General features: G+C 52.0%; 3 protein-coding genes across 3 annotated transcripts; 1 reads left to right on the top strand and 2 right to left on the bottom strand.

Annotated features, from left to right (window-relative positions):
* Nucleotides 1–4996: 4996 nt before the first annotated feature.
* Nucleotides 4997–20923, top strand: LOC119103734 (protein bowel). The gene is made up of 4 exons (XM_037227367.1): nt 4997–5004; nt 7617–8165; nt 17390–17614; nt 19582–20923. Exons 2-4 carry the CDS (start codon nt 7642–7644, stop codon nt 19964–19966), a joined length of 1134 nt encoding a protein of 377 aa, XP_037083262.1. The 5' UTR covers nt 4997–5004; nt 7617–7641; the 3' UTR covers nt 19967–20923.
* A 6606-nt stretch (nt 20924–27529) lies between these two features.
* On the bottom strand, nt 27530–46942 carry LOC119103352 (uncharacterized). The gene is made up of 3 exons (XM_037226861.1): nt 46821–46942; nt 37680–37812; nt 27530–29561 (listed from the first exon to the last, which is right to left on the bottom strand). Exons 1-3 carry the CDS (start codon nt 46897–46899, stop codon nt 29456–29458), a joined length of 318 nt encoding a protein of 105 aa, XP_037082756.1. The 5' UTR covers nt 46900–46942; the 3' UTR covers nt 27530–29455.
* A 20674-nt stretch (nt 46943–67616) lies between these two features.
* Nucleotides 67617–80891, bottom strand: LOC119102905 (armadillo repeat-containing protein 6). The gene is made up of 9 exons (XM_037226355.1): nt 80765–80891; nt 75485–75634; nt 73684–73779; nt 73167–73341; nt 72045–72190; nt 71431–71550; nt 70338–70487; nt 68867–68986; nt 67617–68173 (listed from the first exon to the last, which is right to left on the bottom strand). The coding sequence occupies exons 2-9, from the start codon at nt 75617–75619 to the stop codon at nt 68045–68047; spliced, it is 1071 nt and encodes a 356-aa protein (XP_037082250.1). The 5' UTR covers nt 75620–75634; nt 80765–80891; the 3' UTR covers nt 67617–68044.
* Nucleotides 80892–123158: the final 42267 nt, after the last annotated feature.

The following is a 123158-nucleotide window of genomic DNA, read 5'->3' as shown; positions in this document are numbered from 1 at the left end:
CCCTCTTCTCTCATCCATCCCCTCTATTTTTCTCTCTCTACCTCTGCCCCTCTTTTCATGTGAAGATATATTTCTCTCCCTCCAATGTCTTTGTGTCCGTCTCTGTTTTTATCTCGGTATCTGTCCCTGCCTTTGTCTCTGTCTCCGCCTCGTTCTCTTTCTGGGTTCTGTCCACGCCGCTCCCTCCGACGGCGCCCCGGCGGCGTCTCTCGGTGCTAGTCTCGTGTGCGTCTCACCGGCTACTGTAGTCTCCGCGGCAGTTCCGTGCGTTGACGAGGTCGGCCCCAGGTATGACGCACGCTTCTTCGCATCGTCCTTGCGCCCGGCGTCGGGCGGGGCGCTTCTGTGTTTGACTCCAATCACGGATATTCTCACTGACCAGGCTCAGTCGCCTCAGGGCGGGAGGCCACTGTCCATTTACCGACCTACCTATCTACCGTCCACTGACATGTCCACTGCGCTCACTCCTCCGTCGCACCGGCCTTCAATTGTGACGACGTGAAGTCGACGGCAAGTCGAACGCCACCGATCTTGTGACGTCACAGGGGTTGAGGCTGGTGAGGCTACCATCACAAAGAGATGGCGAGCTACTGAGAAACTATTAGTCGGATATCTGAAGGCGCTCCGATGCAGGGTACGCCGAAGCTGAATGAAGAACGGTGGACGGAAGACCTAAGGATGTGCCTAGCCCAGTGTGGACGTAACGACTGTGGGCACCTTTTATGCAGAAGGAGGTGTTATAAGGGTGGGAAAGGAGAAACCAAATGAGTGTCCGATCCCATTTCGGAACATCACGAAGTCCTTCTGTCGAGACTCGAAAGTCATCCTCATGCTTTTGATAGTTGATTGTAGTTTAATTTATTTTTAGGAAGGGGGAAATACGTGGATTCGGAGCCAGCACGCATGTTGTAAAGCCGTGCGGTGCTCTTTTCACTCATTTTATCTCAGTTCTCTCATGTCCTCTTCTCATACGGAAAACGGCCAATGCCCAAATGTCTCACAATCACTAACGTAGGTCAATTATATATGTATCTTAGTGTCGCGTCGATTACGTTTGTCACTCAATGTCACACTAAGTTGGGCTCACCACACGCCGTAGCTGGGGTGCACAGCCGGAAGAAATACCGGCACATCCTTGGGCCGACCGTTATATCAGTTCTCGGGTTTTCCATATGATTGGAGAGGGTGACCACCGCTCTCCTGTCTGGTGGCAGTGTTGTTGCCTCAGACTAAAAGTGAAATACATTTTCACACATAGGTGACAGCCATTTTGAACGAGACAAAGCCATTCGCATGGAACTGGATGCTGGGTATCGATCGAGCTATGAATAAAAGCCAGGCAGACAACTAGGTTTGTTATAGAAATGATAAAGGGCTTGATGAGTGGAAGTAAGTTCCATAAACTACACGTTTAGTTCATTCCACATTGCACCATTAAGTACATTCCGTCCAATCAGTTTTCAATCTAATCGTTGTGTCCCTCTGCTCTTCCATAAATTCTAAAACCAGTCATGTATAATCTCTCGTAATGCAAGTACATGTCTATCAGAATAAGCTCACTTCCCATTGGCGATTCAACCCAATGTAATACATGACAAATATATGATAATTGGGCACCTGACGCATGCAGTGATTCGTAATCCGACAGCCCAGTATTCCGTCCGTTCCTGTTCATTTTGGCGGGCCACTTTAAAAACCGAACATGATCACCGAGCAGCTCATTCTCACCCCACACCAGTCCAATGCCAGAGGCCAGCACGTTATGTGCCCCATGACACCGCCGATGTGCAAATGGAAAGTCAAGATAAGAGTCCCGCAAGCCCAAACCCGTGTTCATGTTTGTGAGCGAGCCACCGTTTCATAGATAGCATCTGTCACCATTGACGTCATTCTCCATCGATCTGTGTCGTAAGCACAGAAGCTAGCCGAGCTCCACGGACAGAGCAGCACCAAACGGCATGCTCTTTCCAAACGGTTTTGCAAAGAACTCTTATTCGCCACCATGTTAGCAATTATCAATGAAAAGCGCCCTGCGCAACCCCATCCACAAGAAATAACACAGACTATCGACACCAGCTTTAGCGCTCTCTTATCATTGCGCTGTTGTTACTTATAGAAGTGAAAACTTTCGATACCACCTAAAATCAGTCACGCCATTATGCTTGTAGCGGCCGTATTATGCAGATCGGTGCAGACCCTGGCGGGGGCTTTTGGGGCGCATTGACTGCTCGGTCACGCAGCAAGACCCCGGCGGCACCACACCGCTAGATTCCATTTAGACGTCTTCATACCTTTACGCTGACGCCGCTCAGTCCCGTTGACGGTAAGAGGCTTGTCCGAGTGACTCATTGGGGGCCTTACCAACAAAACTCACCCCTGAGAAAGTTCCACCCTGATTGGACTTCCTCCCGCGCAACACGGGCAGATGTTCACCCAGAATATGCTGCGGGTGTGACGGGCGCAGCGCCACTTGTCGTCCATCGTTACCGTGCAGCGTCGCATATCTAATTTTATGGCCGCTGAGATGTGCCGGTTGCAGCTGCATCATCCGTTCGCGGCGACGCGCCGTCCATATCTAGCGCGGCCGGGCCGGCCTGGCGGCGGCAGGCCATGTGTGTCGGTCGCGGCGGAGCAGCGGTCGGGCGGCGCCGGTCGCCGCGCGCCGGCGGGCCCTCTGTAAACAGCGCTGCCGCGGCGCCACTGAAGCTGCCGCCGGCAGACCCGCTGTGTTTACAGACGGCCGAGTCCACTGCAGCGGCAGGCTCTGTTTATCGCCGTCCCCGCCAGCCGGACGCCCCGATCCCGATCACCTCCTCACTGCGGGTGCGGACACTGATGACCGTCCTCACGCGAAGATGGACACTGATGACCGTCCTCACGGGGGACGGATACTGATGATCTTCCTCACTGCGGGTGCGGACATTGATGACCGTCCTCACGCGAAGATGGACACTGATCGTACTCACGGGGGACGGGTACTGATGATCGTCCTCATTGGGGGACGGATACCGATGACCGTCCTCATTGGGGGACGGACACTGATGACCGTCCTCACGCGAAGATGGACACTGATCGTCCTCACGGGGGACGGGTACTGATGATCGTCCTCATTGGGGGACGGATACTGATGACCGTCCTCACTGGGGGACGGACACTGATGACCGTCCTCACTGGGGGACGGACACTGATGACAGTCCGCACTGCGGGACGGACACTGATGATCGTCTTCACTGGGCGGACGGACACTGATGACCGTCCTCACTGGGGGACGGACACTGATGACCGTCCTCACTGGGGGACGGACACTGATGACCGTCCTCACTGGGGGACGGACACTGATGACCGTCCTCACTGGGGGACGGACACTGATGACCGTCCTTATGGATGGAACTGAACATCCTGAGAGATCTTTTATCGAAAGGCTGACGTTCTCATGACCTCCACATTGGGGGGGGGGGGGGGACGAATGTCCCTATCACCGCCGCAATGGGAGTACGGAGATCGCTATATCCTCCTTGGCTGTGATGCGACATCTTGATAACCAATCCCGCGGAAGGTCTGACCTTCTGATGACTTCCTTTACTGCCACAACATGTGTCTTCATGACCTTTCCCGGTGAAGGGGTGGACGCACACATGACCTCCTTGACTGAAATAGACAAATGTCATAGAGAACTGCTCCGCTCAAGGAGACTGTATAGTTGACAACACGTTCACTGACCCGAGCGCCGGCCGGATTCTGAATTCGGATTTTCGGTTCCAATTTTCCGATTTTTTCCCGAATTTGAATTCTCTGTTCCAAAAATTTCTGTTCCGAATTCCCTCACTTGAGGGATAACAAATCTCGACTATCTATTGCAGTGATGGGGACGGTCATGCTGCTGTCTCCTCCAGTGCTGTGGTGACGGCGTCGCGCAGACCACCAGACCAAACGCCACATCTATTGAACATACGAGCCCGGCCGTCACGGTCCTCCCGGGCTGACCTGAAAAGGTCCGCAGGCTGCGTCGCAGGCAACGCAATCACGCTGTCAGATCACATGATGGATTGCGTTATCCAGGATTGCGTTACGCAATCCTTACGCAATCCTCAAATCCAGATCCAGATAACGCATATCGCGGTCTGATAACGCGGTCTGATAACGCGGTCTGATAACGCAATCCTGCGATGGCAGGATTGCGCTATCAGACCGCCCTGTCAGCGTGGACTGCCGCGTTTACCCGAGAAAGACGCATCCTCGTCCGCTCTGTTTACTCACCGCGGACCTAGTTCGGGCGCCCGGCCCGCGGTGGCACTGTTTACCGGCCACTGCCTGCAATCGCAGCCGCGTAACGGTGGCAGAAGGGAGCCAGACTGCAATGTTGTGCAGGATCCAGCCTCACGAGTCCGATCTTGGCGGCGTTTGAGCTCAGCGCCCCCACTGGTATGGCGCGGGTATCTGAGAACGCTGCAAAAGATTGGCGTTTGGCTCCCGGAAAGGTAAACAAATTCATACCGCCCTGCGCCGACAGACCGAGATCCTGGCGTCAGTCATGTGACCTAGCCTCATAGGTCACAGCGTCCGTCATGTGGCCAGGATCATGCGGACGACTCGCCTGGAAACAATTCCCAGAAAGTCCCGGTATCGCTTGGTCCGAAGCCGTCTAAGCCAGCGCTATCTACAGCCATGGCTCATTCCGCCGTCAGATCCCGTTTTCGCTGCCGGTCTTATGCATTCGCAACGGGTAAGCTAAATTGCAGGCCGTAAGAGTGTCGTCAACCGCAATAACTCCGTCGGCAGAACAGCTGCAGAGATGGATGCTGACAGCTGAAGCCGCGATGGACTGAGCTGGCTCCACACAGGTGGCAGTTGGGGTCCAGCGCCGTCTGGGTCAGCTGCGGACGGTCCGGAGAGTTCTTGTATTGTCCGGCGCCATCCTGTTCGGCGCGCAGCGGCCGGCGCCGACGGAAAGCCAGGTCTCCTTCCCAACCATCGGAGTGTCTGCAGTGCACACTACCTGAAAACGTGAGCCCGGCTGCTGGAAAAACTCGCTCTCAAGGGCAGCCTGAGCGTCGTCGGCCACAAAAGCACGTAAGCAGTCTGGCGACTTATCGGCGATGACGGAGTGGTGCGAGCCGCAAACCAGACCGCGACATCATGTCAAGTCAATCGACCGTCGCCGCGCCGTGATATGACTAAGGGGAGCCACGCTCGGCTTCCGCGGACGCGCGACGCGCCGCGTTCCCCGTGTTTCGGCCTCTGCGGCCTTCCGGTGACTCGTCGGCGCCGCAGTGGACTGGCCTTAGGATGCCAGCTGTTCTTCGGGGTCGCTGGACGTGCGAGTCGCTTATGAACTGAGGGGGGGGGGGGGGCTGGAGCCTTCGTCAGGGCGTTTTTGGTCACGTTACGTAGTGGGGCTCAGGTAAATGGAGGCAAACGGGTCCCGCAGTGCGCAATCTGATATAGCCAAGTTAGAAGCGGCTGTCCATACGCGATGGGGTACGGTCGATGAGATTCTACACGGTTTGGTTCAATTCAGGTAGTTGGTAGAATGTCCAGCACGGTCAGTACGGCTCTGTGCGGCCCACTGAGGCCCTGTGTGTTCTGTTAGATACTGTAATGCTAATGGTGTGTGCTTTATGTCACACCGACTGTCGGTGCTATTTCGAGACTGAAGCCGTTAGCAGGTAGCATGTAGGATGCGGTGATGGCGTGACAGGAGCTTGAACCTAAGACCGATAGGTTCAAAGTCGAGCACCTTAACCACTACGCCACTACCGTCCCCGGTATACACTCTGCAGTGTGGTACGGTCCAGCACGATTCGGAACGGTCCTGGCCGGTGAGGTTTCTTACATTCCGGCAAGGTTCTCGACAGCCCGGCAAAACAGCAACCCCTGTACTGTTCCGCACAGTGCAGCTGAACCCTTGCAGTTTGGTCCGCCGGGTGCGGTGGGATGCATCAGGCCAATGTCCCGCGCTGTGCTGCATGGTTCTGTTCCGCACAAGGCTGCCGTCGCTGCGGGGTGCGCGACAGGGACACGACCGTCCTGCCGTCTGCACCGCGTCTGTCGGTCCGGCCGTCTGCGTCTGGCTCTGCCTGTCAGGCAGCCGGCGCCGGCGGCCTGTTTGTGGAGCCGCGCGGCGACCGGTGCAGCAGCGGCGCCGGACACGGGACCGGACGACAAGTCGGGCAGCGGCGGCGCCGGACACGGGACCGGGTGACGAGCCGGGCAGCAGCGACGCCGGACACGGAACCGGGTGACGAGCCGGGCAGCAGCGACGCCGGATGCGGGACCGGACGACGAGCCGGGCAGCAGCGGCGCCGGACACGGGACCGGACGACGAGCCGGGCAGCCAGCCGGGCACGGACGTCGGTTACTTCACCTTAGACGGAGCCAAGCAGCGGCACCCAGAGACGCAAGCCAGGGCTGGTTCCCGGCGACGGTTCTAGGGGACGGGGATCGGAGAGATCGGACTCAGGAACGCTCCAGGTGTGGCGTGTCGAGGAACAAATCATGTGCGGAGCACTACTGAGCACTCACCTCATTGCTTTTGAGCGGGCTGTGCTTGACGGATGCCCATCTCCGGGACATTAAAGCTTCCGTCAGGCCACAGCGTCGTTCTGCACCTGTAGTCTCGCTCGCTCTGATTCAGCGTTTTATTTGGCACGTTGCGAATAAGCGACAGGCAAGAAAGCGCTTCGAAGTGACGATTGAGGCAAGTGGAGAAAGCTTGTCAGGTAGCGAGCATCGAGAAACCCTCCATGCCAGCTGACTCACCGTCGTTGGCGAATTTTTTACCGAGAAAGAACGGTACTGAGCCTACTTTTTATTAAACAGTGCAGCACCCTCCACGCGATTGCATCGTTACATTGTATCGGCCGGCACACCCAGTTCTTAACTCGATAAAAAACGTCACTTTTGATCAGTTCAATACCCAACTGCAGGCGCCGTGGCTCTGGCACTTTTACAGCACTTAATGGCTTCAGATGCTGGATATCCACAATCTGCACGAGTCACATCTTGCAGCTCTCATGAAGTCCAGTGACCTGCAGCCTTACGCCGACCGTTTTTGTAGGGTCGGCGTTTGCCGCGCCCGGGCGCCGTTCATTAGCGCGGTTCGAGCGCCCACCGGCTCTGCCCGCTATGGGCATTGCCGCAGCTGAGCTGGCTGCATCCGGGAAAGCCCACCGCACAGACCGCGGACCGTGGACCAGATCGCCGATAAGCTCGTGTGTTAGCGGTAATGAGCTCGCGGCGGCCACAAAACTAAACCGAGCGAAATCGCACGCGTCACGAGCCGCACCTCTGCTCAAACAATGTACCGCGGCGCCAGCTACTATTCACGTGTTCGCAAGCTGTGGCCCTCCGTTAATTACCCTGGCCGACTCTGTTAACTACATTAATTACAGTGACGCGAATGTTGCTGTGTTTACCGTTTGTAGTTACTGTGATCAAATGCAGAACACGGACGATTCGACAAGCTGAATGAATTGTGGTTGTTTTACTGCTATGTCCAGGCATGGTTGCGTGTCCTGTGTGCTTGCCTGATCCGGCCGAGTGTTCTGTGTTCCGACACTGTGAGCACCGTCGTGGCCTGACGGGGTCCGCTCTGACAGATCGCCCTCCGCCCTCAGGCCCGAGTCCCGCGCGACCGCGGTCATGTCGCTGGCGGACGAGTTCGGCGCCGGGCCATCGTCGCGGCCTTACGCGGCCGGGCTGTACGCGGCGTACCAGAGCGGAGGGCCGGCCGGCGGCGCCCTGGGCGCCGAGGGCGAGCCATCCGCCTTCCGGCCCGTGATGGCCGGCCGCACCGCCGCCAAGCCGGCGCAGCACCCGAGCGCCGCGCCCGGCAACAAGTTCGCCGAGTACCCGGGCCTGGTGGGCCCGTTCGGCGGGCCGGCGCTGATGGGCCCGTTCGGCGGCCCGTCGCCGGTGCTCGGGCCACTGCCGCTCGGCTCGCTCACGTCGCACATTCTGCCGGGCGTGTTCGACCGGCGCTACGTGCGCATCCCGGGCCGCGCCAGCCGGCCGCGAAAGCAGTTCATCTGCAAGTTCTGCAACCGGCAGTTCAGCAAGAGCTACAACCTGCTGATCCACGAGCGCACGCACACGGACGAGCGGCCGTACCCGTGCGACATCTGCGGCAAGGCGTTCCGGCGCCAGGACCACCTGCGCGATCACAAGTGAGTGATGGGGAGCTGGGAGCGTCTCGCGGTGACCTGAAAACGGCGTCACGGGGCCAGTGCCGCTGGCAATGGAAATTTGCCCCGCGGCATTATCCTTTCTCTTCACCCACAATATACATATATCGGATCTGAGGTATTTTTCTATTCTATTATCTCCAGCGCGTATATTGTATTTTGTCAGGCGAACCGGTATAGGGTGCCGATGTCGACATAATTTCCGCGCACAGATATAGACTGCCCATTATGGCACAACATGTTTGCGGTTTGCTAAACGGCGCAGTTTACGGGAGCATTTTCACGCGCGTGCCGTTCGGGCACGGTGCGTTACGCAACACGTCGCACAGTATCCCAAAATTCCCCAGATTGTGAGTTTTCCTCACGACTTGGCTGGACAGAAGCCGTTCTTTGCTTCTGCGCGACCTCGAGGGGACCGCTTGATGTCGTGACTCGGTGACAAGGACAGTTGTCTCGCCCCGTGACAGCCGAACCGGTTATCGAACAATGAAGACCCATTGCACCAACTGCAAGGGGCACGGGCTGGACGCGCTCGCAGGCGCGCGGCGCTGTTCGAGTGACAGGCGAGGCCAGGCCACGCTCTTTGAAACACAGACCGCCCGTCCGAGTCGTGTCTCGACCGGCCGTCCGAGTCGTGCTTCACACAGACCTGTCCGAGTGGTGCTTCACACAGACCTGTCCGCGCGGGGCCAGATGTGTCGGCGCCACCATCAGCCAACTCCGGACAGCTGAGCTTCGGGGGCCTCTGTTCAGAGAGCGGTGTGTCTCGGCTATGTGTCGGCTGGAAATATCACCGTACAGCGAAAGAAACGAAGGCCGGGCACTACAGAGGCTTCCGTATTGAGAAAAGATGTCGAGGTTAGGGCCAACCGTATTGTGGCGAATCAAAGCTAGACGCAATTGAACTATCTTCATCTAGTCAGCTTTGTAAGGTCAGGTATATTTGCTAAATCAGTTAGGTTGCGCACAGAAAGGATCAGGCTGCACACAAACCCGTGCGCATAGCGGGCGCTGCTGTCCTGAGCCAGGTGTGTTTGGGTTATAGCTGACTCCATTACGGAAAGGAAAGATCTGGGTTAAACCACGGCTGGGTCTCTCATAGCTCTCATGGTTCTCGTATAGAGCCAGGCTCGTGGCGGTTATCATCTTTCCAATTCGTCCAAAAAAGTCCGGCCTAGTGCGACCATTTCTCTGTGCATAGGAGTGGTCAGCAGAAGGCTCTGAGCTCAGCAAGCTGAGTGAGGCCTACCAAGCTTACATACGATTGTTTTGTGTCCACGCGTAAAGAAAACATTAAACATAATTGTAGATCAAACGTAATATGAACGATTCCCGAAAGAGGCTATATACTATTACCTACTTCCTAAAGACGTTGGTGCATTATCATGACGCAAATGTCTATCCTGAACTGCTTGGCGCCTGACGAAAGCCGTCATACCACATTGCACCGTTTTGCAGCCAAGCAGCAAACTTTCGCCCGATCCACAGCCATGTGCTCGATAGCTCGGCATACCATTCCAAAAGCGGGCAGCGGCTCGGCCACGGCCGTCGACACGTCCAGTGCGCGCGGCCTTCCGACCCTGGCCAGCGTCTGCTGGAGTGCCTCGGCAGGGACCTCACGTCCGGCGGCAGGCGGCTGACGGTGTCACGCCCGTGCTGGCTCTCCGGACGTGCAGCCGCGGCCGCCAGAAGGCGACGGGGCCTGCACCGCCGGCGCTGTGAGCCCCAGCTGACTTCCGCCGCTCCCCAGAGGCCAATGGTGTCCTCGGCTCAGGAAGCTACCGTGGTGGCGGAGTGATCGCTGTGCCTCCGCTTCAGGCAGGGCTGTTGCTGCCCGGGCCTGGCCGGATGAGTCCCACTCTTCTGCAGGCTGCCCCGGCTCCCCGCCCCCCGCGATCCTCTGGTCCTTCGGCCCGGTGACCTCGGGGTCCGTTAGCTATGCAAATACACAGAGTCCGTCGGGCGGCCCCAGCGCGACCGACGGCTGCGTCGTCGGACGGCGACAGTAGCGTGCCGGATAAAGGCGTGTCGGCACGTGCTCGTCCTGACAAAAATCAAACGCGGAAAAGCTGCGGAAGCGATGCCAATTATTTGGGCCCGTGGAGGAGCTCAGGCAAACGTTGCGCATGTGGCGCAGCGTTGGGAGCGCGTCGCCTCCGCCGACAGTTCTGGGAGCTTTCAGAAATCCGCCGCCTTATCACCGAGCGTGATCCCTGCTTTGCTCGGTCGAGAAGGGTTACCGTTGAGTTCGGCACGCCACTCGCGAGCTTGGCGGATCTGTCTCGTAATGCATCACGCAACCTTAAAAGAGCGGCAACTTACCGCGGCACGTAATATGTCTTGGAGTGACGAATTTCGGTGGATATCCTTTGGGTGAGGGTGATGCTGCAGATAAAGTCGTGACGCATGCCCGCTTGTCCTCGGAGATGTGTCCCGTGGGCTTCATCCTTTTGCGGAAGGCTTTGTTTGTCAGATCTGACGTATGATTCCATCACAAAATAGCATGAGTGCTAAGAAGATTCCTGCTGCACGCCCTATCGGGATCAGAGTAAGCCTAAGCACAGCTCGCCAGCCTTTCCACTAGGCAGCTTTTTATTGCAATGCTATTTTCCGATCCCCGAATCCCACAATACATTTGGCCTTTTCCAATCTTCGATAGTTTAACGCGTGTCATGTGGGTGAAATGGGGAGCGATGTCTCGGTGCTAGGTGGAAACGTTAGAAACTGGAACGCTGTGCCTGGAACTTGGGCTTTTCCATGCTGAGTCTTTTTTTCGTCCCATAACTGTTCGCGGTGCCTTTCAAGTTGCTGCAAAAAAGCGTGCAAAGATCACGGGCTTCCCAAAAATATGGAGACTTTTGTTGTTCCTAATATGACTTTTTGGCAGGGGAAGGCGACGAATTGATGGCAACCCAGGGCTGTGTTCGCACTTGCATTTTCCAGCCGATGCAAACACGCGTCATTTTGGGCCTCTCATTTCACCCTAAGCCCTGCTCGCGGAATTTTAATCGCGGTGCATTCGTGCGGCCCGGTTCCGTGACGCACTCGATGTGTGGAAAAAACGTGCGGGCGGGTATGCCACGCGAACGGTCGATGCACACCGCATATGGACCAGCGCAGCCAGCGTCCTCACGGTGATTGCCACTCTACTAGGGAACCACGACATCGGCGCTGGGAAAGCCATTTGAGACAACGCTAGTCCTTACGCGTGGCTGGTGGCGGTCTGTTTGCCGCGGCGTGATGTTTTGACGGTTTTTGCTTACAGGACGGATGTCGGGAGCTGTTGGCCGGTGAGCGCAACTCTCGTTGCGCGTGTGATGTTCACGATCCGAATTCAAACTGGTCTGGCCTGTCGTGGTACTGAAACTACACGGGCCGATCTGTAGCGGAGACGCTGGACCGACCTCCGCTGTGAGACTCGGACTGCAGTCCCGAGTCTCACACTTCTACCACTCACGCTACTGACCCACCCTGTTCATGAGGCTGCGACTTCGGCGTGTCCCGCCGGCCATGGGACGGGGTTTTCAACAAGCCAGCGTATGCGGGCCGGGAGATGGAAGGCTCACTCCCATCGCTCAGCGGTGACTACAACGCTCCCATCGAGACGCCGCCGCCGTGAAGTCACCCTCAGCGTTTCGATCCCGCTGACCCCCGAACGGGCGCGTCGCTTGGCAGCGTGACACCGCGACGAGGGCGGGGCCGCTCACGACGAATCATCAGCGAGATATGCTGCAACGTCGTGCACAGCTGCGACGGCGCGGTGGCTCGGCACGAGTCCCAGGTGGCGCAGTCCCGCTCCCCTTGCCGGCGCGCTCCGGCACGGGGCACCAGCCGGCGGCCTCCGCCGCGCCCGCTCGTGGGACGCCGCCGCCGCCGCCGCCGCCCGGTGGCAGGGCCGCGTCAGTTGCGGCGCGCCGGCGTAATCGGAGCCGGCGCGGTGGCATGATGGTGTCGCCTCCGCGCCCGTGCCGCGTGTCCTGCACGGCCGCCGGTGGGCGGCCGGCCGCTGCAGACCGGCGGCGGACGGCGGCGGCGGGCATGCATATTCAGCAACCCGACCGCCGTCAGCTCCCGGGCACTGCACGCTGCAAGCGCACGGCATCGCGGCGGCCAGGCTGGCCGCTATCTGTCCCCCGCCGCTGCAGCCGGCCGGCAGAGTGCAATATGTAATCCGGCTGCCCGCAGGTGCGGCCAGTCCGTAGAGTGGTCCGCCGCCGCCAGAGCAGCGCGGGCCATTGGACGGCGGTCGCGACTGACCGCCGAAGTGGCGGTCACGGTCTACAACGTCAGCCGCAACAGGTCGATGGAATGCTGATTGCAGCTTCGCTGGGCTGACAGAGTGGTGACTGAGGCGGCGGCAGACTGGCAAAATGGTGGCCACCAGACAATGCTTGACCTGCATGCTCCCTTCAATGCGGTCGCCACAGACTGGCAAAATGGTGGCCATCAGGCAATGCTCGATCTGCATGCTCCCTTCAATGCGGTCGCCACTTCCTTTGTCGGGGGCTGGTAGGAGGACTCCCCTCCCTGGTGTACTTCCTCCAAGCGGACTATTCTCATGCGAACTTCCCCAGGCCTACTCTCCCAGGCAGACTGCTCCCAGGCGGCCTCCCTTCAGACGTACTCCCTTCAGACGTACTCCCTTCGGGCGGACTCACCTCAGGAGGACTCCCCCAGGCGGACTCCCCCAGGTGGACTCCCTTCAGACGGATTCCCCCCAGATGGTCTCCCTCAGGCGAACCCCTCGTGTTCATAGCAGGTCAGAGGAGCGTCAGACGCGACCTGTGCGCCTCTGTACACCGCATGCCGACCCTAGCCGGTTGCCGTGGTCTGTCCGGTCCACGCCCGGTTTGTGCCACGGCGGACCACAGCGGACCACAGCGGACCACAGCGGTCTGCCGGGACCACCGCGGATCCCCTGCTCGCATCAGCCGGCGGCTGTGAGGTCGCACTGCGGTGCGCCAGGTTAGCGTGCAGGGGATCCGGCAAGCCCGACCGGCGCCTCGAGGCGCCCCCGGCAGCGGCGCGCCACGGGAGCCGCGGCGCCGGCAGCGGCGCGCCACTGTGACGAACATGGCGCGGCGTCCGGCCGCCCGCCCGGAATTAATGGGCACCGGCCGCCGAATAATTCATGGCGGCGGCGGCCACCGGCTGCACGGTCGCCGCGTGAGGCCGGCCGGCCGGACCGGCGCTGGACGCCCGGAGGCGATGAACGGACATCTGACGCAAGCTGCTCTGGCGGCTGTGCACAGTCACGCACGCGGCGTTCCCGGCTGACGTCACCGCCCATGCGCTCGAATCACAACCGCCGCAGCTTTGGCCTTGCAGCATAGAGGCCCATTAGCGTGGGGCTTATCGATCCGCTTAAAGCGCGGCCAGCGTCGCGGCGGGCACCGTTATTCGGGTGACGCGGGCGGACGGCCCGGTCCGCGCCCAGACGCCGTCTCGGCCGGCGGTGCCGCCGGCGCACGCTGCACGCCGTCAAAGGCCAGATGTCGGCCGCACCCTGCCCAGCCGGCTGGTCACTTTCCCATGTCATGCGGCGCCCGGCTGCACTGCCGTGGTTTCTCCGACCGCGGCGGCCACGCCGCGCTGCGTTGCGCGCAGGTCGCCGGACGGACGGGCCCCGACGAGCTGGGCTGGTCGGCCGGCCGGCCGGACCGGCGCGCGGCCATGTTGGTATCGTGTCGTGCCGACCCGCGGCCCGTTTGAGCCGCACACCCGGCCCGGCTGATTGACGGCACCAAGAAGCCGCCGCCGCGCTGCAGACGACGCCATATCGCGCGGCGGCGGCTGGCCGCGGGGGACACGGCGGCCGGCGCCGTCTGCGGCGCTGGCGGGCCGCGACCGAAGACTTAGAGTGTGCCGAGAGGGGAGCGCTCAGTTCGGGAGGTAAAGGATCGAGACAGGGAGCGCTTAGGTCTGGTCCTGAGAATCCAGATGCGGGGGAGCGACCGCGGCCGCCGGTCTTGGGAGGTGGATCGCAGCGAGCATTCAGATCTGATCTTGAGACTCGAACCACAAAAAGGAGCAATCATGCTCGCGTGCCTTGAGACCCGTCCGGTCTGACGGCTGGATGGGAGCGTGACGCGTGAAATCTCAGCGGTCAGAGCTGTCAAGCCGCGTCCGAAGGCGCGGAATGTTCAGCCGTGGGACTCGTAGCGTGCGGGCTCTCGTGACCGGTTGAACTGCGAAGGTCGCTCAAGGATGTTTGGGGGCACCCGCGCGGGTGCGCGCGACCGCACGCTGCAGTCCGAAGCCGCGGGCGTCCGGCTGTCAACCATCACCATCGCCGCGCCGCCGGCGCTGCAGCCGCTGGCACCGGTGCTCGCGGCGGCGGAGGTGCATCACACTTGGACCGCACCGCCGAGCGCCGCGCCGGGTGGCCCCGGGTGACGTCACATGCCGTCAGCCGTTGACGGCAGGGTGCGAGGGCGCAGCAGCGTGACGCATTGCTGATGGACGCTGTTGACCGGTCGGCTCCATGGCTGCTGACGGCCGGGCCTAATGGTGACCAGTGGTGCAGACTTGTGACAGGTCTGATGAGAGAGACCATATTGGCTGACGGAATGTCACCTGCACTGTTTACTGTGGTTTCAAACTTCAATGAAATACAATAACTCGAAAAACTGCGTGTTTCGGCAGGCATACCCTCTTCAGGTGTGCTTCAGTTTTGAAATGTATTTGACCTTATGATAAATTTCCAAATCTTAACTAAACTGAAGAGGGCATGTCAGCCGAAATATTGCTAACGTTGTGGCTTAATATATCTTATTCAAATTTGAGACTGAAGTGAAGTGTGCCCTGCGGTATTTATTGACAGGCACTCGGGTGGCAGTTGTACCCTACACCCCAATTTTTCGAAAAACATTTTAAAAACGGCGTGGCGTAGCTGCGCCAAACTTACCTGGAGGGAATTAGATAGCGGATCGTTTGGTGTCAAAAATGGATTTGCCTTGCAAGGTCGCGGACCTAGGCAGGTCAAAGTCAGATCCTCGATCTCAACGAAGGTCATTTTTAGGGTGTCGTTCGATGTGATGTGATAATAGAGTGTTAGAGGAAGACAAACATCCTCTAAAGAGGCTCCTTAGGTAACAAAGCATTTGAATTTTGAATTTAAAAGAGAATTCCATCGGCCTAGGATCAGGTATGAAGGCATGGCCTGGGTGAAAACAAGCCTGCTTGTTGCTCGAAAGCCTGCTTTATAGGCTATTTTTTGCCCTCATTTTGAATTGCCACGTTGTCAGCCTTGTCACGTTCGGCGTAGGCAGCAACTACTGCGCTTGAATGAGATAATGCCAGGAGTCTCGTGTCTTTAACACAAATGCATCACGTGGCACTCGTACCCTGAAACGATCGTCGTGGTGGCTCAGGCTGTTTCTGCTGACCTCACGACAGCACCGTCCCTGCCACGGCGCCCTCGGATCCCGAACAGCGCCCGCAGAGGCAGGATGGGTTCCGCCCCTTCCCACGGACCTCGGGACACTCAACACAGAAACAGGGCACACAGGACCGGCTCCGCCTCCGTCCGGCGGACCACAGACGCTAACAGTCCCCCGCAGAGGCAGGACCGGCTCCGCCTCCGTCCGGCGGACCACAGACGCTAACAGTCCCCCGCAGAGGCAGGACCGGCTCCGCCTCCGTCCGGCGGACCTCGGACGCTTAACAGTCCCCCGCAGGGACAGGACTGGCTCCACCTCTGCCCGGCGGACCACGGATGCTTACCAGTCCCCCGCAGAGGCAGGACCGGCTCCGCCTCCGTCCGGCGGACCACAGACGCTAACAGTCCCCCGCAGAGGCAGGACCGGCTCCGCCTCCGTCCGGCGGACCACAGACGCTAACAGTCCCCCGCAGAGGCAGGACCGGAACAGCCCCCCCCCCCGCTAAGTCCCTCCGCCTCCGCCCGTCCGGGACCTCGGATCTGAACAGCCCCCCAGACAGGACCGGCTCCGCCTCCGTCGGCGGACCACAGACGCTAACAGTCCCCCGCAGAGGCAGGACGGTACGCTCCGTCCGGGGCCACACTCCAGTCCCCGAAGGCGACGGTCCGCTCGTCCGGCGGACCACGACGCTAACAGTCCCCCGCAGAGGCAGGACGGCTCCGCCTCCGTCGGCGGACCACAGACGCTAACAGTCCCCCGCAGGGCAGGACGGCTCCAGCTCGGCTCCGGCGGACCACGGACGCTACCAGTCCCCGCAGAGGCAGGATGGCTCGCCCCGTCCGGCGGACCTCGGACGCTTAAACGTCCCCCGCAGGGACAGGACTGGCTCCACCTCTGCCCGGCGGACCACGGATGCTTACCAGTCCCCCGCAGAGGCAGGACCGGCTCCGCCTCTGCCCGGCGGACCACGGATGCTTACCAGTCCCCCGCAGAGGCGGGACCGGCTCCGCTCGCGCCCGGCGGATTGTGTCCAGCCGATCGGAGCCATAAATTTCCGGCGCCCGGCGACAGCCGACGGCTGACGTCATCGCTGCCCCCGGCCCGGTGAAATCGTGGCGCGGGGCAGCAAAAATCGTGGAAATGGAACTTTGTGGCTCACTTGACGACTGCAGTGAAAGGTTCTTATGTTCACGCTTTGAAAAACTGTGAAAAGTTTTGTGTAAGTTGGCGGTGGCAGATCATGGTGAATTTGGTGGCTTCACCGTGTGACTTTGCAGCGCGTAATCCTGGTCGACTTAGGACACATTTTTAAGCGCTTCATTCATGTTGCACAGCCAGTTCTCCCAGTGCAAAAATTAATTACCGTAATAATAGATTCTGAGGTTTGCGCACTCGTTACAGGTGTGCACAACCGCATGACAGGGTACTTGTGCATGATGCAATTACATTTTCCACACATATATTCTGTATGACTTGGTTCGGTGCACAAATACCCCGAGCCACCGATGTAGCAAGCGCCGTTTATTTTGAGCACGACATCATCTGACAGATATGTTATTAAACTTGCTGTTCGTTGCCGTCATATGTCTTCATGCCCTGAGAAAGTCAGGCGCCATCACGTAAATTAAGCAATCAGCCTTCGTGTTGCACGTGGAAGTGCAACGGATATGAGTCTTACTGCCTATTTGTCAGACTGGCAATCCACCCACGTTTGGGAGCGTGTGAGCCATTGTGGGTGCGTATGAATGTACCTTAAGTTGCAAGACATTTGACATTTGTCATTTGCAAGCCATGTTTCTAACGCTGAGTTGTTCTTTTCTCCAGGTACATCCACAGCAAGGAGAAACCCTTCCGATGTTCAGAGTGCGGCAAGGGCTTCTGTCAGTCGAGAACTCTCGCTGTGCACAAGATCCTACACTTGGAGGAGTCGCCCCACAAGTGCCCTACGTGCGGCAAGTCCTTCAACCAGCGATCCAACCTGAAGACCCATCTGCTGACTCACACGGACCTAAAGCCGTACGAGTGCCAGGTTTGCGGCAAAGTTTTCAGGTGAGTGCACATGTCCGATGATGATTGGGAGGCCTTTGTCTAGACAGCAGGCCTTGAAATTTGCCCGCCCGTTATACGCGAGGATAAAAATCTCTCCCACTTTTGGTTTCCTAATGCCGTCGAGACGCCGGGAGCCGGTGCAGTAAACCGTAATAAAAGTGTAAAAATATGGTTTAATTGACCAATTAACGGTGCATTCGATGTCGTGAGCTTGATCAGCGATCGCTGCGCACGCCACGTGAGCGGCGAGCAATTAACACCAGCGCCGCCACCGGGGATCTCGGGCGACGAGCGACCTGGCACCGTTGGGCGTTGCTCATCGCTCGACACGCTCTCGGCCGCCGCCCGTGGCGCGCGACAAGTTTGGGTTTCTCGCGTGGGGCTCCGGCTGCCTCTGTCGTTTGCACAGCACGCCGGTCCGTCGCGGTAGCCGTGCATCGTGGCGGTTTTGATTGGCTGCCGGTGTGGTCTCCCGGCCTGCCTCAGTTGTCCGTGTAGCGGCTCGGCTATCCACAGCAGCTCTGCTGACTTCTCCGACTGTCTCCCTGCTGTCTGCGCGGCGGCTTTGTCTCTCCTGCCTTCCGTGTAGCCTGCGGTTTGTCGGTCTGCCGTTTGCTTGTCTGCCAGCCTGTCGTCTCTCCGCTGTCTGTGGGACCCCAAACCCTTGTCATGCCCTATAGCGGGACCTCAAGGCCCGTCTCCTCGTCGTACATTGTGACAAATTTCGCCCAGTTGGGTGCCAGCGAGGTCAATGGGAATTCAGATATCTGTTTCCTCGGTCACATCCGTCTCCACCATGCTCCATTTGCTGCTAGTCCGTTGAGCATTGACCCCGAACCCTCACATCCTGACCTGCCCGCCCGATTTGCCTTGCCCGAGGCGCATAGATGCTGGGTTGCCCACCATCCGGCCCGAAGCTGATTGGTCGATCGTGAGCGAAGGGAGGAGCAACAGACGGTGCACCCCAAGGCACGTGTGCAATAGTATGAAACAATATCGGTCTCTTTGACACTCTAGTAGCTGAACTTTTCCGCACCTCTGCCGTTTGTGTCGCCTCCCAGCCCGTCTCTGCCTGCCGTCTCTGTGGAATCCCAGCCCATCTCGCGCTGCCGTCTGTGTGGCCTCCCAGCCCGTCTCTGCCTGCCGTCTGTGTGGAATTCCAGCCCGTCTCTCGCTGCCGTTTGTGTGGCCTCCCAGCCCGTCTCTCGCTGCCGTCTGTGTGGCCTCCCAGCCCGTCTCTGCCTGCCATCTGTGCGGCCCCCCAGCTCGTCTCTGCCTGCCGTTTGTGTCGCCTTCCAGCCTGTCTCTGCTTGCTATCTGTATGGCCTCCCAGACCATCTATGCCTGTCGTCTGTGTGGCCTCCCAGCACGTCTCTCGCTGCCGTCTGTGTGGCCTCCCAGCCCGTCTCTGCCTGCCGTCTGTGTGGCCTCCCAGCCCGTCCCTGCCTACGATCTATGTGGCCTCCCAGACCATCTTTGCCTGCCATCTGTGCGGCCTCCCAGCCCGTCTCAGCCTGCCGTCTGTGCGGCCTCCCAGCCCGTGTGTCCGGCCCTGTGGCGTGGCCTCCGCCCGGCCGGTGCCGCTGCCGCTGCCGCGGGCGGATCCGTGTTCTGCAGCAGCGCCGGGCCTGCTCAGTCCGACACGCCCCGCGCATACCGGCCCATCAGGGCCGCCGGTGAGCTATGCCGGTCACCGGGGAGGGGCCGGCCGCCGCCCTCGGCGCGGCATTCCTCCCCCGCTCCCCACCCGGCAGGTGCAAAGTTACGTGGAGAGCTGGGTGTTGGCCGAGCCGAGCAATGCCAGGGCGAGACGCTGAGCACGCGTTCGGGGTCGGCCTATTTTCTGGTGAGGGCGGCGGCCGACGCTAGGCGCCCGCGGTCGCACCGCTGACCGTCGCTCCATCCGCCGGTGTAATTGGCCGCGCGGGGGGCGCCGGCCACTGCTGACCTCGCCGCTCCCGTTCCAGGCGCAACTGTGACCTTCGCCGCCACTCTCTGACCCACTCGCTGGGCGACGCCGGGCTGGCCGAGGAGGCGCCGGCCGGGCCGAGCACGATGGCCGCGCCGGCCGCCGGCCCCAGCCGCCGGCCCGCCTCGCCCGCGCCCGACGACGACGACGACGACGAGGCGCCGGCCGAGGACGAGTGCAGTGACGTGGACGTGGTGGGCTCGTCCGGCGACGAGCACCCGCCGCTGGGCGCTGTGATAGGCGCCGCGGCGCGCGCGCGACCCTCGCGCGACGCCGTCATCCGGGACGGCGCCCACGTCAGCGTGCCGCCGATGCGACCGGCGCGGCCGGCGCCCACCAACCGGCCCACCGGCTTCAGCATAGAGGACATCATGAAGCGATGAGCGCAGCGGCGACGTGCGGCGGTGCCGCTTCGTCGGCGAGGACCGCGCCCATTCGGTGATACCTGCGCGCGGGTGGGCGCCAGTTGTAGTGGTGCCGCCTGACGCCAGGCCGCTCCAGTGATACCTGACTGCCCCGGGCGGGCACGACATCTCTTGCTGCTGTGCTGGTGGTGTTTAGGGCGGGGTACGGGCATCGGCGCCCGCCTCGTCCCTGGTCGGGACTGGCCGGCGCTCCGGGCTCCGCGACCGGCGCCGAGCGGCGACCGGCGAGCCCGCGGGGCGCGCGTGGCTGTGGATGCTCGCGGCGTGTGTCTGTGATGATCTGAGTGGGTGCGGGACGAGTGACCGCCGGCCGGGCCGGGAGCCCGGGCCGATGACTGCTGCTCGGGCACCGCCGTCGCCGGGCGGCGCGCTGCGTCAGGCCGGAGGGCCGCTGGTGGAGACGCTCGGGCGGGTGGGACCCCGGGACGCTGGCCCTCCAGCTGCCAGCTGGTCCCGGCTCGAGGGGGATGATCTCCGGTTGATATTGCTCGAGGGCCGAATGCCTCCGCCGTGCCGTCGTGGACGGGCGGCGGAGGAGAGCTGGCGCCGGCGACACGGCTGTGTCAGCCCTGCTGTCGGCTCCGCTTAACGTTTGTCGTTTGAGAATGCCACGCGTAGGCTGTTGTGCGTCTGTGGGACTGCCGGTTATTGTTAGTGTGACTTATTTTAATAAGTGATTATCAGTGATGATGTTCTGATATCAGGCCACAGTGCTGGCAAGGCTGCGCTTTCTGTTTGGTTTCCCACATAAATATTTAGCTGCGTTTGCTTCTGACGGTGCCAAAAACGTCATGCTAATACGTACTGGGTATTTGTTTGCCTGTGACGGTTGGATATCTCTATATAACTGCCTGGGCGAACTGGGCCATAAACGATGCGTCAACTGGCGATTGTAAATAAACTTAGCTGACTGTCGATGCCACTTTGTTTCATAAACATTGCGTCAAGATCGAAATCTATTAAACATAGATTTCGAAACTTGCGTGTTCGAGAGACACTCTTCGGAATACGTGACCTGAATGGGTGTCTGGACGGCGTCGGTCAAGGTGTGAGAATGCGATATGGCAGGTTCGAGAGCGGCGTCACTAATTTTCACAAAAATAGTTAGTTTTTTGTAATTTTCCATTGGAAGACGCCTATTCTGACATCTGATCTGCCGACATTTGCCGTCATTATCCATCTCTCAGATGGACGGTTTGCATTACGACCATCGAGGAGGTTGAGGCCCTTGCTTGAGACTACTACAAGTTCATGAGACCGGATAAGAACTATGCAAGGAACATTTCCTTTTCCCAGCAATACTTCCGGGGGAAAAATGGCATCACAGTCATATGGCTAACTGGCAGCGGGACCACTCCCATGCGCCCCGCAGGTGCCTAGAGTAGCTGTTATCCCGCGCATGTCTTGCCAAGGTGTCTGTGTTCCCGATCTTGCCGAAATTCAGGGCACCTTTTCCTTCTGAGTGTACGCGTATCATTTTCAAAATGTCCAATGGCTCATTGTGACGTTCCCAACCTTTATCGAGTTGGGAGAAGAAGGTCTCTCTGTTTATGTGATAATATAATCGGATTCAGTCCAAGTCAATCTAAGCCAAGCCAAGTCCGTTCTAATCCGATCCGACGAGTGAAGTTTTTTCTAAACAATGATTAGAAATTCGTCATAACGAAGCTAAATTTGACAGATGCGACACATAAAAGATCATTCACGTTTTAAATAAAGCCAGTTTTTTAATCTGATTGCACCCGTTTGCTGAAGTCAGTAATGAAATTCGGGCCAATCGGAACCGGTGTCTTCTGAACATTATATAATCCAAGCTACGTAATCCACGGATTATTTCATAATATGCATGGATCGATCACATTCGTCAAAAGATTGGACAGTCAAGCCATGCATTGACTTAGCAAGACGGGCCGAATCCCATATGTGTTCTATTTATTCCAAGATATTCCTGTGTCACTGTCCAAAAATAAGCATGGATGCTGGTTTCTGTCGCAAGGTTGATCACCAGACAAGCAAGCTGTGCTGCTATCCGATAGATACAGTCACAGTAAGCTTGCATACAGCGTACTGTGCGTGAGTGGACAGTCCAGCCCATGACACTATCTATATTTGTGCTACAGTCATGTTAGGCACTTTCTTTTGTATGGCCGCTGCTAGTGTATCGAGGTCAAGAGCCCACACCACGGTGCCATGGTAGGCGCTGAACTGTTGATGGTCATTCCCGAGAGATGCCATGTGAATGTCTTCATGTGATGTCAATGTTTTGGGTCTGATCCCAGGCTTACTTGCAAGGTTCAAAGCCCATGCTGTTTGAGCATGTTTTGCATTGTTAGACGAGAAATGGAATACCTTTCGTCTCATGGCAAAGCCTTTATCGAATACATCTCCAGCAACGGAACGTGCAGACCAATCCATAGCTCTGTACATTCCAACATAAGTAGAATCATAAGAAGCCGCAGGCTGAGCGAGCTGTAACAGCTGACTGGAAATGTTGTGACTCCGGCAACTCGGTCCGGCCCTGCCAGAGCAGTCACACCTGTAACAGGCTGATGTCCTCGCAACCACTGGCCATGCCTGACCAACCACTGACCGTGCCTGCCCAACCACTGACCGTGCATGACCAACCACTGGCCGTGCTTGCCCAACCACTGACCGTGCCTGACCAACCACTGGCCGTGCTTGCCCAACCACTGACCGTGCCTGACCAGCCACTGGCCGTGCTTGCCCAACCACTGACCGTGCCTGACCAACCACTGGCCGTGCTTGCCCAACCACTGGCCGTGCTTGCCCAACCACTGACCATGCCTGACCAACCAATGGCCGTGCCTGCCCAACCACTGGCCTGAACTACCGCGGAGCTCAGCAACTGGTAGCCTTTCTGGTCTCGCGATTCTTTCAAAGTTGTGCTGCACTTTTTCAAGGCATTTAAGTGCAATTTCTTTATAGGGTGTTTATCTGAACCGCTTCAGTATCATCGCCAGTTTGTCTTCCCCCAAAAGGCACATAGGAAGCGTATAAGTTTTCAAATGGTGGAGGGCGGCTACGGACACACGTCGGAAACAGCTGGAGATATCCATGACCGAGTGTCGCAGTGACATTACGCTAAAAATGGGAAAAGGACAATCGTGCTAGCAGAAGTGTGTTAGCAGAACTTACACCAGCATGATCGTCTTTGGAGGCGATCATGCGTTTGACGTCGGAGCGCAGCGACCAGAATAGATGAAGCAGTGAAACCAACGTGTGGTATAGGAAAATGTGTCAGCTGCAGTCGATTTACACATCTCAACAATGTGATCCGTAAATGCAACATTTCAACTGCAAGACGCTGAGAGAAAAGAAAGGGAGAGAAAACACGGTTATGCCTGACAATTTTTATGGAATGTCCACATTATGTCGTGTTTCATATCACTGAGCATACTATGCATTATGGAGAAAATTACATAAAAGTCCACATCATATTATGAAACACGGTTTACGCCGCGTCCTAAACTGGTAGACATCAGGCCATGAGAACTCCAGAGACAAATCGTTCCGCTCATGGTTACCAATGCCCACATAGAATATTTATGTAGTTGAAAGAAGAAAAGCATACTTGGTGACAACTGCCAAAGCTATAAATCACCCCAAAGAAGTGGATTCAATTGATCGGAATAACCGGCCAGTTTTAAAGCGACATTGTTTGCCAAAGATATTCTTAGTATTTGAAAAAAATTTACATTTGATTGTTCGGTCATGGACCATCTTGACCACGAAAGAGAAAAAATGAGCAGTCAGTACCAGAACAACGACCTTATAAAGTTAACAAAGAAAGCTCACCAATGCGAATCTCGGATGACATAATATACCTAAAAAAACAGGTAGTCGTTATTGTAGGGCATAAGGGTGAGGACTTCAGAAAGAGAGCGCTGTATTTAGGTTGTGTTTGGTGGTTCCTTTCTGAAATTAGCCTGCAATTTCATCTTTTTCGATGTCTTCCGCACTTTGGGAATATACGTTTTGCAAGTTGTTCTGTATGGTGTTGAGGGGCTGGGTTTTTGCCGTCAGGCCGGCAGATAGAGCCTTTTTTCTGTTTTTTTTTTAAAAAACATATTCTGATATCTTTGATGACTCTGCCGCCCAGGAAAGCTTCATCTCTCCACCATTCTCTATTTCTGAATATTTACGCATGCGCAAACCACCAGCATACCTATACCTGCCGAACTCAAGGAAGGGGCATATTTCGATACCTGTACTGACTAAGATTTAAACAACGAAACAAGACCACGCATCCGTCTGTCTGTCTGTATTTTTACCTTTTTAGCCACTGTGCGCAGCGCAGACGGCTGCACGGATTGTCACAAAGCCCGCACGCGTCACGGGCTCAGTCTCATTTTTGCCCGATTTTTGGGACACAAGTCAACGTTACGGTCTTAGCGGCGGCGCCTACCGCACAGCGAAGCAAGCAGAAGCCACAAATGAATCTTATCAATATTTGACATTTCGATTGCGTGGAACAGCATTGCACGCACATGTCCGAGTGGGATACAGTCAACGGGGACCACACGGGCCATTGGTCTCCTGGGCCATGCGGTTTATAGTGCATACTTGACGGTTCCGGGCCCAATTCGTAGGAGTTTGGAACCTTTCTGCCTGTAAGGAAAACCAACTGAGATCCATTTCAACTCGTTGAGGCATGCGTCAGCGTTACGTTGTTGACGACGCAGCTACGGGAGCCAACAGCGTCGACTCTTCCCGCCGCCCAGCAAGAGGGAACTTCTTGTCGCATCTTAAAGCGCTCACGTCTGTCTGCGTGTACCGGTTTTTAACCAAGCACATGCAAGCAAGTGGCTGCATGGGATGCGGTAAAAGGTGTGAATAGAAGAGTTCGAACCTTGTGATAATCTACCACATGAATTCTCTGCCGTCCTGTGCCTGTGGCGTGAAGAGCGCTTGTGAGAGAAAGCATGTTTTTGCCTTTACCAGGAGACGCTCGCCACGCATATTTAGAGAAATAAGATAGACGACGGCCAAGCATTTACAAACAACTTGCAACAGCTCTTAAGTTCTGTGTATTGTATTATTTTTTCTGTCATTCTACTGTTACCAGTTGTTCCATCATTAAAAACGGGAGGGTTTCGCTCACCTTTGTTATGATATTATTTCCACGAAGAAACGCCACAGCGTTCCCCTCACTTTTCCCCTGACGTAAATGGCGTCCCACTAATGCATGATTTTGCCTAGATTGTAAAACAATAATAATATGTACATATTACTTACCCAGCCATTCCTTGACCAGTGGAGAAGGTCTCATCTCACCGCGTCAAGCGTAATACCAAAACTATCATTAAGATAGCATTCGAACCCCTTGCCGTAGCAGTAAGTCACTGGTTTTCTTAAAGAGGATGCTCTACATTAAAAGATATTGAAGCAAGTATCAGATATTATGAAATAAGCTCACTTATAGCTATTGGTATACTTTTAAGTGGAAAAGACTGTTCAAGACAACACAATTTATTTTCATTGCAAAGTTCTTCACAATTTAGTAACAATGCTCCTTAATGCGTTATTGCTTAATTTCGTCATGGGACGTTTGTATGATGGTGAGGTACTGCCAAACTAGCCGTGCGAGACTGCCATCTTTGTACACACTTGCAGTACTTTAAACTTGCCGAGATATGGCGGTGTGGTGCTGGAAGTGTTCGGTAAGACAGATGTTGTTATAAATTCGTGTTTTGGCCCTTTCTCGTGGCGTTCTTGCGTACTTTTTCGGTGAGTTTGAGCAGTTTATTTGCGTTTACGTGCTTAGTCGTGGTACTCTTCAAGGTTTTCGATTGCAAGTCTTATTTCCGTAATAACCAACAATTACGTCCAACTTCCTATGCAATACAGTAGAAAATATCATTCGTAATTTTAACGTGCATAACTTGCTCAACACTGACTGAGCAATAGCGTTCGAACCATTGGCAATAATTGTTCGAATAGCAAATTGACGTTCACAGTACATGAAAATCGAGCTCACGGACGCCAGATCTGAACGAATCGACGGTATATTTTATCATGGTCTTGAACGCCGCATGACTTATGGGAGGGCAGGATTAAAGTGGCGTTGCTATGGCGGCATGCATGTCCGAATGGCCTTGAAGAAGTCTGCTCGATGTAGCCCGCACATGTTCGCAGGCGTGCTGCTCAGAAACCAAAGAGTTCCAGGTCTAAAGAAGGGCATGGTTGTAAACTGAACCGAATGACCTTCAAAGTGGCTATTTCACCTCAAAACCCCATGCAAATGTGAAACACTCCCTTTTAGTTAACGTAAAAAATGTCCTGGCAAACGGCCATTCAGTTAGGCAATACGTTACAGGGAATTTTATGAACCGTGCAGATCGAAGCCTATCAATCAATTAGCAATCACTGCTTTCTGGAAGGCACGCCGCACACGTATTTACATATGACCTGATCATGCCCGTTAAATGACCGGCTCACTACTCTCTGCGGGCCGTAAAACAAACCACAAGTCTTTGCCCGCAAATATCAAACGAGCCGCCCGCCCCGTGGGAGGTCCCGACCACTTCAAGACGTTCTGTCAAAAACGCCTGCTGTAAGAGCTTGCCATATGGAAATGGACTTTTCAGTTGCGCTCCATGCGCGCGTGGTGCGAAATGTTCTCCCACCGATAGCAATATGAATTGCTCTGCATGTGCCGTTAATGTCGTACATGTCGACCACATTATCCGACATGTCATTCTGACCACCGCATGGATTTTTTCGCATTTTTCTTCGAGGATAGCACTAACCGAATGCCTCACTGCGGATGGTTAAAAGATCCCCGATTTGCTTTCCAATTACGCGCACGTAAAAACAGCGGCGCGATGTTTCATGTTTCCCGTCGTGGGCCCGTGGCGGCGGCGCCCGAAATAATGCGCATTCCTCGTAAACGACGCCGACTCACCGCAAGACGGCCGTCACAAACAAAAACGCCGACAAAAAGCGGCACCGGTGACACGCCGGGGTCGGCCGCCGCGGGCCGGCACCCGTTTGCGGGCCGTCGGCGGCGCCAGGTAGCCATCTGCGGCCGGCCGGCGGTCAGCCGGCGCTAAGGCTCATCGGCCGGCGGGCCGGCAGGCGGCGGACGCCCTTGCGGCGGCGGCGCGTCGCCGGCGGTCGGCCGCTGATGCCCGGTGACGTCTGCGCTGGAGCGGCGGCCGCCGCGCCGGTGGCCAAAAGCGGCGCCGAACGCCACCGCGCGCGGCCGGCATTCTTTCTATTCAGCGGCGGCGGCGGCGGCGGCGGCGGCGGCGGCCGACCCCCGCGCATTCCTTCGCATGGACAGCGCTGGATGAGGCGGGTCGGAGCTCGCCGCTCGACCCCTGAGCGTGTCCGGTGTCGGGCGTGGCGGGCAGGGTCGGTCGGCTCCACCGAGCGGTCCACTTCTGTTCCAGCAGCGGACGGCCGGTCGCCCCAGTTCCGCTGGACAGGGCTGGTCCGCCGCCGGTTCCTTGCATCACCCCCGCCGCGTGCTGTCTAATACACTCAGAAATAGTACGAAGGAAAGTGACTCATTTCAATGTTTATTTAGCTGCTGGAGGCCTTGACTATAAGCGCCATTCCATAACGGTCACATGAAGAGTTCTGACGACGCAAGAGCAATTCCAATAACCAAGTAATTAGTGCTGATCTCACTTCGCTGAAGAAAGCATGAAGAGCATTGCAGATGAGCAGCATTCGTGCCATTTTTCTTACCTGCAGCATTTTTACGCGGAACATGTGAGGTTGAGGCGGACCTGACAGACACAGCACGCAGGGAGGGAAGGGCGCGGATGAGGGTTTGCCATACCCCGCTGCGTGTGACCTCCTATCCTCCCATGTGTCACATCCTGTGATCACCGATCTCTCTCTTGATCGCGGGACCAACACAGCCACGCGAGCAACGGCACCCTCGAAGAGCTTCGAACGGAGCGCCCCGGGTCTGACGGACGTCCAGGCATTCGTGACGGCCAACGTCATTTATTTTCCATCGTAATCGAAGCGCGCTAAATAAGGAACGACGATGCCAGTGGCGCTCAAGAGCTGCAAAGTGTCAAGAAAGCGACACGGTAACGCACTGCAAACGTTCATTCTATCTCTTGGGACCCTTTTCGTGCCCAGGAAGTGGAGCAAGGTGTGCTGCCCTCTCCAAGCCGAGCAGGTCGGGACAGATCGATGGCGGCTGGAAAAATGTTCTCTCGTGACAGTCAGGTGCACGAAGCAGGGCGTTTCGCTCCGCTTCGCTTTTAACTCTCCGGTGGAATTCCCGGCGTCCGCCGCCGACGCCGGCGCATGTGACCTCAGCCATTACATGTGTCTATAAATGGCTTAGTTGCAACAGCTTGTTTATGGGGCCCTGGGTGAACACACACAGATGGCAGAGCACAGGCAGGCGGAGCACAGGCAGGTAGAGCACAGCCAGATGGCGGAGGGAAATCGCATGGGGTCAGAATGGCAAATCAGCGACACATTATCCGAGATCGGTTCATACGAGAAGGATTGACGTTGTTTTCAGTGTAGGGCTTGCATCCACGTCAAGATGTTGCCATTTGGTAAACATGTCATATATGTTTCAAATCAAACAAAAGAGTCGTTATCATCCACTTTTCCGTGTTCTTGTCGACCATTTGTGTGCATTTGCTCAGTACGGCGTTCAAGACCAAAACCGAAGAAGAGACATCACATTCGAATGAGTAGGGTTGGAGTGCGTGAAAAATAACCTGTGACAAAACATGAATGGGTATTCGCCTGGACTCACGCTTCGAACACTGCAAATATTTCAGCAGTTAGTGGGACGGCACGTCAGCTTAAAGCTACAAAATGCTGATACTATTCTTCACCATCTCGATTGCTACTCTTATAGCCGTACCCACCTACAGCTGTATATGTCATACCTTCTGAAAAGTATCAAAATGACTCAACGTAAGAACCAATTGGCTATTCTCATGTCTAGGGAGAAGGAGCTCTATAGCGAAAAATGTTATTTTTAAAGATATGAACACGCCGATGATGCACTGCTTGTGCCTAGCGTAATGTATAACGAACCATAACCACAGACACCTTAACTTCTACACACGTCTACTAATGAGCACATTTGCTTGAGGTCGAACCTTGAGCGACAGAAATGAGCGCCTACTTACGTGACGCATGCTTATGAGAAATGCCCATTCGCTGTCAGTCAACTTAACTTAAGCGCAAACAATAACCTCATACCACACCTTAGGACAAGAAAATCTAGAAAGAAAACATGCTGACTTCGAAGCCCTTGCTAAGCGCCGGTAGGCATGGGGCCACCGGACCAGGTGGCGCCACCAGCCAGCACTCTGGCGTGCGAAGAACGGACGTCGGCTGGCGTGGCCCGAGGGGGCGCGGGGCGAGAGGGGCACGGCAGCGGATTCGCCGCGGCGGCGGTGGTGACGCGGCGGCGATGGCGGCGCCCGGCGGCGCTCACAGCTTGCCGCACACCGCCTTCGGACAGCAGAGCGGGAACGCGTCATCGGTGGCGTCGGTCATGGTGCACTCGGCTCCCTCCGGGATATCCGGCAGCGGACACCTGCGGGCAGCACCGGCGGACATGAGCGCCGCGGACACGCGCCTGGCAGCGGGATGCGGAGATGTCAAGAGGTCACGCAACAGCTCGTCGGTCTCGTCGATTTCAAGAGTCGGAGCCGAATGGGAACAGTCCAAACGCAGCAGAACAAATACTGATGTAATGGCTGCCAGGCGTCGAAGGCAATCACTCGATTTTTTAAACTAGTGATGACTGACCAAAGCCATAGAATAAAAGAAGGCGTCATCACTCCTGCATTGTCAAGCTTTATTCAAACCACCCGCTGGACTATCCTTGACCCCAGCGCACCGAACAGGGAGCCCTGCGGCACCAGGTCATAAAGCTGTGATGCATAATCGCAAATGCTGCACATATATTCATATATATCAGTCCAGGATATTCGTTTTGCCGCATCTCAGTGGCCATCCTCATGCGCTGCAAAAAAAAAAGATCCAAAGAACGAGCAGCTGGAGTTCCATCTTGATGTCAGAAACTGCACGAAGAAGTTTGCAATGTTTGCATGCTGCAGCACTGTTAGATGAACAATGATTGGGGAGAGGGTATGTCATTCCTGGTAGTATCGTTTCCTCAATGAATGATACTTAAGTACTGGACACGCAGGGAGTTGCTCACATTGAGCATGGATTTGGAATTGATCATGATTTATCAGCACGATGCTGGATCGATAATCGGAGTTGGAAAACAACTTTAAAGTGCGTCACGCTGCAGCAGAGTTTCTCCACCTCGAAGGCAATAAAACACCACATTTCGCATAGTACGATGCAAATTCACTGGCACGTAATGCGAATGCTACCATGTTTGCATGTTGCAGCACAGTTAGTCGAACGATGAGGTGCAAAATGAATGAAGGGGAGGGCGCACAGGCAGTTGTAGACATTTGGTGTGGATTTGCATGAACAATTAGAGCGGTATATGCGACATTCAGTGGGGTTCAAATTACTGGAAGCCCGGCATAGACCGTAAGTACCCATACAAAGGGAAGTAAAGCAGTTGTTTCTTAAAAGTAGGTACGGAAAACGACCAGACAGGTGGTGGGCAAAGCGATTATTAAGTGATCAACAGTGTTGATGTCATTAAACGTCTGAATGAAGGAAATACGTAGCCTTGGCCTGGCATTGCCTGGACATTTCCCCAATCGCAACAGCCTGGGGCTTACGATACCTTCCTCACACATCACTCAGAATGCGGTGATTGGATCGGAACAGTTCAGACAATAAGCTCTACGTCCGGTCCTCCAGGAAACATTGACTTGGCCTCGGCGAGCCAAATAATGACGTCACGTCGCGTAGGATACCTCAGAAGCGATGTACATATTCTGACAATCACGGGTCCCACTTATGCTCGAAACTCTGACCGTGGTACTGCATAACTGGCATCAAACGAAAGAGGGTGGTTTTCCGCATCAGAACCACACCATATTGTCAAACAAGGTAAAAGTTCAAGGTCACTTCATTTAAGGTCAATTCCGGTCGTTCCAGGACACTTCATCGGGAATAAATGTTCTTCCATTCCAGATCGCACAGCCTATGGACGTGCAATTCCATGCTCAGAAGCGAGTGATACGGAATATGCTATTCCGACTTATGTATAGCAACTGGCGGCTCAAGCCCTCGGTCTTATTTAAATAATTCGACCTCGCATATCCTCTATCGGTGGCCCGACATGGCAGCGCAAAGTGTCGTGACTTTGGCTGACAGCCACATGGGTTGATGTATTGCGCGACAGTGGTGAGAAGAAAAAAGCAGGTAAAAAAGCTGCGCATTCCCGCCTGTAAATCAAGAGAAACTGTGTAAACCTTCACAGACGGCGTCATAACTCTGTGATCTAATTCAGCATCGAGACATCCTTTCACCAGAAGGCGTTAAACATTAGTCTGGCCTATTTCGTCCCACGGCGGCCCCGCCCGAGGCGTGTTTATTGAATTTATTGCGATAGCATCGGTTACGCGGTGTTAAGCACGGTCGCTGCTAATCGCTCTCCCTCCTAGTTCTTAGAAGCACCAGGCTTCAGGAAAGCGACCGCAACGCGGCTTGATATCTGCGCAAAAGCACGGGTGGCTTTGCGCAGCTGTCATTTAATTACCACGCTATTCCAAGAAATTGCTAGTGCGAAAACCTTGGCATTAGCCTTTCATCGCTGTCCACGTGCACGCTCGCGTGCCACGTGTAGAAAATCAAATACATAGTTTGATTCGCAGTGTATAGAATGCATAGATCACTCTGCAACAGAATACGCGATGCAATGTAGCGTCGAAAATGGTATAAGCTTGACAATGGGCTTGCTTGGCAGTGCGTTTGTAAAGGCATTTCGGTCGAATGGAGAACGCAAAGCTCGTAAACCACTTTGAACCAGACTAGCACTGATCGCTTCAAGAGCAGGGTCATAAACGTTGACATGCATAAAACAACGCACCACCCCGTTTTGAGCAGCGATACATTGCTCATACATAATTTGACCGCTGCCTTACCATTTAGACGCGAAGTTGAGCGCATGGGATCAGCCTAACCTGGATGTGTCGATGCACTATGTGCCGCATAATTACTTGTTCCTGAGTGATTTGATCCTTTCGCAAGCAACTCGTTATAAGAGTATAGGTGACTGTCAGTAAGAAAGCATAGTTGATTATATAAGCAGAGAGTATAGACAACAGTACATATGAAGTATAAATGAAGTCTACTTTTCAAAAAGAGTATGCTAAAATGCATACTGAACTGACAATATGCAAAACACAAATAGCTTCACCACAATCATGTATGTGCCTCCTTATCCTTGAAGATGATGTGAAACGAAAGCTTTTCTGTTCATAACAATGCTCTTTATAAACGTCAAGTTGGCATCATATTCATGTGAAATATTTAATAGAGCTATATTTTCATACAGAACCATCTCAGTCCATTTTTGGATATTGATAATTGGTCTGCAACGGAACTGCATTAATATTGTTAAACATTGCCTAATGCATGTTTAAACCGAATACATCTTGATTTCCGCACCCTCATTCCTGCATCGACTCTGCTAAAGAAAACAATTAATTCAAAAGGTAAACAAAAGAGCCCAGCTTACTTCTCAGCCAGATGCCTACCGCGCTAAACCAAATATGGGGAGAGTGGGAGGGCGACACCGCATAAGCCAGGCTTTTCCAGGTTTGTCCAAACCACGCGCTGGGGATTGCTTTGAGTGAAGAGCCTTCTGCTCGTTCCGACTATTTTCTGGTTGCGGTAGCGGCGCTAAGATATATGCCACTGATGCAGCAGCCACCTCACACGGAAACCAGTAGCGTTTTAATCGCACACTGCCATATGGCGACGCGTGCCGTATGACGCAGCGTGTGCAAAAGCAGGTGCACTAGCTGGCACCCCATGCAGTGAGACGCCGGTGAGGCTCACCACCGCCTTGTAGGATGGAGCTAACTGTTGTAGTGTTTAGCTTAAAACGGTGTTGTTGTGAATACCCTTGAGCCAAGTTTGAAGTAAACGCGAGTTGTCACAGGTGTAACCGGGGAAGTTCGCAGCTGCTCTTGATTTTCTTACCGTTTTTAAAAAAGATGTTGGGATTGTGTAACGCGCTCGGGTGGGGGGTTAAACTGACCCTCCCCCCCCAAAGGTTTTTCCAGAATGGTTTCCGAACAGCGCGGCGTAGCCGCGCCAAATTTTACATAGCTGTAAACAATTGAATAGCGGATCGTTTGACATCACAAATTGATATGCACCTTGTAAGGTTGCTGACCTATGGCAGGTCATAATCAGGCCATGGTTTAAGCGAAAGCAATTTCTAGGGAATCATCCAATCTGATACAGTAACGGAGTGTTTGACGAAGCCATACATCTCTGAAATGTTTTTTTAGGCACCACAAATATTGAATGAGCAAAATTCGTTGACCTAAGATCAGGTATGAAGGTCAGACCAAGGTCACAACCAACCTGATTTATCACTCTAGGGCTTGCTGTATGAGATAGTTTGTGGTGATTATTTCGAATTTATTGACAACAGGAACCGCATAATACACCTTCCATTGATTTCTTAGAGGTCAGAAAAGGTCATTGACCTAAGATGAACCGGGCCGACATTTTGTTTTAGGGGCATACTGCCCAGTGTAATTTTTGTCGCTAATTCAAATGCAAAACTCAGAGCAGTCTTGTATGATTTTGGTCACCATGACCTTCAAAAGGTCAAACAAGGTCACTGACCTCAAATGAGTTGCTGACCTTTTGCTTAGAAACAGTTGCCTAGGCTCTGGGGGCGCTTTGGAGACCAACCTGGAATTTGATCTTGTTTGGCCTTACTTGACCTGAAGGTCATAACCTAAGAAGCTCAAACTTTGACCTAAGTGAGTTCACGTACAGGTCAAGATGCCCTGCAAATTTGGTGCTTTTAGCTTTCTTAGTTCCCGAGATCTCAGTGCGGTCAAATTGCCCCCTCCCCCCCCCCGACCCGAGCGAAGGATACCTAGCCGGCCACCCGGGCGCGTGTTAATGAAGCATGGGTGAGCGTTTTCTAAGCATGTTGTTCACCAAATATTTACCCTATGAAACTGATGAGTTGCATGGGAATACCGCTTCAACTGAAACTATGAAAAACCAGTGTTCACTGTATCTAATATATAAAATCTGCTGTATCCGAACGAATAGGCAACAGTCAGGACTATTCCTAAATGTCCACTAAAATGTATCGTGCGGCGGGGAACGGATAACCCGATACCTCTTGTGAGAGCTTCGAGCCGTTATGCTGATGCGTGTGTGAAGGATACGGTATGGCAGGTTTGGCAGCTGGCACATCCGCTTTCTCTGAAATAGTCACGCTTTGATTATTTCACTGACGTAGGACAACTAGGTGACTTTCCGACGCCAGCTTCTGTCAGTATTCTACACCACGGTGAGAATGACAGAAACTAAGGTAATGACGCCAGCGCCCTTGGCAGCCGATGCCAACAGCTGATACGGGCGGAGGTCCATGGATGAGGCATCGATTTGCTTGAAAAATAGCTGACTGCTACTATCACGGCTTTTAATGCTTCAATGGAGTCGATGCATTTCAAATAAATTACAGTTGTCTCGCTCATTACCAACTTATTACCAAGAACGCAAACACGCTGGGCGGATGCTGGTCATGACAAACAGACCTCTTCGCCTATGTAGTTCGCATGGTCTCAGCGTGTTGTGTCCGAGACCAGCTTCAGAAAAGTTGATACTGCTCGTTTTCCGGGCCATCACTAGCGCACCTATGGGTCGGACGCTGCTCGTTTCCCGAGCCATCACTAGCGCACCTATGGATCGGACACTGCTCATTTCCCGAGCCATCACTAGCGCACCTATGGATCGGACACTGCTCGTTTCCCGAGCCATCACTAGCACACCTATGGGTCGGACAATGCTCGTTTCCCGAGCCATCACTAGCACACCTATGTGTCGGACGCTGCTCGTTTCTCGGGCCATCACTAGCGCACCTGGTGCGCTAGTGACGCGCATAGGACTCATAGGTCCTATGGGTCGGACAGTTTTGAGGTCCGTAAGCGAGGTGCAACCGAGATATGGGCCTACACTGTGCAGCTGGTTTACAATCTTCATCTGCTCCGGCTGTTGAGATTTAACAGCCATCCTGAAAAATATCCCAAAATCGGTGCATTTTTGGTATGGGTTCCAGAGCGCGTGGTCGCCCGAACTTATCGACGCACGTTTTGATCTTTACGGCCGTCCGCTTTTCCGCAGTCAGAACATGATATTCGCGTGTCATCATGACGCCTGGTCGTTGAGATCTGGACCCGGTTTCGACCGGCGTTCTTCAGCCTCTTCGCAAGCTGAACAACCGCGGTTTCCTTGCTAATCTGACGGAACAGGTAAAATCGTGATGTCTCGATTTTAATGGTAAAATGGTGATGTCTCGATATGTAAGAAAAAGGCGCTCCTCGAAACAGTTTCCATGCCAATGCTTCTCAATTTATACAGCACGCCTTTTAAAGAAAGACGTTTTTTGTTGTTGTTGAAAATCGCATGAGCCCGCGACCAGGAATGCCAAGGTATTAGCTTCTTGAAAGCGTGAATGTCGAGGCCCGGTCCGGCAGCTCAGACTGTTTTCTCGAAGGTCAAGCGAGACTTACTGGGCTTGCGGCCTAGCTCGTGATTATACCAGTCGGGTGTCTTGTGTGATATGGCCCGAGTGGCATCCTAAAAGGCGGGAGTGATACAATCACGCAGATGATACCAGGCATGAGCGAATTGATCCAACCGTCATTTGAAACTCACAAAAGTGGACCTTAACTATCATCAGACTGGAATGCCTCTCGCGAGGGAGGCCCTCGCAGTTTCGGCATATAAAGGTTCGTCAGTGTGTATGGCTCGCGCACATATGGGCAAGTGAGATTGGTAAAGTCGGCTGACTTGAGACGAGGAGGTACCCAGTGATTTTAGCTGACGAATCTAATAAATTTGCAACGATTTCTCTTCGGCTTTTGTTCCTGTGATCGAGAGATGTCAAAACCGTATGCCTCTGGACTGGATGTTAATCACAAAAACTGAGAGGGTTTCTTAGCCGAAATTTTTGTAAGCGTTGTTGGTCTCGTGTGGCTGTGACGCTGGACTGCCAGGGCAAGATCAGGTTTTGCTTCACGTTCTTCAGACTGTTTGCAGCGTGAGAACTTGGTGTTTCTAGCTTCAATGTAATGGGGGAGGTAAAATCATACATCATTTATCAGCTTACGTCACAAGATGCGCCATGTGCAGTAAATATGGAGATACTTAATGACTGTGGCATCCTGTTTATTCTCGAATATATTTTACGTTTATATCAATTAATCTTCGACGTCACATGAACCGGCGGCATGGCCCGGAACCAGCCATTCATACAAGACCCCTCAGACAAGACCATCCTGACCAAGTCACCAAGCTGAAAGTATTATTGCATCGCAATCCCGGTCCCTATATCTGGTACAGTCTTTAGCAGAAAGTGGCAGCAGATTACCCTTTTTGCGCTTGTGTTTTGGCGAGGAGTTGGCATGCAGCGTCAGAGGTGCGTGGAAGCCTTCCGCGCTACGTCCTGAGTCAAATACCCTACAAAATACATCGTTACGCGTACTGTGTGGCTAACAATAAGCCGTAACGTTGACGAGACGAGCCCGTTTCTGTATTTTTCCTCTGCTCTTCACTGGAACAATAGCGCTGATATTGCTAGCTACGCGCCTGTAGAAATTTGCTGTGGATGAGCACGTCATTGGGACTTCACCAACTGTATCCTGAAGATTTGCGGGCATTCCGAACGCGGTCAGTGCTTTGCAGGGTCGTTGGGTTTTGAACAATACGTTCAGCGGTGTGCATGGTTTGCACTAAATGTGTGTTTAGAACGTGATAATCGCGTTAAGGGACAGCGCTTTTCAGTCGTTCAAATTCAGAACAGAAATGCGATAAGCTTCATTTCAAGGTGAAAAACGGACTCTGCATCTCTGCAATCTACCCTGCCACGCACTGACCGTGTTCGGAATGAATTAATTTACGTGAGATGCAGATAGCCAAAATGGCATGATAATAATTTGATTAGGTCAGTTTGCGGTGAAGTGGATAAGTACGCCATGTAAAGCAAAACACGAACATGGGATTTACTTTGAAGTTCGTTGTAAACAAGGCTGTTTTATTGCACACGTCCCACGGAATTCAACCAGAAATCCTTTTTCAACCGCAACATGTCAAATTGGCATCATGCATGGCGAGCATCGTCAAACGTGCCTAAGCTAATTCACACGAAAGGCAGATTACCAAAATTGCGTGGCATTAATGTCAACTCGTTGAAGTGAAAAACACAACGAAACAGAGCTGAACACCAGTGGTCGAACGTCCGGTAAAACGCCCGACGCCTGTACATACAGCGGGGTTATCAGTAACAGATCACTGGAGCGGCCCTGGCCTTCACAGGCAAGGTAGGATTATCAGTAACTGGACTGGTCTCTGGAGCGCCCATTGCCTTCATAGACACGCCAGAATTAGAGGAAGAGAAGGATCTGATGGATCAGGAGAGAGGATCTGATGGATCTCAGTGGTGTTGAATTGAAGGCCAATCGGGTACATCCCCCAGAATTATCGTCGTCTAAACTCACAGCATCGGGACCTATCTTACCTCTCAACCGGGATTACAAAGCCTTGCCCCATGAAGTCGATGCATTTCACCCGTCTGCAGTTGTCGTCGGAGAAGACCTGGCCGACACGGAACGTCTCGTGGACGGAGTAACAGGTCACTGAAGTGGCCCTGACTGTGAGAGACACAGCGAGACTATCAGTAACAGGCCACTGGAGCGGCCCTGACTATGAGAGACACGGCAGGGTTATCAGTAACGGGCCACTGGAGCGGCCCTGCCTGTGAAAGACACAGCGGGACCATCAGTAACAAGTCACTGGAGTGACCCGGGGCTTCAAAGACACGGCAGGGTTATCAGTAAGAAGCCACTGGAGCGATCCTGGGCTTCATAGATACGGCAGGGTTATCAGTAGCAAGTCACTGGAGCGGCCCTGATTCTGAGAGATACAGCGGAGTTACCAGTAACAGATCACTGGAGCAGCCCTGGCCTTAACAGGCAAGGTAGGATTATCAGTAACTGGTCACTAGAGCGCCCATTGCCTTCATAGACACGGCAGAATTATCAGTATCAGGTCACTGGAGCGACCCTGGCCTTCATAGACACGGCAGAGTTATCAGTAACATGTCACTGGGGTGGCCTTTGCCTTCATGGACACGGCAGAATTATCATTAACAGGTCACTGGAGCGACCCTGGCCTTCATAGACACGGCAGGGTTATCAGTAACAGGCCACTGAAACGACCCTGGCCTTCAGAGACACAGCGCGCACAGCCATCAATAGCAGGATACCATACAGGGGGGATGACACTGCTGTGTTGTCGCTGGCATGTCAGTGTCAGACTGAATGACGTCACACTTGCCCATCCGAATCGGGTGACCCGATATAGCAGGGTTAGCTGTTGCATGTCAGAGCAACAGTGTTTAGATGGTTTTGAGCAGGAACAAGACGGCAACCATTTTCCAGGCCGGCACGTAACATGGCATGTATAGACCAAAGCAAGCGGATTGGCGTAGGCCGAAGCAGCTTTCAAAACTGAAGACGATGCAGGCATCGAAAAACTAGTTTCGTGTTCTATAATTGCAAATAGCTGCCACCTGTCCGTTGCGCTAAAGGGTGCGGCGGTAATATGTACCAGTGCTAGGGTCAATTATATCATACAATAGTAACAACGCCGCGCCCTAGGATTCATCTTCTTTTTAGTCCAGTGATGGCTATCGTCGAGTACCAATGATTTCTGATAATGGTATTTAGGTGAGATTGGAAGGTACATTTTTTAGTAGAAACTGAGCTCCGAAAAAGTTTACTCCGATGTCAGAGGACGCCAAAATAGGTTGATATGACATGCTTTTGATATTTCGATATTTGATATTTGATATTCCGGGATGTAATATATAAATATATATATATATATATATATATATATATATACATATATATATATATATATATATATATATATATATATTCACATATATATATGCACACACACACACACACACACATATATATATATATATATATATATATGCATATATGTATATTCATTTATTTATTTATTTATTTATTTATTTATTGTGTAAATAAAATGAACTACATATTGCCGGGATGTAATGATTGAAGCATAAGGGTCGAATTTCTTCTTCCAACAATTGGCATTTCGCCGACTAAAGGAATAGCGACCTGTTGAGGTACAAAGCAATGGTTATCCAGATGCACTGGAGACAGTATTCCCCGGAGGATGGCACAACAACCCCCCCCCCCCCCCCGCCCCCCGTACGACCTGAAACGAGTTCATCTAAACAAGCAGTGCAAATGTAACGCAATTTTCCCTCACTATTTCAAAGGACGTGCTAATCGATGAAATAACAGTTTTGGTGACAATCTATAATTTCTCCATGGATGGGACAATTGTTCGGACTTTCGTATTCGTCTAGTGTGTTGGCATGTGCACGACAACGCTTACGTGGTACGACAGACACGCACGTGGTTTGCGTGTTATTACGTGTATATTTAACGCGCGCATGGCTGAAAGCCAGACGTCATCCAGGACTTCGCAGAACTCCATAACATCTGACGACGGCCAAAAAGTTAACTGACTGAACTGTAATGTACATACACATCAGACGAGGCTAATAGTCCGAACAACAATCCATCCACAATATCAATACTACGCCTTGATCCTTCCGTAAGACTAGCTAATTTTCTGTAACACTGCATTGTTGTCTAAGTGGTCCAGAGGAAGGGAAAGACGATCAACTCCTCATCTAGTAGCACTGGGTACGAGACGCGGAACATGCACATCGTTTGGTCGGATTGCCATCATAAGTTCAGCTGACTACCAGTCAAGGGGAACGAACCCCGGTCTGATGTGGTTGTGCTGTAGCATTACGCGTCACGTAAACACTCCACATTTCTCCCTGGCGAAAGCTCGAGGACAAAACGATCCACCGAACTGGGTGACGCAACCTCAGTAATGGGTTTAGGGTATGCACAACAAACGTTGTTTAACCGGCGCTCTGAACTCAAAGCTGCTAGTGCAAGCTTTTCGGAACACATATATGCATTAAAAATATAACTAGCCCAGCTAGTGAAAAGTTCTGCTTCAGTGTTAACTGATGACATGGGTACCACATACCGCAATCCGGGATCAAATAACAGGAAGTCCACCCGCTGCAGAAAATCATCTTAAAGAATCGTGAGCCGGGGCATCCGTCGAAGGCTGGTTGCATCCCAGATAATTCGGTTCCTCATCTGTGGCCACCGCAGAGGATTACCATAGCCTGATGCTGCCGTTGGCCGGCCAGGCCCGTGGGATCAGCCACCGCAGGGTCAGAGCTACTGCATGTTGCTTGGCTCAAGATTCGTCCACTACAGGGATTCTCAAGACGCTGTTTCTTTCCAACCATTATCTTTTTCTATTTAAATTGTATTCAAATCAAATATGTAAATGATTGTTTGAGGTATTTAAATGTGCTACTGGAGCAAGTTTGGCACGTTCGCTCGCATTTGCAGTGACAGACGCACTTTCAATTTTCTATAACACGACCCGTTTTGGCCCGTTACAGTTGACTTGTGTGACTTACACTGGAAGGCATTATGCAGCATGTAAAACTAGCATACAAAATGTACTTTGAACCATTGTGTGTCCATATACACTTGCTGTAATGTCAGTGCGATTGCGACCGAACGTGCCAGACCCACTCAGTGTCACTCTTAGATAACTGAAGCAGTTCTACTATCTTGGTAGGATCAACACTGCTGACCTGTGGCTAGTCAATTTCTGGGTTGTTTCTTGTATGTTGTGAAAATATTAACAGTACGTGATTTCAGTTTTACTGACCCCTTGTACGTAATCACCGAGCACATAAGAGGTGCTCTGAAGACCGGTGTTCTTACCATTGGTGCTCTGCAAGGTGCTTGCCTTCAGGTCGCTTTACATCTGATGTTGATTTCTAGTTTCTAGTGCGTCTTTTGGCTAGCGCTTCGTTTGTCCCCTGCCCCCAGGGAATTTGTTGCTAATGCTTTCGAATGCCTCTCCCAGACTCATACTCAAAGCACCGTTCATAATTGTATAGTGTTGTGGACAATAAGATGACCTCATCTGGTGTGCCCGAACTTTATATGACCTGCTCTTATCTTACTGTGGTCATCAATTTGACTTCTTGAACTTTTTAGTCGTCTAGCACTTGACAAAGTGCTTTAAATCCCTTTGACATTCTATGATCTGGACCCACGTGACGCGCGGTCGGAGGACATTATGTTACAACTAACTAGAAAAAACGTGATCAGAGCCTTTGAGAACTACCCCTTTGACAGCTCACAAATTCCAAGCTGTGTATGTAATGATAACGCTGACCGCTGGTTATCAGAAGTTGACTGGTCCCTTTGTACTACAACCCATTTCAGTGTAGCTGCACCGAAGCGTGTTTTACACACCAGATACGATATGGATCGTGAATTTCGGTCTGGCCTAATGTAACCCTGAAGCAGCCTTGATGCAGTTGTGCAGTAATGTAGCCTGGAAGAAACTTTTTGGCCTAGATTCATAAAACAATAGTGCGGACTTGCGCACTTCTGAGTCACATTTTAGCTTTCATAGGCCAAAACAAAATTAGTTTTGGCAAAAAACCTTATGCGTCAGTGACTAATGACTAGAAAGTTTAGGTTAAGTCGACTTCTTTATTTCTTGTATGCTTATACAACGCACTAAAGAAATGCCGAATTCCGCAGCTCCGTTTGGTAAAACTAAGTCGTGTGGTCTATTTTGGGCAGCAAATCATAATTAACTACACATCTAGCTCACATTTGCTGCAGCCAGTCACTCGTTATTGCTTGATGACAAACCGAAGAGAGTTGTTTGACGGCGGGCTACCGTGGTTGGCTTTCGATGTAGCATAGCCTTTGCTAATGTTATCTCGATTGAGCGCTCAGCTGAGACTGGAGCTCACAGTTATGCAACAAAAAACAATCAAAAGACTCGTCGTATTGTAATCTCACATTTGTGGCGTACTCAGGGCATTGACTTGTCTTCAGTGTCAGCTTTCCAATATGCAAACATTTCACAACCCAGTACAGTTATAGGCCATGTGTTATTACGTTCTGGACAACCTTATTGGAAAGAATCCTCGGCTCTGAACAGTTATGACGCCACAAAAGCGGCATACGAGCGATTAAAGTTCAAAGATCACTAGTGAACGAATCCTCTTGGTAATCACATTCTGAAAAACCACCCACCGCTTCCATCTCACCAGAAAAAAATCACATTACATTGCAAAGGTGGTGCTTCTACTAATGACTGAACCAACGGTCATTCGCCACCACAAACCAGACCTGAACACATCTGTTTCAAGGCGATAGCTTGTACCACTACCACCTTTAAAGCGTACGCCTTTCCAGTACCTTTGCGCCATATGTCGTTCGGCTATCTCCTATCGGTATCGATCTATGGTGTATCTCATCACTAGAATTATCACTAGAATATCGTGCACCTCATCACTAGAGCGATTATAGATTACAGATATGTAATCTGTGACCGGTCGTATGAGACTCCTGTGGCGTAGGTGCACATCAATGTTCTGAGCGGAGGCTTTTTTAACATCATTGTTCTGGACACAAACGCACGTGAGGTATAATTTTGCTAAGTTGGGAAATGTTTCTATGTTGAAAGACTGCAACTGAGGAAACCGTTAAGGTGAAATGTGTGCCCCGTTCTTGACCTTATTTCTGCACCCCTTGAGAATTTTGCTTTTTGCTTTCAGCACAATTGTTTTCTAAGGTTGTTTTGTTTGTTTTCTAAGGAATAAGCTTACCGAGCAAGGGGGCCGAGGCCGTGTAAAAAAAAAAACATTACTTTACATGCTTCGCCCACTTTTAGAATTTGGAAGATTTGACATTCGCCGTTTTCACCGTTGAATAATGTACTGACAAGTTTTAGATAAGTTGTTTAATGGTTCTACAAAGTTGAAGTATATCTTGAACAATATGACAGGGAAAGGATTGCTTTTATATAGGTCCATTAATATGCAAAAGGTTAACTACGTGGATCCAACTATGAATAAGTGTTTATATGAGCATGGCCCTTTAAGGACATTGCCTTGCCTTGCCCACGTTTTTAGCTCACTCAAATTCGAGGACGATACTGATCAGCGATGTGAATCGGTCGAACGTGTTGGATGCTGGCTGCATCATTTCTGTTTACATCGGTGCTGTGTGGAGCAAGGCGGGTTTAGAGAATTGTTTCATTCAAGGATCACTCATCATCGATCATGTTTAGGTATGTGAGCTCTGTAAGTTCTGTGAGTACTGTAAGCGAGCTTTGTAAGCACCGTAAGTAACCGCTGTGAGTAATGCACACCCATGAACAGGGACACTAAGGATACACAACTTTGTTTTGTCGCGTCTGCGTCAAAGTGCCATCGGATGTTTGAAAAAGCGTTGAAAAGTTTCTGACGCCATATCTGTCCATACAAGCATGGTCTTGCTTATAGCCAGCTAACTGCTACCTAATCAAATTATGCGCCTTTACGAGCAGGCTTTTAAATTTCTGCGAAACGTTTCTAGCCAAAAAGCGCTGATAAAAGGTGTGTGCTTAGAAAATAAACGCTGACAAGTTTTAAAAAGATTTTTGAAGTTTTGCACCGTAATCTTCTGTGAAAGCGGCTGTTGCTATGGGCCTAACAGCGCCTGACTTTTGGAGCTCATGGTTGCATCCATTGGTGTCGTTTTCCTGCCAGACAGCGTTAAAAATGTAGACACTCTTGTTACCTGCGAATTAAAGAAGGAAAGCTATAAGTACGATTGTTTATATTTCACGACCTCTAATAAAAACCCAAATGGAAGGAGACGGCATGGCTTAAGCACCTTTCGGGAGAATGCGGGTGGCTTCTAACGCATGTATTTCCTTTCCATTATGCATAGCTCTTGAGAAGTACAGAGTTTTATAAGCTTCCATCCCAGCGCCGAAGTTTTAACTGACTGGCCGGGCTCGTTTTTATAGCACGAATTGTATGCAGTCTGCGTGTGGTGAGCGCAGGCCGAGGATTCACAGGTCGTAGCTTCACAGGATGGAAAGTGTCAGTGTGAGATTAAATATGTGCGTCGCATATTTTTGCAACTTTTTGTCACTTTTTAAGCATGACATATTGGCTTGGGCTGAATGGCAGCCCTCCGCATCAAAGTTTAATATAGAAACAGGTAAAACACAAATGCAGCATCTCCAATCGTACTAGCTTAAGTTGAAGGTGAGAAATCACCACGAATCTATAATTAAAGTAAGTGCATACTTAGCGTACATTTATGTTAGTTAAGCATGAATCTTAATGCACCCTCCTCCATTATGCATAGCTGTAGAGCACGGGAGCCACGGGAGCGCTGCGCCCCTCCCCCTCGATTTGCTATGCGCATGACAAAGACTAGAAGCGGACATGCACGTGCTTACTCGTTTCTTTCGATAGCACATCCCTTGGAGTTTTAGTTGATGTATATCAAATTGACTTGTCATCATATCGTTGTTCAGCACTGAACAAAACACAAAAGCTGTCGACCTGTATTGGTAAAAGAAATCTATCGTCGCAACTCACAACATACAACAACTTAGAATTTCTTTCAAAGCCCAGTGCGCCCCATTGTGAAAACGAACGTTGTGCCTACAGAAAATGTTTCTGAAAGACGGGTTTGTTTTGCACTAAAATACGGGAGAAAATGGAAGAATATGGCACAAAAAGAGCAGTGCCGATTTTGTACACCATCTGCTCAGAGTACATCTCAAAAGTTAGGTATGTCTTGACCGAAGGCCCCACTTAATTCGTTCCAAAAGATGGCGCAGGACATCGGCACCAGTCACACAGCCATTCTGCAGATTCTGCAAAATGGCCTCGACCTTTCTTGCTATGAAGAGACCACGAACCACAAGCTGGCCACAACTGACTCATAACAGGGAATGGCATTTGCCCCCACCGGTGCAAATGCCATTGCCAGCAAATGCCAACAAGACCGCTAGATGAAGCCATTCCCAGATTTCTGAGCCGCGTCTGGTAAAGCGACGAGGAACGCTTCCTGTTGAAGTGGGCGGTAGACATCCAAAGGATCGAGAAGTTTTCAGTGCGGTATTGGGTTTCAGACCTGCTGGACACCGTGATGACCTGCCGGACACCGTAGTGGAGAGCCGGCTTTTTAGGTCAAAGGCGGCAGCCTGGTGCAGTGGTGCACCAAGAGCCCAGGAGGCGCCATTCGGCCCTTCTTTCTATATGTGGACGGTTCCACGGCTGCAGTAAACAAGGAGCGGTACGAAGTGTCTGCATGCTGGAGCACTTCTGGAGGGTGAATGGAAGAACATCTGGTTCATCTGGCAAATAATTCCCTGAGATAAAATTTGTTGGTCATTTGCATGGTTTAACACAGCAACTTAGTTTGTCTTAATGCTTCCAAATGCTTATGGACTGTCGGCAGGTACCCTAGGAATATAGCTATTGTGATTACGCTTATTCTGTCATTTGACCTGGGTCCAGGCCAATCGGGTGACAAAGTATGATCACGGCAGTTTCTTGCGGGCATAACGCGTTCTTATTATGGTGAATGAACAAGTCTCGGCTGTACTTCTAGACAACCATCTAACCAAGGGACGGCACAAATGTGCGAATCGACATCAAAACTGAGGTACGTTTGAGTTGGGAGCCTACCGCCTCATGGTTGCCTATATGGTGAGCCCCTAGCCAATGCGTCATCATGACATAATGCGAGGCTACCTGTTAGTCTGTTGTGGCAGAGGCTTGCCGCCCGTCGGGCAGTGCTGAACGTCGCCTCAAGGCCAAAGTACGACTGTTCGAAACCCGACATCCGTTGCGGTTCTAGATTCCCAGCAGTATTAAGCGGGAACTATTGTGGTAATGAGGAGCACAGCCATTTCATTCACTTAGAAATGCTTATAAAAATTACATGTCATGTGACGGGCGGCTGTAAAGGCTGCATTTCCATTTAGGTCGTGATGCACATTGTCAGCTATTGCTATCCTTTATCATGCAATTTCTGGACGCTTTGGTGACTTATAAGCTTTTAAGAAGGGCTCGAATAGAGCACAGTCAAATACGCAAGTTATGTAGCCAATGGTGCGCCACGTGCCCGGACACAAAGCGCTGCGGGCTGCAAATCAGACGCAGCTCACTTCGCCCGTTCTTTAACAGTCGTGTTGTCAAGGCCTCACATCAATCCATCTGTCATTTCACAAGCGTACAGCAACAGGAATCAGTCAGTATATCGGAACCACGCTGTTTTTTTAAAGATCAGCCTGATTTGAACATGCACCACAAACAGGTTGGCTGCTCAGAAAAAATAAAACAGGGCCCCAATCCGATGATCGATGTGAATCAGATTCACACGTGATGTCCAATATTGAGCCGTGATAAATCAAGTACCGGACCTTGCTCGAGCAGCCTGTCGCCGTCGGGCGAGATGACCTCGAACCAGCACCTTCTTCGGGCTTACCCGCTACTCGCGTTAGGAGGGGGGACGGGGGGAGCTCGTTTCCAGGTGAACCGGCGATCACGGCGAAACCCTACCCCACAATCTGAGCCTGTGCAGCTGCACGGCCTTATGGGCGGCCACCGCGCGCAGGAAGCGACCTAGAAAAGCTGGCAGCTCGCCTGAGTCGCTCGCGCGGGCCGCGGCCGGGGCTGCGAGTCTCTCACCTCCGCGACCGGCGACGGCTGCCGGCCAGGCGCACAGCAGGGTCACCACACAGGTCAGCAGCGCCGCCACGCTCGCCATGTTGTCGGTAGTGAGAGCGCTGAGCCTCCACTGCAGCCGGCCGATTGCAGAACTCGTTTGCAGGGATCAGCGTTTTCGGCAAATGACGCAGGGGACGCGGCGGTAATCCGGCCTCAGAGGCCCGCCTCCCGCCTGCGAGACGACATGCCGGCGGTGGCGCGGCGGAGACGCCGCCGGCCAGGGTCGGGCCGACTGCGGTGCGGCGGAGACGCCGCCGACGTGGGAGGACGCGTGGGAGGGCGCGTCGCGACGTAACACAGCAGGTTTACGCTGCGGCCGGCCTGTGGGTGCAGTGGCTCCCAAAACGCCTACCCTTGGCTGTCCACGGAACTTGTGTTACACCAAAGCCTGAGAAGTTGCTGCAAGCAAGCAAACAAGCAAAGCAACCACTGAAATGCAGTGACTGGAATCCCGTGAAGTGGGATGGCCCTGGCTTTAGTAGCTCAGCGTCCCTTGTGGCGGTTCTCTTGCAGCGTGTGAGGTGCAGTTATTCCGTGGCATGTCACCACAGGATTACACTTGGACACAGATGCGCAGTTTAGCCCTAGGCCTTGACGAGCTGCGAAAGTATTTCCGGCTGCCCTTGGTCGTGTCTGACCTTGACCTTGCTTCTTAGGAAGGATCAGTGATGTCACGCCCCAAGCCAGACTGAGTGCTCAGTGGCTAAGTAAAGAGCTGACGTCAGGGCTTTGACTTAGAGCACAGCGCGACCTGCGACCGATATTGGGTCGCTCAGCTCATAATCACCACGCAAAAGATCGACTTGGTAGGCGACAGAAATGACTGACATTAATACAGGTCGGCCCGACGTGGTGACAAAGCCATGCTCTACAGCTCTTTCTGTAATCCCCGACAGCGAACGTCATGACGTCAAATTGTGACGGGCGTGACCTGGCTTGTCTTCTCGGAATACTGGCTAACCGAGGCCCAGAGTTCGGAGGGTCCAGGTGCCGATCAGGCTCGCCTCACCTGGCACAAAGCCTGTTTGGAGTATCACATAGCTTACCGTCTTATGCAGCGACCCAACATCATCGCCGGTCGTAGAATGTTATTGACAGAGAATGGGACGGAGATACCGGTATCGGTAAAATCAAGTTGCTGTTAGCGACGTAGCGTCACTCTTGGTACCTATGTGACTAAGACGTGGGGAATCCAGCGGTTCCCGTGCAAAGACAAGACTTTTGTTTCGTAGTTTTGGTGGTCTGCTAGCTCTTAAGAAACCTGCCCAAGTGAGTATATGCTATAATGGCCACAGGCGAAAGAATGGCTGGCCGTTACAGCTTCTCGATCATGAGAGGAACAAAACATTTTGTATACATATCATGCTTATGAAGAAATATATCTTTATGTTCTGAGTAGTACAACCGAAATGCTCTGTGGGCACACATGACTACAGTCCTCGAGTCGTGAGCCTAGTCAGAATATCGGACGGGCATGTCACATGCCGCCATCTCCGTGGTCTGGGGGAAAACTGCTGGTCTCGATCATGACTACAGTCCTCGAGTCGTCAGCTAGCCTGGTCAGAATATCGGAGGGCATGTCATATGACCACAGTCCTCGAGTCGTCGCCAGCCTGGTCAAAATATCGGACGGGCATGTCATATGACGCCGTCTCCGTGGTCTGGGGAAAAGCTACTGGACTCGTAATCTGGCGGCACTTGGGACGACCCCCAGAAGGGGCGCAATGCTTGGACCGACCAAAATGGAAAGGTCAGCTGGTAACTAGCCGGTGAGGGTCAACCCAGGCCCGGGGCAGCGGTGCCACAGCACTGCGCGCCAGGTAAAACTCTCCTCACTCTTGCCTGGCGATAGGGTAGAGGCAAAACTGTCTGTTGAGCTGGACAGCTCAACTTGGGTACGGATTCAGAGTTCACACAGCAAGCTATGCTTAGGAGGCGCGACGAACACGATGCCACCTACGCAAACCATTTGTTAAACAGCTATTTTTTAAAGGTCTGAACTTGATGACCAGTCTTTGTTACCCCACACCTCTTACCAACAAATTTAGTTTGGGTGGTCTGCGTCTGGTCTGTGGTCTGTGGTCGTCCGATATCGATACAGTCCTCACGCCGCCATTGGCATCTACATTGACCATTGGCACCCTCCAGTAGCTGCCTCTTGGCATCTGTTATTCGTTCAAAGAGCGGAAATAGGCTGACTTCCCTGCGCAATGTAGCGCTGGAAGACCTCAGGCCAGAGCAGAACAAAACAGCAAAGCCGAGTGCCCACAGATAGACATTCAAACGAAAAAATATGGTCGTGCACCGTGTGGTTTTCTGAAATGTTCGATTTTCCTTGACCTGTCACCGTAAATGCAGATAATCCGGCAGTGGACGCATGAAAGCATGTCGATAAATCACCCAAACTGAACGAGACACTGAGTAATTTGCCTTACTTTTCCAGGTAGCAGCATGAATCGTGAGAGCCGGATAAGCATTTGGCTTCCTTCCCGTGATCCAATGATTCGATGTCCTCGGTTGCGAGTTTATGTGAGTCTGATATGCAGGGACATAGCCAGGGTTGTAGGACATGGGAGTTGTTTCCTCCCGACCTCACCCCTCAAGAGACATACACTAGATACTCGGGATTTCGCTTGCCGTCGCTTCAAACTGGCAGGAGTCTGGAAGAAATTTGATGGCTCAAATATCTGACATTTCTACAAATCATGATATTTAGATATACCTGTAAATACCATGATCAAATTTAGTATTTGGTATAATACGAATCGTATATCATGAGTCAGTCAAATATGCACCACTTGAAAATGCGAAGCTGTGCTTTGAGATCAGTTTAGTTCAATCGGAAGTAGATCGAATAGATCGATCGAATCGAAGTAGATCAATGGCCTATGTTTATATAATTTGCTAGCATGTATAATATATATCTAGATCATAGGATAGAAACATGGACAGAAAAGAGACATAAGATATTTAATTGGCTTAACATAACGTTTCATTGCACAAAAAATCCGAGCGACAGTTGAGGCTAGTTGCGTCCAATGTCTGCAGGTAACGTGGTTGACATAGTCTGTTAGGGATAAGTCGTTGAGGTTTTGCGTGAAGCACACTGTTGTTTGAGAATAATGATAATTCTTAGCAATCTATCATCGAGACACATGAAGCACAGAAAATGCACCCCCTAAAGCACAACAGGCAACGTCATGCCCACCATTTGATTGCTGAAGATGACTTAGGCTACGTGCAAAGCGAGCAACAGTACTAGCAAAGTACGCCCTGATGCCTTTTGGAAGTGACTTGACCGCCTTCCTCACTTTGTGTGGAGCCATCTGCGGGGAGCAGAGCTGCATCCGTTGTTTGGGTGCTCCAGGCCCTGAAGCTTAACCCCGCGATATGCCCCCTTTCGAGTTCTCCTCGGGCGAAAAGACTCGTTAGGTTGAGGTAATGCACACGGCGGCCGCCAATGTACCACCGGCTTTAGAGGATCAGGCGGCCACCAATGTACCGCTGGCTTTAGGAGACCAGGCGGCCGCCGATGCGCCGCTGGCTTCAGGGGATCAGGCGGCCGCCGATGTACCGCTGGCTTTAGGGGATCAGACGGCCACCGATGTACGACTGGCCGGCAGATGTCGGATGTTCGTGGACGCTGCCTGCTGTGTGACGGCTTAGGCCGCCCTGTTCAGATATCCAACTGCCAACGCAGCGCGCCCTGATTTCGGGGATGCAGTGCTGGTCCACTACCTCGCGGTGTCTGTGCTGGTAGCAGGTGAATCGTCGAGTCGATGAAAACCAGCTTTAATCATGCATTGACCGGACTCCTCAGCGGAGCACCATTGACTGGAGGGAGCAGATTTGAACCTCCTGGCATAGCACCATGGCGTGCGGTCTTAGACCACACAATAAACTTAAGTTTACGTGTGCATTAAGATCATAGGTCAAGGTCAACTTACAAAAATGCTACTTAAGGTCCAAACGGTGATGGTTTATTATATGTTATATGATCAACCATAAACGGTATATAGTTTTGGATGGCACCAGCGCACTCAGGCCATTAAGGGTGGACCGCCGTCTGGACCTGTCGCGGCATCAGCGCACCCAGACCGTCCTTCTCTGACCACGACGGTGCTGCTACCGAGCAGACCCTCCCGCCCCAGGGTTTCTCCGAGTGCTTTGCGTGCCTGCCCCGGCCAGCGTCGCCGGCGGATTCCTGCGGCAGCCGGCGGCCGGCCCGGCGGCGCGGCGTGCCGGCCCGGGTGCCGACGCGGCCCGGGACGGGCCATGATCGATGCGGCCCCGGCCGCCGGTAGCGGGCGGGCCGGCTCGGGCACGACCCGCGCGTGCTGGTCGGCCCGGCCCGGCCGCCGACCGGCCAGCTCCGCGCGCTGATGCTAATCGGCGGCCGGCGGCAGCGGCGCGCGCTTTTTGTCGGGGCGGGCGCGGCGGCGGCGGCGCAGCGGCCGGCAGCCGCCGAGCCCGGCATCTCGCCGCCGTAATTACGGCAATAATCGCCGTCATCTGGACGGGGCCTAATATCAACCTTCCCCGGGCGGCCACCGTAATAAAGCCAGCCGGAGCGCAGCGCGGGCGGCCCAGCTATGGCGGCGCCGCCCGGTCGCTGCACGAGCGGCGTCGGCGGCGCGGTTGGCTGTATCTCGCCGCACACCATCCTGCAGTGACAGTAACTGGAGGCTGGACGCCTCGGCGACGGCCGCGCCCGGCCACCGCGCCGGACGCCCCGCGCCGCGCCGCAGTTCCGTCGATTGCCGCGGCGCCGCGGCGGCGCCACCGGCGCGCCAACAATTACTCTGCAACGTCCGGGGCGGCGTGCCATTGTGGCCTGCAGGGCGGCGCGGCGCGGCGCGGCGCCTATGGCCGCGACCGGGCCCGCACCACCGCCAGCCGCGCGGCTGCAGCCCAGCCGCTGCAGCGACTTTGTAATTACAACATCAGAGCGGCGCTCCATACCTCACGCAGCAGCGAGCTCGGCTCGCGCCGCCGGCCGCAGTTATTATCAATTTTTATAAGCACGGCCTGATTTAGTGCGCGTGCCGACGCCCACCGGCCGGGCCGTCTGCCATTAGCATTGCATTAGGCGGGCGGAGAGCGGGGCTGCGGCCGGCCCTGATTAGGGACCCGGCCTCCGGACACGACGCACCGCCCTCGCGCGGCACCGGCTGCGGCCGGAGCGGACGCGCGTCGCAGACGCACATCGCCGGGGGAGACGTGCCGTGGACAGGTCCTGACGTGCGCCGAAACAGTGCGCAGTTGGAGACCTGGCACCGAAACGCGCGTGCTGCCCGCAGCGTCAGCCCGCTGGACCCCGGACACGCGCGATCGTCTCATCCAGGAAGCTCGGGAGTCAAGCGCTGTCATGAGCAGCGAGCTGCGATCTTAGCTTCGATCGCATTTTGCGTCATCACGCCTTTTCGCACTCGAGTGATCGTACGCCGGGCTAGCTAATCAGGCCAGGCTCTCCCCGCCCGCGGCCGCTCGAGACGCCGCCGATCAGGACCGGCCCGGCTGCAGAGTGCAAAAGGTCAACCGAGTGCTGGCCTGCGACGGATCGACCCCCGGCCGGGGTCAGCACCGCCTGTCTGCGTCTACCAGGCCGGTCGACCACCAACGTCCCCTCTGACGCATAATACGCCGCGTAATGATACGCCCGACCGCTATAATTTACATTAGGCCCCAATTACTCGGGATTATTTATTGAGGAACGAAGCTAGTAGCGGCTTCCGTTTATCATAGTCGCGGTAAACACACCGATGGAACTGTAACCTGCGATTAAAGTGTACCCGGGCGGTACGGCATCCAGCGGCGACCGCACGAGGCAGCCGCTGATCATCGGCCGGCGGGTCGCGCTCGTGAGTGATGTGGCGCGTGAGAGGCCCGCCCGCTGTGCCGGTACCCGCGGACGAAGTGCGGCAGCGCGCACAGCAGCGCAGCTAGCGGTGACACGGCGTGAGCGCGTCCTCCCTGTGCTGCGCCGACCCTGCCGCCCACGGCTTCTCATTAAACGCTAACAGGCAAGATTAGCTAACTGCGATTATAAATAACGAATAATTGAGATAATGACGACAATGTGCAGGTGGTTACACGGTTCTGTGCAGACACATGCAGTGTGATGTTTTGCCGAACAAGTCGCGAATCCAGCGGCCGCCCCGGACAAAGCATCCCCTACGCTGCTGACGCCTTTGATCTCGTGCAGCAGACACGGTCGTCCGCGGGCCGTGCTGTGCGCCCGGTCGGCCCCGGGTCAGCCCGGTGGTCGCGCGCGCCGCCGCCACGCTCCCGGCGCCGGCCGTTTTTGCGATGGCCGGCCGGCTCTCGCCGCCGGTGTTTCTTGCCTGTGCGGCGCTGCGGTCACTCGACCCTGCCGGCACGCCACCGCCGGCCGGTGGCCAGCAGTCGCCAGGTGCTGTCTTGCGTTTGCTACTAGAGGAACCCCCTTTTCGTTCGTGAGAGCTCTTTTATTGTATTAAGTCAACCAGCGCGTCGTCACCGCTAGTCAACGTGCCATACTGCTCGTTCGTGTGCTGCGTAGGCAGGCATTGCATGGGTCACACGTTGGTCCAGTTCACAACACGGAGCTCACGCCGTTTCCTCAATTGTTGTCAGCCCTGCGGCAAACAATGCTGTCACATAAAATTTTCTGAAACAAAAATCGGCAGATTTGCGCCCAGCTGAACACATGACACTGACGTGGCTGTACACCACTACAAGGCTTCAGTTCCCGCTTCCAGGCACTCCGGTCCCGCCTTCGGCTCCCATGACCGGAACTTTGCTGTTGCTGTTTACTGTGAACTTTGCTGTTGCTGTTTAAGGGCATACAGTCACATCCGCACCACTTCAGAAAACCATTGCTGTGTCTATGACATGACATGTTAGCACTGGATTTGCAAAATATTTCTTGTATTCCCAGCGTTTTTTGGTGGAGCTCCACTGAAGCGTTCCCGGGACACTCACGGGACACGGAGCACTCGTTGGCTCGATGGTTCCCTCTCCACGCCTCGGTCCGGTGTCAGGCCCCTGACCCCGGTCCGCTACGACGCTCCCCGCCCAGACCCGGTCTGTCGGCGGCCGCGCGCCGGCCTGCCCAGCAACGTCGCTCCGCGGTCAGAGGCGCCTTTATGATAAAACTGTAGCAGGCCACCTCATTAGCCAGACGCCGCGCAGCCCGGAACACGGAGGTGCCGCGACAAAAAAGCCGCCGGCATTCTTGCACGACATCGGAGCCGCGCCGCCGGCGGCGTTTTTGTGTACCTGCGCGCCAACACCGTCATGAATGCCCGCGTGCAGCTCGCCCAACCACGCCGAGGTTAGTCGCGGGGTGGTGGGCCTGGCAGCGCCGCAAATAGAAGTGTCCTTGGCAGCCGCGCGCGTGGACCTGCTGATGCAAACCGGCAAAATAAGGAGCACGAGGGGATGACGTGGTCGGGTGTGGGCTACGATGTACACTGCATCGTCATGATGTTTTTGCCGCTGTCACACTTCAGGTAACATGGAGTGTAGATATGGCAGACCGACTAGTAGCCGAGCGTCGTCGTCTTCTGGCCAGCACGTCGCGCACGTCTGAAACAGGCGCCGCATCTATGCTTCCACGACCTGGAGAGCGTGCAACGCGAAGAGTGCTGCATCTCTGCTTCGCTACCCATGAGCAGGTCCCCAAAACAGCTCGCGGGCATTGCCGGTGCACGAGTTCTCTGACCCGTTCCGAGTAGCCGCGATTAATTACCAAAAGCCGATCGGGCACCGGGCGGCGAGCTCTTTGTTCTGCGGACGCCGTCAGATGAAGGAGCCCGCAGCCATCGGGCACGGATTCAGGAGCGCGCTAACATATTCAGCTATTCGGCCGGCCGGCCGGCGGCAGCGTTGAGCGAGCACCGTCAGCGCGCCGCATACCTCCGTCATGATTACGAGTACGCCGCGGCCAGCCTGTACAAACAGTAAACATTCTGCAGGGCGGTGATCGGCACCGGCCCGGCCGCACCCCGGTATGCGGCCGCCGTGGTGTCGGCCGGGCCAGGGGCGCCAGACGACGCCGACTCGGCTGCGGGCGGCGTAGCGACGCTAAGGACGGGTGGCCGGCGGAGAAGGAAACGGGGACGGGGACGGTGGCCGGATGGGTGGCGAGACCGGAGCGGAGGCGGGATGGGGCGGAAACGGAAAACGGAGCCCGGGCGGAGAAGGGATGGAGCAGAGAATACAGGGGCTGAGATGGTGACAGGGGTGGAGGCGAGACGTTCCATCAGCACCATGCTGTGTGGTAATGCCGGACGGTGCACGAATAACTGTGATGATTGAAACAGTAGTCATTCCTCTGCTATGGAACGTGCAGGGCTACTGCGTAGAACAGGGAAGTAGCGTGTATTGTTTTCACCCTGCGTTGCGAAAGGCCTCGTATCACATTGGCCTGTGCTAAATGTGCTACGGTGGCCTGAGGGCAGTAATGCAGTCAGATGCAGCCACGTCAGGCCTCAAAATATGCGGACAGCATTGGCGTGAGCTGCAATTACCAGCTTGCCGCCAAGCAAAAAGGCTCCATGCTGCTACATTTAACTGCATAAAAAGAAAATTGTTCTTGCTTCGTGGCTCGTACTGTATGGCCTCCAGGGGCCAACCTCATGTTTATGGATGATATTGAGGCACAGCAAGTGCCGTCTGACAGTATCCGTGCCGTGCAGGAGTGGCCTCTCGTCGACAGTTGCCACGGTCGTCTGTTAACGTCAAGTTGCAGGGCGCATCAGAGCATGCTGCTCCCTGATCTTCTACAGTGATTCCTGCTGTCCTTGGTATGCGATGCCACTTTTTATCGCGATTATGTTGGAACAGGAATACCTAACCAACGAATCGGCACAAAACACCGGGGGACCGATCTGCATGCAAGTGGCGTTTACGGAAAAGTTAGTTCTCATTTCTGACACTGAGGCAGCAAATTATGAGGTACTTTGAAGCGGACTTTTATTAAATCTTGTAAATTAAATTAATAGCAAATGTAAATAATTAATCTTGTAAATTAAATCTTGGGCGCAAACTCGAAGGCATACTCAGGGTCTGCGTTCTCAAAATGAGGGAAAATGCGCTTATGCTGGTAGGAAGCGACCCAAGTTATGCCACGAGGTGGTGTTTCAAAGGAATGTGTCAAGACATATTGAGATATGGCGTGGTGGCCGTTTGATGCTTATGGGTGTGTCATCACTAAAGCCATTTAATGCCCACAACATTCAGATGTACCAAATAGACACTCGACGTTTCAACTAGTGACCCGGAGCACTGGAGGAAGCGTCGGACGATTCCATAGCAAATATTGATGACTGCTTGACGTCTTCTGTAAACTTAGCTCTAGTTATATTCAAGCGTGGCTATCATCATCATGGCCCACAATGATGGAACACCAGCGAATGAAATCCTTTTTTTACTTCCATAAAGCAAAAGTCAGTTGAAATAACATACTTTGTAAATGCAGATTAAAGAAAGTTACATTTTTCGTCAGAGGTTTAAACGCGCACACTATAGTGGCCTTGTTTTTCCCACATGAAAATTTTCTGCTGAGGTCAGTGGCACGCCCTATGTTCGAAAACGAACTACAATAGGACGTACTAGTTAGATGAACTGGCACAGCCATGAGCTGTAAAGTGTGGTCGTCATTTAAACGGGCCTAATATGGAGTTTCCCGCTCCGTAGAACTATTTTACACACAGAAAATCCGCATCGAATATTGGACTACCGACGTGAGGGGACATTCGTTTGGAGATGGAAAAATAAACATATTCGACCAACTTGAAAAAAGTAAACAAAGGCGCATCAAAATATACCGCAAAACATCTCTGAAATTTTGGCATATTGACCTGCTCACGTTATCTGAGCATAGACCTGAAGAGGAAGGTTGCATTGTGCCAAGGTCAGACCTTCGGGGTTGTGTAGGACGGTACCCGCGTCTCACGGGGCTCAGCTGGCCAGTGCCGCGTCATACGGCACTCTGCTGCACACGTGTTGCGCACCTGTACTGACAACGTGGCTTTTGCTTGTGCCGGCCCTTTACGTCTCTGCAGCTTACGTGGCAGCTTACCTAAATGGATCTATCTCTCCTTTCTCCTGGTTATTCTACGAGGAATAAGGCTAACAGTACTGTCTTATCTATATGTAAAGTGCTCCTCGCAAATGCACTTGACAACTTACGTCACTTTGGCATTTATGCTAACAGCAATGACGAAATAAATCATGATCACAATCATGCTTGAAAATCTTATTGAGCTGGGGCGTCGTAAACATAAAAGAATGATCTTCCAGCCGGCTTGCTTATATTCTACGGGACCTTTCGAAATAATCTCTACCCCTTCTTCAACCTTGGTCAGATAATGATAGTCATGAAAACATTCACGCACGCATCAAGAAAAAAGCGTACAATCCCATTACTTATCGCTCTGAGTACGAAAGTGGAATAGATGGCTTGTTTTTGCACTTCAGCCGCAGATAAGTAACTCAAACCGCTGACAAAGAGCGCATGTAATGCACTCACATTTTCTATGTCGTTACATGCACTTCTTCGGGATGTCACCATGTCACGTGACAACCAACTGGCACCACGCATACTCCTTAAACATATGCGTAGTTTTTTCACATTTCGGAATAGATTCGAAAGCGATGGATACGGCATATCGCAACACTTAAACAAGATAACACACAAGTGTGCAAATTTCCCTGACCCGAAGCCCGCTTTCGCACCCAGTATCACACATTGTTCCAAGCCGACTGCTCTTTTTCTAGTCTTTTCAGTTTGAAATTCGGCATAGACTCGCTATTCTTGCCGCCGTGTTTTGTATTAAAAAACTACGCTTTCTATAAGGAAGCAAAACTACCCTTCTCAACCTTCATTTTTCTTCAGTTTTCTCATAGTCTAAAATTTCTCCCTCCTCCCACCAGATGCAATGACCTGCGTCCAGAACGCGTTTGATAAGCCCAGTGGTTGATATTTGGCATTGGATTATTTATATATAGATATAGATAGATATATATATATATACATATATATATATATATATATATATATATATATATATATATATATATATATATATATATATATATATATATGTATATATATATATATATTCATATTTTATTTATATAATTTATTTATATAAATATATATATTTATATGTACCAGGTATTGAATGGTTCTGAACCCATCGGGGGTTTGTGGCGTCACCATGTTACGTCACTGCGACACGAACTGGTCCTAAATTATTTACATGGTGTGGATGCCATAGCAGTCGGCAGGCGCCGACAGGGGTAGTAAAGTGTATTTTTTGTCGCCGACCAAATTTTTGGAGGACAAATTGTAGTGTAAGGCGATACCAGATGGCAAACTAGTCATTAAGTTCATGCCTAGTCGCGTCATCAGTAATCAGCCTACCATCAAAAATATCCTTCATCACTGGAATTTGCAATATCATGCGCATAACCGAAACGTTTAGTCACACACTGTCCTTGAACAAATGTCAGGATAAGTGCTGCTGCTGGGAAAGCAGACGTACCTGTCCTAGACTAATGAGATGTACTAATCACAACAGGAGTTCTCTTCCGCCCTCGGGACGTGCCGAGACCTCATGTTTAAACTCTATCTACGGATGGATTTGGCTTTCCTCGACCGCAAAAAAAAAACAGCGAAGGACCTCGAGAGACAAGACAGGAGACTGCATGGCAGATTCAGAGCCAGAGCAAGCGGCACTGGGAGTGACGTCAAATATGGGGCCTCCACGAGACGATGTCCCTTATGAAAATCATGTTTGCGTTTCGAGCCCCATCTCAACCGTCATCAAAGAATCCACATTAGGCATGGTCCAAGCCCGGCGCGGCGTGTTTTGACTGGTGGGCGCCTCTCGCCGTGCCCGAACAACTGCATCGAAATTTGCCAATAACTTGACAGCATGCGAGTAGCTCTTTCTGAATAAGTCACTCGCCCTGACAGGAGGAGAAAGTGTGGCTGATGCGCTCCCCCCCCCCCCCCTCCCCCCTTCGGTTTTCTGAGGATACCATTGCGGCAGATTGTGCAGTCTTGCTCAAATCTTCGGTGGCGTCTGGACCATCCATTGTGCGCGTGTCGACACGAAAGGTGCCCTTAGCAATTCTGGTTTCAGAAAAGTGGTGTTTTTACGACATTGCAAGACGATTTAAAGACCGCGGGTGCGGCGGGGAGCAAGCGACGATTTCGCGGACCGCGCGCGAATGGTTCGCACCCTTACATGAACGAAACCCTACCTTATAAATATAGGCTCCAAACAGATTAAACTACACGCCATTGTACTCATAATTACACAAGGAACACACTGTGTATGTTCCATGACACTTTATGGCATGGTGTTGTATATATGAGCATGCAAGGCTGGTGTTTGGTGTTTAGGAAAATTTTACCTTCGACTTGGTTTTGTGGGGTCAGTGAACAACAGGAGACTTTTTGCCAATTACGAGACCTCGTTAAAGACAGCTCACCGCTTGCGTTATATTGTGGCGAGGCTTTACCTCTCTTAGTTTGCAAGCGTCAGGGAATCCCCCTCCCCCACCAGTCGGCGTCACAAAAATTGGTGAATCAGGTAGGGGTTAAAATTATTCGCTGCTATCTCTTTTTCCATTTTATATATTTTGGTGGAAGAACCTACATTTTAGCTCATGAAAACATCAACTGCTACAGCAGAATGACACATTTAATTACCAGCATCCAAACATTGGTGGAAATTCAATTAGCAGGCCAAAATTGCCCTTTGCATGAGAGTAGCACGCAAATCTAAGGTCATTTGTAATGTCTGTCATGCATAGTGCAGGAGTGTCAATTCAAATTAATTTCTGGGGCACTACCCAATATCTGTATTTGCTTGGTTCCCCTCAATGCTGATTCCTTCTCACCCACAGCCAATATTCCATCTGGAAAATTACAAAAAAAATATAGAAAAAGCTAACTATAACACAAAACCATGTTCTCTGAACTTAATTCATTGGCCATGATCCATGGGTTGATATCTCCTCTAATCATGCCTAACAATTGGCACTCCCGTCCTTATGCCACCACATGCTGGGTTGGGCACCCTCAATGCTGATTCCTCCCCGCAGCCAACATTTCTGGCTGGAAAATTACAGAAAGATATGAGAAAAAGGCTACCTGTTACACAAAACCGTCTTTTCTGGACACTCCACTCCCCACTTTCATCACCTCATGGCCTACATAATTGGGTATCATGAATTTCGAGCAGCTGAGATTTATGTTAACAAAAGGTTGAACTGTGAATAGTGGCTTATAAGTTATCAAAGCATTGATGAAATAATTGCATTTCAAGCAGGGACATAATTTTTGAAGATAGGTTAGGGAGCAGTAAAGATTACGCAATGTACCCCCCAAAGTATGAATGTCTCCCAGATTAGCACACTGCTTCACATTTAGGGGGGGGGGGATGCAACCATGAACTGAATAAGAAGTAGGAACACACCTGATTTGAAGATCTTTGCGACTGGTAACCATTCTAAATGAGGACAAGCACGAAAATGGCATAAATTGGTATTGCAAAACTATTACCACCTCCTGTTATTCTCCCTCATGAGGAGTACCACTAGGCTCCAACATCAAATCCACGGCTCTTTGAACGGAGAGGAGACTGGTCTCTTGTGACTTCTTCAGCGAGTCAACAGCCTTTTCGGTGTGTTGAAAAGGTGGTTTGGATAATCACGGGTCAATTTCCACTGTGACCGGATCATCCCGCCGATTTACCCTGAACTGTCGATGCCTCTCGTCGCTGAGGACAGGATGCTAAATCACGGCACAGTCAACGAAGTAAACAAGGCCAGAAATTGAACCCCAGGCAGGTATTCATGGCACTGCAATGCGGATGCCACTTGAAAGGTTGGACTGCGTTGAAAGTCACCGCCCACCTCATGTCAGTCGCATGGTACCAAGTGAAACACGCCCTTGCGGTCAGATGACTCCTCATACCTAGATCTTTTTCAGTACTTTATGCTGCCTAGTTTGGGATAGGCTAAGATCTATGTATGGAGACCTCACGTTATGTTTTGCATAGTGTGCTTTGTGTTTACATAATGTATTTTTTCGTCTTGGCCGCCACTAAAATTGGCTGTCTAAAAACATTTTTGGCATCAAGCCTCACGTGAATATATGTATTTTTGTCGCCAACGTTATCCGCCAAGTCGGCAGGTTTTACCACCCCTGGGCGCCGAATTTCTATCACCGTCTCAACTTTTTCATGCCACCTGTATGCGGTACTTCGACATGGTATCCTGTTGCTCAGCAGCTCTTTTCGTGACCTGCATCAATTCGTCTTTTGCAAATTTCGCTAATTTGCTCCGTGAAACCGTAACATCACCATCCAAATTTATTAAAATCCAAGGTCCAGCGGGATCAAACTTTAACCTTTGCCACTAGGTTTTACCTTTTGTAGGTAACATATATGATACCTGAACGGCACATATCTAACAAGCTTTGGAAGGCATATCTAACGCAATTTTCTAAGTTGAAGTGGCTTGTTCCGCTCTGGGTATAGCCCGAGAGGTCGCGGCAACACCATCTTTTGACCCCTTTGACTTCACTTGACGCATCACAGGTCACGTCTGTCGATGTGTATTAGTGACTGGTAGTTTTCCACGAGCTATTCAATGCGGTTTTCTGCATTGTAGTGGATGTTCACTTACTTGCCCCTATATCATGACGCTATGCTTATTTCTGAGTCAAGAGAATAGCATCTATACCATGTTGTTTGACTCTATGGCCTGATTTGATCTGCAAAAGTCACACCCATCAACTCATCATTGTCCAGTCGCTTGTGCCCAGCACAGTTCGACGGGAGTATCGTTATATCATTTACTCTGTGCTTAGTCATAAGAGTCCTTAGTCCTTAGTCCTATTGCCCTACGCGTTTGAGAGTTTATGGGCCTCTGAATCCTCGCTCGTCGGAGCGAAAGTGAAAAAAGAATCCCCGCTCGTCGGACGATGACGAAACCCCTCGGAAGACGAGGGTCAAAGAACGCTCAAGGCACTGCAAATATGACCACCGTGTAGTGTCTTCCAATGTCCTCATCGATTATGTAGATTCTATGTATAAAGCCTTACGGTCATGGACCATCAAAGCATGACCTCAGATGACCTATGATTACCCCTTGCTGGTGAGTGGTGGTTTATTTCAATATAAAGCATCTGCACTCTAAAGGCGCGGATCGCTGCCTGGAGTCAGATAAAACTTGATTTGATTTTGGGTGCAATATTACGTAGAACATGAAGAATACGTCTATAGATGTGGCCTGACAGGTCAGACATGCAGGATATGTGCAAGATCGGGTATGTAAATGCATGTGCGTGCATAAACATGCTAAAACAATATGAAGATACATAAGTGAGGCTTTTAAAGTTGAAGAAGTAACTTGAATTACAGCTAAAGATACGCACTCGGTTTTTCCACACTAAGCTGGGAGCCGCTTTCAGACGTTTGGAAGGCGAGGAGACTAGCCATTTCCAGCGAATTTGGTGTTATTAATGCTACCAAATGTATTGCAGCCAAAGTTGGTGCATAGAACAATCTCAAGAAACAAACTACTCCCACGGTCACCCAGCTAAATCAATCGTTCTGAAGCCGATCTGGCTTACTGTGGGCTAACGTGTGTGCCCTCTGCCTAAGAGAAAAACGTAGGGGAATACGAGCCGCGTAGATCTACTGTCTGATTTCGATGTCCCCAAAAAATTGTCTACGAAGGCGGCAATGGGTATTTTAAAATACTTACGTAATGTGTATAACTTGAACTGGTCGCACGTTTCATCATGCTCAAATTGGCTTCAGTGCAAGTATCAAAATACGATGTCTCACTCAAGTGAAAGCAATGCTGCGAGTGATGAACGTGTGGAATGGAAAGTTAAAACCAGTGGATTGGTTTAAATGGGATCTTGCGATTGGTAATAAGTTTCACGTTGCTTAGTCAATCATTCAGTCCGTTATGTCAAGTCAAAGGTCAATTTTTCCTGAAGATCGCATTATTTAAGGTTCATATTCCAATCTTTGCGGAACTGCGTCACAACCAACGTGATGTTTATGCAAACTTGTTCCACGTATGATTCTAAGCACATTCTAAGCACGTTTTTGTGTGTTTTCAGCATACGTTTGTAATGAAGGTCTTCGTTAATGTGACGGTGCCGGCCCGCCGCGCGCGATCGGCGAACTCGTCGGTTGCCGCCGGTCATGCATCCCTACGCAGTGTTCCTAAGAAGCCGTGCTTCTCGGAATCAAAACACGCGCACTAAATGACCCATAGGCTATTGAAAATTGTGATGCCATCACACGACGTGCAGAAGATGTATTTTCAGGAAAGCTTCCGGGATCGCATCGACTCCCTCTTCGTTATCAGGGCGAGGGTTAAGGGACGATCCAGCTTTTCTTAGTTTTCTAGTCCGCGGACAGCGCATCCGCTACCTCATCCAATCTCATTATGAAGTACAGCGTTATTGCGTTAATGCAGCACATACCTCCGCTCGGCGGAAGAGGCACCATGCGAAAACATTCTACTCGTACATGGCAAGACGCAGCACAATCGAATGCTGTAGCAATTTCACCTCTTTGGCATAAGCCTGCCTTTGCGTGGCCAGAATGCATCGATGTGTGATTCCAACCCTTTAAATCGAGAACACGCAAACGGTTTTGTGAGCTGCTGTTCTCAACTTGAGTCGTAGGGATGCTGCAATCCGCTTACGGCAGCCAGCAGCATCGGCCAAGACCACACCTTAAAACTTGGCAGGAGCGAGATGCGATCAGCAGAATGCCTCGCGCGATCCTCTTACCGTCCAACGATGCAGATCTAGACCTTGGTTCCATTTAGTTGCCGCATCCCATTGCATTATCTCCCGCCCAGGAACATAAACAGCACGAGATGATGCGCATAGCTGAATGTCATCTGAATTGCCTAGCATCACAGTGAGGACCAGATGAAAGCAAGCCCGACGGAAGCCGTTCTTTTCCGAGCGTCGCACGCGTTCACGCCGGCGTACGTTAAGATTGATAAATATATCCGTTGTGCATCATGACCCGCCAACGTCCCGAGTGCAGCTTAGAGCGACGAAACAACTCATGCATACCTCCAGCCTGAAAACCGACTCCAGGATGATTTCGATACGGTGCACGCGTCGTGTGTGCGTGCGTGCGTGCGTGCGTGCGTGTACGCGCATTCGACTGCATTCAACTGCATTCAGCGTCGTCACGCCTGTGACCGACGCCACCGCTGCCGAGCCGACAGCGGCGCGCGCGCGGCGGCGCGGCACCGCGGAGGCCGACACGTGCGGCACGTGTGCAGCGCTGGACCAGCCCCGCGCGACGGAGCGGCCGGGCCCGCTCTCCGGTGTCCCGGACGGGCTGTCAGCGCGAGTCTGATCAATAGCCATGGATTACGGCACGGCGTGCCGGGCGATGGTCATGTATCCGAGAGCTTGGGGCTTATTCAATGGACGCGGATTAGCAGGAGGTCAACACAACAGCCGACGTGACGGCCTCCTGGCTGCAGGGAGCCCCTGCGGTACGAAACAAACAGAAGCATGCCAGCCAACACCAAATACGTCGTGCTTCCAGACGAAACTGATTTGCATGCGGTCATGGTTCATGCTCACAGCATGCTCACCAAACGGCTCAAACCTACTCATATTGAATTACCCTAAAATGTCCCGTCACTGGATGTTACCCTTTAAGAGTTTCAAGCAACAAATACACCTAGACACGTCTACCGCTTGAAACCGGGCGTGTTGAGATGAACGTTTTGAGATGACGGTTGCAGAATCCTCATTGTAACCATATTATACGATGCACCTCGAATGATGAACTGGGTAGAGCAAGCCAACGGAGGCCTTACACGTCCACGGTTGATCCTTGACCGCGATTATTTGCCTCACGACCAGCTGAGTGGCATCTCGCAGGATATCAGGCTCCCTCGCTGGGTTCCAGTCCCCACCGTCCCGCTCCACCATCCAGTCTCAAGTCCCATTCCATCAACTGTGGGTCTGCCACACCTCTGTGTGCTCCAGCAAACAGCCCTGCCTCTGTGGTTCCATCCCCGCACTCCCAGCTGCTTGTTCTTGTCTTCGTCTTTTGTCCCGTGAATCCAGCACGCATCATGTTCTCCGTGTTCTAATCTCTGCCCTGTCTCTGTATATTCAGATCATCCACCCCGTCCAGCTGCATTCACCCGCGTCCAAAGGTCACACACACACCGTCTCGGTATATTCCGACCCACCACCCTATCCCCACGCATCAAAGTCCACCCTGTCTCCGCACGTCCCGGTCCACCACCCTGCCTCCGCACGTCCCGTTCCACCCCTCCCCCAGCACATCCCCGTCCACCACCCTGCTTCCGCATATCCCGGTCCACCCCTGCCTCAGTACATCCCCGTCCACCACCCTGCCTCCGCACATTCCGGGCCACCCCTGCCCCAGCACATCCCCGCCCACCACCCAGCATCCGTACGTCCCGGTCCACCCCTGCCTCCGCACGTCCCGGTCCACCCCTGCCTCCGCACGTCCCGGTCCACCACCCTGCCTCCGCACGTCCCGGTCCACCACCCTGCCTCCGCACGTCCCGGTCCACCACCCTGCCTCTGCAAACCCCGGTCCACCACCTTATGACGGTGCGTTCCCTCGCACCCCACACCCGTGAGTCCCCTCCCTCCTCCGGTCCCTGCCTCCGCCCTGTCCCGCCGATCGCTGTCCTCGTCGGGACGCCGCCCGCCTCCTCCGGCCACGTTTCGCCGACCGGCCATCCGGGTCCAGGCGGCCCTAAAAAAATGGCCCGCCGGCGCCGTGCCGGGCGTCTGGTATTCGGCGGCGCGGCGCGCCCGGTGACGTCCACACATTCCAGTACATCATGCGCCCGCTCAAAGGATGGAAACATGTGTTCGATGGAGAACGGTGATTAGACCGATTTCGGGAGCATTAGTGCTACCGGGGTGGTCGACAATGGGCTAATTACGGTCGGAATGCGCGCCGATGGATGGGCCGCGGCGCCGCGCGCCGGCCGCCGGCCGCGTCATCTGCCACCAGGAAGTGGCCACCGTCACCACACCCGGTCCGGGCGCGGCCGGCTGCCGCTCGCGCCAGACGAGCCTCGCCTCGCAGGGTCACACGAGGCTGATTGGGTTCTGGATTGGCCTTCCGTGACGCGCTCAGCGCAGTCTTCCAGGACTCGCTGGGCGCGGCAGCGTGGCTGACTCTTGATCCCGCATGCCGCGGTGGGAGAGTGTTGCGCAGTCGCACGGATTCAAAGGCACGGGACAACTAGGCAGGTAATGGGCTGACTCAGGGGCACATGGGTAACTAGGGAGGTAAAGAGCTGATCCAGAGACACTGGCTAACTAATGAGGTAATGGGCAATTCAGAGGCACGGGGTAGCTACAGGGGTAATGGGCTGATTCCAAAGCATGGCATAGATGGAAAAGCTATCGGCCGATTCGGAGATACGGGATAACTGAGGTAATGGACTGATTCAAAGACATGGAATAACTGAGGTAATGGGCTGATTCAGAGACACAGGGTAACTACGTAGGTAACGGGCCGATTCAGAGGCGCAGGGTAACTAGGGAAGTAATGGGCTGATTCAGAGACACATGGTAACTAGGGAGGTAACGGGCCGATTCAGAGACGCAGGGTAACTAAGGAGGTGATGGGCTGATTTAGAGACGCATGGTAACTAGGGAGGCAATGGGCTGATTCAGAGACACGTGGCAACTAGCGAGGTACTGGGCTGATTCAGAGACACGAGATGACTGAGGAGGCAGTGAACTGACCTCCCACTAGGAAAGTAACGTGAGTTGTACGTCAGTGGCTGAGGAACGCAGGCACGATCGACTGTTAGGATGCGGGGGCTGCCGGGCACGGCGCTGTGCGCTGCTGAGGTGGCTGCGATTTTTACGAGCAGACCAGCTTCTGCGGCCATTTGGCGCTGGAAGTGGTCGCAAAACACGCGAACCAAGAATACGATTAATATCTTGTGCGGGAGGGACATGCTGCAATGCGAAGTCCAAAATTGTTTCCCGGAAATATACGCTGTTTGTGAGTAATAATAAAAAGGGCTAGCTCCTTCGAGGATGCCGCTAAATTGTTTTGAATGGAGACTGCACCAAGTGATTGCTTTGTTCCGACATTGGCGGTTAGTGAGGGCCCCACCGCGCGCCAAAATACGCGTTTCAAGGAAGCAGGTAACGCGAGCAAAGCTGTTCGCAGCCTGAAGACGAAACCCCACTTGGCACTAGGATATTTGCTAAAGATTGACGACATACACCGCTCCCATTATCACCAATAGCAGCATCACCCAAACAAAGCAAGCAGGTGAGCATCTTGGGTGAGAGTCGAAGAACTTAACACTCGCTGTGAGTACGCAGCTACCATGCACTTCTTCATTGCATCACACACAGGCATCTGATACGTCAAAGGACACCGAGGGCGTCCTTGCGGGGTCATTCCCACCCTTGCCAGCAAGGTAACAGCAGTCGACGACGGCAGGGGCATAGCCGTTACCCTGGTCAACATCAAAGACTGCAGATAGACTGGATCGGTCGTTCGAGCTGATGCCCGGAACGAATCTGGTAACAAGGGCATCTCGGCAAACTGGGAAAATGACATTGAATGGACTTGAATAGAAAACTGAATACAATTGAATAGAACATGGAGGGTGGCGGACTGGCTGGCATGAAGCCGCGTCTGTTTTCTTAGCAATATACACACAACAGTATGGCTGGAATTTATATATTGGGGAATAACCTTAGTGTGAGAGGAAGGTATCCACTAGAAACGCAGTTGTTTTTCACACTCTTTTCGCACTTTTTCACACACGACTAACTCACTCACCCTGGAATGGTTGAGAATAATGTGCGTTTAACGTTACGACGAAGACATCACCATCAACCATCAGCCAACAGAGGTAGTTACTGCCCGATTTGCGCGCGGCATTCCCGCCAGCCCGATTTCGTGCAAAAATATATTAAAACCACACACGTACCAAAAACACAAACATGAGTTGAAGCGGCCGAGTCCGCCGGGCAGGCGGCGTGGTGCGAGAGAGGCGAGTATCACAGCGTGCTGGCCGGCCTGGGCGATGACGGGAGCACCTCGGGGCGTTAGTATCACAGGCTGCGCCGGCATCATCTTCAGCAGCGACGGCGGCGGCTAGGCGTCCGGACGCTCCGGCTCCGTGATGCGGCCGGTGGTGAGCGCGCCGCCGCGGCCCGTCCACTCTTCCTTCAGCGTCACCTGGCAGTCGAGGTCGCGCAGAGCCGCCCGCGCCTCCGCGTCCACCTGGTGGATCGAGGGCGAAGCTGAGCAGCCGGCCAGCGCCGCAAGGGACACCACAGCCAGCACTGAGGCTGCCTGGCGCGGTGTCCTGACCTCCGGATAGCCAGCAGCAGGCTCCGTGCTGGCCGCTCAGCAACACGTGGCCGGGCGACTGCTGATGCTCACAAGATCTTCATGACCTGCTTGCACTAAGTCGCGTTTGCACCCCATCCTTTTAAAACCCTATCACTTCGTCCCAACGTGGGCTCCGTCCTCTGTGCTGTGATTCTCCCTCCTAACATGTCTAAAGCCATCTGCCGGCGTCTGCTCACCTTCGGTCCGTGCGCCTGAAGCCCTCTGTTGGCGGCTGCTCACTTTCGGTCCGCGCGCCTGGAGTACTCCGTCGGCTCTGCTCACCTTCGGTCCGTGCGCCTGGAGCACTCCGTCGGCTCTGCTCACCTTCGGTCCGTGCGCCTGAAGCCCTCTGTCGACGGCTGCTCACCTTCGGTCCGTGCGCCTGAAGCCCTCTGTTGGCGGCTGCTCACCTTCGGTCCGTGCGCCTGGAGTACTCTGCCGGCGTCTGCTCACCTTCGGTCCGTGCGCCTGAAGCCCTCTGTCGGCGGCTGCTCACCTTCGGTCCGTGCGCCTGAAGCCCTCTGTTGGCGGCTGCTCACCTTCGGTCCGTGCGCCTGGGGTACTCCGTCAGCGTCTGCTCACCTTCGGTCCGTGCGCCTGGAGCACCTGGTTGATCAGCTGCTCAATGTTCAGCTCCCTGAAGACGGGCCGCAGCTCAGGGCTGCGCGATACCATGTTCCTGACGGCCATGCAGGCCAGCTTCTGCGGGAGACGGCGTTCAGTCAGACGCCGGCCGGTCGGTCGGTCAGTCAGTCAGTCACTTAGTCAGTCAGTCAGGCGGGCTGAACAGCGGGCCAAGTCTCGATGGTCAGCCTGACTGGCCCACCAGTCTGAACGGTTCGACGCGTCCGGTCCGTCAGTCTAACAGCGGGCATGGAGGCCGGTCTGGACTACGGCATCAGCTTGGACCAAACGCCGGCTGGACCAGTCGTCTCTGGCCCTATGATACACCGACGGGGCCCAACACGCCACTCTGTCGGTCACGGAACAGAGGAACAGTCCTAAAGGCGACGATGCGTCACTCGTCCCTGTAACTGACCGTGTGTGGCAACAGAACACGCTGGACGGTGCCAATAGTTCAGTCGGGAAGGGCGGAGAGGAGGACGATTTCGGGCACTTCTACTGCACGGTCATACAGCAACAGTTCAGTCGGAAAGATAATCAAGTATATAAGTCGGCATGACACTCTGCACACGTGCCTGAATGCTGATGTGAGCGCGTGCAGGAATGGGGGCACAATCAGCGACGGATTTTGGAAGGGGTGGAAGCAGTGATGTAACGGGTACAGGCCAAGACATCAAGATCCAACCATCGAAGTGGATGAAATAAAGTGACTGATGCGTCTCTGAACTTATAAGCGCACCATGAACTTATGCAATAATGGCTCCAGAAATTGCCTTAAGGTAAGTGGCAATGCCAGTCATGGCACCTGGGTGATAAGGCAAAGGTCACGACATTAAGCCACTTACAAGTAGGATTCAAAGTGAGGACACCACGTGTGGCAAGTGGGGACACCACTTGTGTGACAAGACAAAGGTCATGACTACGTTAATCCAGTTACAAGTAGAGATCAAAGTGGGACACCATATCCAACGCAATGGAAAAATAGGCTGCCAACAATCCACTATATGTCTAACCATATATAATTATCAGTAAAAAAATACACTCGGGTATTTTGAATCAGCTTCCGTTACGAATCAGATCCATACATATCTAAACCGAAATCAACGCCATATGAACGTTGCCCTGCACTGTCTGCATGCTGCAGATGACTCCCATGCTGGCCGGCCCCGGGAAACAAACTAGTTTCGATGAGCCAATCATGTGCCACTAGTGCCGTGGTTAAGCTGCGTGTCTGTACCAGAGGTACCGGTTCTATTCCCCGCGGCACCCACCCTTCCTGCCAGGACGAGGCGCAGACGACACCATACAGCCTCGGCAGCTGACAGAGTCTTATAGCCACAATGACAATACACACTTCAGCTCTATCTAGGTATCCCCGACAAACGCTGTGGTTCCCTGCCCGGCCGATAGAGGCCTCCGGTGGTCTCACCTGGGTCTTGGGCTCGCCCAGGTGCAGCTCCATGGCGGCCACGATGACCGGTATGGCGTCGGCCGCGGCCAGGGCGGCGGCGTTCTCCTGGCTGCGCAGCGTCAGCGCACCGATCGCCGCGAACGCCGACTCGCAGACCAGCACCTTCGCCTGGCGGCAGCAGGGAGAGGCTGGAGCACCAAAACACCAGCACCCTCGTCTGACGACGGCAAAGAGAGGCTACAGCACCAAAACACCAGCACCTTCACTTGGCGACAGCGGAGAGAGGCTGGAGTACCAACACACCAGCACCATTGCCTGACGGCAGCAGAGAGCCTAGTGACAGCACAGAGAGGCTACAGCACCAGTACACCAGCACCACTGCCTGACGAGAGCAGGGAGAAGGCTACAGCACCAATACACCAGCACCATTGCGTGACGAGAGCTGGGAGAAGGCTACAGCACCAATATACCAGCACCATTGCCTGACAAGAAGGCTACAGCACCAATACACCAGTACCATTGCCAACGACAGCAAGGAGAGGCCACAACACCAATACACTAGCACCATTGCCTGACGAGAGCAGGGAGAAGGCTACAGCACCAATACACCAGCACCATTGCCAACGACCACCAGTACCATTGCCAACGACAGCAAGGAGAGGCCACAACACCAATACACTAGCACCATTGCCTGACGAGAGCAGGGAGAAGGCTACAGCACCAATACACCAGCACCATTGCCAACGACAGCAAGGAGAGGCCACAACACCAATACACTAGCACCATTGCCTGACGAGAGCAGGGAAAAGGCTACAGTACCAATACACCAGCACCATTGCCAACGACAGCCAGGCGCACGTGCGCCTTCGTCTGAGGACAGACAGGCAATTCTACATCATCCTTTCTCAGTCGGCCACCAATTACGGAGCTCACGCACCCGTTCTTACCGGCCGAGTGCTAACACTGAAAATGCCAATAGGTTGTCAGATACAGCAGCTTTCCGCCACGCCTCAACACATTGGGCTGGAGCGGTGCTGGAGGCCGATGACAACGGCTATGGCGGTCAAATCCAACGGCATCGGAGCCAGACCGACAGCCTCGCCGCACCGACCTTGAGCGTGTCGAGTGCGGCGGTGATGACCTCCGCCGCGCCCTCGTCCATGATGGCCCGCTTCACCTTGTCACAGCCGGCAAGCGTCCGGATGAGGAAAAAGGCCCGGCCGACCAGCGCCTGAAGCAGAGCGACGCCGTGCCGTACTCCGAAACCGCCGCACGACCGCGGAGCGCCGACCAACACAAGCAAGCTGGCCGGCAGACAAGACAAAAACTAGCCGTCAGACAACACTCGAACGAGCTAGCCGTCACACGCACTAGCGCGCCGTTGCGAGGCGTCGCCAATGGCCGATCTGAACAGAAGCGCGGAAGCAACGATGGACCAGCACCTCGCTCGTGCGTCCCTCCGGCGCCGCCGCGAGACAGCTGAGCGGCAGCCCCGGCGGCCAATCCGGAGCAAGGCGAAACTTCTCCGAGCCGGGCGGCGGCAACACGACTCTGCCTGCACGCGCTGTCCGCTCCCATGCCGGGCGTCGCGAACGGCTGGCCGCCTCGCTAACGGCACGCGGGAAACATGACGAACGCCTGCCACCCTCGAAACCCGAGGTCCAGAGCCACCCCGCGGCCGTGGTGCGGCTGTGGGAGCCAGCGGACGCCGGCCCCGCCACTCACCGTGTGGCTCGGTGAGCGACGCATGGTCTCCAGCAACGTGTGCAGGCCGCCGCCGCCGGCGAACTGCTCGCAGAACTCCTGGCGCACGCACAGCTTTGTGCACGTGTGGATGAGCTCGGCTGACAGCGCCGGCTCGTCCACCGCTCCTGTGAACCGGGCCACGGGTCACAGGCACAGGCACAGGCACGGGCACGGGTCACGGGTCACGGGCCACGGGTCACCCGTTCCGCCGCCGGCGGACACACAACTGACGGCCGTTGGCGGGGTGTTCAGCTTGGAGAAATCACAGACTTAAGCTGCTTGAACATTACAGCAACGAGCCCAGCCAGAACACAGGAAATGCTGTAAGCTGAAATGGTTGATACGATGTTGAAGTAAAACTTATGGAAGCCTTCAAGCGAGTGGTACAGTCCGCGCAGTGGAAGATCGAGCCAGTGATATGTTGCAAGCCTTCACACGACCTTGAATGTAAGCAATGTAAGCATTACTTTCCCATAACTGTGATCAAACTCAATGTTTCGAAGCATCCGACCATGACGTCAAATTGCACTGGCTCGTCAACTGCAAAGTCAGATCGCTGCAGGTTAAATCTCGCCGCTAAAATCAGGTCGTAATTTGCGCAAAGCCTCGAGACCAGCCACGATTCCGTCCCCAGAGGGGTCCGCAGAGGCACAGCCAGAATTTGCGGCCGAGCTACCATGAATTGCGATGGAGTCCATTTTTCACGAGCGAGTCCCAGTCCCATTGCCAGTACCCGCGAACTGCGAACAGACCCACAAATCCAACAAGCGCTAACTGGCACGGTATCTAGCGTATCAATGAGCTATCGATGTTAGTTCCCTCTGGTGTCTACAACGGTTGTTTCAGATTGGTACGACATCTATTCACTGAGCTATATCCGCTAGTCTTGCTACTAAATTACGGCTGTTTGGCTCCACAAGTCACTGACCATGGTATTTTCTATCAAATTCAAAACCAAAATAGTTTTCCTGATCATCAGATTCTGGAAGTATGTTGAGTTACGTCGTGGTGAAAAACTGCACTCGAACCTGACGGGGGAGGGCTATGGTTCTACGAGCCCCCGCCCTTGGCTGCGCCACCGGCCTCGCGGCCGGCCGGCACCTTTTAGCAGCTCCAGCAGCGCGTCCAGGAGGCCGTGCTCGGCCACCAGCTGGCGCGCGTGCTCGTGCGCGCGGCCGTACGGCACGCGCACGTCGTCGTCCAGCGTCATGTGGCGCAGCAGGGCGCAGACGGCGGGCAGCTGGCTGCGCTCGGTGTCGGCGTCGCACAGTCGCTCGGCCAGCTCGGCCAGCAGGCCGGCGTCGGCCAGCGCCTGCCGGTTGGCCTCGTGGCGCAGCGTGACGGCCGCCGCCCAGGCCAGCGTCTCGGCCGGCAGCTGGCGCAGCTGGCGCAGCAGCAACGCGCAGTCAGCCGGCTGGAACAGGTCCGGCTGGCCGTCCTGCAGGGCGGCGAGCGTGCGCAGCGCGGCGGCGGCCGCCGGTCGGCCCGGCTCCAGACAGGCGAGCAGGGCCGGGTACGCGCCGCGCCGGCCGGCCAGACAACGCTCCGGCAGGCCGGCCGCGCAGAACTGGCGCAGTCGCTCGAGCTGCGCCGCCAGCTGCAGCCGCTGCGCCTCGGACGGCTCCGGCTCGGCCGCCAGCGCCGCCAGCTCGGCGATCAGTGTCGGAACGTCGCCCGCCCGCTCGTCCGCCACGATGAAGCGGGTGTCTACGCCCTGCGACGGGGCGGCGAGAGTGTCAGGATGGTGGCGCGGGACGGCCACCGCCAGTCACAAGCCGCACAGATTCAGCGAGCTCGGTAGCAAGGACGTACGACACAATGCATCCCGTCAAACTTCGTCCAACCACAGCTGCGAGAGTCAGCCTGAGGGTATTAGTCATCCATCAGTTGCACCTTGGCATTTAACACCTCGGTTGATTAATCATTCAAGAATACCAGCCTTCAAAGCGCACGGCTTAGTGCGACTTCCGGCCGCGTCTGAGGGCAAGGCGCTGGCCAAAACTTTCTCGAAAGCTCCCGGGCCGATTGCGATAACATTCGAAACACACCAGACTGATCCAGCTTAGGCACGCCCAGGCCGAGCCGTGCGTCACGTCACCGTGTAGTGGCCACAGCAGGAGTGCGGCGTTCCCAGCCAACTACAGCTGTGTAACCGATGATTGATGTTTGATCCGCAAGTCCATGGGCTTTTGGACTGTGCTCTACTGACATAGTGTCCGCCCATGTCTGTCTGCCTCATGTGTCAAACTCATGTCTGAGTGGAGAGAAATTTGAAAATTCAGTCAGGAACGGCGTCCGAGTGTTCGTTTCATTCCCTGGATTGAACATTAAAGGCACCCCCGTCCACGTAAAAATGGAAACAAATATCATCTACCAACTGCTAAAACCTGTCCCATTTCATTTAAGACACTTCTAAGGCTTAGCACAGACCACACTTGTCCTCTTGCAGAACACAGCAATTCTCAAACTTGCATCGTGAGGAAGGCCACGCCAAGGTGAGGGTGGAATATCTTCGACTGAAGGAGTGGCAAGTGAATACGCATCCGGTGGACGACTGTCTCTCCAACACTGACCAGGCAAAAGAGCCACAAACAAAGACGGGAATAACAGTATCCCACATCAATGGCGTTTCTAAGATTCAGAATTGAATGGCTCTCCACCTCAGCTAAGCATCAGCACAGCGTGTACATTTGTTCACAATTATTTGCCATCCACCTCAGCTATACATTACCACAGCGTGTACATTCGTTCATCATTATTTCCCATCCACTTCAGCCAAGCATCAGCACAGCGTGTACATTTTTCACGCATTATTTCACAGGTATATTTCAGTTTTGGTGTAAATGTCCACGCTTCAAAAGAAGCGCACGACCGGACCCGCTCCACACAAACGCCTTCACGGACCTGTGTCGGTCGGCGACCGCCCCGGCGCACCAGAACCCCGAGCCACCGCCCGGACAGCGCTGCCGCATGGGCTCACGGAGGCGACATCAGCGCCGCACGCCGATCCATGCAGAGCACACGCCGTCATCGACCTGATCCCGACCTCAGCTGGTTCAGCGCCGCAGTGACTTCCAGCTTGGCGAGGCCGCCCACCGGACGGGAGTGGCCCCCTGCTGCTGCAGCGATGCACACAGCCAAGTTGGGGAGTAATAAAGGAGCCGATGTACCCTCTTACACGCAAGGAACAACAAGGTGACGAGCAGGCAAGACGGATAACGAGGGCAATTCCGAGGCCTCGAGAAAGCACACCTTTGCTCTCAGCAAATATTTTCACGGGCGGCGGAGGGGGATTCGGACCAGTTGGCGCAGCGGGCAGGAAGCGACGGCGCCACATCGGGAAAGTAGCTCCGTCAAAGGTCGAAACTACCGTGCAGACCGCCCCTATCAAAGAGACAACAGCTGATCACTTCCATCACCTGGGCGACCAGCTGCTGCAGGGCATCGGTGACCGCCTCCTCCCTCTCCATCTCGAAGTCGTCTATGTTTTGCTGGACTATGGATTGGAAGGTTTCCTGGAACACGGATGGGTCGCCCGCCATCTTCTCACTCATTTTCACTGCTCGCGTCTGGAAGAGAGTGGCAGCTGTCAGAGTGGCGCTTACAAGCTGGGGACCGAGCGCAGCGTGTGAGAGAGACAAGCTGTGACAGCAAGCTCGACGAAAATCTCCTCAACAAAATTATAGCGAGAAAAGCAACACCTGGCTTCGTTTTAGATTGGCCCGTTCGGTTGATCATTAACTAGATGCATTATTCCGGAGCCAAGCGATGTTTCAAGCGGCAGCTGCTGAAGTTGCTTCCAAGAAGTTATCTCCAATTTCCGAACTAATCCGAAGGGCCAACCAGTGTTGACAGATTGCAAATGACTATTCGCTGAACACAATGGATGCGCCAGTGGCACATCTGGCAGGAGAAAGACCGGTCTCACACCCGCGGACGCCCGTCTTGCACTGCTCAACACGCATGTACCCAGACAGACGCCCGAGCGAAAGCTGTATGTGGTACGTGTATCACCGCGTGACAAGAATCATCAATATTCGACACGACTGAGCCATGGAATTTCAAAACAGATAGCTGCAACTGCTGAGCCTTGCACGCCCGAGTCCAGCGTAACCACCACTTCGAGCAAGCACGCGAGGCGGCGCAAGCCCTCTCAGCGCTCCAGCCGCTGATTTAGGCGCTGCCTTCGACGCCACCCGACTTTGCTCAGCGCCCTGGTACGTCAGTCAGTGTCCAGGTTCAGTTCGATTCCGTGTTTGCGTCCCATGACCCCCCCCCCCCCCTGGCGCTTCGCTACGGCGACGCCTCTCTGTTTGTGATCAGTGCTGGTGAGCGTCGCCGTGTGGTACGACTAACTGGGAAACGTCAGCTAACCGCCCGAGCGTACAGTGTTTATGGGCTTGTGCCACCTTGATCGGCCGTAGATATTGGCCAAAAGCTGCGCCGCCAGGAGCATTCGAAACTAAGTTTCAAGCAGGACGCATGCCCCTCGTGAAAACCCCTCGTGAAAATGGTTTAGTTCAGGTCTGACGCCATAAATTTGATGCTTATAGTGAGTAGTCTGCGGGCATTTCGATCCGCATCATAAGGTCTTCGAGTAATCACAGAAGAAGGTGCGCAATACTGAAAATAATGAAGTTCTTAAGACCGCATCTCGACTCTTAGATCCTATAGTCCGCTATCGATTTCAATGCCTCCGAAATTGTCCCATTTATACCAACTTCCCGAGCAGAGAGACAAATGAGACACGCCGCATGGACCGGCGGCGGCGTCGTGTTTTGGCCAGCTTCGTCCGCGGCGGGCGCACTGTGCGGCGCGGCGGCCGCGGTGCTCCCAGCGGCCGCCACTGGCTGCGCCAGTCTCCAACAGCGATGCTGCTGCTGACCGTGCTGCTGGCGCTGCGGCTGTGGATACCGCATCCTCGCGGGTGCGAACCGTCGGCGGCGGCCATCAGCAACCGGCAACGGCACCGGCAACGGCACCGGCACCGGTACCGGCACCGACGAGTCGGACCGCCCCTGCCCCGCCTCCTGGTGGCCCGACGCCGGCCGATGCTACCGCGTGGTGAGCAGCGCCGAACTGCCAGCCAGCTGGCACCTGGCGCGGGTCTGGTGCGCGCGGCACGCGCCCGGCGCCGACCTCGCCACCATCACCACGGCCCGACTCAACCAGCTCGTCCTGCGGCACGGGCTGATGCAGGCGTCCGGCGAGCTATGGGTCGGCATGACCGACCTGTTCGGCGAGGGCGCCTTCCGCTGGCTGGACGGCACACCGGCCGCGTTCGTGCCGTGGGGACCGAACCAGCCGGACAACACCGCCAGCAACCAGCACTGCGTGGCCCTGTCGCTCGCTAATCACTCGTGGGCCGCGCCCGGCCAGTGGGACGACGACTTCTGTCACACCATCAAGGGCGGCTTCGTCTGCCAAATGCGGCCGTAGCGGCGGCTGCGCGACGGGCGACAGCTGCCGCGCCGCCGGCTGCGCGGCGGGCGCCAGCTCCAGCCGAGGCGGCTGCGCGTGTGCCGTCGGCTGCAGCTGCCGGGCGCTGAAGACATCGAGCACCAGATGCCGGCGGCCGGACTTGGCGCACGCGCAGGCGGTCACATGCCACGGCGCTGCCCCTCTCGGCGCTCGACACACGTGACGCGGGGAGCAGGTCACGGACGCTGACCGATCCTTCGGTGCGCTCGGGGAGCGTCTCCTGCACCGTTTGCGTCAGCAGGGTGTCCAGTTCGTAGCAGTGATGAGCTTTCCGAGTGGATCCGGACCATCCAGGGGCGAACAATGAGGCCTCACCGACAGGCGGACACTTGCGCTGCGGGCTGACGCGTTATCACGCTTCATGACGCAATACACTCCTTGGTCCTATCTGGTTTATAAACAGGGACAAATATGCAGCATAGTCTGTACCAACTCGGTGACAGATGATTATTCATGCCGCAATATATTTTACTTTCCGCAACCCATTAACATGTGAGGTAAGGGTATTTCTCGGCGTTTTTGCCCTGCAAGATATTGATTTGATCAGCCCCATTTAAAGGAAATGTTCCGTGTTTGAAGATACTGAAGCAGATATCAGATATGATCAAATCAACTCACTTATAAAACTTGGTAAATTTTAATTGGAGAAGGCTGGTCCAAACAGCACAATTTCTATGTTTAGTGACTATGCTCCTCAATGCATCATCGTGCCTTGCACAACATTGATTCAGAGCCAATTGACGGCCGTCATATCTGGAAATCGAGCTCCCAAACGCCAGATATGAACGACTCGACAATCGTATTTTTCTTGGCCTTGATCGCCGCGCGGCCAATGGAATAGCAGGATTTGAATGACGTGTCATGATGGCGTCATGGATGCCTGGGTGATCTGGAAAAAGTCTCTTGAAGTGGTCGAAATAGTCTGCACAACTTTGTGGGGAGGGGGGGGGGAGGCGTGCAGCGCAGAGCCTAAAGGCGTTTAGGTCTTCAAAAGGGCAGGGCCGTCAACTGCACCAAATGGCCTTCAAGATGGCCATTTCCATTCAAAATTCCATACAAATGTCAGACACCCTCTTTAATTCGCGTGCGTTAAAATGGTCAGAACGACGCGGAAACCAGGTGACATCACATAGATTCCGAACAAGAAGTAGATAACAAAAAGGTGATGAAGGACCACAGAGTACCTGTCACCATACCTGGCAGGCAAGAAGGACCCCTTCCCCCCCCCCTCCCCCCCCCCCCCCACCCAGAGGCTAAATCCCCCAGTACTGAACATGGCCAACTCACTACCAAAGCACTGAGCCTGAAGACCCCAGTGTGTGCCCTACACTATTGAAAGCAAATAAATATAGGTAAGTGCAACAATAGGGACAAGCAAACAAGGGTTCAAAAGAGCAATCTACTGATTGTAGCCCCCCCCCCCCCCCATGTAAAAATACCGGCTATGCCACTGGTAATGATCAAATGCTATGATGTTCCATTGGTGTGACCCAAATGGCATGCTCTAACTCTGACATATTTTCTATAATTGGATCAATATCAAAAACATAATAGCATATTCAGGAGTGCACTGGGTCACAGTTGACACCTGGAACTACACAAGACATACACATATTTATATTTCAGCTCTTTATGTTAACAATAAGATTGGCATGTAGTTGATCATGCATGCTCTTATTACAATGTCTATGAACATACCACAGGCCCTCTGAAAACTAAAAGTATTATGGTTGATGACTTTTTTAACAACACAAAGGTTATGTCACCCTGGAAGAGGTGAAGAGGTCACATTTTTAGGCTACCAACAATGCTAATCTACAGTTTCTTATTATTTAGTATGATATTTAGCCACTCATGGTGAGTTAACAAAATGTCATTTAACTTGTGGTTTTGCTAGAATCAGTCACTGAAAATAATGCCTAAAACCTAAAAAGATATAAAGATATCTGGCCAACAAAGAGCACCATGGGCCTGTTGAGATTGGCCTACCTCAGGTTCCATACACATCCTTGAAACTAACCTAGCACCTAACCTGCATAAATTTAGTTATAAATGAGATCTTTAGAACAGTAGAGCTTTTTTTGAAAAATTAGTTCAAGTTTGCAACTATAGAACCAATTTAAAATCTAGTGTCTTGGCATAGTTCTGCCACCCAATGCACTGGGGAATTCAGACAAGTAACAAACTGGAGCTGAGATTGAGCACAACAGCAATATGCAATGAAGCATGCAAAAACATAAAGGGCCGATAGTTCACGGCAGTTCAGCTGTTTCACGGAGGCATGTCACTATCAGAAGAGGAGTTCCTGACAAGCCACGACTCCCAGGTGACGAGAGGACACCAATGGAAGGTCAGAAAACCTGAGCTAGGACTCTCATCTGTCATACGGAGGGTTGTGTTGTCAATGACTGGAATGCTCTTCCAATTCCCAATAACCATAAGGTAAGGTAAGGTAAGGATAATTTGCAAAGACCATGGTAGCTTAAAGGCCTAATGCCCCATGATTGTCCCAAATGCATCATAGTTGTCCTAATCACTGCCATAGCATCCTGTCTTGCCTTGCATGCAGCTACAAGAAAAGCCCTCATAGACCAAGATCCACCAGTTAAATTGAAGTACTTGGGCATATCATCTTGCACAAGCACAGTGCTTTTTGTTCTTGCCTGCTCGCCTGTTTGCGCTAAATGGGTACCCAAGTTGCAAGCAACCAAACAAAATATGGCAGTCAGCAGGGTGACTCTGAAGTCTGGAATCTTTAATGTTGACATTGCGACATGCTTGATGCAATTTCCAGCTCAATTTAACAACTAGCAATGTAAAATGATTATAATTGCAAATTCAAAGATAGTATCTTGTATGTTATATGGTAATTGAAGATAGCATGTTATATGGTAATTTCAGTGCAATTTTGACCATCTATAATGGTAATGGTAACAAGCAACAAGAAGGTGCGGGTTAGCTCATCTGGAAACTCTTGGAGACCAATCCCATGATGACATTCTTGGCTGCTGCCCCAGACAGATGAGTTGGCTGCTGCATTTAGGGCAGGATCAAACCTGCCCAAAATATATCATCCACTAACAAGTCTGCCAGCTTTTGCACACCAGAACATAACAAATGCACAATATACGTAGTGACATTACTTTGGCGACGTGAACTTTCCCTCGCTGCAGTGAAAGCTAGGCATGAACACTACTGGACGCAACGTCCACACATACCTGCAAACAACGGTAAGAACTTGGAGCCTCCGTCCGCTCAGTGGACTGCGCGATGTTTTGCAAATATACGGTGTTTACGCAGGGATAAGCAGACACCAAGCCCCACGCACACCCACCACCAGCCCAACGCCCAACCGCAAAACCCCCTGCACGCGGGTGACTCATTCAGATGAATAAATGAAGCTGCTGCGCTGTAAGTGTCATGGCCTAAAGATGCTACCATATAACACAAAGGTAAAGCGCAGGAATAGACCGACCTCTCATAATACGGCGTGCAAATGAATCCGTGTAAAGTTCAAACGACGGTCACAACATACCGGCAAACCGAGAGCACCAGCACATGGGCACTATTCAGGTAAAGTCTGTGTTCTGCAAATCGGGATCTCGATATTCATCGTTGTTTGCACAACAAAACGCACCTCTTTTCGATTGGTTGACGTTTACTCAACCTGTTTCACCCATGCATACGATTAATGGGAATATTGGTAGCTCTATGTGGTTAAAGACGGAAATTTCCAACAGCCACAGCGTGAGGCGCCCAACAATTGCCGTACTGATAAGTCAGCACGCATGTACACTACAAATGGTCGTACCAATATGCTGTGGAAATGTATGGCTCTTCCTGCTCTCTATATGACCTGCGGCCGGGTCAGCGAGCAACAGGCGACATGCAGACAGACAGACGTACAGGCAGAATCACATTTTCGTAGATAGTATATTTGAACAAGGGCCCAGAACGGAAATGATCTGCGCCTTCGCGTTGTAGCCAGGGGCGGATCCAGAATTTCATCAAGTGAGGGGTCACTATTCATTGTGGGGCATCCCCCCTCACGAAATAGTCCCCGGATGTCAACCGATTTATTCTCACATGGCTACTTTTAATTGGTAAATTTTATTCCGCTGGAATGACCCACGTGGTTTAGTTCACTCTATTGCTAGAGGGCAATTGATTTGATTTGTAAGTTGGACATGAAAATTTGTGGCCATTTGTGGTGGCCCTGAACATTGACGTGTTTCAAAAATAAGCGTTTTGTTGATCCGAAATGAGGATTTTGGTACCTTTTCACCACGATATTTTGATGCCCCTTCGCCCCGAGAGGCGAAGGCCATGGTTGTACGCCCCACCCCACCCCCTCCTCTCCTCCCTCTGAGTCCGCCGCTGATTGTAGCTGACGAAGACCACCGGATCCAGCTAAACAACTGAAATATGAAAACTTGTGGAACTGCTGGTATGTGTGGAAGATTGGCGAATTATGCATTTTTTGCTTGTATGTTACCGGAGCTTCAAATGGCCGAAATTGTGCACCCCTCCCCCCCCCTCCTCCACCCCAAGTGATTTGCTCTTAAAATTGGTTTTTGTTTGTTTGCTTTTTTATTTAGAAATATGCTTTACTAGCTACCTGAATGGGAGCGCTCCATGTTTGTATGGGGTTTCGAGCTGAAATAGCCATTTTGAAGACCATTAGGTGCAGTTCATATGTCTGCCCTTCCTAAAGCTTAAAAGCCTCAAATTTCTGAGCTATACGCTCGCGAAGATGCACAGAATTTTTCGCGTCACGTCACGTCATTTTTCACGTCACGTTCCACGTTTTATGCTACGTTATATGAGAAACTGGACATGGCTTCTTCACTTTCAGTTGCTGTTAGCTGTTAGCGAGTTATTACGGAAATTAGACCTCTAACCAGATAACTTAAAAGCAACACAATAACCGAGTGTGTGAAGACAAATAAACATTCAAAACACTGATAAATTTGCAAGAACATATCGAGAAAGGGCCAAAACACGACTCCATTACGATTTGGCTCAGCGAACACATTTAGCCCGTGCTGTTATCTCTCATATAAATTTACTAACAGTAAGTGCCTTATGTGGCAATTTCGCACGGCTGCTTTGGCACTACATGATCGTCCTTCAAACAATCCATGACGCAGTCAAACAATAAATGGCTGAGAAGCATATTTACTAAGAATAAATTTGTTATTGCCTAGAGTGGTCTTCCCTACTTGAAAAGTAATTTATTTTGTTATATCTGATGCTTGGTTTAATATCTTCAAACTTGAATATCCCCTTTAAGAATCTTCCCGCCCTCCGTACGATGGCGTCGTGCCTCAGCGCAAAAGTTTATTGCTACAACCACCTCCGCCTCATTCCGCCGCGGGGAGCAGGCTGAATCCGACGATTTCTTAGTTATTGCTTTACATCTGCCACTACCATCACGGCCAGTCTCTCAGCATCGGTTTGTTCCACACAGTGTCAGCATAGATAGTGAGACGCCAGCCGCAATCCCTACCACTTCTCATCCTCCTTGATAACACGTCTCCATTCGTCATCCTGCCTTACTTTGCCTTCCGTACCAGCTGCTACCTTCGTCACACTCGCACGCACAACGCATCGCGCAATTATGCAATCCCAACTGACATGCTGAGAGTGGAAAAATGTGTTTGCTGCTAACATGTCCTGCTTAGGATGATTATGAGAAGCAGCAATAACGACAAGGGAGAGCATCAAGAAAGGATAAGTTTTTGCGGCGTGGAGTTACCACGCAACTGTATGATTGCCCCAAAGAAACAACTAAGGAGAGACTTCTTCAAAACACAACGAGATCAAATTTTCCACCATGAACACAATCCACACAACAATCACCAGCCATGCCATTGCAGCCACGCCATGTGCATCCTGCGACCCAAGGGTCACCGCTGGCCGTTGCTCCCGATAAATATTCTATGTTGTACACGATATCGTGTTGTGTGCGTGTTGCAACGTTCATTTGCTCTGCGCTTATGGTAAACAGTTTTGCGATTGCCGCGCCTTCCAGCAAATGATCGCCGAACTGATGTGTGATTGTCCGCAGATAGCAGAATACCACTAGACCTAGGCAGGCTGTCACTGCTGACAGATTATACACACACACACACACACACACACACACACACACACACACCACACACACACACACACACACACACACACACACACACACACACACACACACACACACACACACACACACACACACCACACACACACACACCACACACACACACACACACACACACACACACACACACACACACACACACACACACACACACACACACACACACACACACACACACACACACACACACACACACACACACACACACACACACACACACACACACACACACACACACACACACACCACACACACACACACACACACACACACACAACACACACACACACACACACACACACACACACACACACACACACACACACACACACACACACACACACGCACACACACACGCACACGCACACGCACACACACACGCGCACGCACACGCACACACACACATGCAAAACACGTCGTTTACCCATTCGGTGTTACCATCCGAACTGGTGGGACAATCTCCGCATCGAGAGGTCCCTCCATTTCCGGCTGCTCGCTCGACTTGACCATTTGCCTTCGTCGTTTTCGTCGCCTTTGTTTGGCAATCGCTCTCGAGACACACATTTGCACTTTGTCTGAGTTAGTCCCTTCCCGCTCCCCCACTTTGGGAAAGCGCGGCAAGCGCATGAAGAATGGCACTGACAAGCATTCGGACTCAGCCCCCGACACTGATGCTCCTCTGGATGTCGATGATGGAAGTGCCGCTACGCTTTGGCTGCCAGTGCACCCGACGACTCGCGCGCGCCCCAGGCTCATGCCGTAGGATTACACACTCCTGTAGCGGTGTCTGGGCGGCACCCATCTCCGTCCAGGGACCCCGCCAATGACCTTCGCTCGACTTCAACTATCCCGGATCCCTTTTTCATTCCCTCGGTTCGAACGTGGTCGTGTAACCCTGTGACGAGGACGAAGATGTCACCCTCAGAAAAATGTATGTTTCCTGGTTAACCAAAACATCAGGTTTCGTGCGGCCCATGCGATCTCCAAATCGAAGCGCAGGCAAACGAATCACTCGCTATCAAAACAACCCCTCGTACACAAAAAAGGCTTTGCTCTAAACCACCGAATTGTATGGTAAGAAAGTAATTGCTCCTGGGCTCCGTTTCATGGCGGAGGGCAAGGTACTGGCGGATCTCAGAGCCGTAAACGTTTGATATGCCCGGATGCTGACCACGTCCGAGATGGGCAGCGTCGGGGTTAGAGAGGCCATTTTCAATCCGCCAACCCACCACATCTGATCCATGAAAGCCCGCGAGCTTTTAGCTTGATTGTGCGCCAAACTTCGTGTACTTTTGCGGGTCAATTTTTGGGTTCATTAACAAGAAGAATAATGTTTTTATGTTTATTTTAAGGGAGTGTTTGTTGGCACCGGGGTTTGGAGTTTACTCAGGCATCCATGATGCTATTATAACATCCTTCAAAACTGTCATTCCCAGTAGCCATGCGGTGATCAAGGCGAAGAAAAGCACAATTATCTAGTAGTTCATATCTGGCGTTCGTGGGCAAGATTTTCAGATGTAACTGCCGTCAATTGGCTCTCAATCAATGTTGTACATGGTACGATGACGTAATCAAACAATGGCGTACTGGAGGCGTATTGGAGGCTCATTCTGCGATTAGTTGCTGTAGTGTGTGTGTGTGTGTGTGTGTGTGTGTGTGTGTGTGTGTGTGTGTGTGTGTGTGTGTGTGTGTGTGTGTGTGTGTGTGTGCGTGTGCGTGTGCGTGGGTGGGTGTGGGTGTGGTGTGTGCGTGTGCGTGTGCGTGGGTGGGTGTGGGTGTGGGTGGGTGTGGGTGTGGGTGTGTGGGTGTGGGTGAGGGTTTGGGTGTGTGGGGTGGGGGGTGAGAGAGAGAGAGAGAAAGAGAGAGAGAGAGAGAGAGAGAGAGAGAGAGAGAGAGAGAGAGAGAGAGAGAGAGGGGGGGGGGGGGGAGAGAGAGATGCGCTGAAATTTTCTCATCTTAGAAAAAATCAAGTCTTAAACTTTATATCGACGATAACAAAATGAAAGGACACTGTGGCCTTTCCTTTCCCTTGCCTCGCTCACTTGTCAATACAGCTCGCAGTTACTGATGTATTGAAGACGCAACAGTTGTCAGAATCGAAGCAGGCCTTGGTGGTAACACAAAGGTTGACCATGCCCGAAGAACATACAATTTAGAAATGCGATGACAGGAGTGTTGCGTATCATACGTGTCACCCTTAATGCGATTGCCCTTACTTTTCGACATATATGTCCGTAGTTTATTGGCCATCCCACCCTCTTCCTCTTCATTTCTTGCTGGAAGCTGGTACCACAGTGTTTGAGATACACATGGGTGCAATGGTAATCAAATAGTCAAAATACTTTGGTCACTGTTGTCTATGCAGCATTCCTGCTATGAACCAAACAATGTTGTGCATAGTGGGGCGTAGAATTGTCAAGCACAATTTACGTATAGGTCTAAAATTAATGGAAAATAGCAAAACGCAGATTGCAGCTATGTTAGCACTGGTGGCTTCACGCCGGATCCCCATTGCAGCACAGTGGACTTTTGCGGGCTGGATCCTGTCATGTTCTGAAGGGCCACGTGGCAGCGCTAGTGCTGCCCCCGCCTGATTTGAAGAGATACAGTTCTAAGCCCGGATCCGCCGTGTATGGACGCTCCGCCGAGCCGTGTACCGACAGAGCACGGACCGAGAACATAACATGGCGCGGTCGGTCTGTGACTAGTGTACTGTAACGTGTCGGTCTGTAACGTGTGGACAGCGGTGATCGGTGTTAGTAAGCGTCAGTGAGTGGACAGATACGACGTGCTCGTGATAGTGATTGTGCTGTTACGGCATCCGGCGACAGGATGAGCAGCGTCTCCAGCAACGGGGGCGGGGAGCGGAAGCCGTCGGAAGTGCAGCTCCTGATCGACCTATTCAACCGTCAGATGGATGCCACCGCGTCGCAGATGGAGGCATCGCAGCAGCGGGAGGAGCACCTCATCCAGCTTCTGGAGCGGATGGGCCCATCGTCAGCGCAGCATTCAACAGGCGACGACGGCGCGACTGGTGGCGATGGCGGCGTGCCCGCTCAGCGTGCGCCTCTGCTGGCCGCCTCGGGGCAGGATCTGCCCAACCCGACAGGTCATCAGAGAGGTGACGGGGACCCGACGCTGCGTGCACCGCTGCCACCCAGTTTAGCGGGTTCCCCGAGAGGTCACGGCGGGCCGATCACTCCGGGGCAGGATCCGCTCACCCCGGCCGGTCCGCTCACCTCGGCCGAGTGGCGAGGGCGGCGTGACCCACCCCGGCCCGGCGCTGCGCACGCCTCCGCCGCCCGGCCCGGCCGGTCAGCCGAGCGGTGACAGCGGCTCAGCCGGTCCGGGCCCAGTGCTGCGAGGACCCCAGCCGCCCGCCCCAGGGCACGTGCGGTGCGTGTCGGCCGGCTATGACCCGGTGGGCGGTGACCGGGGCGACCGTGAGCCCGACCGGGCGAGGTCACGGTCGCGGCTCCCGGCAGCGGCGACACCGGCCCCGCGGCTGATTGCGTCTGCTTCGTCGAAGGAGTCTGAGGCGTGGAGAAACAAGTTTGACGACTACCATCTACTCGTGGGCCTGGACGACCCACCCCAAGCGGAGCAGAGGGCTGCTTTGCTCGCGCTGCTGGATGACGACTGGGTCAGGGTTGTCAGATTCGGGCTGCCTCAGTCGACGGGCGCGACGATCGGCGAGATCGTCCTGGACATGCAGCATCATCTACGTCGCCAGCGCAACATCATCATCGATCGTCGTGACTTCAACACGCGCGTGCAGCAGCAGGGCGAGACATTCGACGAGTTTCTCTGCGCGCTGAGGGAAACAGCGTCGTTCTGCGACTTCTGCACGTTCTGCATCGATGACCGGCTCCGAGACCGGCTGGTGGTCGGCGTTCGAGATGAAGACGGCAGGCGCCGGATGCTGGGGATGCCGGAGCTGACGCTGCAGTCGGCAGCCGACATCTGCCGTGCGTCTGAGAACGCCAGCAGCAGCACGTCAGCCATCCGGCAGCCGGTGACGTCATCGCTGGCCAAGCTATCTCGATGCCAGCGAGATAAGCGATTGTCGTCAGCGGTGAAGTCTGGAGAGAAGTGCACCCGCTGCGGCAGAGCGTCTCACCGGGATGAGCAGAGGTGTCCGGCGGTTGGGCGCCCATGCTTTCACTGCCAGGAGCAGGGACACTTCGCGGATGTTTGCCGACGCCAGCATGCTGAACCACAGAGGCGCGGCAGGAGTAACAGTCGGCGCCGTCAGGACCACCGCAGCGGTTCACGCGTTCAGTCGCCCGTCCAGGTTGTGCAGCAGGTGGCGACAGCGCCGGCCCAGGGCGTCAGACGGGTTCCCGACGTCCGTGTACGAGGCGTCTCGGCGCGCTGTTCGCCACGGGGCGAGCTGCAGCTTCATCGACCGGACGGAGGCGGAACGGCCACGACCTACTGGACGCCCGGCACCGGAGCTGAGACGTCGGCTGTGTCGCTGCGGTATGCCGAGAGGTTCGGCATCATCCGGAGCAATCTGACGCCACCGACAACCAGGCTGCTCAGCGCGGACAGCAGGCAGATGCAGTGTTTCGGCACCCGCAGCCTCACACTTCAGCTCGGGCGAGTTCAACACACCGTGGAGGCGGCGGTCGTGAAGATGCTGAATGGCCCGTTGCTCTCGTGGCACGACAGCATCAAGCTCGGCATTCTTCCCGAGAACTACCCTCAGCAGATAAAGGCGATGACGATGACTGCAGCTGCTGGAGATGCTGTTAGAGATGCTGCTGGAGTTGCTGCTGAAGATTATGTCGACCGGGAGGAGGCCGATGACGACCATAGATCTTCAACACGAGATAGCCGATGTGTGAAGACAACGACGCAGAAGATGCCGCCGCGGTGGAATCCCAAGACGGTGGGAGCGGCATCTCGCGGAGTACCGCCGCTCCACGAGAGACAGGAGCACTTCAGCCAAATGAAGGCCGCCTTCCCGCGGGTGTTTGATGCTTCAGGTCCCCTGCGGGAGATGGCTGGCGGAACAATGAAGACCGAGCTCACGGAAGATGCCGGCCCGTTCGCGACCCACGCCCCTTGCGCCATCCCGTTCTGTTGGCGTGATGAGGTACGGGAGCAGCTTGACGACATGATCCGGAAGGAAGTCATCGAGCCAGTGGATCATCCGACGCTCTGGTGCCATCCTCTGGTGCCAGTGCCCAAGACATCAGAGAACGGAGCGGTGTCTGGATGTCGCCTGACTGTCGACTTCACCAGGCTGAACAAGTTCGTAAAGAGACCCGTGCATCCCGTGAGAAACACGCACGCACGGTGGCATCCATCGGCACAGAGGCTAGATTCTTCACCAAGCTCGACGCAAAGGCCGGCTATCATCAGATCCCCATCAGAGAGGACAAGGACCTCACCACCTTCATAACGCCGTGGGGACGGTTCCGGTTCCTGAGGGCGGCCATGGGACTGGTCTCCTCTGGTGACGTCTACAACCAGAGAGGCGACCCAGCCCTGGGAGACGTGCCACGGACTCGCAAGGTCGTCGATGACGTCATCGCATGGGACTCCGACTACAACGGCCATCTGCGGCACGTCTGGAACATCCTCGCCCGCTGTGAAGGCAACGGAATCACTCTCGACCCGAAGAAGTGTGTCTTCGCGGCGGAAACAATCGACTTCTGTGGCTTCACAGTCGGAACCAGTGGCTACACGCCGGACAGTAAGAAGACGGCGGCGGTCTCCAATTTCCCACAGCCGGAGTGTCTGACGGATCTCAGGTCCTTCCTCGGCCTGGTCCATCAGATGGGAGCGTTCTCTCCAGACGTAGCGTGCGCTGCAGAGCCGCTGCGTCAGTTCCTCCATCCAAGGAACGCATGGCTGTGGACGGAAGAGCACACCAAGGCCTTCAACGAGGTCAAGACAGTGCTGGTAAAGCCGCCGGTTCTGGGTTTCTTCGACCCGAATAGGAGGACGGTCCTTGAGACAGACGCAGCACGCCTGAAGGGCCTCGGTTTTTGTCTCAGGCAGCAAAATGAAGCAGGAAACTGGCGCCTGATCCAATGTGGATCACGCTCCCTGACAGACACAGAAACGAGGTACGCCGTGATCGAAGTCGAGATGTTGGCCATCGTCTGGGCCATGAAGAAGTGCGCCATCTACCTGCAAGGGATGCAGAAGTTTGAAGTCGCTACCGATCACCGGCCACTCATCCCCATTCTGAACGGGAAGAGTCTACAGGATATGGCCAATCCTCGTCTCCAACGCCTGCGGGAGTGCCTGGCGCCCTACAACTGCGTGGCAGTATGGAGGCAGGGGAAGCTGCACGCCATTCCCGACGCCCTGTCGAGGCTCCCGGTCGAGAAGCCCACTGGAGATGACGAGACCACCGGAAAGGAGATCTCCTGCCAGCTCTCCAGCATGGTGATCCATGCTGTGACCAGCACCGACGGAGATGGTACGGCTGCATCATCGTTCGAGGACACGGCGCTGTCGGCGGTGCAAGCGGCTTCAGAGCGCGATCCTGAGATTTTGGCCCTCAAAGAAGCCGTGCTGTCTGGCTTCCCCGACCACAAGTCCGAAGCAGACCCACAAGTTCGACCATACTGGAACATGCGGGATCGACTGGCCGTAGACGGTGACCTGGTCATCTGCGGGCAGCGGATCGTCGTCCCCAGCAGCCTTCGACGGGACGTTCTGCAGAAGCTGCATGCCAGCCATCAGGGGGAAGAAAGAACAAAAAGAAGAGCGAGACAGGTGGTCTACTGGCCAGGTATCAACCACGACATCTCCAACGTAGTGAAGGCCTGTCAAGAGTGTCGGCTTCATCTCCCGAAGCAACAGAAAGGGCCGATCATCCAGATGTGTCTGCCAACTTGTGTGTCTTCGAAGTCGTCTCGGTGGATTTCTTTGAATATGGTGGTCGTACGTACCTGGTGTACGCCGACAGGCTGTCGGGGTGGCCCTGGGTCTCTCACATGGGCCGGACAGCATCAGCACATCAGCTGACAACCAGTCTCCGGCAGGCATTCGCGTCGACTGGAGTGCCCAGTGTGCTCCTGAGCGACGGAGGACCCCAGTTCGCGGCCAAGAAGACCAGAGACTTCCTGGCCAAGTGGGGTGTCAAGCACCAGCTGTCCTCGCCGCATTACCCTCAGGCGAATGGACACGCGGAAGCAGCAGTGAAAGCCGTCAAGAGGCTCCTCAAGAAGGTGACTGCCAGCGATGACCTCGATGCGGACGCATTCGCGGAGGGGCTGCTGGAGCTTCGAAACTCTCCGAGAGCGGACGGACGATCGCCAGCTCAAGTGCTCCTCGGCCATCCGCTGAGGTCGATGGTCCCAGCTCACCACAGCTCCTTCGCCAAGTGCTGGCAAGAGCGTGCTGATGTGTGCGACCGGCGCGCGCAGCGGAACGGCGTCGCAGAGAGGCTGACTACTACGACGCTTCAGCACGTTCACATCGCCCTCTGCAGCTGGGTCAACACGTGCTGCTCCAAGACCCCCGCACTGGCCTCTGGGACAGCACCGGTGTCATCAGCGGAGTCAGCCAGCAGCGCCGCAGCTTCCTGATCCGCGCACCATCTGGACGCGTATACTGGCGGAACAGGCGCTTCCTGCGTCCGTTACGTCCGCTGATCTCGGAGGGCATCAAATTGCCAGCGGCTACACCAACGTGTGAACCAACGAGTTCTGCCGCTGTGGCAGTGGCGCACCCGATGTCTGATGCGCCAGCGTCCCTGGATGTGGAGCGGGCGTCGCCTGAAGCTGCAACAGAGCAGCCTGGAGCGCCGCAGACGTCACCTGGAACAACTCGGACGTCATCTGAAGCGGCGCTATCGCTGCCTGAGGCTACAGTATCATCACCTGGAGCGGAGCAGACGTCACTTGTAGCTGTGCAGGCGTCACCAGGACCTGCAGCGAACAGCGAAGCTCGCTCACACTCGGCACGCCCATCACAGCAGACCACAACCGCACCGTTGCGCCGAGGAGAGCGCAACAGGCGGAGGCCAGTGAGGCTGCAAGTGTGATGGGGTACATGTACGTACCAAGAGTGATCGTCGCACTGTAGGTGATGCTATTGGATGCATTTTCCGGCCCCGGGGAGGGGAGATGTGATGCAATTGTGCGTGTCGTTTTCTTTTGCGAAGTGCTTTGTTTTGTTTTGCGTTTTTTGGCAACAATGCATCCTGTGATCCCAGAGGGGAGGTGTAATGTTCTGAAGGGCCACGTGGCGGCGCTAGTGCTGCCCCCCCCCCCCCCCCCCGCCTGATTTGAAGAGATACAGTTCTAAGCCCGGATCCGCCGTGTATGGACGCTCCGCCGAGCCGTGTACCGACAGAGCACGGACCGAGAACATAACAGATCTCTAGCTGGTCAGGCGGGCCGAGCTGCCGGCTGACATCTTGCAAAAAGTTGCGTCTCAAATCGGGCCAGTAGCCTGCTTGTCTGGACTTTGCAAACGCTCGACTTCCAGAGACCTTCACAGCTGGCTACCTCCGGTATGAAGTCAGGGTATTCATACCCAATCCACTCTGGTGCTCCAATTGTCAACGGTTTGGACACGGCAGCAAGTATTGCAAACAAAGTGCCAGATGATGATGATTTCAGATGTCTGAAATGCGGCAAGACCTCCCCCCCCGTAGGGATCTCCTGCACATCGCCCCAGAAACGCCTCAGCTGTGGGAGCGCTGATCACAGCACAGACTCATCGCAGCGCTCAGTATGGAAAAAAAGGGTTTGCTTGAAAAAGGCAAAGGCAGATAAGGTCTGCGAGCAGGCAGTGCGCACTGTCGGCGCTCCATGGTCCTGCAGGGTGGCCTGCGCCTCAGTCCTCCAGCTACAAACGGACGGCAGCCGGGTCCCTTCGGCCGCAACACGCTACACTCTCCTCCCCCTGGTCAACGTCTGCTGCAGCGCGCGCGAACGAAGCGCGCCGGTCTCGCCCGCCAGTGAGGGCGGCAAGGGGAGGGCCGCGGTCCGTCTTGTTCGGCCGCTTTCCACCGTCCGGTAAGGTGGGTCCATTTGCCATTCATTGTTCTATATTATTCAGTGGTATTCCTGCGGCTTTATTCCCATAGTGGTTTGAAGTACCACCATTGTTGAACAGGCACAGTGGTCAATTGCGGTCCAATCATCATTGTTGAGCAGGAAACTTGGTTTCGTCCTACAGACTCGTATAGCTTTAAAATGTAAAATTAGTTATGTCGTGACAACGCCTACGGCGACCTTGGTGGTGCCAAATATTTTAAAAATACCTTCACCCACAGTTTCCAAACATGTTGGACTCGTGGTCCACGTCACTGGGTCCCAGAACGGACCATTTGTTTTGGCCCAACTGACTTGGAAAAGTCAGGTGGCAGTTGGACGAAGAGTGTCAGTCTGTCTCGGAGTGGTTAGCTCGTAGCACTTCATAACGTGTAAAACCCTCAACAATTACTTACTGCAAAATCGAACAGGGCAGAACAATCCCTAGACATGATTTGGCGCGAGTGACGAGTTCAGCTTTCGGGATCTATGCAGTAAGTTGCCTTTAACAGGGACATTGAACCCGAGGGTACCCTTCAAAGGAATATAAATATATAAAGAAATATATAATATGAAAATAAAAAATGCTTCTGACACCCGGTGGATATCAATTACAGCATTTATTAGGTATTCGGGCACTCGTTTAAGGAAAGGGTCATTACAATGCCGTCAGTATATTGTCGTTGACAATTTAATTTGCTTTATTACGGGGGGGAAGGCTGAGTTATGAAATTCAGGAAGTTTAAATCAAATTCAAATGATAAAAAACTGATAACTAATTAACGGTGGTAGATGGAGGAATTTTCCGGAACCATCTTGCCCACGTCCAAGAGAATGTTTGTGAGTAGCACCATAAAGTTACAATTTACAACTGATTTATCTTTTAAACACAAGGACAACGCAAATGTAAAAGACCTCATTCCTTAATCCGTCCCCCTCCTATCACATCGTCACGGTGAATAAGATCTATTTCGATTAAAAAAGGGATCGATTTTTATGGAATTGTAGTTTCGGTGCACGTGCTGCCCGTCCCATAGCTCATTCAGGTAGAGCGTCTGCCTCCCAGCCGATCGGTGGAGGGTTGAGAGGGCTCGAGCAGCTTCTGTGTTTGCTATTTGCTGCTGACTGGAACACCCCGCGACCGGTGGCGGCGGTCGAGCTAGCTCAGATTAGGTCCTACGGCGGGGCGAATCTTGCCGAGCATTGCGACACGATAAACTTTCGCCGCAAAATTGTGCTGTTGAGTTGGAGCTTCAAGATCGAATAGCGAGGCAGGGCTTACACAAGCCCTAGATAGCATGGCCCTGATCCCTGAAATTCACGCAATCAAACATTTCGGGCCAACTTTGCAAACGAATATAAAAAACGCGTGTCCAAACCACGTATCATTCAGATACATTTTACTTGTTCCGTTTGATGCACCCACCTCCACTGACCCACTGCTACCGTTCACCACGTTTGGAGTCTCGGTACCGACCATTCGCCGGTGAGTGCGCCAGTGCAGCGCGCACGTGCCTGGCTGGAATGGCACCCCCTGTCTCGCAGGCCGGTAAGCAGAGCGTGCGAGCCAGCTCAGCGTGAAAAGCTGCCGTTCATGCTTAGCGCTTCACAGCGCGAATGCATTACAGCAGCCCAGCTCCTGGAAACGAGCTGCTTGGTAACCGCGCAATGCTATTACGTCGTGATCACCGGCTGCGGCCGCGCCGGTTTTTTTGGTTGGCGAAGAAAATTGCCGAGGTGGTGTAGCACCGATTTACACAGCGGCAGCTGCGATGTTGTGATGTTGCATCGAGGGCTACTGCAGTTCTATACTAGAGCAGGTAGTGAAGTGCACGTACGAAACAGGATGATCAAGTCGTGAGGATTACGCCGCTTGCGCGAAAACTAAAACCCGCACAAATGGTCCTAAGCTGGCAGAAGCCAAGCGGACGCGTGTGGCGGGCATAGTGAAGGTAACGTTGCAGCCCTGCGTAGTGCGTTACCTTGGTGCTCAGTTCAATCACACTGAAATTTTCAAACCGTTCATTTATATAAGCGTGGCGTGATCTGCTTGCTGCAGACTTGCATTTGAACTTCGTTTATGTAACCATCCCAAAGACACTGCCTTTTCCGTGTTCGACCAGCCGCGGACGGCGTGCTCTGACTGGCAGTCGGCTGCGCACCCCGGCCCGGCCCTGGGCCGGCGTCGGTCGGCGATGTGGGGGGGGGGGGGCGGCGTCGATCGTCGGTGGGCCGCCCCCGCCCCCGCCCTCGCCCCCGCCCGTCCAGCGGTGCTCGCCGCCCACCGCCAGTCGGCCGGCGCCGTCCGGCGCACCTGACCCGACCATCTGGCCGGCGCCACCGCCGCTGACCCAGCTGGGCCAGGGTCGCGGCCACCCGAGCCCTGCCGAGCCGCCGGCACCGGTGCCGGCCTTCACGGCTTCTCCGACAGGTAGGCTCCCGACGCTCTGACGTCGCAGTATCGGCTTTGGGGCTGGACGAACGCTGGGAGGGGGGGGGGGGGGGGCTGTCCATTGATTACGCACTTGTCGTTCATCTTCATGTGTTTTCACTGGGCATGTGACAGTGATGTATGCTAGGCACTGGTGGCTGGTAATTATGAAAGGGAGTATCCCATCTGTTTCGCACTTTTCACGTATTGTTAGATCAGTTGCGAGCGATTTCATCAGCCACACCAGCTTTATGCAAATACCTCTGAATAGCTCAGAATTCCGTTTTGAGGTGACCGCTCATGCGGTAGAAACCTGACTGGACTCCTAACTCACCCATCATGAAAGTACTATACTTCATTTGCCTCGCTTATTCCAATGTGTGCAACCTGTAATATTTGCAACACACGTATGTGTCAAAAGGTTTGTGTAAAGAATGCTACGTAAGACGGAAGCATTCTGTTTATACAAAAACATATGCGATCACGAAGCTGTTGTCCCGCAAGTTCAACGAAATGCTATGCCGTGACTTTGATTTCTCCCCTTTGACGTTGACCACAGTAGCTCTCTTCGAAGCGAGCTTTGGCTTTGGAAATAGGATTATCATGAAGTCCATAGTAACGCACTTGTTCAAATTTCAACCAGCGCGCTTCTCGAGAACAGCCCCTTGCCCGCTGGGTCTGTCACAAACGTCCTTTGATTCGCAGCAGTTGAGGTGCAGTGCAGTGGTCGCGAATGCTGGGGAAAAGGGTAGTGCCGTTACAAAGCGTTGACGGCGTACTTCGGACTTAAAACAGCCAGAATTAACATCCCTGTTGTGTCTTGATGGTACTGCAGTGGTACTTCTCAGTGCTACTATTGACGTCACTGGTCCTGAGGTTTCACTAGAGTTTGTTTTTTGAAATATGCCCCAAAAGTGGGACACTCCGTCTAATGAAGACACCTCTGATGGAGATTTTGGCAACGCTGTTGGGCCTGGAAGCGCACTGGGAAGCACACTTTTGGGGATTGCAATCAGATTCAGCGAGATATGCAACTTGTGATGCACTCCATTGACCCGCGTGTAAAGGATTACCGCTTTCCGTCCAGCTGACGCAACTGTACTTTAAAACCGAGAAAAGTCGGCGAAATGCGCTGATACAAAAAAACAAAAATATTTATCGTAGTTGCCTGTTAGTGTGAAAGGTGACGAAGAGAAGTTCGAGAACCGGCTGTTTTGGGGCATAGCTTTGCGAGGCGTGGGGCGAAGGTCACCTTTTTGCCTGGTATAGCACAGATGTCGCGGACGTCTCCCGCCTGATCCCATAACAAATGTTTTGTCTGGACGTATGCGCGCCTGTGTGTCATCGCCACCGTCTTAGATTTGATGCGATTCAGCATCAATCCTACGTCTGGCGGATCAAACTGTCGGACTATGGAGATCCTGCGCTGGAACATCTCGTCGGATGAGGATAAAATGTTGCAAAATTGTGGTTGTCACCATGATAAAGACAGAAACCAGAATGGAGGGAGCGTGTTAAATCGTCAAAAAATGATTAGGAAAGCGGCGGAGTCACAAGACGCCCTTGCGGACTACCCAGGGTGCCTGGGTTCCAGTAGGGCATTTTGCCGCTAATGTAGCTCTTTGATGCCTCTTAGCCGAGCTCAAAGCGAGCGATTTCAATGCAAAATTGGATGCTTGGCATCCTTGAACATGCGCTCGGGTGGAGTTCAATTTGCTCCCCCTCCCCCTCCCGGGGTTTTCCAGAATAATTTCCGAACGGCGCGGCATAGCCACACCAAACTTTTCTAAGGCGTTGGCAATGGAACAGCGGATCTTTTTGTACAAAAATCAGATGGACCTTATAAGATCGCTGACATACGGCAGATCAAAGTCAGGCAATGACTGTCAGTGAAGGTTATTTCTACGGAATCTTTCAATATGATGCGACAACGGAGTGTTAGACGAAACTATACATTTCTTAGATAATTTCTGGGGCATTAGGACAGTTCAATTTAGAATAGGAACACATTCCACTTACCTAGGGTCAAGTATGACGGTCAGACCGAGGTTAAATCCAACCTGTTCTTTGACTCGAAAACTTGCTGTATGTTGTAGGAACTCGTGCCCATTTCGAATCTTCTAATAACAGGGACCGCAGCAGACAAGTTCCATGGACTTATTAAAGCTCAGAGTAGGCGACTGCCCTAAAATGACCCTGATCAGCATTTGGTCTTGCAAACACACAGCGTATCATAGTCCCTGACGTCTTTTCAAATAGCAAAACAGAAGCGATCTTGTGGGTTTTTGGTCAGCTTGACCTTCCAAAAAGGTCAACAAGCTCACTGACATCAAATGAAAAGTAGTGACATTTTGCTGAGAACAGCTATCGCGGTTTGAGGTGGCTGCATGAGGACGTCTAGGGGCACTTTGGACACCAATCTAAAGTCTGACCTTGTTCGGCCTTATTTGATGCTAAGGTTATCACCCAGGAACCAAACATTGCGACACAAGTGAGTTCACATGCAGGCAAACCCACCCTAGCAATTGGTTGCATCTAGTTTTCTCAGTGTCTCTCAATGTCTGAGATTTCAGGGGTTTAAATTGAACCCCACCCAAGCGAAAGATATTCAACCGGCCGCCCGCGCGCGTGTTAAGCGTTCCGTGGCGGCGTGCATTCGTCATGGTGCCCTATGTTTCATTCTGTACCTTGTCCGCGAGCATCCAGTCTGAATTTACTATTGGCGCCAGTGAGAACCGATTCAGCATTTGATGATTACATGCTTCTTTTGGAAAGCACGCATTTGATTTCCGTACAATAAGTTGCATTGGAATGGGTGCGTTCGACGTGCTGTATCAACAATACTTGTCAAATGGCCCGGCCGAGTAATAACTATTGGGTTGGGCCGATGACAGCATATGTCAATAGCACATCTGGTGCAGCTGCAGCTTTTACGACAGCGCGGCCTCACTGCAATGCGGCTTTTAACGAGCTGTTGTAGTATTACTATGGCTTAATGTTTTGCTGCGCAACCGATAAGGTTTCAGTGTTTCAATATTGAGTGTTTTTGATAAGGCCGATTGCTTTAGCATTGTTCGTGACCGCCTCCTCATTCGCATTCAGCAGACTTTTCTTGCCGTAAACTGAACATTAAACTGCGTTTTAAGTCTCTTCTAACCGCCTTCGAATTATGCCGGATGGAAATGCAATCTGATGCCACTCGAGGCACAATTAATGTAAATGTGGCATAACAAGAAGACATTTGCAAATGCTGCGCTGCCAGAAGGATCACATTTTGACGCATTAAGCCAACGATGTCGTGTTAGCTAAAGCGCTGCGTTTCCTCGTCTCACGGAATTGTAAGTATGTTGGCGTATAAGTTGAGGTCTTGCGTGCGGTACTGGCTATTGTCGAATTCGGTTGGGCAATGACGCTGAAGCTTTCACGTGGGTGACCCTCACATTGTGTTGCATCATAAACTGCAATCCAATGTGCTCTGCATTCAACTCAATATGAATGTGTTCAAATAACCCATCTACTCAGATAATTATACTCTTTTAAAACTGGCTACTATTTGAAAGATGATTTCCAGGACCAAAAAAGCGCATCTGAACGCGCGGTTTTGCATGTGCCTCTTCATACGTTGTTAGGTCCGTCAGGATCAGCGGCGGTAGCTTCACACGCACACGGCTTAACAAAAAAGGTTCAGTTTTAGCATCATTTGTAGAAAATTGTCATTCTAAAATGCAGTTTTCTGTCCTCAAATCTCCACAAAAAGGGAAACAGTTATTCGCTTCATCTTCGTTCAAAGACTAGGACGCCGCAATTACCATAGTGCAGGTGCCGTCGCCGCCCATCCACTTCCGCAGGGCCCCACTATGGCAACAGTGTACATAATTTTCGTGGTATAAGGCGGAAAATCCTGGCGAAAAAGAAAATTCTAACAAAAACAGGAGGGCACACCGCCATCTTCCACATACAGGATGCGAAGGAGATTCTTTGGTAGGTCTAATCCTATGAAGCAATGGCCAAGTGGCAGTGGAGTATTCCTGCCCCTCCCTGTGCGCCATCGATCATCAGTTATATCGTTGCGATACCTTTGTTTCGGAACGTTTGTTGTTCCTTGAACTCGTGAGGACAGTAGTAATCAGACGAGCAAAGATGAACTATTAATCAACATTTCAGTCTCATTAGGAGCAAGAACTCCGGCAAGACGGGTCTTAGCGTCAACTAATCCGAAATGTTGTGACTTCAGCGGCCCGGCCACCTGACCCAGCTGCTTCCTCTTCTCACGGGCTTCGCAACTAGTAACCGCATCGCTCAGTCACAAATATCCCAATTCTATGAAAGTTGTACCACAAATATGTTCAAAGAAGTGATAAGCTAGATTTTCGGTCATATGGCGTTTTCCAGCAATATCGCAACATAAACACCATGTCCATTCAGCACCCGCCGATACCAGGCCTAGATTTCTACGATCAGACATAGCAGTGAAATATGACCAAAACATTCTGACAGAAAAGAAAACGGAAAATCATGTCGATAAAAATCTGGGTCAATACGAGTACAATGTCACTCACTGCCAGGCGTAACTCGCAGCTCCGAGCCTGTTAGAGCTTTGCTGAGGACTGATATCAGATCTCAGTGACCAGAGAAGGGTAGAGACGTAACGCAGCCGCGCGGTGTTCGCTATTATACAGTCCAGAAATCGGTGCCGGGATAAAAAGTCAAAACACAAAATCTTAAAGATGAAAAATCGCATGGCATAGCAAATGAAACGCACATATTTGGAAAAAACGATCGGGACCAAGTTTGAAAGCTCAAAATGTCAAGAGCAAAATTTGGAACAACAAAAACAATGAAAGTCACCCACAAGTGGAAAACTGCAAAAAAATCAGAGGTGATAAAAGTGAAACGGATGCAAGTTGACCAGGCAATGAGCCAAAAGGCCCAAAAGACAACGGGATGCGTTGAAAGGAATAGGCATCCATTGGGAAAGGCAAGGTGAACAAAAAGTCATCTTCAGATGCAATGAAAACAGGTTGGAAGTCAAAAGGACCAAGAGTCATGGGGTTGGTGGGAAGTGAACCTGGTGGAATATTGTGAAGTCTGATCTGGGCCCGAATGATAATTTGTTTATAGCAACTAAAGTTTAAGAAACTTTTTACAAAAAACATGACTTGGTTGTTCTTACCATATATAAAAAGGAGCATAAGAAATAAACACAAGAAGCAGGAGGCTTTTAGGAACAGCGGCTCATGTCAGTCTGGCAGGCATCACTCAAGGACCCAAGCCCAAGCGTTTTTGGTTCGAGCATGTGCGATGTCATCGCGGTGTCTCATCAATTCATATGAAGCTCTAGTATTAATCAAAGCACCTCAAATATTCGATCCAAAAACCACTCCAAACTCCTAGCCCAACAGGGGCGTCTTAATCTGGTGCAAGGGCCTTTCGATACGTCTCATATACTAGGTGTGAAACACTGTTGTTTGGCCTCTAATACCCCGGGAACCGTCGGTGATAGACCCCGAAGCCTTATATGTTCTGAATCAGCGGGACGAGAGCGAGGTGTTTGTAACATTGCGGCCCAGAGCGGGCCGCCGTGCGTGGTGCGACGCCAGCAAACTCGCTGCATAGGATCAGCATTGTTCACTCCGAGCTATTCGAAACTGTCACAGCAGCGACAAATGATTGGCTGCTGCTTGCTAATCGTTTCCAAGTAAGCCACTCGCGAGGAGACGTATGGTGAGAACCACAATATAACGACCAGGGGAACTCACAGACTCAGATTGAGAGATGGTTCCAAAAGTGTGTTGTTTCGCGACTGTTCAGCCGTAACTTTACGTAAACAACGGCGTGAAGAATGATAAGTGTGACGTAGATCGGCAGAAAGCATTCCACCCTGAATGGCTTCGTACTTAAATGGCGACACAGCAGCAGGACGAGTTGCTAGCCAAGTCCCTCAGTTTGCAAACGGCCAGATTCAGATTCAAGAGAGCCAAATCAAGCTTCTCTATGGCGTTAGAATTGGCCGAAGACCTATTGGGTAATGTCTTTTCGACTTTGAAGAAGAGTGCCAGCCTGGCTCAGCGATCAGGTCATCTTGGCGCCGAAAACTTCCCCGCTGATTATAAAAACTCCAAGCTTCTGGAGAAGCAGCGTGAGGGGCGAGGATCTGAAGCCGATGTGACCTGGGCCATCTGGGTGACCTGGGTGACCTGGGTGACCTGGGTGACCTGGATGGACACTATCGCTGGACCAGAACTGCAGTCAATTATCCATTAGAGCTTCTCAGCAGTCTGAGACAATCTAAACTATCATCACACACTTTGGTTTTCAAACTTTGCAAGCCCATCATGGCCCTACGAAACCTGGATCCCAAGTTTGCGATGGCGGCCATCGTGACAGACAAGGTCAAAAGAGCGCATATTCTCATCTCGAGAATCCCGCTGACCCATCTGACACATTCTCAGAGCTAAAATGGGTGTAGTCTCCTGACAAGCAGAGCTACACCGTGATTACGCACCCGAGCCAAGGTCAGTCCCTGCAGGTAGCGGGCCTCAACCCTGGAGAACCAGCGTTGGTCGATGTTACGTCGGCTGCTCCAGCGTGAGCAGCTGACCTGGTCGTCCGGCAGCAAGAGAGCAAAACCAAGAATGTGGTGAACAGAAAAATTCTGCAACCGCAGATGTCCTGTTGCAGGAAGTCAGATGAAGCAGGATCGCAAGGCTCACCGGTATCCAGCTTGCACCTGTGCATCGCCACGTAGCGCCGTGCATGGACTCGGTTACTCGGTGCTTGACCCGTATGCCGTTGCTGCTGTAGGCTGTGAGTGTCCGCTCCGAGTAGTGAACCGTAGTGCTGTACCTCGGAGGGGCCCGGCATGTTGTGCGTGACCGCACTGGCTGCTGAACTGGTCAAGCAATGATGCAGCAGAACCGGGCCACCTGTTTCGTGTAAGAGACCATTGCGGGACGATCTGGGCCTGGTGTGTAACATTCGCTATTGTATGTTATCGTTTGCATTTTGATTCTTTGAAGTTGAGCGTTTGGTGGTATGGTATTTTTTCCTAGTCTTAAACAGGGCTTCATGGGTCATAACAGGGACCCCCCAATTCGCAAAGGGGCCTCCTTAACACAAAGCTGGGACGTGTGACCCAGGAAAAAGACCTCTTGATGCAGAGGAAGGCCATCTGCTCCATTATAACGTCCAACCTCAGACATGTGGTCTCCCAATCTAAATTTTAATAACATGTTCGCAAATACAAAACTTTTGGTTCGGGTAAAAGGCCTGAGGATGGAGCTCTATAAAATATATCACGGGACCGAAACCCACGTTTGGAATGGTGAGGTGTTCTCGGATTTCTACAGCCCCCTCTTCGATACTTTGACCATCAGGCTTGCCTGTTATTTAAGGTAACGGGTGCAACAGAAGAACAGCAAGGCTTCCCAAAGAAACATTGATTTTCACCGATTTAAAATGGGCCTCCCAAAACAGCGACAACGAACTCTTGCCCCTCGGCCTACGTAACGAACAACTCCACGAGCCTGATGTGCCACTCCTAATTCCACCCGCAACAAAAAGATCCCGCTTGGTGGGAGAATCCCCTGCTGATATGCACATGAGCTCTGGTTCTTGAAGTAGATGGGACAAGCTCTCTTGCCTGCACAGAGGGCGCGGTTTGACCCGAATTTGTTATGAAAGGAGCCCCGCAAGGGTTGATTCAGGGCTAGTTTAACCAATTTGTTTCAGGCCGGCATGCCCTGACTTTATACCGGCTGATCTTTTGCTGGCCAGCTTTTCCAGTTAACTTTTATTCTTTTGAAGATAATGTGTTTTACTTACTTTTTTTTCCTATTGACGAGTTACCTTCCTTACTTTCATGTACCTCAGTTTTTCATCCCTTTCAATTTATTGCCTATTTGACGGTTTGCATTTGAACTTTACCGCTTTGAGCTTCATTCCCTTGATACTTAGTTCATTTAGCGGCTCCCTCTTGTTACCATTCTGAGATACTGTTTACGGGGAGTGGGTCTAGTGTTTTCCATTTTTCAAATTCACCCCTGAGGGGAGTTTCGCAACCATCTATGCTTAATTCTCGCGCTTGAACTTGTGTTTGAATTTGCAACAGTTTTCACTTCCTTATTTTTTATCGATCGCATCGATGGCTGTGCGTGAACAAATAAAATGCCAAAAATGAACCAAACAGCGGGCAGAAAGGGACGAATGCACTGGCTTATAAGTGGCGAGTAACTGCGCGATAGTGACATGGTCATTACCTTAGTTGCTACAATCTCGTGCGCATAGTGAGAGCGTTGGCGGTATACAGCGGTAAACACTTGAAGATTTTTCGCTTAATTCGAGACGGAAAAATTTGATACCCTGAGCATGCCTGGTGTACCAGCGACATCACGGTAACAGTTTCAGCGCATGTGCCTTGTTATTTCGAACACTGAATTCGGTACACGTGCATTCGGAATTCGGCCATATATATCAGGGCATAAGAGTCTTAGCCTCCTATAGCCGCTGCCAAAACAACGTAGAACAATCACATTTTCATAGAGCCTAGTGCAGCCAATTGATACGACACAGTACTTGTGCCTCGTTTCAGTATAAAGCATGCAGCCATGAATAAATCGCGGTGCGTATTAACTGATCAGCCTTACCTTACGTCCAACGCCGCGCACTCGCAGTCACCAGCTGAGTATAAAGAACCAGCAACATAATGGCCGCCGCCAGAGCTGTGTTCGCTAGCTGCTGTCAGCGTTGACAAGTGACATCCTCGAAAAGCCATTGGCTAGAGCTAACGATACCTTCTCAATGATGTCGATGTGTTAAATAGTGAATATGGCTTAGGGACTGCCAGATAACTTTGTTCTTCCACACAAACCAACGAAAATTTGGTGACTGTAGCAATATCTCGGCAGTGGAGGCCATTTGGTAGAAACCAATGACACCACAATTTTTAAATCAAAATTCCTACCATCCTAGGTACACAACTAAAAATCCCAACTCGACTAGACACACTTCCTTTAAAGGTCACCCAGGCATCCATGACGCTATAATAATGTCATTCGAATATTGCCATTCTTATAGCCGTGGAGCAATAAAGGTCAGGCATAAAATATAGTTATCGAGTCATTCATTTCTGACGTTTGTGAGCACAATTTCCAACTACATCAGAATCAGACCGTCAATCGGTTCTGAACCAATGTTGTGCAAGGCACGATGACATTATCACTGAGTGACGTATTTAGGAGCCATTCATTGAACAGAAAAATTGTGTTGTCTACCACAACCTTTTCACTTAAAAGCAAACCAACAGTTACAAATGAGCTTATTTCGTCACATTTCATTCCTGCCTGCATCAGCATCTTCAAATGTGGAGCATGTCCTTCAACCATATACTGGCACGTTTTGGCCTGTTCACTGCGCCCGATATGCATCTGAAATGTTTACTTTCATCCGAATAGTTTGACTTCAATCACCGAGTATGTACAACATTCGAAATGTGTCGATTCCGTTTACTATAAGTGCCAGACGTTTATCCAGCCCAGATTCCGGTGACGCCAATTGTGAATATGAGTGCGGATGCTGAACAGGAGTACGCAGCATCAGGCTGTCAAGGGGGAGCCTGACAATGCATTGATGCAACCTATTAGTATGGGCTCCTAAAAGCGTTGGTCTCCAACCGCTGATGTTTTGGAATCACCTGCATGGTGTGATAACGGCCGTGTCTGTTATCACCCCGCTCGTCCCGCACCGCAGCAGGCCCTGTCCGCTGATGTTTTGGTATCATCCGCACGGTGTGATAACGGCCGTGTCTGTTATCACCCCGCTCCTTCCGCACCGCAGCAGGCTTTGTCCGCTGATGTTTTGGTATCATCTGCATGGTGTGATAACACCGTGTCTGTTATCACCCCGCTCCTTCCGCACCGCAGCAGGCTTTGTCCGCTGATGTTTTGGTATCATCCGCATGGTGTGATAACGGCCGTGTCTGTTATCACCCCGCTCCTTCCGCACCGCAGCAGGCTTTGTCCGCTGATGTTTTGGTATCATCCGCATGGTGTGATAACGCCGTGTCTGTTATCACCCCGCTCCTTCCGCACCGCAGCAGGCTTTGTCCGCTGATGTTTTGGTATCATCTGCATGGTGTGATAACGGCCGTGTGTGTTATTACCCCGCTCCTTCCGCACCGCAGTAGGCTTTGTCCGCTGATGTTTTGGTATCGTCTGCATGGTGTGATAACGGCCGTGTCTGTTATCACCCCGCTCCTTCCGCACCGCAGCAGGCTTTGTCCGCTGATGTTTTGGTATCATCTGCATGGTGTGATAACGGCCGTGTCTGTTATCACCCCGCTCGTCTCGCACCGCAGCAGGCGACGTGTTGGTAAATATGAGTGTGTTTATATCGATGGGGTTGGGGTACCATTGAAATGGGCGGCCAGCGCCAATCCGAATACCGGAAAGCCGTCTTTTCCCACGAGTATATTCTTCGCTTCCATCCAGTCTCAGGCTTTGGGTTCATTGTTTGCCTGAACCCTCGGGACACTTGGTTTCAAGCTCTGAGTTATTTTGTTGTTTGTTTCTCTCGTGAATGGAGCACTAAGTTGACGAACACAGTTATGCTGGAGGACAGAAATACGAAAGGTGTCACAGTTAGCCATAGCTGGTGCTGTACACGCACATCATCAGGCATAGCTAACCGAGCCGCCTGCAGCAGACTGCATCACTTCCGATACATTATGATGCCTCGGAATGCCACAAAGGGGTCGGAGAATCGGAGCATGCAGAATTCCACAGAGAGGAGACTTGAGCTCGCCAGGGCCTCAGACCGGAGCCAATTCCAAAAGGCTTGGTTGCATAAGCATATCCTGAATGCTTTGCATGACGGGCGCCTTGAATACAAGCTAGCTTACGATGGCATTTAAATCCGAAGGGATTGTTCGCTCTAAAAGAGTGAGGGTGGCTTTGTTTAAAGTATATGGCGATGCAGAGAACTCGGGCTCAGGACACCACCGCTATATATTCCGTCGACTCCACCACCCCGGCGCGACAGACGGGATCAGATTAAAATCTATGAGCTCAGCGGGATCAGGATGGAGAGGCGCAGAGCTGGTACTAGGTTCGCTGGACATTGATATTACTAGTCTCAGTGTGGCGGCCATCACAACGCCAGGCGGTTTGTGCCCGGGCGAGCGCAGAATTGGTGGGAACACCGAACATTCACAATACTGGCCGCTGAATGCCTTCCTTTCGTTTACTTTTTTTGGAAAAATCCCACACTCAGTAAAATAAAACATGTGGGTGAAAAACCTAGCTGAAACACCTCAGGTTATTGAACAGAGCACGCATGTTGTCTGGGATCTCAGTTCCTTTGAGTGTTTGAAATTGTTTAATTGTCAAGCAAGCAAGCAGAATTTTGCTTCGTTGTCGTACCATAAATTGCTAAATGCGACGAACTAAGGCTCCACAACATAATCATGAAATGCTGGCGCGCACACTGAGGAGACTACGACAGATGATTTTGAGCGAATCTCATACACAATGACTGACGTGCGATGATAAACTGGCATGACCTGACTGTTAGCGACAACTGTACAAGGTAACTCTTGGGGCATGACTGGCTGTTTGAAAGCAGCCAGTCAGATGTTTCCACTGCTGGTACGCTGGCGCCGGGGTAGCGGCAGTAGAAACATTTGATAGGCGAGCTGTCATGGAGGCCTAATCCTGGTTAACTGGTGCTCCCCGATCATGGGGCTTCTGAAGTTGTGTCTTGGCCCGGACAGTTCATCTACGAAGCATGCATGCGTGTGGACGACTTGTTATCGGCACGTCTGAGAAGAACTATGGCATTTAAGCGACAACCTCAAACAGTAAGCAAGTGACGGGTTTCGCTGTAATGGTTACACACAGCCGTGATCGATCTGATGGGAGAAATTGTACCAATACTTTATTGATCATACCTAAACCGCGTTTTATAGATACATAGGCTTATCATTTGTCGGCCAGCCATCAGTAAAAGGGACGCCGACCGTCGAGCCGGAAAGTGCTGATTAATTGCCAAGTACCGCGTTTGTCTGTGAATCAAACAATCCAGAAGCACTGCGATGAGAAAAGAAACCTGTCTCGCGATGAAATTTCCGGTAGTAGTGTCCTCAATGTCACAACGTCTCTTTGTCGCCACAGGAAGACACATCCCGACATGTCAACTATCGGTTTGCGATTCCCAACTTTCGCTTCCGGGCCCGCCACCGCCTTCCACGTGCCACTCAGCCCGATTGGCCCGGTGCCCGCCGCACTCGGGCCATGGACACGGGCTGGAATGTTTGTGTGCGGGAGTCTCTTCCTCGGAGTGGCGGGTGTGATGGGTTCCATACACACCACCGTGCTGGATTGCGCCTCGCCGCAGGGCTCCGCATTCACCCTGTACAAAGCAATGCCATTTGCCTCCGACGTAAATGCCGGCTCCGCGGAAAATGTACGCGATATTTCATATTTGGGAGAGAGTAAACGGTTCCTGGCGGCATAAATATGGTAACAAAGGGGCCCGTGCTGGAATTGGCTCTTAACTTAGGCGCGGTTTCCTGATAACGAAAATTCATGTTAAATGAGCCGTCCCGTATCTTCTTGACTGAATTTCACATACACGCGCAGCATCGATCGCTCTCTCTCTCTCTCTCTCTCTCTCTCTCTCTCTCTCTCTCTCTCTCTCTCTCTCTCTCTCTCTCTCTCTCTCTCTCTCTCTCTCTCTCTCTCTCTCTCTCTCTCTCTCTCTCTCTCTCTCTCTCTCTCTCTCTCTCTCTCTCTCTATCCCTGAGTGGATCACGCACAACGGGCAGAAATTGTCGAGCAGCTGGCGTAATTGCGTAAGTTGTTACATGCATCTGAGAGAATTATGCATATAGATAAGACAGAGGCAACGACTTTATTCCTTGTAGAAAAGCCAGGAGAGCGGGAATATAAATGCGATTATACTTCGGCAAAATGCCTTTATGGAAACGAAACGTTCATTTCGATAAAGGCATGTGGCTTAAACGAAACTTTAGTTTTGTTAAAGGCATGTTGCCAAAATATCAACGCATCTGGCTCTCCATTCTCCCGGTTTTTCTTCGAGGAACAAGGCAATTACTACTTTCTTGCCATTTGGCGTAATCATGGAAATGAGCAGACGACAGTGCGTACCTTAGTCTGTTATATGTTTACACGTATGCGTATGGAAAACGTTGAATGTTGGAAAAAATTATATCTGTTTGATTTGCATCAATATACAGATAATTTATCCTCTCTCGTGTTTACTAATTACATTGTAATTTGATTTTTGCACTGCCCGCTATTCCACTCCAATCTATACAGTATGTGTGGCATGCAGTCATGCATGCCATTCCCGCCCCTGCCGCCAGCATGTTATGGCGGCGAGGCGCGCTTGGCCTCGTCGCATCCGCCGCCAGATATGAATATGTCAATCATATTTCTCTTGGCCTCGATCGTCGCATGAATTATGTAATGACAGTGTTTGAATAGCGTTATCATGGCGTCATAGGTGCCTGGGTGGTCTTGAAATAGTTCCCTGAAAAAGTATGCACATCTTCGCGGGCGTGTAGCTCAGAAACTCGAGAGGTTTAGGTCTTAAGCAGGCAGGGCTGTGAACTGCACCGAACGATCTTCAACGTGGCTGCTTCCGTTCAAAATATGATACAAATGTGGATAACTTTCTTTAAAGATGACAACCATAAGCTGTGCGCACCCATGTGCTCATTCGAAAGTCTTTTTCGCAATATTTAAATATGGCCGGTTCGGCGGCTCGTGCCTTAAAAAGTGCCTGAATTCGTCACACTGAGACTGTAGGAACTTGCTGCGCGCCCTTATCAGGTCGACAATCTCAGGTGCATAAAGCTACGGCCAGAACTGGTGACAAATTGGGTCCCATGAGGATGTTTTATGTCAGCTTTCTATGATGGAATACTCCATTATAGACCACCATGTTGCTTACCAATATAGCCATGTTAAGATAAAGCTGGGAAATGGCTTACCAATATAGCCATGTTAAGATAAAGCTGGGAAAAAATGTTTTTTTGAGAGATACAATTAAAGTCCATGCAAGCTAAATATACATGCTGAATGGTGATGGCCACGACTCCAAACTGTCGACATAGGAAAAGATGCGCTGACAGCCGTTCTTACAAATGTGATTTTTGAACTTAAGAGTATTTCAGGGAGTTGGTCTTAAGAGTTCACTCCAGTTCAGTCTTACTATCCAAAATCCTATCTCCCTCCGATGCAAATGTCAGCTTTCTGAATCCAACCTTGCTCGGTCTGGAGTAGCAGAAATATTCACATGAAATATCACTAATCTGTGTTCGCATTTTTGCTTTTGTCATCATTACTAAATATATGTGGCACATCTCATTATACGTAATAATTCGGTATGCCTAAATTCAACACAAATCTTCCGACTGACTCCAAAATCAGCAATCAGACCATCAGTTAAAAACCTTCCGACATGCTGCAAGAATCACCTGTTACCAATTGGTGAACATGATCGTTAACCTGACTTGCATGGATGAACATTTTGGCGCATATCTGCGTCATTTACCTGACATTCTGAAGATGACACTCATTGTTTTGACCCCTTCTGAATATGACACTCATATTATGACCTCTTATGAATGTTGCATGCATTTTCATGATCCCTTCTGAATATTGCACTTTTGTTATGACCCCTTCTAAATATTGCACTTGTCACTTGTGTGGCTCCCTCCGAATACTGTATCCATGTTATGCTCCTTTCTGAATATGACATTATTTTTCTAAGCCCGGCATCCCAAGCACAATAAGGTTCTTGTGAAAGAAAAGCAATGTGTGCGTTCCATGGAGTAGCACCAAAACGCAGAGGAATACTCTACTTTTCAGAGTTCGGAATAGGGCACCGGCTGGCAGTTTGGAAACCTTATTGACATCTCAACCCTATTATTGCACTAAAAAGTACGTTTTGCCGAGTTCATCCCTCATTCAGCTCCACTTGTAATATCGGTAATATGGGACCGATTTCCAAAAACTATGTGAAGTTTAATTCATCCCGATTAGGTCCACCTTCAAAAAGCAAACGCATATTTGGGATTGGAATCAACACAGGGCCAAAAATATAACGCAATATGGTGTTTTTCATTGGAAACAGAAGGCACGTTTATCACTGATTTTGACAGAACTAACCCATACCGATGCCAAATTATTTCCAAACCGGTATGCCACGACTATATTTTAGAATTCGAAATACATGTGCTTATCCAGAAGACAAGATATTACAACATGTAATAACTGCGATGCCTGTGTAATTCGAATGTGGCGTAGTGGCGTGACCACCGTCCGCTGACCATCCGGAGCTATCGGTCACGACCTTCGTGTACTGCAGTGACCTCTCCCACCTTTTCGTAATTACCGAGCTCGTCCCTGGCCTGCAGCTATCTGTTTAGGTGGTGTTTGCACCACGCAAGTGAAGAATGGTATGTGACATGTCGTTTAAGTGCTTTATGTTTCAAATGATGTAAACTCCCTTACTCTTATCCTCGGAGGCGTCTCTGGGTTTTTTTTGTATTCCTTCTGCATTGGTCGCACGGCTTCGGACCCAGCTCCATACAAGAACGTGTCCGTGCACTTCAGAATGATATCGTGGCGCTTCAAAGATGGAGATGGTATAAGTATGTACGGTGAGCTGAAGGTCGACTCAGGTCCATGCTCGTTCGTTTAAGGTTAAGCCTTCTTACCTCAGGTTTTTTCATCCGGTCTCTGGTGTAAAATGCTAATGTAATGCAAGTACTCTCCGAACATGGTGAGTAATTATCCGACGGTATATTACCGTCCGACTGAAATCCAACATAGAAGTTAGTGCATTTAAAACATGCTAGCTATACAAACTCGCTAATCACAGACGGGAGTAATTAACGATTTCAGTTCAACACTAAAAGTGGACGTCATCTAGCTCCTCGTGGCAACCCGTGGCGACCTGATATGGTATAACTGACCTTGAATGGCAGACGACTCAACTGCGTGGGGAATTATCTAAAAAAAAAACATAAGAAATAAAAGAGGACACCGCAAATCACTGCATTCACGCGCTGACGACATCATAACTCTGTTACCAGGCCAGCATGGCACAAATGCACTACAATGTTGTTACATCGATCACTTACGACTTACGAGGTACTTGACATTGTGCAGCCCTCCCCCACATGGTTCTGGGTCTGTTTCTTAAACTTGATAGGGGGACATCCCCCGGACGATCACGAGTTTGAGCGGATTAATTATATTAGTCGTCCAGTACAATGAGCCATTTAAGCGTATTGTATACAACCTGTCTGGCACCTGGCACTTGTCGCTCGTCATCCGGTCCCTAGTGGGGCCGCTTAGCTGCATCATTGTGCTGAAGGACTGCACGCGTAGTTTATTTCAGAGGAGAAATGATGTAATAATGCAAATTTCAATTAAGGTAATGGCACGGACCCCATCCTTAACCCCACGAACACATCGGCACCGCCCGAGGATTTGGCTATCTACGTCCGTCATATCTATCGCATTTAACTCAGTGAACACTTGACAACATAAATGCCACCGAGCCCCGAGTTCCCAGTGCGCTGCGACTGGTGTTTTCCCTTATTTGGGTTGGAGTTCGATGTACAATCACATTGACACAACTTACGCCTCTGGCATCAAACGTCAATTTGAAGTGGTTTCAGATTCCTTCTGAGGAAAGCGCGTGCTTAGCTGGCGGTGCTTGGTCACCATCATCATCAAGTCATTTATTTTAACAGGTGTCGGGATCTGCCAGACCAGGTACCAGCCCAAAATCTCTGCATTCCCAATACCAGTCCGACCAACGCATTTGATCTGTGTGGAGCGCGTGGCGCCGCCGCCGCCCCTGGTAGGGTCTCCAGGCGGCCAACTTTCAGCGCTAGGTGACATTTGGCGGCACATAGGTGGACGCCAAACTATAACTGCTACATTATAATGCATAACATTGTATTCCCAGCTTCCAATAACCGAATTTCCGGTCGTGTGCCGCATCGGGGCTGTGACCGCTACCGTCGCCGCCGACGCCGTCTGCGGCGCGCGACGGCGGTGGGACCAAGGTGGCCGTACGGCGGCCAATCTGGAGCCTACCGGGAAGCCTTCGTCGTCGGCTCTGATCAGAATCGATCGGCCAGGCACCCGTGCACACTGAGGTTATCTGACGGCCGGGCGCCGCGGTGGCGCCACTCCGCACCATGCCCCCACCCCACCCCACTCTCCGCCAGCGGGCAACGCGCAGGTCTCGACGCTCGTCACTGGGGACGCTGCGGGCTACGATCCGCGCGAGGATTTTCAGGTTTACGTGTCGTTCATAGCGTGTGCCACCGGTCTGTCACACGGGCGGCTCTAAAGAAGTGCCTCGAGTGTGACGCCCTGCGACAGCTTACACCGATGTAAAATTACGCTGCGTGCGCCTTCTAGGACGGCCAGAAACGCCGCCACCTGTTGACATGCTGCTGAGCAAGCTTCATTGTGCGGGACTGACGCACGTGCTGTTGTAGGACACAGAATGCGAGCATATGGTGCGGAAGCTGGTGGACCATATGTAAGCACATCAGCGAAACGAAATCAAAACATTAAGTAAAGTTTAGGCGTTTGTGGCCTGTATGCCTACAATCGCGATCGCAACAGTGTTTTAGTTTATGAAATTGGCTATTAGAGGGAACATCACCATGTAGTCCTGACCTGCCCAGTGGGAGGGGCTTTGGGAAAGCACGTGGACCGTTGAGCATAAGGTGCCGGGGCGGTTGCTCCCATGCAGCGCAGATATGCACGGTTCATTGCCACCACAGCTAGTGCAAATTGCCATCGTTTAGTACTGTTGGATGCACATTTCAAAAAGAGCCAACAACATCATGAACCACAAAGATAGGATACGGCAAAAAGTGCCATATGTCACACTGCGCACACTTTGGCGCCCCTTTTTGCTCGCGTGTGTGCCTAATAAATGGAGCATAGCGAGGTGCCAAAAGTGTGTGGAAATTCTTAAATCTCTATTTTCCATGATCCACCAAATGATCAAGTGTTTAAAAAGTATATAAACGCACATCCACGCACATTGCTGCCTTACATATGCTACTTTGGCATCCCAACCACATACGAGTATATTTAATACACAGTTATGCGCAAAACGTTTCCTGGTCTTCGTATTCTGCTCCGGCGTGCGACAGCTTTGAGCCGTTGCGTACTCCGTTGCGCCGCGGTGCGCCACGGTTCAGCGGCACCGTGTATCGCCGCTGTACCCCGCACCAACGTCGCATCTTGTCGATCGGTGGCGCGGGGGAGGCGGCTTAATCGGTGGCTATCGGACTCCGCCGCCTGTTTGTCCCGCCACGAGCCTCATCAGCGGCGCACCCGGTCATCTCTCTCTCTCTCTCTCTCTCTCTCTCTCTCTCTCTCTTCTCTCTCTCTCTCTCTCTCTCCTCTCTCTCTCTCTCTCTCTTCTCTCTCTCTCTCTCTCTCTCTCTCTCTCTCTCTCTCTCTCTCTCTCTCTCTCTCTCTCTCTCTCTCTCTCTCTCTCTCTCCCTCTTTCTCGACTCTCAAAAAAGCGCTCGGCCGGAGACCTTTCTTTCCCTAAAAAAACTAGTGAGTGTCCGGGCACACGACGCCAGCCAGTACTTAATCTGCCTGGACTGCCGGTCAGCCGAACCGGAATAGTCTCTTTATTCGGGCCCCGTGGCGCCGCCGGCCGGCTAGCTCGTGCCGCCCGGCCGCCGGCGGCACTCCGGCACACCGGCCGAGCGCGCCCTCCCGCCGCGCGTGGCGCCCGACCCCCCACCCAATCCCGCTCTGCACTGGCCGGCAAAAGCAATTTCTGACCCCGGGAAAGTTGCTCCCGGCGGGGGGGGGGCGTAGGCCGAGTCGCACCGCGCGCGCCGCTGAGGTTCCGTGAGGCTTGACCTCGGCGCGGCTTCCGGTTAAGCGACAGGTCCAGGAAACACGGAGTGCATCTAGTACCACGAGAAATGAAGTTTGGCGCTTCAGAACGTGTTTGCAACAGCTGGTGGTGGCGGGTCGAGTTGAGAGCTGCAGCGACCAGCGGCAGTTTGTTTGCCGCGCACAGGCTCAGGCTTTGGTATTGGAAACTTTGTACGTTACCAAAGGCGGCTGGCAAACAGCTTTATTGATGTAAATGCCTCGAGCCAAAGTGACCATCTTAAAATGAGCGCGGACCACGCTATTGCAGTCAACCAGGTAAATACCGTGAGGCCAGAGGGTTGCATAGGGGATCGCACGAGGCCATAAGGGAAATTACTCAGTACAAGGTGAAGAGCATGTCAGCTCACTGGTTAAGAATCACGTCTGGGTGGTGGTATAACTATGAAAAACAGTTTCGGAAAGTACGAAACATGATCTTTGAATGAGAGCCCTGTCGCCATTTTCCAGCATGCAGCTACCAGAGCTGTCCAAACAAATATTGTTAGAATTCCACGCGAGACGTGATGCACCTTGATAAATGTCGCTTCGATACATGGCAGACCTTCAAGTGGTCACCCTGGCTCATAAGGCGATGCTGTGTGGCAAGTATGATACGCTGAAGGCCATGTTTGTGTTGAGGGGAGACACACGCACGTAACCCACACGGCAGGACAGACTTCTACACCTCGCTAGGCTGAGAACCGAGGCCGGTAGGAGACGTTACGGGTACCACGCGACAGCATTGTATAACGCACCGCTAGGCGATATCACGCAACTGGCACGGCGGCGATTCGTATGCACGGTGAGAGCGAACCTGTTTCAGCGTTAATCCTATCGGTGAGCGGTGGATGGGTGTCTGTGCGTTAATGTTTTTTTTAACCTGCATGTCTCATCTCCTGTACGTTTGAGCAAAAGGATGTAGTAGCCACGCTTCAGTGTGGACGGCTACTGCGGAAGTAATATAGAGACATTTATCCATGAAAGATTACTTAGCTCAGCGTCTCTGGGAGAGACATCTACCAAACCGTTGAACTCGTCAACGTCGGAGGAGCTTCGTTAAGTGCTCTGTGCCTGCCCTCTGTCCCGGGGACAGGGAGGGGTCAGGGTCGCAAAACACTACGACCCATCCTTAGATCGGACTTGGGTTGTAGTCAGGCATCCACTATCTGTAACTTTCAGACGTTCATTGAAATTTATTTCTGCCTTATAACACGACGAAATCCCATCTGGCACCGCATAGTACAGATCCGGTTCTCATAATCTCTTTTTGGGTAGAATTTATTAGATAGGGTAGATTTGGGTAGAATTTATTAGATAGATTAGATAATTTGGTACTAATTCTGGAAATGCAGGGATAAAGCGGAGTGAAACGCATGCCTTTTTGCCAGAGTTATTCAAAAATGGCATTTGTTACGCTGAAAACTATAAGGGTCATAAACAATCTACGCTTGGCAGGGAATTCGGAGCAAGAAGAAAATGTTGAGAAGTACCTTATAAACATTAGAACATGCACGAGAGGGCGGTGAAAAAAGCTTGGCTAGAAGACGGTCGGCAAAGGATTATTCGCGTTCCTCGGTTTATTTCATGGAGAATGCTAAGCATTTCAGCTCGGTGCATATGCAGTCTATGGAGCACAGAGCGCTCCAAGAAACATAATTTCTATCCTTTTTCATGCCGAAGCCTTCATATTCTCACCTCATCTTAAAAGCAGTACATGATATACTACTGCCTTTTCGTTCTAACTCACCTTGCGGCTGGGACAGTCCGATGACAACACTTTTTAGTGTACATGACGCTTGTGTTCATACGTGCGTATTGCGTGCTTTTGTGCGTGCGCGCGTGCGTGCGTGTGTGTGTATGTGCGTGCGTGCGTGCGTGCGTGCGTACGTGCGTGCGTATGTGCGTGCGTGCGTGCGTGTGTGTGCGCATGTGTGTGCATGTGTGTGTACGTGTACGTGCGCCTGCGTCTGTGTGTGTGTGTGCGTGGATGCATGCGTGTGCGTGTAGGAGTTCGTAAGAGTTGTTTGTGTTCTCAACTCCAAATCAAGATTCAATGCACCGTTATATTGCATTTTTTAAGCTGGCAGCATTCCAGTCTGTGTGAAAATATGCCTGTAGAGCTTGTTTGCATATCCATGGCAACAATGATAAATATGTACGGGATAGCAAAGTGCGCCAACCCTTTCAGCAGTATTGCACGTCGGGAACTTTAGGAGCATTAGGTGCACGCATTTGTTTGCATATGGTCAAGATCCAACGTTTGCTGGGATGTCCGTAACCGTGATCAGACTCGAATAGTCTTTTTCATAATTCATTTTATATTTCACTTTATTTTTTTGCTAATCTGATCTTTCAACATTGGTGAAAAATTGTTTGGACCGTAAACTTGCTGTCAGTTGTCATTTGGCTTCTAATGGTTTCAAGTTCACATGTGTGTTCATCACTTCATTAGGATATCAAAAACAAATTCGACTGATTTATTTGTGCAGGCTTGTAAATTATCTCTGAGCTATGAAATTGGGTCCACATTCCCCCTACCTATATCAGTCCACTGGGCGTATAGTTGTCTGGGTGTCTAGGTCATCCCCATCTGGGTGCCTTGAACTTTACATTGCATGCATATAGGCAAGGCCGTATGTTTTGGTAGAGCAATCCTCTCTCAAAAATATAATTTGAGCTGTTTAAAAACAAAACCTCAAATTACAATACACCGATAGCCTAGAATTACAGTTCTTCCAGTATATTGTCTTTTGGTGTCTGACAGAGAAATCCAGCCAGACGCACAACAAGCATGAAGCGTATGTGAAACAGGAAACATGAAATTGTCCAACACCAAAAAAACTCAAAAATTGTACAATGTCATATGCACAAATTGTAAATCGATGGAGTCGCCTGACGTTGGTATTTTTGAAGTGATCTACCTTAGCAGCAACATCATCTAAAATACTTTGCTAGCTATAACCTTCAGAAGCTCATGGGTGAATGACGCTATTTAATTTTGTGGGGCTCGCAACTCCGTAACGCGGAAGCGCCGGAGTGAGAGCCTCCCACCCAAACCCCCCACCCCTCGATGCACGGTACGTTTGGGTTGGCGGTTCGGTCAACCTGATGACGAAAGATCGCCTGATAGAGTTGCCTGAGCACTCGCGCGATAAAAATGGCGGTTACTCATCCCACTCTTGGCTCCGCATATCAGAGTCGGTTTGATAGGCTCTCGTGCTTCAGTTCATAAATCGGACGGCTTTCAGGGCATTCTCTCTTGCCTGAGAAAAACACCGACTAAATTGAGCTAGCAGTAAGCTGTGAGACTGGCAACAGCTGCAGCGAATCAGTGAAGCAAGCGTAACCCTCTGGAACAGCAGGAATCGAGCTAGCCGATGAATGATTTTGTCTGAATATATAAATACAGACGGGTTTTGCAGATTATCATCCCTTCTGAAAGCCGAACGCAGTTGCAGAATGCATTGGCGATCAGATGGTTTAAGGCTTATGCAATCTAGAGCAAGTAAGAAAATATAGAAAAGGAACAGCTATCGCCTGTTGCAAAATTCCTGGCGGCTGAGGCGTATTTTTCACGTCGTTGGCGAAGAACGCTTCATCCTTCTAGCTTGTTTCGTCGTCAGTTTTATTTTTTGTCAGAGCCGCCGGCCAATGCAAAAGTTGGCGGCAGACCTTTAATGAGCAGCTCGGCGCGTTGGCCGCGCGCCAGCTGAGCGGCGTGGCGGGGCGAGTTGGGTTATTGGACCTGCACGTCGCGACCCGGCTGGGCGCCGGTCCGCTCCGACAGCTTCGTTATCGAAGCACGGCCGCCGTATTGATTGCCAGGTTTTGTCACCGGCGGCGGGCCGGCCCGCGAGAACAGCAGGTCTCAGATGTCCGCCTGCAGGACACGGGCCGTCATGGGGATGAGCGCGGCGAGCTGGATCGGTCCTGGAGCGCGTCCTCAGCCTCAAGACTACGGCGGACGTTCGAGGGCTAGAATGTGTTACGATGCAGCGTCGCGTGAAGGAATAAGGTGGAGCAGTTTTCGCTCGGGATCGCATAGGAAACGAATGGTGTGATCACTGGGCTCGGTTTGAAATTTAAAACGGCTGGTGCGGCCACAAAGTGTGGCACCATCTTGGATGCCTAAATTTTCGAGAAAAATAAGCTCTTTACTTGGGAGTTCTTCTGCGACGGAGGTGATGAGAGAAATACGACTGAAAGCAAACAAAAACTCAAGGGAAAGTCACTCTGACAACATGGAAGCCCAGAAGCTGTAATTAGGCTCAAAATGAACGACCAAAATAATGTCACGGCTAACAAGCTGTTCACAGCTGAATCGCATGTTAAAGTGGGTTGTTTATTTCACACAACTGGACAGCAGACGGGCGTCCTAAACAGCCATGCCCGTCACGTGGCGTACTGGCATGGTATGTATGTACTATACAACATTTTCAGTAATCCGCACCAGATCAGCACCGCAAAACGGGTGGGGGTCACGTGCTTGTTGAAGCACTACTCAGTGTACAGTATTGCGCCAAAACGCCAGCGAAAATTTGCCAAAAAGCCCCATGCAGGCGTCCTTAGTTAAAACACGTGGAGGCGAGTCGCCACTGTAACAAATCTGTGAAATTTTGATGTAGTCGGTAGAGATTGCGCGATCGAATTGATCAAAAGAGATGTGAGAGATATCGTTATGGTGCCTGGTGCCAGACTATTTGTTAGCCACCACAATGAACAATGTCTCACGGCCTATGTCCTGCGCCCCACGGCCAATGCCCTACTCAGCCTATGACGTTGAACAGTGTAATGTTCGCCATCCCGAGTTAACAAATAGTCTGCAGCCATTCTGAGTTAGTGTCCGTTCGTGTCCGCCTTGCAGTGTGCACACCCGGTAGCTTTAGGGTTAAACGTCATTGAATGTCCGTGAAGTTAGCCATTTATTCAGCGATTTTTTTCAGCGACGAGTTCCGATTTTCCTGTAAAAGGGTCTCAAGGTAAATTGTAGCGTGAGAACGCCAAAAATGAACATTACTTTGCAATATCACGTGACCTTCAAGGTCAAAAGCTGGGTCAAGGAACGAGGAACTGGATATCACCCAAAATTACAGGCCGAATTTCAACTTGCAAATGACAGAATATTCACCACAGAACGAACTAGTGTCCGTCAAAAAGCTCTGACGTCTCAAGGTCACTTTTCAAGCCCAAACACCGGCTCAACAAAGAATGGGGAACCCGCTATCACCAAAAATTGCCGGTCTATTCTGAACTTCTAAACATCAGAATATTTCCCACATAAAGAACTAGCGACCATCAAAAAGTCTCTTCAAGGTCACCCTTCAAGGTCAAACGCGGATTAAAAGGATGGGGAACTCCATATCACCCAAAAATTACCGGCCGATTTTTACCTTACAGACATCAGACTATTCACCACAGAAAGAGCTAGCGTCCGTCAAAAACTTCAGACCTCTCAAGGTCACCCTCCAAGGTAAAACGCGGGCTCAAACGACGGGGAACTCCATATCACCCAAAAATTACAGTTCGATTTTTAACCTGCAAGCATTGAAATATTCACCGCAGAAAAAGACCGGCGTCCGTCAAAAAGTCCTGATTTCTCAAGGCCACCCTTCAGGGTCAAAAGGTGGTTTAAAAGGCGGGGAACTTGATATCACCCAAAGATTACCGGCCCATTTTCCACTTGCAAATGTCAGAATATTCACCACAGAAAGAACTAGCTCGAGAACAGTTCCCGTCCTTTGAGCCCGCGTTTGACCTTGAAGCGTGACGTTGAGAGGTGAACACTTTTTGACGGACGCTAGTTCTTTCTGTGGTGACCATTCTGATGTTTGTAAGTCAAAAATCGGCCGGTAATTTTTGGGTAATATGGAATTTTCGACACTTAAGCCCGTGTGTGACCTTGAAGGGTGACCTTGAGACGTCAGAACTTGTTGACGAACACTAGCTCTTTCTGTGGTGAATATTCTGACACTTACCAGTTGAAATTCGGCCGGTAATTTTTAGGTGATATCGAGTTTTCCGTCTTTTGACCCAGTTTTTTACCTTGGAGGTCTCATGATATTGCAAAATAAAGGTCATTTTTGGTGCTCTCATACTACAATTGACTCTGAGACCCTTTTTTAGAGAAATCGGAACTCGTCGTTGAAAAAATCGCTGAATAAAGCGCTATCTTCATGGACATGTTCATTGGCCTGTGAACATCCTTATCTTTATGGTTTACATAACATTTGCATGGTTTATGAACATCTCTATGGTTTAGTTACTTTAAATGGAGATGGAAGTGTTGTGAGGAGTAATATTTAAGTATTTTTTCCGCTTCCAAACACGAGCCTGACATGAAGCACAGTCATGGAGAAAAGGACTGACTGTCTTTCCACGAAAAAAAACATGATATCTTGACACCTCTATTTGGCTGGTTTCTTCGTGAACCATGAAAGAAGGCATACCTTGTTTCACAATCACGCCTTCTTTCAACGCGTGACAGTTTTCGATAATGTTGCTCCATCGTTTTCAAAAAGTTCATCTACATCGCAAGTTTCAGTAGGTGAAGTTTGCTATTTGATCGTTACCCCCAGCCCACTTTTGCCAGCGGCCGGCTGGTTGGTTGGCTGTGCCAGTGGCCGTGTGTGGAGGTCGGACGATGACAAGTTTCTCGCTAAGTCTGTTACGCAAGGCCGCCCGGGAAGCGACTGGGATCGTTATGAGCGCATGTGTGTCGGGCAGCCTGTGGCTGATTGCATTCAAGTTTGTGAGCTGCAAACGCAGCGATGGCGCGCCGCGTGCGTGGTGTGAGAAAGTAAGTCCCTCGTGCGCAGCAAGTCGTTGCTTCAACGAGCTCTCAGCGGCCGCTGGGACTGAAAAGGCGGACCAATGATCTCCGAGAACCGCTGACGCGCAGAATCATCCCCTTGATGTTGGGCTTAAAGGGAATGTTCCACATTTGAAGATATTGAGATATGCATCAGATATGATGGGAAAAGCTTATTTGTAACTATTGGTAAGCTTTCAAGGTTTAAAAGCGACCTTAAGAAGCACAATTTCAGAGTTTGTAAAACGCGCCCCATTACGCCATTGTTTTGATGGCGTCATGGAATCGTTTTGTGACAGCAGCGTTGTAACTGGCAGTATCTGGCAGTCAAACCTAAAGAATACCTCAAAACGTTCGAAAGCTGACGTCGACTGGCCATTCTCGTCCCGGGCGCTGTGTCGGGGGGCGGACCCTGGCACAATCATTGTGGTGCAACGGCATTCTCGAGATTACTTGGTCAGCCTGTTAAAATCCACAAAACATAGGTGACAGGGATGCAAACACACCTGCTTCCACGGCGGTGGAACATGCTGCGGGCTGTTTCACTCATAAATATTGTTCACATAAGTAATAGCCCATGTGTAGCAAGGAAATATTACACGTAGTGAAATGACACTGCAAACCTAATGACCTTGCACAAGGCTGGAGACATGACTGCATATAGTTGTGATTATACGGGCGAAATGCAAGGAGGTGATAAAGCTGCCAGTGCACACAAGGCTCATGATAAAAATATTATTGAGTTATGTCCAAGAAACCAACAGCACTACTTTTCCAACGCTCTCAGCACCCAGCATCTCACGCAGGTTGTGGTGACTATGACATTGACGACTCACAAGCAATGCTTGCTCGCATACAAAAATTGTTAAGACTGTAGTATATGCATCCATTACAATACAGCACTATATTTTCAGAAACTTTAAGAGAAAAAAATTTGCAAAGCCGTATCATGCGAGCTTATACCAAACATGTGCATTAGTGAGCCGTGCTGGCCTGTCCTTACTGTCGAGATAAATTGCTAATATAATGGCATGCAATGGATTAATTGCATGCTGTAATGCCTAAATAGGTTCAAAATGTTGGCAAGATCATAATGAATTGGCACATTGCATTTGAACACTTCTGCAGCATGGGTTCTAGTGTTTCTTTCAGTTTGCTGACATTGCTCCCTTGTCATGTTCAAACGCAAGCCTAAAGATAGAGGCAGGTATCGATATATCACATCTTATTGGGAGTCATTAGACTTAAAGAATATCAAAACAATGTTCCCCCTCAGAAGTCCAAGCTTCGCACGCACACTCTCCATCACGTCAAGATCAATGCAAGCCACTGGCACGCACCACCAGTGATCACACCGATTTCAAGCGCCTGATTCACACTCGAATGCCAAATAAGTGTGATTCCACACTTGTGCAGACCGCGGGGCTATCAAATTGCAGGCTTGCTCACAATTTCCGCACAGGTTTTTGGTTTTAACACCGCATTTCATCGAAAGCTCCGTCCAAAACAAAGTCCCAACGAGGTCCATGGTAATGCAACTCAATACGTTGTACTTGTAGGATACATTTTTTTGTTCATGATTGAAATTTTTCGTGCAATACATGTTGAATATCGAGTAATGTATATATATATATATATATATATATATATATATATATATATATATATATATATATATATATGTATATATACATACATATTATATATACATATATATACATATACATATATTATATATATACATATATATTAATATATATAATATATACATAATATATATATATGTATATATATTACTCGATATTCAACATGTATTGCACGAAAAATTTCAATCATGAACAAAAAAATGTATCCTACAAGTACAACGTATTGAGTTGCATTACCATGGACCTCGTTGGGACTTTGTTTTGGACGGAGCTTTCGATGAAATGCGGCGTTAAAACCAAAAACCTGTGCGGAAATTGTGAGTAAGCCTGCAATTTGATAGCCCCGAGGTCTGCACAAGTGTGGAATCACACTTATTTGGCATTCGAGTGTGAATCAGGCGCTTGAAATGGTGTTTTTTGTGTGATTGTGATATATATATGTGTGTGTGTGTGTGTGTGGTGTGTGTGTGTGTGCGTGTGCAAAATTACAGTGTTTTCTCCTAATTTTATAACGCCTTGCTATTTCACAAAACCCGCGCAAGGTTGTTTGCTCCTATTGACAATGTGCCAACCGAGCTGTCTGCAAGAAATACGTTAGTA

This window comes from Pollicipes pollicipes, unplaced genomic scaffold (genome assembly GCF_011947565.3).
Source record: "Pollicipes pollicipes isolate AB1234 unplaced genomic scaffold, Ppol_2.1 Scaffold_5724;HRSCAF=6776_pilon_pilon_pilon, whole genome shotgun sequence".
Taxonomy (NCBI): domain Eukaryota; kingdom Metazoa; phylum Arthropoda; class Thecostraca; order Pollicipedomorpha; family Pollicipedidae; genus Pollicipes; species Pollicipes pollicipes.
The sequence above is the reverse complement of the archived record's forward strand: the minus strand, read 5'-3'. Positions and strand labels throughout refer to the sequence as shown.

Bases quoted from the DNA above. Each gene is read 5' to 3' on its own strand.
- LOC119103352 (XM_037226861.1), bottom strand. From the start codon at position 46,899: ATGGCGAGCGTGGCGGCGCTGCTGACCTGTGTGGTGACCCTGCTGTGC. The intron at 37,813-46,820 runs GTGAGAGACTCG...TGTCTCTCACAG, and splicing joins AGCCGTCGCCGGTCGCGGAG to TCAGGGCCACTTCAGTGACC. The intron at 29,562-37,679 runs GTAAGATAGGTC...TGCTGCCCGCAG, and splicing joins TTTGTAATCCCGGTTGAGAG to GTGTCCGCTGCCGGATATCC.
- LOC119102905 (XM_037226355.1), bottom strand. From the start codon at position 75,619: ATGAGTGAGAAGATGGCGGGCGACCCATCCGTGTTCCAGGAAACCTTC. The intron at 71,551-72,044 runs GTGAGTGGCGGG...GCTCTGCTTCAG, and splicing joins GTCGCTCACCGAGCCACACG to GCGCTGGTCGGCCGGGCCTT. The intron at 68,174-68,866 runs GTGAGCAGACGC...TCGATCCACCAG, and splicing joins TCCAGGCGCACGGACCGAAG to GTGGACGCGGAGGCGCGGGC.
- LOC119103734 (XM_037227367.1), top strand. From the start codon at position 7,642: ATGTCGCTGGCGGACGAGTTCGGCGCCGGGCCATCGTCGCGGCCTTAC. The intron at 8,166-17,389 runs GTGAGTGATGGG...TCTTTTCTCCAG, and splicing joins GACCACCTGCGCGATCACAA to GTACATCCACAGCAAGGAGA. The intron at 17,615-19,581 runs GTGAGTGCACAT...CTCCCGTTCCAG, and splicing joins GTTTGCGGCAAAGTTTTCAG to GCGCAACTGTGACCTTCGCC.